Here is a 144,179-nt window from a genome sequence, read left to right as displayed (position 1 = left end):
AGTGAAACAAAACTATCTTGTTAAAGAAGTTATGGTATAAAGCAACAGAGCAGTGTTACCCTCTGAGAGGAATTTTGTTATGTTGACCATGTTGTACCTAACGGAGGTGGCTTATAGGAAGTGAAAGAATTACGTAAATATCTGAACAGTAACAAACAATATTTTTGCCTAGCTATACTGTTTAAAGAATAAGGAAAACGGTCGCCAGCCTAATTAGGCAAGAGAAAGATTAACGTTCTCGTTTAAGCAAGTAGGTATAAGTAACTATAACGGGCAAACAAAACCTAGACTTGTCCACACGCGAGTGCAATGGACTCTGACACATACATATGTTTTAAGATCGAAGATAACAACTGGAGCAGCACAAACCATTTGCAAAAATATAACAGAAACCGAAACACACTATTACTTTCAGGGCTTGTTCAAACTGAACGGTCTTTATAACATTACTATTAACATTCACTGCAGGATCATAAATTGGACATAGGTTAAGTCTCTCTCAGTTAAATACTTTACTATTCAAAATGAAAGTTAATTGGAATCCACTAACAGGTTGCTTCTCACTATCATTTGAATAAAGAAATTATGGTTTTCATAATTAGTGGTCTTCCGTTACTTGTTACCGAGCATTAACACAATAGACAAACTGTGGATCCTGTTATACTATTAATATGCACTTTTAATACACAAGAGAGACAAACACTTAGCAAACATGAGTATATAACGTTTCACAACTGCAGTTTTCCACTTTTACTACAGTGAGACACAAAATTAACATATATGTAAGATACTGACTCACCTTCTGCGATTTACAACAGGCAGTAATGTGATCATTTACTAAGTAAAACTTTATAAGCCTCAGTCTTAAGAACTTTTAATTTGAAGTTGGCAACAACACATTAATAAGTATATTTACCAGGAAAATTATTTTCAGCAAGCATCATTAACTTTAACTCACTCTCTTGCCACATTAACTTTAACTTTCTTTTTACTATGTTCAAGAGGCATCAATTAGAGAAACACTGGGCTTTAATGATCTTTCAGTAAGGACACTCGGAAATCACTTTAGTTCAAACGGAGAGGAACCTGAAAGGTGTTATGATAAGGAGAAAAATCAAGGTAGGTGCATAAATTCAGTTATAAATTATCTTATATTTGAGCACACTAACACATCCATTAAGCTAATCCTTCGCTGTACATTACTATTGTGCTCCATTACAGTGATTGCGCAATGTGGTGGCGATTGCATGTTGGTAGGTGGAATTGCAGGTAGAATTGCTGGACTCTGTCATTTCTTGGTGGCGATGATAGAAACAAATTCCAGAATAGTTCCAGCTATTTATCCATCCATCCGAGGCATTGGAAAGCGGCAGGAAAAGCCTCTCTCGGAACCAGCACAATATGCAACATTTACATGACAGTGCACAGTTTGGTAGCTCGTCCCCGACTGTCAGTTTGGTAGCTCGTCCCTGACTCTCAGTTTGGTAGCTCGTCCTTGACTGACACTTGATTCCACCTTTTCTACCTAAGCCAACCACAATTTGCGCGCGCAACACAGTTCCGTTCCCGAGGGGAACCACTACACCTTTTACATACAAACTAACTAAGAACCCTAAGTGAGGATCAGCAGTTTACATAACAGTAACCAAATACATTAAATAAAACAGAACATTTGCACATATTGATATTTCTACCAAAAATTATTCACACAGAAATTACAATTATATACAGTAAGTTTTGTTCCCTCCAAATGGGACAAAGAATTTAAATGACAAATACACTACATTGCATAGAATCAAATCATGACATCAACGTTTTAACTAAGAAAGGAGTATACAGTTTTATGTTATCGATTCACACACATTTACAGAAGCTCAACGATGTAACATTAAACCAAAGCCAAAGGCAAAATAAATCAGTAAAGTATTAGAGATATGGTGTTACAACCTCACTTACAAGAATCTTTCCCCATCCAGGCCACAGTCACCAACCTACTTGGTTGAAGCGTTTCCTGTTGCTGTCTCAAGTCCACTGTCTATCAGATTCCCACGCACCACTGAATCATTGATAATCCATTACAATCCATCACTGGATTAGCAAAGAGAGACATGCAAATTACACAGGACATCCTACTTCCAGTCAGTATGTTTTATAATATTAATGACATTCATCGTACCGATATCCCCTGCAGTCAATTTCAGAAAGAATGAATATATCCTAAAGATTGATGAAACAAGCATGCAGAATTCTTGTCGTGATTGAACATTTAATTGTCCCCTGCCACTGAGGTTTCATGAATCTTCATACTATGCCATTTTTTTGCTAAATCAGTTACGGGACTGTTTCGTTAGGCTAAGTGATGCCATAGCACAACAACAGAAATAGCTAACAACTAAAGCAAAACTCGAAAATAATGATATTTGGTTTCTTTATTAAAGTAACCATGAAGAGCCTACATCTAGTAGCTCTGATAAAATAGTGTGAAATATATGTATGATATTTACAATGGTCAATAAGCAACAATATGTGAAAATCTGCTGTTCAATTGAAACGTTCATCAAACTGTATCCTTCAGTGCTTTAGGCACTATAAAGAAAATGGCGCCTCTCAGATGCTGCTGGTCATGCACGTTTTCGCAACTTCAAATCTGTACGTACAATATGGATCAGTATGAAATTATATGATAAACAATGAGTCAATGCGGCGAAAACACATGTGCGTTATATAAATAATGTTTTCATTTTTAATGGAAATTTCAAATGTTAACATTGGCAGTGGTGCTAATATTATACGTTCTTTTCAGTTTCTAGCACTTCCCTCTTAGAGTTCTGCTACCAACTGGTCTTGTGAAAGGTGTTTGCAAACTCCTTACGAAAGCTATAGAAAGCCTTTAGTGAATTGAGAGCTTGATATCCTACTAATGGTAAGATATTTTGTCTCTGCTTATACTCATCGTCTCTATCTCAAACGGAATCAGTCACAGTCTTTAGATGTAAATGAAATTGTTAGAGAGACACTTGTTTCCTACAAGTAGACAACAAATTTACCAAAGGTCCCAAGTTGGAGTCTCGGTCTGGCACACAGTTTTAATGCGCTAGGAAGTTTCAATTTTACTATAGTTTTAAAAAGCTTAAGCTATACACCGAGCAGTCTCTATCTTTTAAACAAATTAATTAAATGCCAGCTTCCTGTGCTTATCTTTAAGGGGAAACTGAAAAGTAAAATTAAAATACATATTTTGGAGTATTTTCACTATTACTCAGTATTTGCCATTTCCTTTGAGCGTCTCAATTGGTAATTTAGCAGAAGGAGAACGTGATTTTGTATGTCACATGTGTTCATTTCATGTCCTTAAAAGACGACGCTTGAGCAAACAGTATCTGCCCGTGTTTGCGAACTATTCTACACTCTTGTCTTACTTTTTAAGGGCAGTCGGCGGTATGCATGTGCAGACGAGCACTCTGTAGTCAGATCACGTAAATTCAGGCAGAGGCCTTTTCATGCGCCAAAATACCCTACATTTAGAGCTCGCTGTCTGAATTTTGTAAAAGCTTGAGTAGCTCCTTTGTGTTGACGGAACAATCTGTCACAAATTGCACAAGAATTCGTCCAACTAGGTCTCCTAGTAATGTAGACTGCAAACATCTTTTGTTTACGTAACAAGTCTTATGTATAGTACATGGTTTTCGCTTGATTTCAAAGCATTTTCAGTGGTCAATGTAACAATTTTGTTTTTCTTATAAATTTGTTTGTCAAGATCGTAGCCAGTTCTCATGGCTTACATTACAGCTATCAAATAGGTTTGAATTACAATTGTTATTCACGATGTTTTGCCTCTTACTTCATTCTTAATGAGGTTCCACACACAGCTGTTCGGCCTCTTACAACATTGCACTGCACTGACGGTGAGTAGATTTACTTCTACATGATGTGTAGTTTGCTTTTATGTTGCGAGACGTGATCGTCTTATGTTCTATTTTCTGGGCCGTCAGTGTTTGTGTGGGTGGTTGGGGTGGGGGTGGGGGGGGGGGGGGGGGGGAGTGAGTGAGTAAGAAACCGATTGAGTAGGGCATTATATGTACTAACTTCTGTGTGCATAAATTATTATTCTCTTAAAGCTACGGTAACGAGTAAATATGTTGACTGTTTGATGTAATATTGTTTTTGTGGTGGCTGGTGTGATTGTTATGTATCCTCTGTAGGTTTTATTAATTAAAATGCCTGGGCAGCTGATATCTGATTGGTCAGTTATTATGTGTTTCTTTTCAGTGGTTGCGGTTTGAGTTCGGAAGTTCTCTCGTAGCATTAGGACGACACCGACGTATGGAGAATCTGGCATTTATCAACTCTGCTGTAACAGCTTGATGAGCTGTACTTAGGACAGACCGGAAGAATATTTACAACAAGACATAAAGAAGATAAATGTGTGGTACCAGTCATTCAACATTTTCAGAACATCTCCAGCAAGAAAAACACTGTTTGCCCCTCCTCCCCCCCCCCCCCTTTCCACCCACACAGTAGAAACAGATATGAAATTAATAATAATGAGCATCAAGAAACATCTTCTAATCCTAAGAAAACATCCAAATTGAAAAGGCAATAACAGAAAAGAGACACATAATAAACAAGGAAACACCATCAAGCAAACGTAATCTGAAGTGATACAACATATAACATATAAAAGCAATCCCTCTAGCCGCCGCACCAATGTTATCGCATAAAACAGCCAACGTATCTACACATGATCACCCAACACAATGTCACAGCAAAGTAACTTTAGCAGAATAACAGTTTGTGCACAGTTAGGAGCTACATTTCCGTTACACACACACACACACACACACACACACACACACACACACACAAAGGACATATTGCCCTTGCTACAAAATGGTAGGCACTGCTTCCAAATAACATGAGAACTACTGATCCTATTAGTATCCCGTGATACAACAGTGAATGCTAATTTTCGGTTAATACTTTACATGTTCCTTAAACTTTGCTTTAGAGCCTAGTTTTCCTCTGTCACAATTTGTATGCGACTGCTTTTTCATTTACTAGTCGTTTTTAAAGAGCTTCTCTCTCTCGTCTTGTAGCAACTGAGTTGGTTACCCCTACTTATCTGTCAGAGTTTAAAGTTCGTCTGATGATGACATAATTCCTGCAAGTTGGTTGCACCATTAGCAGCTTTTGGTGGCATGCGTAAAAATGCCTAAAAATGTCTTACATAAAAGTTCTCATTTTTTATGTTGAGCTAAATGCCTGGCACTCTCACCACGTTTTAATTTGCCTTCCATCGCTGACGTTAATGTCGAATTAAGTCATTTGATCTCTCTGCGATCGCTTAAATGAACAGAGTAAAATTAAGGCGATAAGTTTCTTTCCCATTACCGTTTCATCCGCAATTAAAAATTTAACTACGGTTTACATAAAATCTGCACCTCCTTAGTTTCTTAGTGATTTTCGGAAATTATAGCGTTTAATAACCGAGGTTAATTCTGGATTGTAAAAAAATATAAATTTCTAAAAGGCGATTAATATTTTCGACTACTGAAGTGGACCTGCATGAACTAAATATTAAAACGATGAAACAATTTTACAAACCACCGTACGCTGTCAGTTTCATCATGCAAAGTGCCGTTATTGCACGAAGTATGCAGTTCACATTATTGACCAGTTTCGGCCTTTGGCCATTTTCAGATGCATGGCACTGGTGTGTGTATCACACGTAAAACCTGTTTCGTGCTACGTGCTTACTGAAACTGGTTCACACACACACACACACACACACACACACATACACACACACAAACACACACACACACACACACACACACACACACAGACACACACACACACACACACACACACACACACACACACACACACACACACACAAAATTACAGCGTTTACATACACTGAAGTGCCAAAGAAACTGGTACAGGCATGCGTATCAAATAGAGAGATATATAAAAAGGCAGCATACGGCACTGCGGGCGGCAACCCCGATACAAGACAAGTGTCTGGGGCAGTTGTTAGATCGATTACTGCTGCTACAACGGCTGTTTATCAAGATTTACGTGAGGTAGAACGTGGTGTTACAGTCTGCGCGCGAGCTATGAGACACAGCATCTCCGAGGCTACGATGAAGTGGGGATTTTACCGTACGACCATATCATGAATGGATATCAGGAATCCGGTAAAACATCAAATCTCCGACATCGCGGCAGCTGGAAAAAGATCCTGCAAGAACGCGACCAACGACGAATGAAGAGAACCGTTCAATGTGACAGAAGTGCAGACCTTCCGCAAATTGCTGCAGATTTCAATGTTGGAACTTCAAGAAGTGCCATCGTGCGTACCATTCAACGAAACGTCATCGATATGGGATTTCGGAGCAGAAGGGCCACTCGTGTACCCTTGATGATTGCACGACACTAAGTCTTATACCTCGCCTGGGGCCGTCAACACCGACATTGCACTTTTGATGACTGGAAACATATTGCCTGGCCTGACGAGTCTCGTTTTTCGAATCGTATCTAGTGGATGGGCGTGTAATGGTGTGGAGACAACCTCATGAATCCATGGACCCTGCATGTCAGCAAGGGACTGATCAAACTGGTGGAGGCGTGTACAGCTGGAATGATGTGGGACCCCTGATACTTCTAGATACGACTCCGACAGGTGACATGTACGTAAGCATCCTGTGTGACCACCTGCATCCATTCACGTCCATTGTGCATTCCGACGAACTTAGGCAATTCCAGCAGGGCAATGCGACACCTCACGCGACCAAAATTGCTACAGAGTGGCTCCAGGAACACTCTTCCGAGTTTAGACACGATGGCCACCATATCTGGGATACCTTGCAATGTGCTGTTCGGAAGAGATCTACTCTTCCTCGTATTATTACGGATTCATGGACAGTCCTGTAGGATTCATGGTGTTACTTCCCTCCAGCATGAATTCAGACATTAGTCGCGTCCGTGAATGTCGTGTTGTGGCACTTCTGCGTACGCGCGTCGGCACTACACGATATTAGGCAGGTGCATCAGTTTCTTTGTCTCTTCAGTGTATATGGTCTTGCATATCGTAGTCTCCTTTTCGGCACACACTGCACTACATGCCATGTAAGTATATACACTACGAACAGCTAGCTTCCTGGTCCTTCCAAATTCTTCTAATGCCACAACATATCCTTTTCCTTCTTCATATACGTATGGGAGTGTTTAAATTAGATTCACGAATCCAGAAGTGAGCTTGGCGGTAGCATTTGCTTCGTGTTGACTTTGTATCATGTCTACCGTTGGGACTTTGCTATTTACAAAAATATACATAACATTCGAATTCGCGATATGTAACTGCTAATGGTGATAAATATGAGAAGTCAGTCAAGAGATCTTTAGTGTTCCGCGATTGTTAATTTGATTTTGCTTTCTGTAATGTAGAAGTAATGGGCATCCACAATTGCGTTACACTTACCTCAGTTGGTGTTTACAAAGATAATATAATCAGCCCATCTACTTCCAGAATATACTTACACTCTGCAACGTTGTGTAGGCCGTTTTAAAAGTTCCTGTCAGATTGAAACCAGACTTGGACTCGAACCTGGAAATGTTGCGTTTTGCTCAAGCGATTGAGCTATCCAAGAACACTCACGACCAGTCATCACATCTTCATTGCGCCAGTACCTCATCTCCTACCTACCAAACTTAAAAGAAGTTCTCCTTCATATATTGCGTAACGAGGTCTCCTAGAAGAATGGAAGAGCACTGGCCTGTGAAAGGCAAAGGTCCTAGGTTCACGTTGCAGTTCAGTACCTAGTTTTAATAAATCAGAAATCTTCAGAATGTGTACGTCCTCTTGATAATTAGATGTGTATAATATTAATGTTGTCCGACGCTACGAGGACCTATTCAGACTGCGACAAGTCGAGTGGCACTATTATTTTTCCCATCCACAGAGAGTAATTTTGAATGGTCACGTGACTGCCGCGAGGGCTGCCGTAGCCAAGCTACCGTCTGTTCATCGTAAGAACAATTCTGATGTAAACATTATGCTGCGTATTCTTCCACTTTCGCTGTTACCTCATTGGTTTCCCGCGGATCTTAAGCTGTGTATCTTTGAGTGCAATAACACCCTTAAGTTTTATCCGGTAGTCTAGCTTGCCCGCACCATTCGGCGAAGATACGTAGAGTGCTTTATCGGCGTATATAAACATGGAAGCCGGTCCATGAAGCCTGCACTGTTGTGAACAAAGGCAGATCATCGTGTGGAAGCTTGTTTCTGTTCGATATTCCACAACTAAATGTTACTAACGTTTCATGCAGTCTGCTTCATTTTAACACTTGTCACAGATAGATGTTTGAAATCGCTGGAACACTGAAATCATTCTCGTCAAAAATGTTGAAATAAGGCGTTCGGAAGCAGATTAGACCAAATAGTTTATAAAATCGACAAACAACAGAAAAATAACAAACCTGGAGGTGTCATTTAAAGTGTAAATCAATACAGTGTGAGGTGGTACAACTTCGATCATTTCGGACAAATGCTATGGTAACTGGAAACATATTCGGAAAAGAAATAATTTAAATTATGGTACTTGTTGTTTATTGTTTAGCGAATATGTAACACAAATATTACACCATCAAGGGTGTTGGTTTAAACACAAGAAAAGGTTACAGTATTGAGTTAAACTAATCCAAAATGTGCCAAACTAGGCAAAATTGTGATCACTTCTTGGTAAGTTATGATCTCTGACATCTTCCACATAAAAACCACTTTTTCCCTCGGACACCAACGCAAACTTCCTGGTACCAAACATTGTATTTTCGGCAGCAAATCCAGTCACCCTTTGACAAAGATTCCGATTCATAAGAGTTCAAGAAACAAAATCCACAATTATTCTCATTGTTTGCTGGTGATTTGAAGCTTTCAATACTTCTTTTACCATTTCTTACATACCTACATGTCTCTTTATTGTTATTGTTCCATTTGTTTATTTCTTTGTTTGCTCCCCATTGAGAAAGATTTCCCATGCTGCCGAGGTTTTCCAGGGTTTCATCTGAAATGAGTCGAACTGATGTCTGTGTTTTCTTTTCCGAGACTATACTTTTCTCTTTGGAACTGGCAGTATGTTCTTTGAAGCATCGTGCTGAGAAATGGTACTGGATGCTGGTGTTACAGATTTGCTATGCTCTTCAGTTACATGTTTTAAAGATACGTGCTTTTCGCCCATAATACTGGTGAAAGCTTGGTTGTTGGGGGTTGAAGGAGCAGGAGCCACGAATAACGTTGAAGGTTGCAAATTTCTCTTAGGAAACAGGAGTCATTCCTGTTGACTGGATCCCCTTGACTCCACACCCAACAGACGCAGTTCTGCTCCAGGTATCACAGAAAATAGTACAGAATCTTTGTATTGTAATACTTCGATTGGGGTTACAATGAATCCACTCAACTGGATTTCTGTGATATTGAGCTTTTGGGGACTTGAAGAAGGTTCTGTCTAATGCTATAGTATATTTATACTGTATGGAAGCAATCCCAAAACGTACATCACACTTCCCCAATAACACCCTACAGCATTCAAGCTTGTATAGTTGCCATGGTTGTCAATAATAAGAACTGTAAGTTCTTCATTAATGTACTCCGATTCACTCATATCCGTAATGGAACCCGGAGGTAAGCCACTTTGAAATTCGGGGCGTTTTCCCACTTATTTGAAAATTGCCATTGGTGATAAATACATGTCAGATGCATTCATGCATGCAGTAACAGTCACATTTTCCCATCTTTCCACGTATGTTATTCAAACAACTTCTCTCTTACCTCTACATCTAACTGTTTTTGGGGATCTGTTTCTAGAGGAAAGCTGGAATCATCTATATTATAAATACACTCTGGGTTATCAGACAAAGCATATTCCTTTAAATTTTCTTCCAAATTCTGGAAGTGCTTACTTTCGCTTTGTTTAAGCCTTCAGCTCTGGCTCGTCAAAGACCCTCGGCCTTTTGCAGGATAAGGTAAGTGCATCTCTTAATAAATGCTCTAAACCAATCGATTCCAGCAACCTTGCTCTCTAAGTTCCATGGATGTTTCAAATTATTTTTCTCATCCAGCCGAAATCAAGCTCTTCTTAACTGGAGTGGCGATAGACCCAATCATTACTGTTCTAGAAATAAAGCTCTCTGGACCAAAGCATCTCCAAGCGAGGTGGCGCAGTGGTTAGGACACTGGACTCGAATTTGAGACGACGACGGTGATAACCCGCCTTCCTGATTTAGGTTTCCCGTCATATCACCAAATCGCTTCAGGCAAATTCTGGGATGGTTCCTTTAATAGGGCATGGCTGAATTCCTTCCCATATCCGATAAGACAAATGGCCTTGCTGTTTAGTACCCTCCCCTCTACCAACTCCCAACTAACTAAAGTAACTTCCAGCTCAGAACTGAGTACCGTTGGACATTAGCTTGCACCATCTTTATAATTTGTACTGTACTGTGCAAAGTGCTGACAAGAATATCGCATAATTCGTAACACTCTTTATAACTTCAGATCTTACAGCTGGACTCCATTTTTTTCTCTGGTCGTTTTCAGGGCATCGAAGAGAAATAAATAAGGGTTTGCTTTAAGAACTCATGAGAGAAAACATGTTTAAATGTATACAAGTTGTTTGTAGTAACTTTGTATAATATGTCTACAGTCATATAGTCTTTCTGTAAAGATGCCTCTGAACACAGGGGAATGCAAAACAGGTCTCTAACCTCACTAATACAGGATTTACAAGCATATGAAACCTAGTCGATTTATAAGAGAGCATGAAACTAAGAAACTTCTCTTTCCTCTCAACAAGAAAAAAATTATATCTCTGTAGCACAAACTGGTGTACTCAGGGAAAAGACAGGATGTGCCAGAGAAACTTTTCTCCTTTTGCAAGGTGGCTTCCATCAAGTCCCCTCCCAGATGGTGCCCCCTCTCACTCCATTTATCCCTCCTGTCAACTCTGATCCTCACCTCTCCCTCCCTCCCTCAGTCCTTTTCCTGGGCTCCCTCTCCCCCCTTCCATCCTGTTTTTTCCCTGCCTACCCTCTCTATGACTGCCTTCTCCCCCCGAGTCCTTTTGTTTTCCCCTCCACTGCATTCCCAATTCTTCTGCATCCGCCCTGCTACCCCTCTTTTTCTATGTCCTCTCCTTCCATAGGCTCCCCCCCCACCTATTCCTCGCCGCCCTCCTTTTTCTCCCCCTCATTGGTCCAGGTCCTCCCCTCATCCCCATCTGCCACTGTGTCGTCTCTACAGTGCTGTTTAAAATGAATGTTCAGTGTTGTGCGTCCACTGTTGCAGCCACCATTATGTCACTAGTTGTGTTTTTTTATCTCAGAGGGGGGCGGGGGAATCGAAATGCAATGAAGGAGAAAAAAAAGAGAAATCTTTGGTTCCTCCCCCTCACCCCTTTGCTTTCTTTTCCCTTCCTGTCCCTCTTTCTTTCTGTCTGAGTCCTTCCGCCCCCCCCCTCCCCCCCCCTCCCAGCTGTCTTAGGCTGTGGTGTGTCAGCTTCATGTCTACTCTATTGTGCAATGTTTCAGTGAGTGTTCAGTGTTCTGCATCCCTTTTTTAAGTGTTGCGAACAGAAACCATACTGTCGCTAGTTGTGATTTTTTCTCTCTTGTGAACGGAAACCAGACTGTCGCCGTGTTTTTAATTGTCTGTCTACTATTGTACCTGTCTACTTACTCTGTGTCTTAATTAGCATCACCAACCCTTTGTTTTTATATTTTAACTTCCACAACTTTTCAGCAAATTTACAGTTTTAAAAAGTCACCATTTTGTCGCCTGTTTTTATTGCTTGTTATCTTCTTATTATGTTTTTCACTATTCTGCAGGCTGAAGAGCGGCGTCCTAAGCTGCTGCCAGTCTCCCCCCCCCCCTTCTGGGGGGAATCGAAACCCAATAAAGGAGAAAAAAGTGAGAAACCTTTCGCATTACAACGCCACCCAATGGCCAGTGCTACCAACACCACGCAACTGAAAAATGTTTCGAAAGCTTTTGTTGATCGTAATCGTACCTATATCTCAATTGTACCACCTTACCATATAGTAAACTCCAGTAATACCCGTTTTAAGAGACCAGGCAGAAACATATTTTAGCTTAGAGAAAATGCATCAATAAACACTTCCATAAACACAGTGTAATTTTTCTGTGAGCGCAATGTGTAACTTTAAGGGAGGATTGCAGATATTTTGTAGTATAATACACTGTATAAAATACCGAAACTACTTAAGGTATTACTCAACTGAACTCCTTCCATCCCTGAATGTAAATCTGAAGAAGGCATTTCATCATTGGAAATATCATCTTCAACACTGATGAGTATTCGATGAAGAACACTATGTATGAGACAATACAACTGCCACATTGTATGTCACATTTTACCTTCTTCTTTTATTATGTGTTTTCTGCAGCGCATCAGAGTTCGGCAGTGACGTGTGACAGAGCTTCGTGCATTAATTTAAGCACGTCTGGAAACTTAAATACATTACTTCTTGCGACACGTCCTTTAACTGGACACCAAGTAAGTGATTCGGGGTCCAAATTGCAATGGTACACGGTATCCTGACTACGATGTGACTTGCCGACTGCGCTGTTTCATCAATTATGTACTGATCTATAATGTAAGTTTCAAATTGTTTCAGTAATTCAAGCTTAATCGCAGTAGGATAGGCATGTGCTCTTTTTCTCCATCAGCCAATTTACAATGTCTACCTTCTTCCAAATTTTTTTGTGGTCTACGACATGATGCATTGTCCACAATTGTAACACTGTTGGGCTCACATCTGGGTAAAATATCTTTAAGCCATTTTAGGCACTCTTCACCGATCACGCCTTCATGATGATCTGCTGTCTTTTTTTATTCAAAAATCAATTCAGCACCTTCCACAAAACCACAGTTGCTTCCTACATGCGCTATAATTAGCCTTTTTTCTTTTCCCGTCGGATTTTAAACCCCTGTGGTAGACATGCAACATAAGTTTTTCCCTGTCAGACTCTGGTTTTCCAGTCCACACCTTGCGTTTCGCATGTCCCATGTAAACCCAGGTCTCGTCAAGATAATAAATCTTTCGCATCTTGCGTCTGAATTGTTGAATCTGCTGGATACAATGCCTCCTGCAAAATGCAGTACCATCTTCGTCTACAATTACACTACTTCGTTTCCTACTTTCGAATTGAAAACCAGTATATTTTATGAGTTTACAAAATGTAATCCATTCTTTTAAAAGTGGGCAGCTCATCGTCATTATTTGACGCTTGAAGTACCTTATTCATTTTAGGCGCTTCGTTCCAGAAGAGAAATACGAGCACCTCTGATCGCACTTTTTTTTTTTTTTTTACGAAATCGGAACTTTTCCTAAACACACGATTGACGTTTTCTTATCTCTCCTGAAACTGACAGCTTACCTGGATTGCATATATCTTTAAGAGAAAATATTACACTTGTCACACAAAAACACCGGTAAACTCGGATGTCATTGCTGCAAGTTCCTTTATGAGTGGCGGCGGACGTTTTCCCGATAACTTCTCAAAAGCATCGAGGACTCACAGGTTCTCATTGCTTTGTAACGGTGTTCCTCTTCGAAGTTTCAAAAGTAACATGACTCAGTTTCAGCCACATTCACAGTACGCACGGGAAATACGAACGACATAGTAGAATCATTGTGACTGCCGCAGTGTTGGTTGACAAGCGGTTAGAACTAGGGGGCGGGGGACTTCCGGCCATTTTCTTCAGTGGTCACAGGGGGAAAGGTTTTTTTGCACCCTCCTGCCATCTGGATGTTTATTCAGAATAATTTATGAAACTAACAGTTAATAAAGTATTCTCGGCTATTATCGGATGGATTTCAGTTTAAAAGCCAACATTTTGTACATATCTGGCGTGAAAGCTTCCGCACAGGAACATCACAACATAAGGGGAGTTAGAAGAGAAAAAAAAATACTTTTTCAAGCTTTAGGACTTTTATCTCATTATAGAATTTGCAATTTTCCGAATAAAATTATATATATAATCTTAAATATAATCTACACTGCTTAAAATGTTAAAATTTTTACGTGCATTACTTCAAGTCCTAATAAAATCGGTAATTTGTTATATAGAAGGCTGTGGATAGCTGTGTTATAAAGGTTAAATTAAGTGTTTGTATTGGTCATGTCCAGAAGAGGATGGGCACCAGGTTGAGGAAGTTGAAACAAAGTTTGAGAGACAAGAAACTGTCTGATGGTAAAACCATAAGAGGCAGGCTGACATATAAAATGATTGATGAGCTACAGCAGTATGATGGGATGGTCATCAGAAATATTACTGAGGATCTGTTGAAAATGAAGCAGGCAGTATAGGCTACCCTCTTCCACAGACTGTCAACTGATGAAAAACCAGTACGCCTCCGTTGCCCTCCTGGACCTCCTCCATGGTGCTATTACCGCAATGCCCAATACTCAAACAGTTCATACCGCCTTAACCATTCCATCCCAGCAGCAGTAATGGCTATCATAAAACTATTTACAGAGACCTGGCAAACCATGAATTACTGAAGAAGTGTCTGCATCGTCAGACTCAAAATCCCAATGAGTCGCTCAATAATCTTACGTGGACTCGCTTACCAAAAAATGTTTTTGTTGGAATGAAACACTGAAGTGGGGGATCAGTGATGCTGTTATTTACTTTTAATGATGGCAACGCTGATAGAGTGAAAGTGCTACAGCATATGGGAATTAATCCTGGACCAAACTGCATCAGTGAATTTGAACGGATAGCCAAGGGGCAGCCGTTGTGGCCGAGGCGGTTCTAGGCGCTTCAGTCCGGAACCGCGCGGCTGCTACGGTCGCAGGTTCGAATCCTTCCCCGGGGATGGATAAGTGTGATGTCCTTAGGTTAGTTAGGTTTAAGTAGTGCTAAGTTCTCGGGGACTGATGAGCTCAGAAGTTAAGTCCCATAGTGCTCAGAGCCATTTGGAACATTTTGCTGGACAAGGTTTGCATTGATAAAGAAGAGTATGAAGCGCAGTTGGCCACTAAGGAGTCCAGAAAGAAGAAAATAAGAAAACACTTGGAAAAAGAACAAGAGGATGATATACAGTATGGCGCATGGTGCTTCTGAGTGACTAAAAATAAAAAAAATTAAACATATATGAAGTGAGTTGCAGTCTTCTGAAACTTTAGTTGTATTTTTTCCTAAATCTCAGAAACCACTTCGAGTAGAGTATTCAGATTTTCAGTGTGTAATAACATACATAGTGAGTCTACTGAACAAAAAGACGAACATAATTTTATGTATAATTTAAATTATTTATGATGACGCTAGAAAAGTACACAAAATTTTAACTGCGAAATTAAAAAATATGTATTTCCGAAAGCTGTGACTGAAATTCAATTATTGTAGTTCAGTAGACTTACAACACACAGTTTAATGTCAATGGCTACAGTGGTTCCCAGGGAATCCAAGTCACTAAATTTAACATTGTCTGGATTGGGCGTTCCAACTTCCCTTAACAAACTGAGCATTGGTGACTACTGCATTGTCACATACAAGGGTTGACTTTCCTCTGCACATTCCATTTACTCTCAAGCGAAGAACACAGGATGTTATTTCCATAACTATGAAAAAAGTTAACTTAGAGTGAGTCGAATCCACAATCTTGTTTATAAGAGCCAGTTACTATTTCCAATACGCTGCCACAACTTCCTAGCTTTGGTGATATTTTATAATGGTCCTACACCACGTTTCTCAAATTTATTATACAGAAGGTGAAAACTTAACCGTTTCGACATTTCACGTTCAGAGGAGAAACTAAGAGAGTATGTACAAACCAAGCCGACATGTACCGATCATAGCTAGCCACAACGTCGTCCACAGAACTGTTCCGAGAAAGTAACTGTACACTTAGATATGAAATGAGAAACACATGATGTAAGCATTTAGCATTCTGCATTGCTGTCTGTTAATGCCTTAGAACGTCTTAAAATTTCATTGACGGTAGTGCAACACAAAATATCTAATTCATTCCTTGTAATTGTGACATAAACTCTGCTATGACAGTTTAGTTTGTTGCGTACTGTCTGAAAAACCAGGATTTCATGGTGTGTATTTCAGATGTTTAATACTGACGATATTTGCAGTTTCATACTCTTGTATATTCTTTGTATAGTCAGATGTTGTGTTATTTGCTATGTATTTCTGGTCTGCAGACAATGTGAGTATTGGTTCTACCTGAAAAGCGTCAAATAAAATTATTGGTTTATCAGCTGCTGGCGTCTTATGTAGTGACCAACACAGCTATTGTGTAGTTCTCCTATAGATTTAATACATAATTAGGGGATACTTCCAATGGTGTAACAGCACAGGTGAGCATGCATTACAACCGCTAAACAAGCGCCGCAAATATGTATATTTACATCAGTATCGTTCTTACGATGGATAGCGTATATAGTAGCAAGCGGGAACGGCTGTGTGTGCAGTCAACTGTAGAAAGTAGAACCAGCGCCGTCTCCGTGGAGAAACGGTGGACAAGACTGCTACACGTCGCCAGCGTCCGGATAGCTGCAGCAGCCGAGGTGCCTGTAATGGTGGGCTTTCCCGAGAAAGGTGGAGTGAAGTGAGTTATTGAAAAGGTACGAACGAGAGTGTTCTGGACAGAGCCAAGACCAACAAGTGCCTGATGCTCTGCGTTTCGTTCAGTCACACCTTACTACAGTCAGCGTGGGGTGTGGCAGCTGCGTGAAAAAACAGCCTGTTGGAGCAGTTGGATTCTTTTTCAGTGGAGGTGGAGAAATTGGCTTCTGCGTATCAAGAGGAGCAATACCTGAGTGTTTGAGTAGCTGACGGCTGTACGCTGACGTTATGTGGTTAATACAGTGCACTGTGTTGTATAAGAGTAATACAGAGGTCTGTGGTTGTTTATTGACGGCATGCGATGTGTGCGAAGATGTGCAGTGTGAGCGGGAGCAAGTTAATTGGACAAATTACACGCTGTGAGAGTGAAATTGAGTTAAGCAGAGAGTGTGCTTGTGTGAGCTGCGGCATGAGCCTAATTCAGATATAGTAGCACTAAGGATTCATCTTCTTATTGGATCTGTGTAAATGTTTAGTTGTACGTGACACCGTATACGAACTTGTTAAGATATATGCTTAGAAAGTTCGTTAGGGCGTTGCGAGTAGCTTGTTGTGGCAGCTGTCTGGTGTCGGCAGTAATAGTGGACTTTTGTGTGCTTCTGTGTAATGTGTTTACAAGTCCACGTCTAGTTTGAACCAAATTTCATTGTATTGATTGCTTTATCATCAGGGGCTACAGAAGGAGAACTTGTATGACTGAAATTGTATAGCTAATATGTTGTCAGATACACTCTGACGTTTAGTAAATTAATTTTGAAATTGAGCCTCACATCTGCAGAATCCTCACCCAGAAACCAATCCACCTAAACCCTGTGGAAGAACGTAAAGATTCAGCATCCATTTCTGCGCCGAACCCTTTAGATGCACTGAAGCGCCAAAGAAACTGGTATAGGCATGCGTATTCAAATACAGGGATGGATACGTAAACGGGGCCGGGCGGGGCCCCGTGCGGTCTAGGGGGGCGTCTTGCCACAGTTCACGCGGCTCCCCCCGTCGGAGGTTTGAGTCCTCCCTCTAGCCTGAATGTGTGTGTTGTGCTCAGCGTAAGTTTAAGTCAGATTAAGTACTGTGTAAGCGTAGGGACCGATGACTTCAGCAGTTTGGTCGCATAAGAACTTGCCACATATTTTTTTTTAATTTTTTTATTTGGCCTTTGAGTGTGTACTCAATTTAGCCATCAGCAACACATAGTGACAATGTACACATAATTGAATAAACAAATACAGAAATACGTACTTACAAGAATAAAAAGCTTAACTGTTACAGTTTCGTACATAATGTTTTAAAAATTGAATTGAATTGAATTGGAAAATAATTAAAAGTGTCTTGGCTTACAATTCACACCAATTCTGAAATATCTTCATCAGCAAGACATATTTATAATTTACGTACACCATTAAAACCTACAAATTGTAACCAGTACTCTTGATGAAGTTAACTATCACTTTATATAGACGAACGTCTTTAGTACACAGAAGAGAAGAAGCTGATTGAGGAAGATGGTAGCCCATACTCAGCAATGTCTTCAGAAAGACCAACCGTTCACGGTCAAATTTGGGGCACATAAATAAGATGTGGTTGACATCAGCTTCCGACTCAGGATCACACTCGCATTCTGGTGAACTGTAAACGATGATCCGATGTAGATGTTTTGGGAAAGAGGCGTGATTGAAGCGGAGTCTTATAATGGTAGAAATCGTGGATCGGTCCAGATGTGTCCTCATGAACCACGGCTGTGAAGGAATCCGAGGTTGTAGCACTGCGTAATAACCGCCTTTTGTCTGTTGAGAAACGTTCCACATTTCCTGCCATTGTTGTCTTGCGTGATCCTTGACTTCACGTAAGTAGTCTGTATAAGGAAGGTGCAGATCCAGGACGGTGCCTAAGGTTGCCTCTTGTTTGGCTAATGCATCAACTTCATCATTATAGAGGATACCAGAGTGGGAAGGTACCCACAACAGATGAATCGTCCGGCCCGTGCGTGTGCTGCGAATATATTCCGATATCACATCCAAGATATAACTGTTGGTTGTTTTGTTCCACCGACTGTATTGAATGTTTTTAAGAACACTTTGCGAGTCAGATATTATCAATATCTTGGGGAAGGAAGTGCTAGAGACAAACTTAAGTGCTTCCAAAACTGCCACTGTCTCCGCTGTAAAAATAGAAGTGCTCGTAGGCAGTTTGAAGGTTTTGCGAATCTGGATCTCAGGGCAGAAAAAAGCGCATCCTGTACACTCTTCTTGCGGAAATTTGGAGCCATCGGTATATACACAGAGAAAACCCGGCCATTGTGATTGAACGAGACGATTGAAGCCAACGTTGACATTAGTACTGTCCTGCCAGGTCGTACTTAAATAATGGACTGGGATCTGGGAGCAGAGCGTTTGAAGATCATATTCAAAAACAGATAGATGCGCTGAACGCCGTATAGAATGTATGACAGGTGACCAAGTGTCAAAGCTGGCACAAACGGTTGGCACTTTATTCCATCTGTGGGATGCTATCTACAGTCGATAAATGCAGTCTCTACTTTGATACACGGAACTGTCCATAATGGCCATGCCTTGAATGTAGAATTTGTCCGATAACATTTGGCGCCTAATGCTCAAGGGCATCTCTCCTGCTTCTATTAAAAGGGCGTTGGTGGGCGTCGATCGCATGGCTCCAAGACAAGTACGAATGGCTCTATGTTGAAGAGTATCTAATTTGGAGAGATGAATCTTTGACGTAGTGTGGTAGAATTGACAGCCATAGTCTAATCGAGATCGAATTATCCCTCGGTACATGGTGAGTAAAACACTCTGGTGCGCTCCCCACCAGACACGAGTGAGTGATCTGATTACATTTAAACCTTCTTCCCACTTGGTAACGGTGGATCGGATGTGGGGCGCCCAGCTTAACCGAGAGTGTAAAACTATCCCCTGAAATCGAACGTGAGGTTTTATTTGGAAGGTGTACTTGCCACAGGTAATGTGAGCTTCAGTGCGAGCTGTCGTCGACTTGGAGAAGGGAACGACTGCTGATTTCTCAGCCGAGATCTCCAGCCCATTGATAGAGAGCCACTCATCGACGTGTGCGATGGTTGTGGTGAATGCCGTTTTGGCCTGAAGATATGAAGCAGCAGTAGAATCATACATATATCATCAGCATACTGTAGGATTTCTGTGGGGGGAGTAAGTATGCGTTCTAGGTCTTGCGTATATAGAGTATACAGGAGAGGACTTAAAATTGCACCTTGCGGCAAGCCCCGGGAGACATACAAAGGTCCGATCATGGTACCTTTGAAACGGACGTAGATCGTTCTTTGAGTAATCAGGGTACTGATACCGTAGATCATCCGTGAAGGAATTCCGAATCCTGCCAGCTTGTCCAAGGGTATCGGTATTTGTACGTGATCATATGCACCCTTAACGTCAAGAAAAGCTGCCACTACTGTCTCTTTCGTTTGAAAGGTTGACATGATATCCATATTAAGCAAAAACAGGTTGTCCATGGTCCCTTTGCTTTTTCTGAAGCCGTATTGACTCCGCGGCAACAAATTACTTTTTTCAAGCCACCATTCTAGTCTCCTTTTTACCATTCGTTCCAGTGTTTTTGCAACACACGACGACAAGGCAATAGGTCTATAATTAGTACCGACATTTGGATCTTTACCACTTTTGATAATTGGAATTATTACTTGCGTCTTCCATGATGATATGAGGTCTTTCTTCATCCAGTACTGATTAAAAATGTTCAAGAGAAAGTCTTTCGCTTCTATAGGCTGGTGTGCAAGCATAGAGTAGTGTATATAATCAATGCCAGGGCAACAGTCGCTCGATACTTTAACAGCTTCGTGGAGTTCTTCTTTAGAGAAAGGACGAAGGAGAACATGATAGCGGTCTTGTTCAGCAGGGAACCGATGGTTTCAAAATGGCACCGTGGGAGGAGCGATTGTATCTATGAATTCCTCTAACCAGGCCGTGGTAGCAGGAGGGGTGGAAGACAGTCTTCTTGTTCTAAAAGCTTTTATTTTATGCCAGATGCTTGCCATACTGGTTTCATTATTTAGGGACAGGCAAAATTGTTTCCAACTGTCCTTCTTGGTTTTCTTCAGGAATTTGTTAACTCGCGCATTCACTTTTTGCACAGCCAAGAAGTTGTCCAATGAAGGATTCTGACGATAGGTTTTCAAGGCGAGTCGTCGCTTCGCAACTTCCCGAGAGCATTCAGAATTCCACCATGGAGGAGAACGGTGCTTCATTACTGTATACTCTTTTTTCTTAGGGAAGCTGATGCCAGCTGCGACGTTCATAGCATTGAGTAAAACTGGGTGTGCATCTTCGTCCCGTAAGTCACGTCTCGTATTTGCGAGTGCCCGCCGAACCATTTCCTTATAAGAGGCCTAATTGGCTTCCTTGATGTTCCACGTACTATTAGAGTAACAGATGTGCGTAGTATCGACGTTGATGTTAATGACTTATCTACTAGTTCAGCATGACCTTGAGGCTGTCGTTGATTCGGCGCTTGTGGGGTTGCTAATCTGTGAGCAGCAGTCTGGTATGGATTTTGGCTGATAGGAGTGAATGAATGTTGCATGGGATATAACAGGCTGCGGTACTGAGACCACTCACGAGCGTTACTTTGGTTGTTTACTTGCGCCTGCCGCCGGGGAGGCCGGTAAGCGACGTGTGTCTGCTGGGGCACAGTTGTACACTGAGTTGCGTCCCCACTTCCTCGTTGTTGACTCTGCATGCTTGGGACGGGCAGCGGCGGGAAGAGTTGTAGGTTTTGAAAGTCCGGAGAGCTCAAATTTGTTGGAGCAGGAATGACCGGAGCCGGCAAGTGGTGTTGTTGAACCCCGGTGACGGATGCATAGGTTGGCATACGAGCAATAGACAGCGCATCCCTGAAGTCAATATTATTGAACGTAGCTAATTCTTGAGCTCGTCGCCGTATATGGTATTCCGGGCAGGAACGGTCCGTGGATGCGTGTTGTCCCCCGCAATGAGCGCAAATAGTGATAGGTGAGAACAGGATTCAGCATTATGTGGACCGCTACATTTAATGCATCTCATCTGAGATCGACATTGTTTGCTGATGTGCCCGTAACGAAGACAATTAAAGCACTGCCTGACAGTTGGTACATAAAGGTCTACGGGACATCTTGTTCCGTGAATAGGCACGGCTTCCGGTAAGGTTTGAGAGTCGAAGGTTAACAAACAGGTCTGCAATTTAACGATTTGATCTTTACCATATCTCTTCGTAAACCTCCGAACGCCTACAACAGGGAAGGGAGATTGTAAAATCTCCACTTCTTCAAGGTTGGTGTCTACTTTCCTGATTACTCCCAGCTTATGGACAACAAAGGAAGGAATGTAAGCTTCTATATTTTTTGACTTTAATACCTCACTGGTAACCAGGAAATTAGCCTTGTCTGGGGTTTTCAGTTCCACCTTAACTTTTGTTTTTCCTGCTGAAGAGATGTTAAGTATAGAATTCTTCACTTCTGGCCCCCTATTGCCATAGGGTGCAAGCGGCCTAAGTTTTTGTCCAAACATTACATGTAAACTACGAATGGCCCCCTATCTGTACGTTTGTAAAAGTTGAGAGACCTCGGAGTAGGTGCAGGTCCCACAGGAGGGGTGTTAGTTGCAGAATGTTGGTTAGGAGTGAGCCCAGAAGCAGTTGCTACAGGGGGGATCAGCTACATTTGAAACGTCAGTTACAGGTAAGAGTTGATTAGCGTCTGCTATGAAGGTTTTGGAATTTCTTAAATCCAGACTGACCTCACTTTGTCGCTTGTTTCTCGTAGCGGAGAACCTGGAGGAATCCTGTTGCGATAAATCCATATGCTCTTCTGCCGGCTGTATTCCAGATTCTCCCCGAACAACTGCTAACGAGTGGCTGGTCACAGCCTTCGTGTTGTCCAATGTTGTTCCTGGAGGAGCTGGTAAGGGTGCTGCATCTGGATGTAGTCGCTGGGCAGGTGGTTGTTGATGTTGTCCCATAGGGGCGTCGAAGTCACCACCCCCTTCTCCATACACCCCACCATACATGGCGGGGCTTGCCGTCACCGATAGTAGTGTCAGGTGTTAATGTGCCTAATAGAAAACCGTACCAGACGAAAGCTGTTACGCGCGTGCACTAGTAGGTAAACACAAGCGTCACACGGAAGAGCGACCGCGTAGCACGTCTTAACACTTCCGTGTCTGCAAACGAACTGGTACCACATATTTCCAAATGTAAACAAGCAGAATACGGCGCTGCGGTCGGCAGCGCCTATATGAGGCAATAAATGTCTGGCTCAGTTGTTAGATCGGTTACTGCTGCGACAATGACATGTCATCAAGATTTAAATGAATTTGAACGTGGTGCTGTCGTCGGCGCACGAGCGATGGGACACAACATCTCCGAGGTAGTGTATCGTGAATATCAGGAATCCGGTGAAACATCAAATCTCCGACATCGCTGCGGACGGAAAAAGATCCTGCAAGAATGAGACCAATGTCGACTGAAGAGAATCATTCTACCTGACAAAAGCGCAACCCTTCCGCAAAGTGCTGAAGATTTCAATGCTGGCCGTCAACAAGTGTCAGCGAGCGAACCATTCAACGAAACATCGTCGATATGGGCTTGCGGAGGCGAAGGCCCAATCGTGTACCCTTGAGGACTGTACGACACAAAGCTTTACACCTCGTCTGGGCTCGTCAACACCGACATTGGACTGTTGATGACTGGGAACATGTCGCCTCATTTGTCGAGTTTCGTTTCAAATTGTATCGAGCGGATGAACGTGTTCGAGTGTGGAGACAACCTTATGAGTCCATGGACGCTGCATGTCAGCAAGGGGGCTGTTCAAGCTGATGGAGGCTATGTAATGGTGGTCGGGGGGGGGGGGGGGGGCGGGCGGGCGGGCGAGTGCAAGTAGAGTGATATGAAACCCCTAATACGTCTAGATACGACTCTGATAGGCGACACGTACGATAGCATCCTGTGATCACCTGCAACCATTCATGCCCATTTTGCATTCGAACGGGCTTGGGCAATTTCAGCAGAACAATGCGACACCGCAGACTAGTGGCTCTAGGAACACTCTTCCGAGTTTAAACACTTCCGCTGACCACCAAACTTGCCAGACATGAATATTATTGAGCATATCTGGATCTGGGATGCCTTGCAATGTGCTGTTCAGAAGAGATCTCCACCCCCTCGTACTCTTACAGATTTATGGACAGCCCTGCAGTATTAATGCAGTCCATTCCCTCCAGAATTACTTGAGACAGTCGAGTCCATGCCACGTCGTGTTGCGGCACTTCTGCGTGTTCACAGGGGCTCTACACGATTTTAGGCAGGTATTCCAGTTTCTTTGGCTCTTCAGTGTATTTGTTCTTGTTCAAAAAAGGCTCTGAGCACTATGGGACTTAACATCTGTGGTCATCACTCCCCTAGAACTTAGAACTACTGAAACCTAGCTAGCCTGACATCACACACATCCATGCCCGAGGCAGGATTCGAACCTGCGACCGTAGCGGTCACGCGGTTCCAAACTGAAGAGGCTAGAACCGCACGGCCACACCGTGAAAGCAAGTACTCTCCAACAACTGGTGGAAGTGCCCCTTCCGTAGTAGGGTTATGACCAGGGTAATGTATCCGTGGCATTCCTTGGGAGATCTCATCATCTGGAACCCAGAGCGTATGAACACCAAAATGCATCCATCTCTGCGGACCAATTCCACACTTACCTGTACCTTTCTTTTCTCTGCACCCAGGCATCTACCACCAGGACAATGAAACGTGTCACACAGCTCGCGTTGTACGTGCGTGGTTCGAAGAGCGCCCGGACGAGTTTACCATACTAGCCCGGTCACCTGGATTCAAACCCTATTGAGAATCTGTGGACCACCTCTATCGGGCTGTTCCCTGTAGCGCAGCTGGCCAAGACTCTGGAGTCGGCATGGCTCGGTATCCCTATCGATACCTTCTAGTACCTCACTGACTTCCTTCCTGCACGCCTCGCAGTGGTCCCAGCTGCAAACACTGGTTATTAAGCATTTTGACAAGTGGTTACGCCAATGTGACTGGAGAGTGTATTAATAATCAGTTTTTGTGCGTATACGAGGTTTTAATAGATACGGGGAGTTTCTAGAGGAGTAATAAATATTTTTAGGTGGCAGCAGCGTAGACTAATTGCAATGAAAAACTGCATGTAACATCTTTTCAATTCATGACGATAACAAAGGCACAGCTGGTTACAGGAATAAGCTTTCATTTAACTTGCTGGTGCTCAAGTTGCTGTGGTCCTTTTTCTTGCTCTCACTTTTGTTTTGAAGTTCAAGTTCCGAAGTTCTGCTTCTGTTTACATAATGGAATTTTTCAGGTGCGATTGCGACTTGTTAGTCAATTATACCGCCCCGTTGTCTAGATTTTCATGAAGAAGTGCTTCTGGAATTACTGAAAGGGATTTCTCTGGTGACAAGGATAGATACTGTATAGTGTAGCAAAAAATATTCCTCAATAATTTGGGTTCTAGTTAAGGACTCACTCCGAATTACTGAACACATACGGCAGTGGTCGTTGGTGGCGTTAGGCGAGACTACCGCATTGGTGATCCCGTCTTCCGTGCTGTAGTGTTTCCTGTGGTTGCCACATAATTAGTACCTCTCCACAACGGGCAGAAACCTACAACTACTGCATCCAAATCTGCATCGTGGAGTAAATAAAAGTGGCCCGGAAACCAGAGTTCCAGGCCACAGAGAAACGCAACAGAGGTAAGGATATACAGTACTAACCTGACTTTTTTTTTGGGTCGTCAGTCTTCTGACTGGTTCTAGTTAAGGACTCACTCCGAATTACTGAACACATACGGCAGTGGTCGTTGGTGGCGTTAGGCGAGACTACCGCATTGGTGATCCCGTCTTCCGTGCTGTAGTGTTTCCTGTGGTTGCCACATAATTAGTACCTCTCCACAACGGGCAGAAACCTACAACTACTGCATCCAAATCTGCATCGTGGAGTAAATAAAAGTGGCCCGGAAACCAGAGTTCCAGGCCACAGAGAAACGCAACAGAGGTAAGGAAATACAGTACTAACCTGACTTTTTTTTTGGGTCGTCAGTCTTCTGACTGGTTTGATGCGACTCGCCACAAATTCTTCTTCTGTAGCGACTTCTTCATCCCACAGTAGCACTTGTAACATAGTTCTCAATTATTTTCTGTACGTATTCCAAACTCTATCTTACTCTACAGTTTTTTACCTACATACTCCCTCTAGTACCATGGAAGTCATTCCCTCATGTCTTAACAACTGTCTCATCCTGTCCGTTCTCCTTGTCAATGTTTTCCACATATTCTTTTCTTCTCCAATTCTGCTCAGAACCTCCTCATTCCTTACCTATCATCTAATTTTCAACATACACCTATAGCACCACACCTCAAATGCTTCGGCTGTTTTCTGTTCCGGTTTTCCAACAGTCCATGTTTCACTACCATACAACGCTGTACTCCAGACACACATTCTCAGAAATTTCATCCTCAAATTAAGGCCTATATTTGATATTAATAGATTTCTTTTCGCCAGGAATGCTCTTTTTCTCGTTTCTAGCCTGCTTTTTATGTCTTCCTTCCTCTATCTGTCAATGGTCATTTTAGTGCCTTGGTAGCGAAATTCCTTAACTTCGCTTTCGTGACCATCAATCCTGATGTTAAGTTTCTCACAGTTATCATTTCTGCTATTCCTCATTACTTTCATCTTTCTAAGATTTACTCTTAATCCATACGGTTGATTCCATTTAGCTGATCATTTAATTCTTCACTTTCATTCAGGATAGCAATGTCGTCACCAAACCGTAACATTGATATCCCTTCACCTCGAATTTTAATTCCACTCCTGAACCTTTCTTTTATTTCCATCATTGCTTATTCGATGTACAGATTGAACAGTAGGTGAGAAAGACTACATCCTTGTCTCACACCCTTTTCAATCCGAGCACTTCGTCCTTGGTCGTCTACTCTTACTATTCCATCTCGCCTATTGTACAAATTGTGTATTACCCATCTCTCCCTGTAGCTAACCCCTATTTTTTTCAGGATTTCGAAGAGCTTGCACCATTTTACATTGTGGAACGTTTTTTCCAGGTCGACAAATTCTGTGAATGTGTCTTGAGTTTTCTTCAGTCTTGCTTCTGTTATCAACTGCAACGTCAGAATTGCCTCTCCCATTCCTATACCTTTTCTAAAGCGAAACTGATCGCCATCTAACACATCCTAAATTTTCGCTTCCATTCTGCTCTATATTATTCTTGTCAGCTGACTACATCAGATGTTGAAAGTGACCACTTTTATGCCCTGGTCAGCAAGATGGTGAAGTCGGATCGAAGCTGGACTGCTGGAATTGCTGAAATCTCATCCGAAATGGTCTTCTGCTCTTCTTGAAGACAATGAGTGCTCGCCACACAAAATAATCGCACACTGACAGCTCATGTGACATGCGTGACCAGCTAGGAACGCAACAAGACTTATCTCTGCTAACAACTCTGTCAGGCGTAAAGGTTGAGTAAATGTGCTCCAAGGTTCGGCCGGCTGTATGGGCAGTTGCGCTATCCTGTTGGAAGTAACTGTACATCTTTTCTTCCTCCGTTAATGCCACCACAAATGCTTTCAAAATATTGGCAACGTAACGCACCTTAGACAAAATCTGACGAAAGAAGATGGGACCAACAGTGTGGAGTGTAGCCACTGCATACCAAACGCCAACCTTCTGATCATGCAATGCTGTTTCGTGGAAGTTATGCGGATTCTCAGCTGCCCGGAACATGTGATTCTGTGAGTTGACATAACCACTCAGGTGAAACCAGACTTCGTCAAACATAAGGAATAGATACATGTGCAAGCCATTCATTGTTACCTCAGTCAACAGCCACTCATAAAACTGGAGGTGCTGAGGAGCATCTGCTGGTTTTAATGCATGAACAACAGACGCGCGGTAGGGAAGCATGGGCAGGTCCAGGTGGAGTATTCGTCTGCATAGACGTGGTGTGTCGGTTTCTAGCGACAGACGTCGGATTGATTTTGTAGGACTCTGAAGCATTTACTGGCGAACTGCAGCCAGATTTTGTGGTGTATGCGCACGTTTGGGAATTTTTTTGACTTCGTCTGACGCCATTTTCGGCCTAAGCGTTGCAATTCTGGCACACTGAAACCAATAAATTTCTCAGCAAGCAACTGACTACAGCGTTTCTACGACCTTGTTGCTAAGTAACTTTCCACAACGAACACCCGCCGCTCCACTGTGAGCACCATCGTCCCCATACATCGCTTCACCCACACTTACACAGCCCGCACTACGCTCTGAACCGATGTGGATCACGTGACGGGCGTACACGTGATGTACTCGTCACGAGGTGTGGTTGCTTGCATACATTCACGACCATTGGTATCCACTCATCTGGGCCACTTTTGTTTGCCCCATACCGTAAATGTAATTGATTACAATTCATACTTGAGTGTTTCGCATAGCGTTCATAGAGCCTCTATGGTACTGAACCTTTCCCGTCTGGAATAGCACTGGGGAAAAAATGAGTACCTAAAACTAAACGCGCGAGATTTGATTTCTCTCGTTTTATTAAGGTAGTCATTATTCTCTATGTAAATATGAGTCAACAAAATAGTTTATCATTCGGAGGAGAAAATTAGTGATCGAAATTTCTTGAAAATGCCTCGACGCAAAGACAAACGGTTTGTTTTAATGGTTGCCGCCCTAAATCCTTTAAGAAATCCACGGGACACTCTCACCTGTATTTGGCGGTAATACAAAACGAGCGGCACCTCTTTGAACTTTTATGATGTTCTCTGTTAATCCTATCTGTTAAAGACCCCTTACCGAACAACAATACTCCAGAAGAGAACGGACAAGCCTGATGTAGATTATCTGTTTGGCAGGTTTGTTGCATTTTAAGTCATCATCATCATCCAGAATGAGATTTTCACCCTGCAGCGGAGTGTGCGCTGATATGAAACTTCCTGGCACATTAAAACTGTGTGCCGGACCGAGACTCGAACTCGGGACCTTTGCCTTTGACGGGCAGGTGCTGTACCAACTGAGCTACCGAAGCAGGACTCAGGCCCCGTCCTCACAGCTTTATTTCTGCCAGTTCCTCGCCTCCTACCTTCCAAAGTTCTGCAAGGTTTTGCAGGAGAGCTTCTGTACACTTTGGAAGGTAGGAGGCGAAGTTCTGGCAGAAGTAAAGCTGTGAGGACGGGGCGTGAGTCGTGCTTGGGTAGATCAGTTGGTAGAGCACTTGCCCGCGAAAGGCAAAGGTCCCGAGTTCGAGTGTCGGTCCGGCACACAGTTTTAATATGCCAGGAAGTTTCATCATCATCATCATCATCATCATCTCCTTCCAAAGATTAAATATTGTAATCACCAGTTCAGTCGGTATCATCCATCTATCCATCTCTTACGAGGTCTACCTAGTTTTCTGCAATAAAATGGATGAAATAAGTAATCAAACAATAAGATCAAATTTAAAAATCTTTTCAGTTAGTGACAAGATAGAAAAGAGTAGATGAACTGGATTATTTTGATAGAAAGGAAGAAAAAGATGTCCAAAACAGATAATGAATTATCGGAAAGAAAGAACTAGGCACTTTTAAGTATTTTTCCAATAAGAAACATTCCATGCTACGCCTCGCCCAGAACAGTTTCTATGTTATGGATCCAATTTAAGCTGTTCGTAATTATAATTCATAAATAGTTGGTTGGGTGGACAATAAATTTTTTTTAGTAATTGAATGTCTATCCACACGCAGTGCAGTCCCCTGTCTCGGTACTATATTACAGAAAGTGACTCAATACTGGTATCTTGAAGCAAAATAGCGCATGAAGGAGAAAGCAGCGAAGACAAAAGAAGTATACAGAACATTCTTCGCTTAAAAATGTATGTAGTTATCAAAAAAAAAAAGCCTTAATTTGACGAAGAAATTTCTGGGGTTGTAAATACAGAGTACAGAACTTGCACTGAAATGTATCGAAGCGTCAGGCGCTGCATAAAAATGCTGACAACTGTTTGAACAGATTAGAATAAGAAATGAGGCGGTTCTCTGCAGAATCGGAGAGGAACATGTGGAAGAACACATCGGAATAAGGGGCTACAAAATAAAAGCAGAGTTTAAGTGATACTCTGAGAGCAAGGGACCGGCACAGGAGACAAGAGAGAAAATGAGTTGTACTACACGAAGCCAATCAGATGGCTGATCACAAAAGAGGACTATTTTCGTTCGCTCAAGTCCAAATTTGTGTGAAATCTCATGGGTTAAAAAAATGGCTCTGAGCACTATGGGACTTAACATCTGTGGTCATCAGTCCCCTAGAACTTAGAACTACTTAAACCTAACTAACCTAAGGACATCACACACATCCATGCCCGAGGGATTCGAACCTGCGACCGTAGCAGTCGCGCGGTTCCGGACTGAGCGCCTAGAACGAGATCTTATGGGACTTAACTGCTAAGGTCATCAGTCCCTAAGGTTACACATTACTTAAATTATTCTAAGGACAAACACACACACTTATGCCTGAGGGAGGACTCGAACCTACGCCGGGACCAGCCGCACAGTTCGTTCAAGTGCGTAACGTTGCACTGTCTAGAAGAAGGCACGTAACGATACGAAATGCGTTACGTCAGAGAGTAACTTAAGTGTTGCTCGAATATTCGCAACGAATAACTGAGGATGTTGAAATAAAGAGGAGGTTGACATAAGCTGACATGAACGACGTTGCCGCAGTACATAAAGGCATGGCGGGTCGCATCAAACTCACATGCTACGTGCACACGCAACCAGTGCTAGCGTCCGCCAAAATTCATAGCTGAATGCGCAATCCAGGTAAAATGGATAGAAGCAGAGCTTCTGGAAACACAATGGCGAGGCACTGGCCGAACTGCTCATTTGACGCTGACTTACACTGATGAAACAAAACGTTACGACCAGGGTCCGCCGTGAAATTGGATGCCGCCAGCTGGTGTTCCGGATAAGCAGTATACAAACAGAACAGAGACAAACAGGGAATAATTCTGACGATACGCGCCCCAACCGTGGAAATCCGCTGACGTAAGCGACTCTGAGAGAAGGCTGGTAGTCATGGCCCTGTAACGGGTGCGCGCATTTATCCTTGTCTACATTTTAACTATTTTATCCTGGGAGCGGTTGTTAAATGAAAGCCATAGGTATCCTGATTTCACCATAGTCCTTTATCAGCTACTATGGACCAGCTTCGTACGGGCTGCGTTAAGTAACGACTAGTCTGGTGCAGCGTATCTTGTCCTGGGGCTACGATTATAATTCACAGAACAACGTTACGTAAGTGAATATCACCTTCACATAAATTACGTTATGTAAGCAGAGCATGCCACGAAAGTTGTCTGGAGGCACGAATGTTACGAACGTTATGACTGTTATGAACTGGCGTTTAGAGTGGCATCTAAATAGTAATTATGGCAGCACATTGTAATGCAAGTAACGCGTTAACAACCAATCTATATATTGTAGGCGAGGCATGTGAATATGTGCGCTGAATGAGTCAATACGTAACGAAGGCTGGCTGAGATGCAGAAATAGAAGAAAATATGAGGAAAAACCTTCATGTTATCTCTTGTTATAGCACAGTTATTGTGAAGCTTCCAACGCACTGTACTGCGTTGTTGAAATTACCGCTGCACTTCTTTGTCGTGGGCTCCTCATGGCCGACTTCGTCGTCATGTCACGCGACAAATCGTGTCAGATCTAGGTTTGATTCAAGGGAAGCAGAAATCTGAACGTTGAATTATTTGCTGTGCATCTGAGGAGACATACTATACGTAAACGAAGCAAAGAAGCTAAAACATTTTTTCGGAAAACGTTTTATTTGAAGCATAATTACTGAAAACAACAACTATTTTGGATTCGCATGCTATTTTGCTATGCAACTGTTCTCAAAGAATTGCAAAGAAACTAAACTATTCATTAACGCGCGGAAACGTCAAAGCGAGCAGAATTCTAAAAAATATTTTATTCGTCCTTCATTTACTACATGGTATCTAAATTTCAATTCCTCAACATTACGTTTCAATTCAACTTCTAAGTGTGATAAAAATAATAACTAACAAAAGCATAAATGTAGGCACTCACCTTTGTTTTTGTGTATTTCCTCACATTATTTATTCCTGCCGTGCTTCCATCTAGTTTTATGCAGTTACGATGTAGGAAATATTTAGGTGTTTAGCAGATCTAAAAGTAGTATAAAAGCGGGAGCGTGGAAAAAGTTAAAATCTTAACGAAACTTACAGCTCTGATAGGAGAACCATGTCCCAAGACAACATTTGTTGGTTCAAATGGCTCTGAGCACTATGGGACTTAACGGCTATGGTCATCAGAACTTAGAACTACTTAAACCTAACTAACCTAAGGACATCACACAACACCCAGTCATGACAACATTTGTACCACAACTGCTGATGAAGTTGCAGCGTATGATGCTTGTTCATTTTTTAACTGTGGTAATCTTGGCAGACTACGGACTAGGGTTTCGCCCAGGAGCTTTCACTTTCGCGATATTGAACAAGATCGACAGCAACAGAAACGAATCAGGTTAACCTAGGGGGACAAGAAAGAAAAAGAGTGCTTGAGGATGAAGAGGAGAATGCATTTGGCTTTCACCTGCTCATCCAGCTAAGGTAAGGCCTAATAAAAACACTGTCAAACCTCTGATTCGGATTTGACGCCTGGACGCTTCCCTTGTTGAGAGCCCTTCCTGGCAGAAAGTAACAATGCGGACGCGATCGAATCGCGGTATAGACCGTCTAGGCATGGTTGAACTACAGACAACACGAGCCGTCTACCTCTTTCCTGGTGGAATAACTGGAACTGATCGGCTGTCTGGCCCCCTCCTTGTAATAGGCTGTGCTCATTCATAGATGTTTACATCTTTGGCGGGTTTTGTGACGTCTATGAACAGTCAAAGGGACTGTGTCTGTGATACAACATCCACAGTCAACGTCTGCCTTCAGGAGTTCTGGAAACCGGGGTGATGCAAACATTTTTCTAAGGTGTGTTTATCTCTGTATTTGAATACGCATGCCTATACCAGTTTCTTTGGCGCTTCAGTGTATTTCTTGCACAATCTGTAACATAAAAAGTCATACTAAGAATGACGTTGATTTACATCCTGAGGAATTGCAGAGCGAAGTTGACGCTTGAAATAAACGAAACGCACAGCTATTGCACGTCACGAGATGCAAGCCTGAACCTCACATTGCTTTTAATTCGATGTGATTGATGTACTATTATGCGGCAGACTCTGCAGCTTCTGCTACTTAAAGTGTTGTTAAGTGGTCTCGGAACATTACAGATGTCCAGTCACAGATCTAAGTACCACTACCAATTAGCCCTCTGTTAGCTCCTTATGTAGCGATTAATCGTGTTTGCCCTGTCCGCTGATATTCGGTTTTTCGCTACCGTTATGTCCATTCTAGTACTGTAGTAGAACTCAATAAAGCACCAAAGAGTAAACCCTCTCCATATTTTTCATTGTGTGTGACTGGACATCTCTACTGTTTCTAGCCAACTTAATAGTAGTGTAAATAGCAATAGGTGCAGCGTCTGACGCATCACCGCACGTCAATCACACCGAATTACGAGCAACGTGATGTTCACGCTTGCATCTCAGGATGTGCGACAGCGGCCCGTTTCATTTATTTCGAGCTTCAACTTCGCGGACGTAATTGACATATTGCGATGAAACCAACGTCATTCTTTTCGTGGTTTTTCGTGGTACTGATTGTGTAAGAAATAATACGAGTTTCCATTAAAAAACGTTAATTCGTGTTGAAAATAGTATTTTCTTACGTTTTAGAACGTCTATTAATAATTATTTTCATGAGCCCCTGTCTTACATTCATTCTCATCAAAGTAGTTTTTCAGTATCTATTGTTGTTGCAGAGATATCTGCGCCTAAACGTTTGAGTGCACTACCCTGTGTATAGGGAAGAAAAACGTCGTTCGCTGCAGATGCAGACTCATACATGATTCTGACTACATTATTTAGCACTTAAGCTATATAATTTTAATATATCTCATCAAACAAAGCAAACGCAATGGAAACGCTAAAATCCGGGACAACTATATAGGGAAGAATTTATTTCATTTATTTCAGTGTGCATTCTTGGCAAGCCACTCGTCCAATATATTTGCTCTATAAAATGAGTGGGATTCAGAATAATCTTTTTTGACAATGAATTTAGCGCTCATGAACCTAGTTATTTATTGATAAAGGTTAATTCCAAACAGAATATTACCAGCACTCCTCGTTGGTGAATCGTAACTGTTATAGACCCATATTTATACACAATGTTGGGGAATAAACTACATTTGAGTAACGATCACCATTGGAAAGCCTCTTTATACCCAGAGATCATGAACTAGTTGAGGATATTCTTATCGTCATGCAGTATCAGTTCCACCGTGAAGTACAGGTTAGGGGGAGGGGGGGCTAATGTGTTTATATTGACAGTACAAATTCTGAGACGTTTCCAGCTGAAGTGGACGCTAACTAAATAGCTCTGATGGATGACCACACGCCATTCCATTGCATAGTGAGAAATGAGAAACTCACTCACCATCCCTACTGGGATAAAAGCGAAATAAAGCTCCTCGCATCTAGTTGAATTTAATGGTCTCAGACGGGCAGGATCGGTAACAATCTAACAACGAATATCAAGAGCATCTGCACTAATGGATACAGCACCTTACATCAAACGAAATTCATGATATTAAGTTTTCACTTGAAATAACAAAATGTCACGTACAAAAACTGATTTAAAAATAAATATGGTCATTCACTACGCCTGAAGATGCTGATACGAACAGGCTTAATGGGTCCTGACACGGAAGATACAACCCGACTTAAAATTACACCTCCACGTTTCCGCAGACAATACATACTCACCTGGTCCCGAAAGCAGAGTGTTTACCTGAAACTGCTAGCCACCATCCACCCAACCCTTGGTGCCAGTTGTCCGACGGAAAACGTGACGCATTAAGACGATAAGAGGGGCTGGAAAAGCGCGGGCGGTCGTCGCCCTCGGTTTTTTCAGAGGACCGAAAGCTTCTTTTGATCGAGAAGTTAATGACCAATCATACAACAAGATTTGGAAGGTGTCAGTGATGTCCGGCTATGCTGTTGAGACTTGTCTCGCCAGCTAAGATCGAAAGGAAAGCCAAATAAATTCTCCCCAGACTCACAGAGAAGGTGAGAAAGGAAACATCCGGTTACATGGAGGTACGCCGCCGTATTTCTATTCAATATAGGTTGCTACCCTCAGGAATAAGTGTGTGGTAAGGTATGAGGCTGCTGTTCACAAATGAAAAACAAAATAAAATAACATGCACCACAGAATTTCTCCTCCATGCATTGACATGTAAACGGAGTAGTGTACGATAAGTAATGGAACAGTTTTTTTACTGAATCAAGGTTGGTTTTATTCAGGAGGTCAATGGACGATGTTTTTCATCACTATTCTGGCTATAAAACCCTGTTTTTCAGCATAATTCCTTTTAATGCGACTGCCTTGCGTCACCTGGTTGAGACTCCCTATATGGTCGACATCGGCGCCAATGTATTGCTGCCCCAATAAATTCTTCATCATCGACGTACTGCATCCCACGGAGTGCACCCTTCACTGGGCCAAACTCGGTGCTCCTTATTGTCTTCTTTTAGGCGGCAAGAAAACCAGCGGGCACATACCTCGAGTACCCCCAACTGTTGAACTAGTGTGTCAGCACTACCACCTGTTATGCAGCAAGGTGTTTATGAACCGTCGGTCACATCGAATGACTGTTTCCCCACGTTCCAAGAAGTCACAGGCCAGTGGAAATTCTTACATGTTTGTGCGACATTGTTGCGATGATGACAAACCCTTTAACCTACTACCTATGGTTCCCTTGTTGACTGACAGGTCTGTTGACATTCTATGAGTGGCTATAAATATCTGTGACTCCAAAGAAACTCAATGACAGCTCTCTGCTTGGAACGCATCCCCGTTACAGACGCCATTTTCTAGTCCACATATAGCACCGCTACCTACCGGAACTTCATAAAAGTACAGGCGACTGAAGCGGCAATATTCCACGATATCCAACAAGCAAATACCGCATTTTGTCAACTAAAATCGTCCGAGAGAAAATGAGTTGTATTACTTATTGAACGTCGGTGGTAGAACAGTAACATGTAAGGAAATGACAAAACTGGGGAAGAGCTACGAAAGTAAAGTGCGTGTTTCTCCACCAAAGAAGTGGCGAAGCTGGTCGACTGTTCAATTGCATGTATGGAAGGTGGTTGGAGGACGGTAAAACCACGAATAGGTGACAAGGTGTTTGGTGTCTACAGAACCTGGAGTCTGGAGGTTTGCCTGAGCTGTAAATTAAGGCAGTTGGTGATCTGTGACAGAACAGTGTACAATGGGCAGTGTACATTGCTAGTGCTGGCACAAGTGGCTTGGAGCATATTCCTCGGAGCACATTGTTGAACATGGGGTTCCGCAGCAGACGACACCTATTCGTTCCCATGCTGACCCAACGACAGCCTCAATTAAGATTCCAGTGGGCACAGGATAGTTGAGATTGGGCCAGAGATCGGTGGAAACATATCAATGGTCAGATGAATCACCTCCCTATTTAGAGAAGGCCGATGGTCATATCATTGTACATCCAGTTAAAAGGTTGCTTTAAACTTGTGACACACCATGGATCTCACGGCAGTGGGGAAATTATTATATTTGGGGGACATTCATCTGGGCCTCCATGGAGCCTCTGGTAGTAATCAAGGGCATCATGAGAGATTCATATTTGATGTCTTCCCTAACTGCGATCATCCCAATTAATACCTGTTTTGTTGCATTATCACACTAAGTTTGTTCGACAGTTTTCAAGGACAATAATATTTTAGAATGCTCATCACTTGGAATTAGTTTTAAGCATTTTTTGTAATTAGATTTAGAAATAAATTTTTCACTTTCACACTGAAATCGTATAATATTCTGTTTTTTGTGATATTAATTCAGACATTCCTTGCATGAACTTTTATATTTTATCCTTTGTATATTTGTGTGAGCGAAAGATTGTAATTGCCTTCAAGAGTTCACACATTTTAGACTTCTTGGTCTTAATTGCTTCCATATATTAAGAACAATTTTTAATGAGGGTTAAATAAATTATTATGTAACAAATACAATGGCATCACAAATCATGTTAGAACGGTTTATGCAAAATCTGAAAAAATGTTAATTAAAACCACATCATTTTACCACTCAAAGAAGAAGAATGAAGAAACGTTTTGCAAAAAAAATTGGGAAAACTGAAGACATATTTGAAGTAATTGATACACTAGAAACATAAAAAACAGAAGAAATTTGGGAAAAAGAAAATGATAATTATCTCCACTTTTGTAAAACTATTTCCAAGATAGCTGGATATTTGCTAAGTGAAACAAAATTGTGTGTATTGAAAAATTTACAAAATAGTCAACTAATAAATATTGAAGCTTAAAAAATAGACCCCTATTTGATTTTGTATTTATAACCCTGTATTCACCTGACCAAAAGTCTTGTTCCTCCTGCCACCGAACTTCACTAATTCCCACTATATCTAACTTCAACCTATCAATTTCCCTTTTTAAATTTTCTAATCTACCTGCCCGATTAAGGGATCTGACTTTCCACGCTCCGATCCGTAGAACACCAGTTTTCTTTCTCCTGATAACGACGTCCTCTTGGGTAGTCCGGAGATCCGAATGGGGGCTATTTTACCCCCGGAATATTTTACCCAAGAGGACGCCATCATTATTTAACCATACAGTAAAGCTGCGTGCCCTCGGGAATAATTACGGCTGTAGTTTCCCCTTGTTTTCACCCGTTCGCAGTACCAGCACAGCAAGGCCGTTTTGGTTAGTGTTGCAAGGCCAGATCAGTCAGTCATCCAGACTGTTGCCCCTGCAACTACTGAAAAGGCTGCTGCCCCTCTTCAGGAACCACACATTTGTCTGGCCTACCAACAGATACCCCTCCATTGTGGTTGCACCTACGGTATGGCCATCTGTATCGCTGAGGCATGCAAGCCTCTCCACCAACGGCAAGGTCCATGGTTCATGGGGGTATGGGTAATGCAGGAATAGGTTCAATAATGAATAAAAATATAGGAGTGCGGGTAAGCTACTACCAACAGCATAGTGAGCGCATTATTATGGCCAAGATAGACACAAAGCCCATGCCTACTACAGTACTACAAGTTTATATGCCGACTAGCTCTGCAGATGATGAAGAAATTGATGAAATGTATGATGAGATAAAAGAAATTATTCAGGTAGTGAAGGGAGACGAAAATTTAATAGTCATGTTTGACTGGAATTCGAAAAGGGAGAGAAGGAAACATACTAGGTGAATATGGATTGGGGGAGAGAAATGAAAGAGGAAGCCGTCTGGTGGAATTTTGCACAGAGCATAACTTAATCATAGCTAACGCTTGGTTCAAGAATCATAAAAGAAGGTTGTATATATGGAAGAATCCTGGAGATACTAGAAGGTATCAGGTAGATTATATAATGGTAAGACAGAGATTTAGGAACCAGGTTTTAAATTGTAAGACATTTCCAGGGGCAGATGTGGACTCTGACCACAATCTATTGGTTACGAACTGCAGATTAAAACTGACGAAACTGCAAAAAAGTGGGAATTTAAGGAGATTGGACCTGGATAAACTGAATATACCAGAGGTTGTACAGAGTTTCAGGGAGAGCATAGAGCATAAGGGAACAATTGACAGCAATGGGGGAAAGAAATACAGTAGAAGAAGAATGGGTAGCTCTGAGGGATGAAGTAGTGAAGGCAGCAGAGGATCAAGTAGGTAAGAAGACGAGGGCTACTAGAAATCCTTGAGTAACAGAAGAAATATTGAATTTAATTGATGAAAGGAGAAAATATAAAAACCCAGTAAATGAAGCAGGCAAAAGGGAATACACACGTCTCAAAAATGAGATCGACAGGAAGTGCTTAATGGCTAACCAGGGATTGCTAGAGGATGCAGAGGCTTATCTCACTAGGGGTAAGATAGATACTGCCTACAGGAAAATTAGAGAGGCGTTTGGAGAAAAGAGAGCCACTTGTATGAATATCAAGAGCTCAGGTGGAAACCAAGTTCTAAGCAAAGAAGGGAAAGCAGAAAGGTGGAAGGAGCATATAGAGGGTCTATACTAGGGCGATGTACTTGAGGACAATATTATGGAAATGGAAGAGGATGTAGATGAAGATGAAATGGGAAATACGATACTGCGTGAAGAGTTTGACAGAGCACTGAAAGACCTGAGTCGAAACAAGGTCCCGGGAGTAGACAACATTCCATTGGAACTACTGATGGCCTTGGGAGAGCCAGTCCTGACAATACTCTACCATCTGGTGAGCAAGATGTATGAGACAGGCGAAATACCCTCAGTCTTCAAGAAGAATATAATAATTCCAATCCCAAAGAAAGCAGGTGTTGACAGATGTGAAAATTACCGAACAATCAGTTTAATAAACAACGGCTGCAAAATACTAACACGAATTCTTTACAGACGAATGGAGAAACTAGTAGAAGCTGAACTCGGCGAAGATCAGTTTGGATTCCGTAGAAATGTTGGAACACGTGAGGCAATACTGACTTTACGACTTATCTTAGAAAATAGATTAAGGAAAGGCAAACCTACATTTCTGGCATTTGTAGACTTAGAGAAAGCTTTTGAGAATGTTGACTGGAATACTCTCTTTGAAATTCTAAAGAAGGCAGGGGTAAAATACAGGGAGCGAAAGGCTATTTACAATTTGTACAGAAACCAGATGGCAGTTATAAGAGTCGAGGGGCATGAAAGGGAAGCAGCGGTTGGGAAGGGAGTGAGACAGGTTTGTAGCATGTCCACGATGTTATTAAATCTGTATGTTGAGCAAGCAGTAAAGGAAACAGAAGAAAAATTCGGAGTAGTTATTAAAGTCCATGGAGATGGAATAAAAACGTTGAGGTTCGCCGATGACATTCTAATTCTGTCAGAGACAGCAAAGGACATGGAAGAGCAGTTGAACGGAATGAACAGTGTCTTGAAAGGAGGATATAAGATGAACATCAACGAAAGCAAAACGAGGATAATGGAATGTAGTCGAATTAAGTCGAGTGATGCTGAGGGAATTAGATTAGGAAATGAGACACTTAAAGTAGTAAAGGAGTTTTTCTATTTGGGGAGCAAAATAACTGATGATGGTCAAAGTAGAGAGGATATAAAATGTATACTGGCAATGGCAAGGAAAGCGTTTCTGAAGAAGAGAAATTTGTTAACATCGAGTATAGATTTAAGTGTCAGGAAATCGTTTCTGAAAGTATTTGTATGGAGTGTAGCCATGTATGGAAGTGAAACATGGACGATAAATAGTTTGGACAAGAAGAGAATAGAAGCTTTCGAAATGTGGTGCTACTGAAGATTAGATGGGAAGATCACATAAGTATTGAGGAGGTATTGAATTGAATTGGGGAGAAGAGGTGTTTGTGACACAACTTGACAAGAAGAAGGGACCGGTTGGTAGGACATGTTTTGAGACATCAAGGGATCACAAATTTAGTATTGGAGGGCAGCGTGGAGGGTAAAAATCGTAGAGCGAGACCAAGAGATGAATACACTAAGCAGATTCAGAAGGATGGAGGTTGCAGTAAGTACTAGGACATGAACAAGCTTGCGCAGGATAGAGTTGCATGGAGAACTGCATCAAACCAGTCTCAGGACTGACAACAACAACAAAACAATAAAAATTATACGCAAATGGGGTACATCAATATTCACAGGCTCCAGTTAATATGAGTCCACTAACTTTTGTTAACATTATGTTACATTCATTTGTCTACATTTAACATTACATCAGATTTCAGTAAAAAAATTAAATAAGCAGAGATTTAATAGCAGTTATAACAACAGATACATGAATAATATAAAAAATTTGTCAGTGCATCCAAGTGACAGCAATTCATATATTGTTTTTAAATTTTTATTAAGCAAGAAGAAAAAATTATCTTAATATAAATGGAGTCATTCTTAGATCTTGTCAACAACAAGCTTACTACAAAAGTACACATGCATTTATGATAATGGATGAAAAGAATAACCGTTGGTTTAAAGTAAAAGATATTGCAGAATCCTCCATGTACAAAATCACTGGGAAAGCAACAAGCACAAATCCCAGTGAAGACAATACAAAAATATTAGAAAAGATAGAGTTGGACTGCACACTTCTCCCTTTAAATTCGTGTTAAAATGCTATATTTATCAATGAAACAGGTTTCTTCTCAGTCATTTTGGAGGCAACAAAAGAAGAAGGCAAACAGTTCAGAAAATGGCTTACTTTCAAAGTATTGCCATCAGCTTTTAAGCATGGAGAATACAGGATTAAACCTGAAGTAAGAAGTGTATCAAGGCTAAATTATTCGCTCAGAAAATTTAAATCCAGTTTCAGAAGATCACATTCAAAATTTATATGGAACACTTGATAATGCTAGAGAAGTAATAAGTGAAAGCAACAAAGGAATAGGCGTACTTTTACCACATGTTGTACCTGTAACAATGAACCAGCATCTAAGACGAATGTCTGTTGTTTTAAAATTAGCCAATGATAATTTTAAGTATAATTATTATGTCATTAGAGTGCAAAGTAGAAGTTTGCAAAAAATAATTGGCCAGTACTACAGATTATCATTCAAATTGTCACTACTATTTAACTGCTGATTATTAAATTTAATTTTAATAGGTTTCTGTTTAGTGTCACCACAAGGTAACAATTTGTAATCAGTACTGGAATTATTTATTTATATAGATAAAAATTATGAGAATTATTATTTTTACAATAACAAACAATTTGCATCAACATCCAATCCCACTCCCAATTTTCATTTTCTGTAAGTATTCCTCTCCTTTGTCACTAAGTGATGCATCTTTAGCATATATTCTGCCTTTTGCAGCTAACTGAAACTCTTTGTCAGCTTGATGTCTAGAATCTAAATCTTTATTATCTCTGTATTCAATATGATGTTCTCTGCAAGCTTCATCTAATGTTCAATTCCTTGATATTTTCTAGCTAAACTTTCATCTACCATAGATAAAGGTCCACAAAATTGAAGGCTTGGTAGATGCATCACTGACAATGGCAAATTATTGAAAGCCAACTTACTAATTCTTTTCCACATCCTCCAGATTTCAAAATGTATAGGACAGATTATCCAAAAATCTTATTAAGTGTTAAATTCCTTTTGGAGTGTTGATGATAACAGTCACTAAATTTATTTGTTGACATCTCTGTCATGCCAACATTTTCATTATAATAATTTTTATTTACTACTAATACTTGTCCATTAATTACTGCTACTCTATCCATCAACTCATTCACATCATTCATCCAGGTGTATTAAGCTCTTTTTGGTGTATACTTTTTGTACAGAACCTTCACATTTTTTTCTCGTCTGACTCTGAAGGATCTGAACATTATTGTGCTTATTTTAATGTTGCAAAATAGATATCGACAATTTCTCTTATCAAATTATTGGATTTAATACATTTATTTGATTTTATTGAATTAGGATTTTTATTTGAATGTGGTGCTCTGGAATGGCGCAAAATATCTGCATAATTTGATAAATCAGTACTGTCAAATTTTGTACCAATATCATCTGTAGGAAACTGTTTTTTGGTTAAAAGGTCAGCAGTCCATCTGGGGCATCACACCGTTTTGTCCAATAGCCAACTTATCTCCACTGTACTGAACTGGCAAGGAACCAACCTATTTAAAATAACAAACAGGTCTCAATCCAAAAACACTATCTTCACTGTAGTTCATATATTCTCGCAATCTTTCGCTTATAATTAATTTTATATGGTTTTATCTTTATCTTTTACTTTGTGTTATATGGAACAATTAATTTTTCAACTTTTCTATTAATTTCAGTAGCTTTCAAATCCGTGATTCACCTGCCTGATTGCTCCAATAACAGGCTGTCTTCTTTTTTTATATTTTTCATGTTCTGTTCTTGGTTTTTCTTCCTTTTTAAATTTTTGTTTTAATTATTCCTTTGGATTTCTGTTTCATCTAATTTTTTTAAACAGCTTCTATGTTGTATGCACTCTGCACACTAAGTACTTTTGGACAGTTGTATTTTGCAAACATTTACTATAGACAAAACCTAACAAATTATTTTTCACTGTGTGATGATACTTTCATTGCGTTTTCTAGTCATATCTATTGTAAGTGATCCAAACTGACCATTCAAACACTTCCTACACATTTCTGTAAAATCATCAAACTTTAAATCTGCAGCAACAAATTCCTTGCAAATATGATCTAAATTCGTATAGTCTTGTCTAAACATATTTTAAAAATTGCGTTGTCTTTCACAGATTTTCCTGGTACATTTGAATATGTCTGAGCTAAATAAACACGTTCTATTCCTATATGTCTGCCCCAGTTCAAATTTCTCTAAAAACATACTGATTTTCAAGAATGAACACATCGAATACTACAAGTGAGTTATGTTGATGTTCATGTAGTGGTACGCTTTTATTATTATTTTCAATAAATGTAGAAATTTTCTAATTTTTATATTCAACTATTTTATTATTTTTGCGAATTCTTCATATTTTGATTGATCCAGACTTTTAGAGTAAAGATAAAAATGATTAAGTTTCTTCCAGTTTAATCATCTTGGAACTAAAATATAAATATCTATGATTAACATTGTTTTGTCACATTGTCTTGGACCTATTACTGCACATAAAATATAATTTGGTGAATATTTACCATGTTTGTTTTCTGATTTCTTCACTGGAAATCTTGTTTTTGGTCACCAATCAGTTTTTATTTAATTAAATGATGTTTTATTGCTATTAAATGAGTCACTTAACTCAGAAGTATGTCATCTGTTCTCAAGAGAAATTAACTGTACCTGTACTACAGAGCTATGGTAATGTTGCACTGGTTGCTTTTATTTTACAAAATTTTAATCTACAAATGTTATGTCAAAAAATAATAAATTGTTTTATGATATTGAGACAATAGAAATTCCTGTTAGTCAATATACTTTCAAAAGCATAGGAAAAATTATTCATTGAGGATCATGTACCACACATACAGCCTATAGTGAAATTGCATGCTTATGGAATATCGTCTCAGTTACGTGACTGTATTTGTGACTTCCTGTCAGAGAGGTCACAGTTCGTAGTAATTGATGGAAAGTTGTCAAGTAAAACAGAAGGATTTTTGGCATTCCCCAAATTAGTGTTATAGGCCCTTTGCTGTTCCTCATTTATATAAACGATTTTGGAGACAAATTGAGCAGCCGTCTTAAGTTGTCTGCAGATGACGCTGTCTTTTATCGACTAATAAAGTCAACAGAAGGTTAAAAACAAACTGAAAAACGATTTACATAAGATATCTGAATGGTGCGAAAATAGGCAGTTGACCCTAAATAATGAAAAGTGTGAGGTCATCCACATGAGTGCTAAAAGGAATCCGTTAAACTTCTGTTACATGATAAACGAGTCAAATATAAAGGCCATAAAATCAACTAAATACCTAGGTATTACAATTATGAACAACTTAAATTGGAAGGGAAGGCTAAATAAAGAATGTGTTTTATTGGCAGGACACTTAGAAAATGTGACAAATCTACTAAGGAGAACTGTGAAGGTTGTTCTATGAACCCTCTGCCAGGCACTTAAATGTAATTTGCGGAGTATTCATGTAGATGTAGATGGAGATGTAGATCCAAATATTCATATAAAGCAACATGAAATTTTAAATTGAGTTGTTATTGAAAGTGATATTAAAGTGGAAATGCAAAGTGATAGTATTATAAGTGTGCCTGGATTTATTGGCCAGGTTTTTCTTGCTAATGAAAAGGCTGTTGTTAACGATGTCTCTAAAATTATTCCACTTGACTTAACCAATCGAAAATTTAGTTTTGGTGATGGAATGTTTGTTATGCATGCTGATCACTTTCATCAAGAAACTAATATTATTCTTCCTTCAAGCATAATGCAGAGTTTAGTGGACCATTGACTCATAACCTACGTTGTCCTGACAATATTAACGTTGACAGTAAAATTCTGGACTTGAAAATAAATGTAATTGATGGAATGGTTAATCTGATTGACTTTAATTCTGCTACTGTAAATGTCATTTTCTAAATTAATTAATAAATCTTTAACCTTTATAAATGAATTAGATAAAGCACTATTCGTTTTAGTCATTTGCTGTGAATGAGAAGACTAAAAATAAACTAAATGTTCCAACAAGGACACAGAGATTTATATAGCTATTGGAGATGGCTGAGTTCTCCCTAATCATGCTCACTTATAAACGAGTTTCAATATTATTCGAACTTATGGTACAGATTACATAAAGCTATAATGGAAAATCTAATAAAAAAGGAATCTGAATCATATGGCAAAGGTGTTTGAGGTCATCAGCATAAACAAAGTAAACTACATTTTGTTTAGTATGGGACATTATTTCATCAGATGTCCTTATGCAACTGACTTTATACCTAACCAATGAGCTACCCATTGAAGGTCACATCCTCAATTATGGAAAGATAAAATATTACAAAAATGAAATACTTTTTCTATAGACTTGCTTGGTGGGTTCTTTATAGATTATGAAGAAGTCATCTGGGAAGTTGATATTACTGTAATTTTCAACTGAAGTTCTATTGTAAATGATGTTATTCTTCGATGGGATGCTCATAATCAAGCTGCTTTGAAGATACGACCACACTACAAAAGGGAAGGTAAAATTGTTGTCAGATCAATGGAAATCCATGTTTCTGTGCTTAGACAGGAACCCCATTATTCACTTAAGTTATAACAAGAAAGCCTAAGAAAGTTGAAGATCCCTTATCTTTCCTTGAACCACAAACCATAGAGATTGCTGGATTGAATGGAAAGAGAAATTTTGAGTTAGATATGAATTACAATACTCCTGCTGAATTCAAAGTGCTTTATTTAGTTTTTGTTATGTTTCAGACTAATAGTTCAGAGAATTAACTCTTCTCTATTTGAACACACCAAGCTACAGAATATCTAAACAAATAATTGAAGAAATGTTTTTCCTTAAGAAATGTTGAATGTGGATCCACCAAATAAATATATGAAGGGATATGATCTTTTCAGAGATTCTAAATGAGTTAAACAAATTTATCAATGTAAATCGATACAATTTCGTAACAAATCATCCCATTTGTTTCAAACATATCAAGAAGAATCAATGTATTAGCCACACTGAGAAGACAATGAAGCTTTATGACGCACTCAGTTATAAAATTCTGAATGAAACAATTGCTTATGTAATCATGTATGGTAAAAGTAATTTAACAAATGATGCTCAGCATAGAATTTTGTGTGAAAATTTTTAGCTATGTACAATGAATAAAAATACATTTCCTTTGCCATGAAAGACAGAAGACAGAATTGTTATGTGAATTAGAAGATATCTCTGGATAGCCCTTTTTACCTAGATTAAGGTAGCTTCTTGAATTCTTAAAATCATTTAATATTTGGCTGAGAAATAAAAACGGAAGTCTATTTGGATGCTGTTAGGCAGCGGCTGGGCCTCTAGGCTGACTGATTGTGCAGTTCACAATCTCTAGATATCAGGACCACAACTTCCAGTATGCCCCACTTGCGCTGCTTAAGATTAAAGTAACTTACAAAGTCTTGTGTGGTTAGTTCAGTGTGTACTGTGAGTATGATTCCAATGATGAAATATTTCCTAAGGACATTTCGTGGTTTCAATCCTGATGAAATACTGGCTAACTTTCATACAAAAATCCTGGGTTTCTCCACACAAGACAGGAGTTTTGCAGAAAAAAACTACGTTTTGAATAGTAACTTTTCAACAAAAATTTGAATTTTAGTAAAACAATTTTGTCAATAGAACTGGAGCCTGTACCCAAAAAGCTAAATAATGCAAGCAGTTTTAATTCGTTTAAAAAATTGAGTTAGAAGTAAATGTTTTGTGTGACATTATCAGATATGAGTGTGTTAATACTAGATATGGAGAAGAAACTTTTATGGAGTTTAATAGCGAATTTAAATTTAATTTGAGAAATATTAAAAATTAATAACTAGTTAGGATATTCATTTTATTCAAGATGGAAATACAAGGTAATTAATATATTTAAAAACAATGGTAGCGAATTTCATGACCTAGAATTTTTTGTTTAATTCAAATTTCACAATTTTATCTATAATTTTGGTTGTCGTCCCTCCACCGCCACCGCCCAGTTTTAATGTTATCGAGCTCTGATTACTGCCGCTTGGTTCACAAAAAGAGTGGTCGTTATTTTTTCCCCAAAGTGCAACTTACTACTGACATATGCTTGACTGGGGAAATAAGGAAGTTCCAAAGAAGCGAAGCACTTTTCATTACTCGTTCATTTAATAACAAAAGCGTTACAGAGATGCTTATCCAGCTACAGTGGCAGACGCTGCGAGAGATGTTGAGCGTCACGGTGTGGTTTATTGTTATAACCAAGAACACACGTTAAAAAGAAAAATGAACCAATGTATTGCTTCCTCCAATGTATGTCCAGCAATTGGACCATGAATGTTAAATCAGAGAGACTGAATCACAGACGGAGGCTAAACAACAATCGATCGCTCTTGTCGCACAACATTTTCGACTGGGCAAGTAAAGGAAGACATCAGCAGCTGTGTACTAAGTTCCCTCTGCCACACACCGTAAGTTGGCTTACACAGTACTGATGTAGATCCTCGACTGGACAAAGAAATGAAGACAATGACAGTACTATATTACGTACCCTGTGCTGCACACCATAAAGTGAGTAGCAGAATGTTAATGTAGATATACAGGGTGACAGTTACTGAACTATATGAATAAAATCGTCGTAATGTCTGAATGGTTTGCGTTAGGACATTCAAACTTAGTGGTTGGCCGCGAGGCATGATGGGAATTAGTATGCGCATGCGCATTTGGTTTAGCGACGAAGCCCACTTTCAGTTGGATGGGTTCATCAATAAATGAATTTGGTGCATGTGGGGGACTTAGAGTCCGCATTTTGCAATCGAGAACTCTCTTCACCCTAATCGGCGTGGTATTCCTTGATGGCACGCTGACTACTGAACGGTACACGAATCTTTTAGAACAAAATTTCATCCCATTATCCAAAGTGATCCTGATTTCGACAAGATGTGGTTCATGCAAGACGGAGCTCGACCCCATCGCAGCGGAAGAGTGATGTGCTGGAGGAGCACTCTGGGGAACGCATTCTGTCTCTGCTGAACCCAGAGGCCACTGGCCTGGGCCTCGATTGGCCGCCATATTCTCTGTATCTGGACACACGCGACTCCTTTTTGTCGGGTTATATTAAAGACAAGGTGTGGAGCAATAACTCCAAAACGATTGCTGAGCTGAAAACAGCCATTCAGGAGGTCATCGACTGCATCGATGATCCGACATTTTAGCGGAACATGCAGTTAATTGAAAATGATGGCAGGCATATGAAACATGTCATAACCTACAGCCGAATATCTGTAGCATAGGTAATATTGTGGTTAGGACAAACCAAAAACAGCGAGTCACAGGCAGAACAATTAGAAGGTCTACTAAAGAGACTGCTTTCACCACGCTTGTCCACCCTATTCTGGAATATTGCTGTGCTGTGTGGATCCAGATCAGGTGAGACTGACGGATGTCATCGAGAAAGTTCAAAGAATGGCAGGCTGTTTTGTATTATCGCAAACTAGGGAAGATATTACCACACACATGATACGTTATTCGTTGCGATGGGATCTTCTCACGAAATTTCAATCACCAGATTTCTCCTCCGATTGCGAAAACATTCTGTTGGCACCTGACCACATAGGGGGAAATGATCATCACTGTAAAAGAAGAGAAATCAGGGCTTGCACTGAAGAATTTAAGTGTTCGTTTTCCCCATGTGGCGTTCGGGAGTGGAAAAGTAGAGAGACTCGTTGAAAGCGGTACATGGAACCCTCTGCCTGGCACTTTATTGTGAGTACTAGAGTAATCACGTAGCTGTATATGTAGCTAAGTTTACATGTGGAATAAAGTATGTGCACGCCGAAGTTAGTGACTCATTTGCGTTTTTTTTTCTCATGTCAATAATTGTCCCGCAGTAGGTGTAACTTAGGTCAGCTGTGTCTAGAGATCACGATGTGGACCACGCACAAAGTCTTACTGTGCCAATTTAAACGCGTTGAAATCATGTGAGTAGCTGAAATGGTGCATCGCACATGGAGTAATATGAAGCACAATGGACCGACTGCGGTATTAGGCTTGCGGTGTCGCGGGTAATGGCACAGACCGGTACCGGGGTTAGGACCCCAGTTAGCGGCAGCAGCGATTAGCGCAAAGTGGCCGCAGAGCCGGCGAAGTGTTCCGCAGAGCCGCCCCGAGTGCGTCACATGGAGGCGGCGGCGGCGGCGGCGGCGGCGGAGGTAATCTGCCGGCCCCGGACGCCACTGCAGAGGCGCTCAGCTCCCTCCCAATCCCGGTCTACTGTCCGCGTCACACAGCGGTGTTGCGGGCTGCAGAGCGCTAAGGGGATCTCATCGCCACCGACCAGGAGCCTGCGCTAGTGGCTCAGGCAGCTGTGTGATTAGGAGCGCGTACCCAGTAGATTAGCGTAATAGCACGTAGATCCAGAAAACATGTACCTCAGAAGACTAAGAGGAAAGAGCCGAGCTTTCGATCAGGAAATGTGGAGTGTTAAGTGGGTTTTTAGATTACGCAGACCTACCATGAATAATATAAATTGCGCAACAAAATTAATTGGTCACTTATTCGAAACATGTAATTGTTCCCCATTTATTGCTAAGTTTGAAATTTGGCTCAAAGGTGCCAACAACGATTCTCTGCAGTTGTGCAAAAGATTGGCTTCCTGCAAGTGTCACCTTCTGGCGCAGCGGCACTTTGAAGAGCAAGGTGACGACACTTGCCAAAAAAAAGGCCGCAGCACAGAAGTTTACATGACATGTAAGGTGTGTTAATGATGCGACAGTGGCACATAATGTCACCAAAATTCTGCCAATGCGACTGAGGAAGATTCTACACATTATTCTGTCAGAAAATAAATAATTAACACTGATCAATAACATAAAAAAATATTTTATGGTCCTTTCGTACTAATGTGGATAATCAACCGTAGGATAGAAACCGACTTGGCTTTTAGGAAGTGTCACACGATCGGAAGGCCCTCACACCTTCTCTTACCCACATTTCACCATTTCTTGTGACACCTGTGTCGAGTAAGACATTCGGACATACCACCGCTCTGAGTCTACACGAAAAGGGCACATGGGGTGGCAAGAGCGTCAGTGTAACCACCTCTTCCCCTTGGGCGTTGATTCCTTGCATTTCGCGGTTGAAAACGGAAATTTGCAATGCTAGGAGCAACAGGAAGACGTACTTCACAATGTCTAACGCTGAAGACAACCTTGGGCGCTTCAGCTCTTCTCCAAGCAATTATGTGGCTGCATCCCCCATCAAACGTAGTCGCTCATGTTTGGAGCGCATCGGGACCGAAAGTTTTGCTCTCATGTACAGGTTAGAACCACCAATAATCGTTCAACACTATTCGACGAAATTTGAACGTGATCCGGAGCAGCTAAGAATGATTACGCCTTTTCAGGGCTCCTAATTTGTATCTTCCTGTGGCGTGATCACAGGCAGGTGGGACATTGACACATGCGTAAATGAAACGGCAAAAGGGTGCCTGTAAGACCCTGAAGTTCAGCAAAACCCTAGGTGGCATGCGCCCATTTCAATTGAGAATGTTAAAAATGTACCTTTACAGACGGAACCCGTGACGACGCCCTAGGCGCTTGCAGACCGGCGACCCTATTGTCACTCTTCAGTTCGGGATGGCCTCCTATCAGGCGCAGCAGCAGCACTGTTGCTGCGAAAGAGCAGACTGCAGGCACTGGGTACTATCGTGAGTGAAAATTTCAACCACCACCAGGATTCAAACTGGCTTACCTCTGACTCGACCACCACCACACAAGCACGCGTTAGTGACCTAGGATGAGGAGGTAGGTTCTACCATGTATACGGTGCGTTAAAAAAGTGTTGAGTGTTTTGAGAAGTGATAGTAACCACCGAAAGAAGAAACGTCCTGAAAACATGGGCTGTAAAATGCTTTCCTTAGGAGTGAGGTATCCCGCCGTGTTATATGCTGAATTGCAACGTTAAGAAGCTGTCTTCTCTCGTAATACACTCATCTGCATACAGTCTTGACCTTGTGTATCCGAACGGGACGAAGCCTCACTAGAAGCTTTTATCGTTGTTTGGGGATAAATTTAACTGGCAGTTGAGTTGAATAAACTTCGCAGCATCGTTTTTCTGACATAGAGAGAAGGGGAGATTTAAACTGTGGCTTATATTGCGCACCGTCAGTCTCTAGCTGTATTATGTTACGTGAAATAATGCAGCGCCATGTTTACAAAATTCTGGCTAAAGCTTCGTGTTATCAGAATTCTGGCTATCAGCGATATAGTTTAACTTCGCTGCAGCGTAACGATTAACTCCCAATGTTGACAGTTTACCGTAAATATTTAGTACTGTAACTTAATTAAACATAGGTTTATGCCTATAATTAGTTATGAAAGTCCCTTCTGATTTGTTGCAAATAATTAAAATTATGCAAAACGAACGAAAAAGTTCTTATATGTAGCTTATAAGAGATCGATAATTCGTCACAAAGTAGGCAAGAATTTAGCTCAGGCATTGTTTGATAATTAAGCTCTCCAGTTATTCATCAGAAACCCCTTTGAAAAATTCTGATACAACTTTTTTCCTTTCTGAAATCAATGAAATTACTATTATTAAAGCATTTTCCCTCAAAACTGTACCCGGATCAAATTCATGACAAAATTCAATCTGCTTCAACTTCGTGAACTGCTTGATACGATACCCTTCAGAAAACACAGTTTAAGTATGAGAAATGTCTTCAGCAATTTCAGGAGGCCTCTGTTCCACGATACATCTCAATTTTGGCTTTTAATCTAAAGTTATTACTGACACTTCAGCAGCTTTAATGTTCAGAAAAATAATTAACTACGTTAGTCAACTAAAGACTTCGATGAATCCGAATTTTAACGATGAACTGAGTGGTAACATCTGTACAGTTCTGAAGCTGAACTAGAAGACCTTACATTTTACAACAATTTTTATGAGTCAATTCTTTAACAATAAATTCCTAGAATTTTAACAATGGTGGAGCGATGTTCTCGCCTATAACAACCATCGGCTCTATCAGATGAATTCGGGGGGAACACCGCTGAAACACCTTGTCGGAAACTTCCTCGAATACATGTAACAAACCAAAAAAGAAAGACATTTTGGTATACATAAGCTGATTACGGAAATTATTCACATCAACGGGGCTTACCTGAGTTAAGGACTCTGCGCACCGACATTGGTTCATTACGAGGGCCATGAGCACGTGTGCATCTTCGGTACTGCGAAACACAGCTCTTCTACTCAACAAATGTTCATAGCTCTTGAGATATGGATTTTAGAGCCCATGTTTTCTTCTTGTTTTCTTCTACACTATCTCCTCCCAAAATACGGAAAGTGAACAGTTTTCAGTAGGAGAGACGTGTATAGCTCGTCAAAAACTGAACACAGATCAAGCATGAAAACAAGAAGAAGATATACTGAACTGTGAAAAAGAAGCAAAATAGTAACAGTGAATGGTCCAAGCTCACGATGTGCAAAATCGAACGAGTTCTGGAAACAAAGGGACCGTAATTTCGTGATCACGATGTTGGACTACAAAACGGGAGACCCCTTTCCAAAATTCCTTCGTGCCCAATTGCTTTTATTAATTTATAAATTGTCCGTCCGGTTATTGACATATCTGTTCTCCTTCTGCTGTCTTGGCAATTATTATCTTATACATTGGTTATAGAATAATGAGCATGCGGTACGAATATACAGGGTGTTTCAAAAATGACCGGTATATTTGAAACGGCAATAAAAACTAAACGAGCAGCGATAGAAATACACCGTTTGTTGCAATATGCTTGGGACAACAGTACATTTTCAGGTGGACAAACTTTCGAAATTACAGTAGTTACAATTTTCAACAACAGATGGCGCTGCAAGTGATGTGAAAGTATAGAAGACAACGCAGTCTGTGGGTGCGCCATTCTGTACGTCGTCTTTCTGCTGTAAGCGTGTGCTGTTCACAACGTGCAAGTGTACTGTGGACAACATGGTTTATTCCTTAGAACAGAGGATTTTTCTGGTGTTGGAATTCCACCGCCTAGAACACCGTGTTGTTGGAACAAGACGAAGTTTTCAATGGAGGTTTAATGTAACCAAAGGACCGAAAAGCGATACAATAAAGGATCTGTTTGAAAAATTTCAATGGACTGGGAACGTGACGGATGAACGTGCTGGAAAGGTAGGGCGACTGCGTACGGCAACCACAGAGGGCAACGCGCAGCTAGTGCAGCAGGTGATCCAACAGCGGCCTCGGGTTTCCGTTCGCCGTGTTGCAGCTGTGGTCCAAATGACGCCAACGTCCACGTATCGTCTCATGCGCCAGAGTTTACACCTCTATCCATACAAAATTCAAACGCGGCAGCCCCTCAGCGCCGCTACCATTGCTGCACGAGAGACATTCGCTAACGATAGAGTGCACAGGATTGATGACGGTGATATGCATGTGGGCAGCATTTGGTTTACTGACGAAGCTTATTTTTACCTGGACGGCTTCGTCAATAAACAGAACTGGGGCACATGGGGAACCGAAAAGCCCCATGTTGCAGTCCCATCGTCCCTGCATCCTCAAAAAGTACTGGTCTGGGCCGCCATTTCTTCCAAAGGAATCATTGGCCCATTTTTCAGATCCGAAACGATTACTGCATCTCGCTATCTGGACATTCTTCGTGAATTTGTGGCGGTACAAACTGCCTTAGACGACACTGCGAACACCTCGTGGTTTATGCAAGATGGTGCCCAGCCACATCGCACGGCCGACGTCTTTAATTTCCTGAATGAATATTTCGATGATCGTGTGATTGCTTTGGGCTATCCGAAACATACAGGAGGCGGCGTGAATTAGCCTCCCTATTCGCCAGACATGAACCCCTGTGACTTCTTTCTGTGGGGACACGTGAAAGACCAGGTGTACCGCCAGAATCCAGAAACAATTGAACAGCTGAAGCAGTACATCTCATCTGCATGTGAAGCCATTCCGCCAGACACGTTGTCAAAGGTTTCGGGTAATTTCATTCAGAGACTACGCCATATTATTGCTACGCATGGTGGATATGTGGAAAATATCGTACTATAGAGTTTCCCAGACCGCAGCGCCATCTGTTGTTGACAATTGTAACTACTGTAATGTCGAAAGTTTGTCTGCCTGAAAATGTACTGTTGTCCCAAGCATATTGCAACAAACGGTGTATTTCTATCACTGCTCGTTTAGCTTGTATTGCCGTTTCAAATATACCGGTCATTTTTGAAACACCCTGTATTACCGTCGCAAGTAAATGTGATGAATAGTGAGAGCGGGTGAGACGCCTCATAGACCTCTCGTAGAAATGAAAAGAACAAATATACGGGTGTTAATGATGTAACAACGAAGAATTTGAAGAGTCAACTTCTAAAACGGAACGCAAGAGGCATAACATGCGGTACTTGTGTGTACAAATATGAGGTACGTACGCCTGGAGGCCCTTCCTTACACGTCGCTGTTGCAAACGGACGTTAGACCACGATCCCAGACAGCGAAGAGACACGTCAAAAACCGGAAAGACAGTTCATAATTTTAGGAAAGAAGAATGGAGCATGAGGGAGATTCTAACCCGGTTCTCCGCTTTCGCAGTCCAACACCTTGACCATATGACCTTCTTTGCTTCTTTTTTCAACAGCTGGGGTATACTGTCTTCCCGTTTTCGTGCTTGATCTGTGTTCAGTTTTTGAAGAGCTATCGAATGGGCCATCTTACGACTAACTCTGAGGGGGGCTTTGAGGGAGGTGCGATGGGAATTTTGCCTTGTCAGCATTTTTCACATTAACAGGTATTATCAACGGTGAACGTCAGATTAAAATCCTGAGGTTCAAACCAGAGACCCTTTGGACAGTATTTTACCACTATTTTTTTATACCCAAGTAAACCCAGCAAAGCGCTGCAGTTTCTAAATACGCATGGGAATTGGTTACACTCCTAATCTGGGGTTTTCCTGGGAATTGAGTAAGGATGCAAATTACGGTTCCCCGTGCGACTTGTCCGCTTTGTAGGGTTTGGAACCCGAAATTACAATAAATCATACGTAATATGAATGAAAAAGACTCCTTAGTTCTCGTTTTTATTATTCAGGGTTTTTAAAAATTTCTTTTGTTTATAATATTAGAAAATTTCGGAACATAATTTGTTTTTGGTTGTATGAGTATGAACTGGTTTTTTAACTACCAGTTTTGTGCCTTTTTTCTGTTGTAGCAAACGAAATCTTCATTGGGAACTGAAGTTGCTTGAATCTAATGGATGACTTAGTTACGATCGTTGGTATATGACGTCTTCTGATGTTGGGTCTGTGAAAACAGTAGCTTCAGTAACATCATTTCGCACAGTTTAAATCTGAAAACGTGAGGCTCATTGATGTGTCAGACGTGGGTTATACAGGTTAGTTGTTAAAAGTAACAGCGAGGAAGAAACCAAAACAAAATTGTTCTGTATACAGTTTTCATTTGAAATTCGTTATACGGAGAAAGAATATACATGGAGGCACAATTTGTCTAATGGTTTAAATGCCCTACGATAGTAGTTGAAAACGGAGTGCAAGAAAGTAAAGAAACAGTACGGTTTCATGGCGCAGTATAACAAATGATTTCAATTTTCCCATTAGGTTTTAATAGAAACCTGTACACGGCTGTTTTTTTATGTAGAACCTGTGTCCGTCCAAATGTTTACTACAGTATTGTCTAAAAATCTGAAATAAATCGATAAATAAGTAATCGACATTTTTGCTAAGAACTTCTCCCCTGTATATATATTAATATAGATTCCATAAAGTATTTCAGTTAATGATTCTCGTATGAGTTGTATGGATTCGGAATGAACTAGCCTGTAAGATAACGTTTTGTGTAAGAACCAACGATTATTAACAAAAGTACGATGAGACGGGTTATCAAATGAAATTTGTGATGGGACTGAGGATTTATTGGCACGGAGGAAGCAGTATGTTATCTTGGATGGAGAGTCATCATCAGAACTGAGTTTAGGCTTGCCACAGGTAAGTGTGTTGGCGCTGTTGTTGCTCATGTAGTATATTAATGACGTAAGAGACAACATTAATGGTAGCCCCAGCCTTTTTGCAGATGATGCAGTTACCTATGAACAACATCTGTAAAACGCCTCCAATAATATCCAGTCAGACCTTGATAAGATGTCAAAGTAGTTCGGAGGCTGGCATCTTGTTTTAATTGTTCATTCCTGTAAAATTGTGCGGTCACAAAACGAAAAAAGAAATGACTACAGCATCAATGAGTCCCATTTCGAATCAGTCGTCTCAAAAAACACCTGACTATCAGTTCGTAGGGATACAAAATGAAACGTCGCACAGTGTCAGTCGTTTGTAACAGGTGGCAGGCTTTGGTTTACTGAGATAATGGGGAAATGCAGTCAGTATACAAAGAATGCTGATAACAAGTCACTTGGGCGTCCAGCCGAATACTATTGTAGTGAGTGGAATTCGTACCATATTGATCAGAGGATAGTGAACGTTTACAAAGAAGGAGGGCCGATTGATCACCGGTTTGTGTGACTCAGGAGAGAACGGCACGAAGATGATGAAAACCATAAATTGGTAGACTGTTGAACATAGACTGAAATCATCCAACGGAATAGCCCACTTAAAACATTTAGAGAACCAGAATTAAGAGGAGCATCTAGATAAATACTTCGTCATCCCAACTATCCCTTCCATAGCGACCGTGAGGGAGCTGTGATGTGCTCTCTTCAATCGGAAGAATAATTTGATCCAGCTCTCCGTGCTACTCTATCCTGTGCAAGCCTCTTCATCTCCGAGTAGCTACTGCAACCTAAATCATTCTAAATGGGCTAACTGTATTCATATCTTGGTCTGCCTCTACGATTTTTACCCCCCTTCCTTCCCCCCCCCCCCCCCCCCCCCCCAAGCTTCTCTCCTGTACTACATTGGGAATCCCTTGTCTCAGAATGTGTCCTACCAACTCATCCCTTCTTTTAGTCAGGCTGTGCCACAAATTCGTTTTTCCCCAGTTCTGTTCAGTACCTCCTCATTAATTACGTGATTTATCCAACTAATCTTCAGCGCCACATTTCAAAAGCTTCCATTCCAGTCTTGTGTAAACAATTTGTCGTTCATGTTTCACTTTCATACATGGCTACACTCCATACAAATACATTAAGATAGGACTTCCTAACACTTTAATCTATTTTCAATGGTAGCAAATTTCTCTTGTTCAGAAGCGCTTTTCTTGTCACTGACAGTCTACGTTTTACATTCTCTCTATTTCGGCCATCATCAGCCACCTTGTTGTCCAAATTACAAAACTCATCTTCTACATTAAATGTCTCGTTTGCTAACCTAACTCCCTTAGCATAATCTGATTTAATGTGTAATGTTACAGGTATAGTTACTCTTTAAGTATCGATATCTGTACCTTACACGTACGGGCTTAGTGTGACACCATTGCCACCTGGGGAAGCCGAACACCCCCCCCCCCCCCCCTCCCCCAACCTCCGCCCCAGTAATCGGGAAACTCGGTTTTGCGCCAGATGTTACGGGTGGCGCTGAAGGCAAGAGGTAGTCAGGAGTAGTCAGAAGTCGGCATGTCAGACGTGGTTCGACGATGCACGCCCGCCTACCGTGAGAAGTTCAAAAAAACTATTATATATTTCTGCGCTCGTGGACGGTACTGAGAAATCACTATTAGAAGCGAGTCGTTAGCAAAGATCGGTAGAAGCCACGGTTACCTCAGAAAAATAAAAACAATCCGAAATGAGAGTGAACGTCAGTATGTATGCGTAGAAACGTTTAGAACGCGTATCGTATCTTGCACTAGAGACAATAAAACTTTTAGTTCTACGAAGACAGTCTCTCCTTTTGAATCCTGTGCATATCTATTAGGACTAACTGTTGTGAAGATTTTTAATGGCAAGTGTAGTGATGTTAATAGGGCACATACCGGGAGGCATCTTCAGTCTTCAGATGCATGTTCTTTGGGAGTAAGACTCCCATTCTAAGCTGTGCTACGTGAGAAAAACTTGGCCGTGGTAGATACGAATAAACGAGTAGGCATCTAACAAATTCGACTACATTCCATTATACTTGTTCTGCTTTTGTTGATGTTAATCTTATATCCTCGTTTCAAGGTTGTCCATTCCTTTCAACTGTTCTTCCAAGTCCTTTGCTGTCTCTGACAGAACAGCAATGTCATAGACAAACCTGAAATATTTTATTTCTTCTCCCTGAACTTTAATTCCTACTCCAAATTTTTCTTTGGTTTTCTTTACTGCTTGGTCAATGTACGCGTTGCTCTTCTTTGAACTTTATCGACGTACTCCGTTAATACTATCTGGTAAGCAGTACTCCAAAAGAGGACGGACAGGTGCAGTGCAGGTAGTTTCTTTAGTAGATCTGTTGCATCTTCTAAGTGTTCTGCCAGCAAATTGCAGTCTTTGGCTCGCCTTCCCCACAACATTTCAAATGCGTTCTTTCAAATTTAAGTGTTCGTAATTTTGATTCCTAGGTATTCAGTTGAATTTACGGCCTTTAGAGTTGGTTGATTTATCGTTTAATGGACTCCTTTTAACACTCATGGGGATGACCTCACACTTTACGTTATTTAGTGTCAACTACCAATTTACGCACCATGCAGACATATTTTCTAAATCGTTTTGCAACTTGTTGTGATCTTCTGATAACTTTACTGTATTGCATCATCTGCAGTCAACCTAAGTCGGCTGCTAAGATTGTCTCCTAAATCGGTTACATAGATAACGCCAGACATCACTTTTGTTTAACTCGATGAGTTTCCGTCAATTACTAAGAACTGTGACCTCTCTCACAGGAAATCACTACTCCTTCCCTTTCATGCCCCTTGATTCTTGTAATTAGAATATGGTTTCTGTACAAGTTGCAAATACCTTTCGCTCGCTGTGTTCTACCCCTGATACCTTCAGAATTTCCAAGTGATTACTCCAGTCAAAATTGTCAAAACTGTCTCTAAGTGTACAAGTACTATGAAAAGTGGGTTGGACTTTCTTTAACCTGTCTTATAAGACAAGTCGTAGGGGCAGCATTACCTCTAGTTTTCCCACATTTCTCCGGAATCCGCACTGAATTTCCCTGAGCTTGGCTTCTAGCAGTTTCTCCATTGTTCTTCTGTAAAGAATTCGCATTAGTATCATGCAACCATTACTTATTAGACTGATAGTCTGATGATATTCACGACTGTCAGCATCTTTTTTCTTTGGAACTGGATTTATTACAGTGATCAGCCAGAACATTATGACCGCCATACCCAATTGCCGGTATGTCCAACTCTGGCACGGAGAACAGCGGTGAAGCATTGTGACATGGAATCAATGAGGCTTTGGTTGGTCACTGGAGGGAGCTGGCACCACACTTGCACACACAAGTCACCTAATACCTTAATTTCCGGGGAGAGGGCGATGAGATTTTTCACCACGTTCAATCACATCCAAGATGTGTTCGATCGGGTTCAGATCTGGCGAGTTGGGGTGCCAGTACACCAATTGGAACTCGCCACTGTGTTCCTGGAACCACTCCATTACACTCCTGTCCTTGTGACATGGCACATTATATTGTTGAAAAATGCCATTGCAGTCATGATCGTCATGAAGGGGTGTACGTGATTTTCAACCAGTGTACGACACTCCTTGCCCGTCATGGTGCCTTTCACGAGCTCTTCTGGACCCATGGATATCTACGTGAATGTTTCCCAGAGCACAACGGAACCGCCACCGGATTGTCCCGCAGTACGGATGTCAAGAAGTTGTTCTGCTGGAAGACGACGGATTCGCGCCCTCCCATCGACATGATTAAGAAGGAGTCGGGATTCAGCAGGCCAAGCAACGTTCTGCCACTGCGCCAACTACCAGTCCCGTTGGTGATGTGTCCATTTCAGTAGTAGTTGTCGATGTCGTCGTATTAACATATTGGAGGCCCATCGTGTTCGGTGCATTGTTTGTTCAGACACACTTGTATTCTGCCCAGCTTAATAGTCTGATGTTAGTTGCGCCACAGTTCGCCACCTGTCCTATTTAACCAGTCTGCCCAGCCAATGACGTCTGAGAGCTGTAATGAGGTGTGGTAGCCCAACCCTCGACGTCTGGATGTGGTTTCACTTTTATTTTGCCATATGTTGAAAACACTCGCCATAGCACTCCTCGAACACTCGACAACTCGCTGAGTTCCGGAAATGTTCGTGCCGAGCCCCTGGACCATCATAGTTTGCCCACGGTCAGAAAGACAAATCGCACACCTTGCCCAATCTACACACGGATAGCGTTGTCATGATACTAATGAATCGTGCGTGTGTCTTGACTAGCAGTCACTCCTCGCCAGGCGACGCTGCTATCGCCTGGCTGGGTTTATGTCAGTAGCAGGTCGGTAACCATAATGTAACCACAATGTTCTGGCTGCCCAGTGAATATTCTACTTGAAATCTAAGGGTATTTACCTCGTCTTATACAGCTTGCACATCAGATCTAAGAGTTTTCTCATGGCCAGCTCTCCCAAGGATATCGATAGTTCTGGCCGTATGTGGTCTACTCCAGGTCCTGTTCGTACCTTAAATGTTGTATCCAATTTATCTGGTAACATTACGTTTGACATCGCATCTTCCCCTATGTCATGTTCCATTTCCGCAATATTGCACTGAAGTTCATCTCCTTACAATAACAAACTCCCAACTTTCAGCTTCCCCTTCTCTGCTTAGGACTGGTTTTCCGTCTGAGCTGTTGATATTAATCTTACATTTTCCTACAACCATTCCTGCATAGCTATTTTGCTCTACTTATCAGTCTCATTTTTGAGGCGTTTGTATTCCTTTCGCCTGCTTAATTTGCTGCACTTTTTTATCTTTTTCTTTCATCCAATTATTTCTACCAGGAGCTGTCTTTTTACCTGTTTCATCCTTTGCTGCCTTATTTCGTCTCTGATACGCACCCATTCGTCCTATAGGCGGTATCTACCTTTCCCTCTGTGATATATGCTTCGAATTCCTTATTTTTTACTACAATCGTTCCTAGATCGAGTTGCAGTTCCCCATCACATTTAAGATTTCGTCTCCCCTAACTATCTGAATAATTTCTTTTATCACATCACACACTTCTTCACTGACTTCGCAATCTGTGGTGCTGGTTCGCATATAAGTTTATACCACTATGGTGGACGTGAGCTTCGCTTCTATCCTGGCTACGATAATGTGTTAGCCACGTGGGGTAGCCGAGTGGTCTATGGCGCCTTGTTAACGAACGCGCGGCTTCCCTCGTCGGAGGAACGAGTCCTCCTTGGGTCATGGATTTTTAGATTAAGTTAGATTAGGGACCGGTGACCTCGGCAGTTTGGACCCATAAGACCTTACCACAAATTTCCAGATTTTCCAAATAACGTGTTGAGTTTGCTATTTATAATAGCTTACCCACAAACCCTACTTCCTTGTTCATTTTTAGACCTACTCTTGAGTTACACCTATCTGATTTTGTATTTATAACCCTGTATTTATAACCTGACGAGAAGTCCTGTTCCTCGTGCCACCGAACTTTCTAATTCTCACTATATCAAAATTCAACCTATCCATTTCCCTCTTTAAATTTTCTAATCTACCTGCAGGGTTAAACCATCCAACATTCCTCACTCACGTCCGTAAACACCAGTTGCGGTACTCCTGATGACGACATCCTCGTGAGTAGTCCTCACCCGGGTATCCGAGAAAGGCTACTACTTTACTTCCAGAATTTTTTACCCAAAAGGATGCCATCACCATTCAACCTTATAATAGAGCTGCAGCTTCCATTTGCTTTCGCCGTTCGCAGTAACAGCGCAGCAAGTGTATTTTAGTTGATGTTACAAGATCATATCAGCGAATCATCCAGACTGTCGCCCCTGAAACTATTGAAAAGAATTCTGCTTCTCTTGAGGACCCACACGTTTGTCTAGCCTTTCGCAGGTAGCCCTCCGATGTGGCTGCACCTACTTTGTGGCTACCTGTTTCGATGAGGCACGTAAGCGACTCCACCAATGGCCAGGCCCAGGATTCGTGGTAGGAGTGAGGGGGGGGGGGGGGGGGGGGAAGGGGAAGATAGGGATTAGAATAAATCCAACAAGAATAGGAACCGGAAGGCAAGATTATTACGGGTAGCCACAGACGTATTTCAGTATTCTTCCTGCACCCCTTACGCGGTGGGAACGAGTGCTTGTAGCACTCAAGTAAACTGTGTCACCTGTAGCACTATGTGGTCTGAAGACAGTGCATCACCAAGGAAACGTATCATGACGACACACGATCTCGAGCCCCATTGAACGGAGCTGTTTCTGTGGAGCTTACTTAAAAAGACTTCTTAAAGAAAACCGTCGACTGGGCAGAGAGATATACTTCTCTGTGCTCACTAACGTCGTTAAATATCTGGATGCCTCTAAGAAGTCCTAGTGCTCCCAGAAGCGACAAATCGTAAGATACGCTTTACAGGCACTCACACCACCTGGCGGCAGAGGTGTGCCCTAAAAGGACACTGGAAAACGCTCCGTTCTGCCGTTGTCAGGACACAGCGACTGCAATATGTCGCTTTGTAGCTCGATGGACCGTGCAAGGCAGCGCTTTGAGAAGCCTCCGGGAGCGAAAGTATCGGAAACCGAGGAACGTTGGCGGGGCTGAGTGGGTCAGGGGGATGGGAAGGGTGAGATGGGAAGGGGCGGAGAGTGGAGAGTATCGTGGGATAGGAGAAGGGAGCGCAATAAATCCTGCGCGGAAACAGCCCTCACCAAATATTAGAAACTAGGCTGGGCTGGGCCGCTTCCAGTTCGACGATTCGTTCCAGATTCGATCACCGACACAGTATTCCAGAAAATTGTAGATATCACAAATTGGGTTACGGGTACTCGAGAATATTTTATGTGGGACAAATATCCTTGTGAGGTATCCTTCATGTAAGTACACTCTACGCTGGTTGCAGCTGACATATAGATACTGATAAATTTAGTAATATATATGTTTTGACAGTTCTGTGGCTTAAAAACAATTGAACAACTATTGTTTTAATTCGCCAGTTAAACAGTCTCACTGTCCTAAGCTTTATCAGGTACTCCCATATACCGTTACGCTAGCGAAGAGCTATTTACTATACAGTATTATCCAGAAATGTATATTATAAAACGGATTGTGACAATAACAAGCAGATAACAAGGTCTTGGAAATGTTTAGATTAAAATCTGTGAAGAATACTCGCATCTTATTGCATTATCGAACTGGCATGAATTAATCGACAGCCAAATCACGAGCCATTATCTTAATGTGCCGAATATATAATAGATTCCAGGGCACTCGGTGTCACTTGGTGTACAATCCTCAGATGACCATCGCATGATCGTGCTCTCCTCTATTGCCGTATGCTCTCCGCAATCGCAGCCAACAGGTGAACGGAAACACCCACTTCTTCAACGAGAAAGCACACCTCCCTTGACCGGTACTAATGGGGCTCAACTTCGACAAGTTTTGGAGCGATAGTTGGAATGTCTGAGCTTTCTTCGTTGGATCACGAACAAGGTGAGCGATGTTGCGCGGATGTTGGTTCCAGCGTTGTCGTCACTTGCGTGTCAGGTCGAAAGAACCGATACTTACTGAAACAACCCATGGTGATTTGCGAAATTTCAGACGAGTTGTTGGTCGATCCTTTAGAGCAACTTGCCCATGACACATCATATGGGAAGCGAGTTTCTTAAACAAAATTTTCCGCAACTGCTTTCCTCTTTAGATCTTGCTGAGCAGTATTAGCTAGGACACGTAACCAACGAATGGGAGTAGACCTAATAGTATCAGTGATGAATGTCATGGCTTCACTAAGTGTCACCTCAGTTTGTGCCCAACAGCAGCGCAATATTCACCAGCCGATTATACAGAACGTGTGCAGCAAAGCGTAGAGTATCAGCGTGCCCACTTCAATTGCTTTCGGAAATCTTGCGAATTAGAATAATTCTTGAGCAAAGTGCAATGTTGTTTGAATGTCAAGGACCAACCCATAATGATTCCTAAATATACTGGATTGTAGTTTTTTGTATTTCGATTCCGTCAAAAGTCATATGTAGGTACTTTTCTTTGCGTTCATCTATTGTTTGGATGGAAACTCCGTTTTATTAGGGTTAGACTGAAGTCTCCATTTACGGAGGTAAACAGTCCGTTTCGACAGATCACCTGTCACCCCATTCTCACAGCGCTTAAGATCTTTACTCTAGAGGACTAATGGAACGTCGTCTGCAAACTGGATTTTCATGGAGTCCTTGTTTATCATGTCATGGGTATACAGGTTAAACGGAAAGGGTGCCGAAGATGATCGTGTACACCAAACCCTTACATCAGAAATAAAAAATTATCGCAATGAGTTGTGTATTGCTGCCATAGTGAGTCATTTAGACGAGACTGTTTTAATGGAATCAAAATAAGATCATTTTAAGTATGAAGTTATTAGATTTATGCTTTTCTAACTAACGAACATGAGCTATAGGGAAATACTATGCAACTTTTCTGTTCCTTTCAGCATTATCTGTTCGTCGTTTGGTTTCCCACGCATTCTTGAGTGTCACGCTGTCTAAAGGAGAAGAATGTGAATGCCATGGTACTGAAATAGAAGAGGCATAGAAATGAGATGGATGATACTGTAATGCGATAATTTAGCAGAGCATTGCAAGATATAAATTCAGGTAAGTCAAGGGGACTAGACTGCATTCCCCCACAGTTATTGAGATTGTTAGAGGAACGAACCAAGACGAAACTGTTTTATCTGGTGTGATAGCTACGTGAAACGTGATATATTGAAAATATTCTCTGTCTTCAAAACAATGCGATAATCCCATTAGTGAAGGTATATGCTCACAGAAGTGAGTAAAACTTTAAGGTTGCAAAATACTGACAAGAATTATGTATAACAGAGTGGTACGATTTTGTAAGGTGGCGTGGTCTCCTGACCTTCATTTCTTACATATTCCGTCCTCACAATCATATTCTGCACATCAAGATGGTTCATTCGAACCCAAACTCGATAAGGTAGAGTCAATTTTGTATGAATTCATGTAAGCGATATGCAAATCTAATAATTAAATCTCAAGTGCGCACCGAGGTTGGAAAAGTCGCGGCTGGCGTAAACAACCTGACGGCCACAGGAATTTTCGTTCTAGGGAGGCGAACGTGTTCGTGAAAGACGAGTGCCGCTAAACACGGGACAAATTACCGCTTCCGTCATGCTTGGCAGGAACAGTTTTTTGCTATAGTGCATAACGATAGATGCATGTGTTTGACGTAGGACACTACTGTAGCCATTCCTGAAAAGGGAAATACTGAACGCTGTTTTAGAAAAGTTCATAAAGACGTAGAATCGGAAGCAGCTGTCGGTAGTGAGTCGAGGAGGAAGACTCTCTCTATTCTTAAAAATTAAACTACGACCACAGCAGTCGTTTTTTGTCACGCCTGTACAAATTCAGCGAGAGAACAAAGTTTTGGTGTAACTAGAATTTGCTTATTCAGAAAACGACGGTAAAAATTTACGAGATCTAGAAAACTGCGGACTAATTTTTCTTGTGGATGGAACTGGAATGGCTCTGATTGCTTCTAACTTCTCAGGATCCGGCTGAATGCCTTCAGCAGAAATAGTGTGTCCCAAAAACTTCCCCAGTTTCATCAAACGAAGCATCATTTCGTGTATCTCAAGTACTGATGAAACATGCAAAACCATTTTACAATGGCACTGTTATTAAGAAGTGCTATCTGACGACTAATGAGTCTTTCTTGTCGGCATTCAAAAACAAGTCAGAGATAATATCAGCCGTCAGAGACATCCCCCTGTCATGACCTGCTACAACGAGAAAAGTGGAATTAATGGCATACAATATAAAAGGCCAACTCGTAACAGGTTTCCAATACTGCTTGTGTTTCTCATTGTAGTAAAACGAGTCACTAGATGGAGTCGATTCACAACTTATTTTTGTTAAACGATGTTTTCGGATTTCATTGTAGAAGATTTGGATACAGTTTTGACCTCAAAAGACACGACACGAGAAGAGGATTTTGGCAGTGCATTCAAATCCTTCGCTTCTGAATATGATTTGTCAATTCAGAAACTTGCATCTATTACTACTGATGCAGCACTTTGCACGGTCGGCAAACACAAAGCATTTGTTACCTTATGAGCGAACGATGAATCATTCTCACTTCTCTTCCAGTATCACTGCATCGTGCATCACCAAGTGCTTTGTGGACACATTTTGTATGTGGAACAGGTTATGAGTATTGTTATAAAAGTTACGAATTCAGTTAGCTCACAGTCACTACAGAGAAGAAAGTTTAGAGTTCTAGTAGAAGAATTGGACAGCCAGTACAGAGACATGCTGTTGCATTGTCAAGTTCGGTGGCTGAGTATAGGTATGGTTCTCAACAGATGTAGAGAAATTCTGTCAGCGACGAAATCTTTTGCGTGTGAAGGAAAGGAAGATTACCCACAACTGTTTAAAGTGAACTGGTATTTTTAACAGATATGACAGTTACACTAAATGAGTTAAAGAGCTTCGAGGAAAAAACAAAACTCTCATAACTCTTATGTCTTCTGTACAATGTTTCGTGCAAAAACGTGACCTTTTGATTCACTGTTACAGAAATTAAATGTGAAACACTGCCTCAAATAAAATCAATACTGTCGGATCAACAAACACCATTGGATCAAGGAACTGGAAAGAAGTATGCGGCCAGCCTGACAGCCCTAAAGACGGAATCTGAAAACCGATTTCCAGATTTCAAGACCACGAAACCTGTTCTAGCTTCCATAGCAGAACTTTTCCAAAAAATGGATGTGGAAGATATTCCTCTTCTAGTGAGACTGAACCTGAAGAGGAAGTCATTCGATTTCGAAATGATGTTTCCTTAAACTCAGAATATAATGAAGGTAACTTTCAGAAATAAGTAAGTGTAAGAACCTCTTCTGACATTGTAGAAGTTGGCATCGTATGTTTTATCATTCTTTGCACTATCTTATGAATGTGAGGCTGCGTTTTGAACGATGAACGTAGTGAAATCTAATTTTAGAAATAAACTGACTAATTCTCATATTTCATATTGTATACAGTTGGCCCTGACAAATTATTCACCAGAATTCAGTACAAATGCCAACGATGTGCAGTGCCAAGTATCTCACCAAACGTTTATTAACATTTGTGATGGTGTATAATTTTTTTCACAAATGTAAATATTGGAAATTAAGTAGCAGGCCTACAACTTTTCATGGCGATAAAATTCTCTTTTATGTATTTTATGTCATTAAAATGGATAGTTTGGAGTTTTAACTATGGTTTTCTTTTGTGCTTAAATCTTTACGAATTTTTAATCCTCGCAATACCAGGGAGAAATAAGTGAGTGGTACTTCAGTGCCCATGTTTTACAAATACTGTAATCAAACTTGTACTCGTATTTTAAAATTCTGAAAAAAGTATGTATTGTTTTTAATGAAATCTTCTACCAAAGTACATAAATCTTTTTAAATTTTTCAGTGAAAGCAAAATTTATGTCTTAGTAGTAAATGTGACTTTTCACAGTGAAAGTCATTTTTAGTGTTTGCAGGTTCAGCGCGCAACTTGCACGTCAGACTCCCTTTAGAGGTTAAGTCATGAGTGAAATTCAACAAGAAGTAATGAAATTAGTGTTTTTAAAATTTTTTTGTTGTGGTCATAAAGTAACTCTTCCCTTAGCAGCATACATTACTGAAAGTCGATGGTAGAACTAAGAGTGTAATAAAGCATATTTTCAGGTTCTGGGTCTGCTTACATGCCAGTGCATCTTAAAAGAGCATGTAGTTAATGAAGACAAAAAATTATCAAATTTTGTTTTCTTTTTAACTTGATATGTGTCTCTTTGTAATGTGTATTACTGAAAATGAGTTGATACTGCTAGGGTTAAGTTTGAAGACATCTAAATGGACTAAATTTCACGTAATAGATCTCAAGCCTAATCAGGTCGAGCACCCCTAGTCCAGAGGATCCTTATGAAGAATCCGGCCAGGAAGACAGAGAGGGTGGGGGGGGGGGGTGAATGAGACAGGGTTGTAGCCTCTCCCCGGTGTTATTCAATCTGTATATTGAGTAAGCAGTAAAGGAAACAAAAGAAAAATTCGGAGTAGGTATTAAAATCCATGGAGAAGAAATAACAACTTTGAGGTTCGCCGATAACATTGTAATTCTATCAGAGACAGCAAAGGACTTGGAAGAGCAGTTGAACGGAAAGGACAATGTCTTGAGGATATAAGATGAACATCAACAAAAACAAAGCGAGGATAATGGAATGTAGTCGAATTAAGTCGAGTGATGCTGAGGGAATTAGATTAGGAAATGAGACACTTAAAGTAGTAAAGGAGTTTTGCTATTTGGGGAGCAAAATAACTGATGATGGTCGAAGTAGAGAAGATATAAAATGTAGACTTTTAATGGCAAGGAAAGCGTTTCTGAAGAAGAGAAATTTGTTAACATCGAGTATAGATTTAAGTGTCAGGAAGTCGTTTCTGAAAGTATTTGTATGGAGTGTAGCCATGTACGGAAGTGAAACATGGACGATAAATAGTTTGGACAAGAAGAGAATAGAAGCTTTCGAAATGTTGTGCCACAGAAGAATGCTGAAGATTAGATGGGTAGATCACATAACTAATGATGAAGTATTGAATAGAATTGGGGAGAAGAGGAGTATGTTGCACAACTTGACAAAAAGAAGAGACTGGTTAGTAGGACATGTCTGAGGCATCAAGGGATCACAAATATAGCATTGGAGGGCAGCGTGGAGGGTAAAAATCGTAGAGGGAGACCAATAGATGAATACACTAAGCAGATTCAGAAGGATGTAGGCTGCAGTAGTTACTGGGAGATGAAGAAGCTTGCACAGGATAGGGTAGAATGGAGAACTGCATCAAACCAGTCTCAGGACTGAAGACCACAACAACAACAACGTATTCTTCTTGATGTCTGAGGGTATTTCGCCTCATACATTTTGCTCACCAGATGGTAGAGTTTTGTCAGGACTGGCTCTCCTAGGGCTGTCAGTAGATCTAATGGAATGTCATCTACTCCCGGAGCCTTGTTTCGACTTAGGTCTTTCAGTGCTCTGTTAAACTCTTCAAACAGTATCATATCTCACATTTCATCTTCATCCACATCCTCTTCCATTTCCATACTATTGCCCTGAAGTACATGGCCCTTGTATAGACACTCTATATACTCCTTCCACCTTTTTGCTTTCCCTTCTCTCCTTAGAACTGGGTTTCCATCTTAGCTCTTGGTATTCATGCAAGTGTTCTCTTTTCTCCAAAGGTCTCTTTAATTTTTCTGTAGGCAGTATCTATGTTACCCCTAGCGAGATAAATCTCTACATCCTTACATTTGTCCTCTAGCCATCCCTGGTTAGCCATTTTGCACTTCCTGTCGATCTCATTTTTGAGACTTTTGTATTCCTTTTTGCTTGCTTCATTTACTGCGGTGTTATATTTTATCCTTTCATCAATTAAGTTCAATATTTCTTCTGTCACCCAAGGATTTCTACTAGCCCTCGTCTTTTTACCTACTTGATCCTCTGCTCCCTTCATTACTTCATCCCTCAAAGCTACCCATTCTTCTTTTACTGTATTTCTTTCCACCATTCTTGTCAATTGTTCCGTTATGCTCTCCCTGAATCTCTGTAGAACCTATGGTTTAGTCAATTTCCAGGTCCCATCTCCTTAAATTCCCACCTTTCTGCAGTTTCGTCAGTTTTAATCTACAGTTCATAACCAATAGATTGTGGTCAGAGTGCACATTTGCCCCTGGAAATATATAAAACCTGGTTCCTAAATCTCTGTCTCACCATTATATAATCTATCTGAAGCCTGTCAGTATTTCCAGGCTTCTTCCATGTATACAATCTTCTTTTATTATTCTTGAACCAAGTGTTAGCTATGATTAAGTTATGCTCTGTGCAAAACTCTACCAGGCGGCGTCCTCTTTCATTTCTTACCCCCAATCCATATTCACCTAGTATGTTTCCTCCTCTTCCTTTTCCTACTATCGAATTCCAGTCAACCATGACTATTAAATTTTCGTCTCCCTTCACTATCTGAATAATTTCTTTTATCTCATCATACATTTCTTCAATTTCTTCGTCATCTGGAGAGCTAGTTGGGATATAAACTTGTACTACTGTAGTAGGCGTGGGCTTCGTGTCTATCTTGGCCGCAATAATGCGTTCACTATGCTGTTTGTAGTAGCTTACCCGCACTCCTATTTTCTTACTCATTATTAAACCTACTCCTACATTACCCTTATTTGATTTTGTATTTATAACTCTGTATTCACCTGACCAAAAGTCTTGTTCCTCCTGCCACCGAACTTCACTAATTCCCACTATATCTAACTTTAACCTATCCATTTCACTTTTTAAATTTTCTGATCTACCTGCTCGAATAAGGGATCGGACATTCCACGCTCCTATCCATAGAACGCCAGTTTTCTTTCTCCTCATAACGACGTCCTCTTGAGTAGTCCCCCCCCCCCCCCCCGGAGACCCGAATGAGGGACTATTTTACCTTCGGAATATTTTATCCAAGAGGACGCCATCATCAATTAACCATACAGTAATGCTGCATGCCCTCAGGAAAAATTACGGCTCTAGTTTCCCCTTGCTTTCAGCCGTATACGATGAATTTACATCAAATATTGTACAAGTGAGTAGTAACTAGGCTACACGACATACAAAATAAGGAATTTCTTGGTCTGAGCAGCGAATCAACTTTCATAACAGCATATAATATCGATAGAAGTTAGTTCAGTGCGCTTATTGACAAGTTATATCTATACTCCCGTACCGTGACGCACAATAAGACCTGCAATAACATTAAATTTAAATAAATTTCTTGGCTTAAGCGCAATGTAACATGTTATTCTCCAGCTAACACGGACTCACAAGGGGAGGCCACCAATTGTGAAATTCAGGTTCGATTCATACTGCGCATAATAAAAGCTCATTGCCAGAGGTGTAATGTGGCAAAGCACCAAGATGCACTTCTCAGCCGTTGTCGAGAAAATCGACAGTTAAAAGAAACCGTTGCGATGAAATACTCTCTACGATTAATAATTTTCTACAGCGTTGTGGTGCAGCGTTAAGCGCTCGGTTTCGTAATCCGAAGGTCGCCGGTTCGAATCTCGCGTCATGCAAATTTTTTTTTTAAGTATTTGTTTTCTGTAATTCATATATATATATATATATATATATATGAGGGCAGTTCAATAAGTAATGCAACACATTTGTTTTCTGAAACAGGGGTTGTTTTATGCAGCATTGAAATACACCAGGTTATTCTCCAATCTCTTAGCTACACAACACTATTTTTCAACGTAATCTCCATTCAATGCTACGGCCTTACGCCACCTTGAAATGAGGGCCTGTATGCCTGCACGGTACCATTCCACTGGTCGATGTCGGAACCAACGTCGTACTGCATCAATAACTTCTTCATCATCCGCGTAGTGCCTCCCACGGATTGCGTCCTTCATTGGGCCAAACATATGGAAATCCGACGGTGCAAGATCGGGGCTGTAGGGTGCATGAGGAAGAACAGCCCACTGAAGTTTTGTGAGCTCCTCTCGGGTGCGAAGACTTGTGTGAGGTCTTGCGTTGTCATGAAGAAGGAGAAGTTCGTTCAGATTTTTGTGCCTACGAACACGCTAAAGTCGTTTCTTCAATTTCTGAAGAGTAGCACAATACATTTCAGAGTTGATCGTTTGACCATAGGGAAGGACATCGAACAGAATAACCCCTGCACTTTACGCTGAATAACAGAGAGTATGAGTAACTTCCTGAATGATAACATGAACACTAGCTAAAAAGTTAATTGCGTAAGTAAATCACTGATGATTATTTGAATTTTTTTGACGTTCCTTGCAGCTGGCATGCTGTAACTTACACTGGGATGCTGGCTGTTTTTTCAGGGTAACAGTTAGCACCAGCTTTAACATTACAAAAATTGTGGTAATAAATATTTTTTAAACACACATTCGTTACGGTAATAAAAACACTCAGATTCCACAGCAGTAGATACAGTCGATTTCTATTAGTTTTACAAGCAAATTCGGTGTGATCTGAGAGCATTCTTTGTGTGCAGATTACAATCTGTCGTGGCCAAGGGCATTGTGTTCATTTCAGAGGTATGAAATGCTGATACAAATCAGCATCTATACAGTCATTTACTGCATTCGAGAGCACTCCTCATCGCTGTTTTGTAACATCCAGAGCACGCAAAAGAAAAGAAACTATGAACTATCTGGTTCCAGATTTTCAAACAGTCATTCAACTCCTTGTAATAGAACCTCCAATAAGATTTTACTATGTCTCTGTCTCCCAATAAATCGGAAAACAAATACTGTATGCATGTTGATATCAAGCGTATTACATATACACGTACTGCTCCAGTAGAGCGTGTGGCCAGTTATCAAAGTCACTTTCACAAACCTTTGTAGAGCTTTGTTGGCTGTATTGGAGGAAGACCATCTCCCACAGACTACCAATCACAAGATAGCGTTCCTGTGTTGTTGTTTCATAAGCAGTTTAATACCTCTATTTTCAACTGTAACACATCCAAACAGTGTATGACTTCAGCTTTGTGCGCTGTCATACATTTTGTTTTTCTACCTCGACTTCAAGGTCTATGTCAGGTGCTACCCAGACATAATACGTTTCAGTCCATTGGTTCTCACAAAAAGTTAATGATCGTGCGGCATTGATAGCTGGCAAGCCAGGAGGCCACCTAATTGCAAGTGGTATTACAGGTTGCGCCACATTGGACTTGCACGCTGGTGATGATGAAATGATGATGAGGAAAGCACAACACCCAGTCTACGGACAGAGAAAATCTCCAACCCGGCCGGGAATTGAGCCCAGTCCCACTGCATGGTAGGCAAACACATTTCCACTCAGCTAAGCAGGCAGAAATTGCCTCCCGCAGAAAGTTGGACATCGCATGGTGTAAACTATGCTGCTACCACAACACACGGGAGGATAGAACTGAAACACAGAGATGGTGTTTCTTACTGACAATAAACGTCAAAGACAATGCAACATATGGAAACAGGTAGAGTTTGTGGCATTGTGGAGCGTTTGCGAACAGCTGTCCAAAGCTGATGACATATACAGTTAACCTCGTCTTCCACAGTGACTAAGTAGCGGATGCCCTAGTGTTCTACCAAGACTCACTCAAAGTAGTCTCTGGCACTATGTAATAGGGACACCGAACGAATTGTGCACTGCATTCTCCTTCCAGGTGCAGTAACTAGCATTTCACAGACATTAACTCCCAAGCAGCGCAATCCCTGTAAATTGCATTTTCGGCATTCAGATCGTACGAATTCGATGGCTAAGGAGTGCTCCTCAGACGATAGTCGATTACGTGGTTAATGATTGACGTGTTTGTTTTGGTTGACGGATATCTAAAATGCATTGAAAAAGTGCTAAATTGCTGCTTACTAACTAACGATGATATACATTTACTGTATCGGTCTGACTCTATTCATTACAGCAACATGGCGCTCCTACAGAAATAGGAGGAGTGAACTTATTCAGACTAAGGACGGTGTCATCTCCTGAGCTGGAGAGGCACCCAAAATCCTCAAACTGAATAAAAGACAAGTCTTTTGAAACAGGATCTGCTGCCTGCTATACTTTCGGATGCTTTTGAGAGGGTAAATATGAGGTTAAATTCTCTCTCTGATTACAATGCAGCTCAATGGTGAAATAACCTTGGTGTCACCGTAAAAACTCTAGTGCAACCCGACAACATAGTATGCCTGTTAGTGTTGTATAGCAGCTGACAATGGCATCAAACTTATGATGCCAATCAAAAATGTTTAGTGAGGTACAAAGGTGCTAATGGTTCAAATAGATTTGGAGAAAAAATGGCTCTGAGCACTATGCGACTTAACTGCTGAGGTCATCAGTCGCCTAGAACTTAGAACTACTTAAACCTAACTAACCTAAGGACATAACACACATCCATGCCCGAGGCAGGATTCGAACCTGCGACCGTAGCGGTCACGCGGTTCCAGACTGAAGCGCCTTTAACCGCACGGCCACACCGGCCGGCGATTTGGAGAAGCTATGCAGCAAACTGACATTTATATCGAAGGCAGGTAGTGGCTAAGGAGGACACATTCTGTCTTGACATTCCTGTCTTTGGCAGCAGCAGTCTTAGTGCAGCATTTACTCACTGTGCTTGCTGTTGGTCGGTGAAATTAACAGCTCGAGATGTATCACATGACGTAACTGTATTTGTAAAGCAGCAGAGTGCTGTGGAGATATATGGTCCACAGTGGAGGACTTTTTTGTGACCGACTGGTCTTGTAGAAGATGCTGGGTACGTAAGAGAGAGGGTACAAAAAATAGTAGAGCTTTTTGTATAAAAGTATTGTCACTTTATTGTATTTATAAGTTATCTCATATAAAAATTGCACGTCGTTATGCACCCCTTCTCTCTTGTCGTCACACACACACACACACACACACACACACACACAGCTGTGTGCTGAAATCCACCACGAATTTTCGGTGTATCAGCAAACCCTGCCGGGTATCTACCTTGTCATAACGAGTCAGACAATATCACTTTTGTTACGAATCTCACATGCGGTAATCGGTACTTGTAACTGAAAAGAGCACTAACCAATACTGCATGTAAGCTGTATAGAACAAGGAGTACGCAGAATCAGGAGACGTCGCTTGAGGGAAAAACAGCACAGATGTTAACGAGCAGAGAGAAATTTACACGCATCCGAAAGGCTTTAAGTACGGCAGTAAGCCAGGAACTTAATGCAGGAGATCAAGTGTTTAACCTAAATGAAAGTAGCTAGGATATGTCACTAGTAAGCATAACACTGCAGGTCAGGTTATCAATATCCATAAAAGATTTATAAATAGATGCAGCAGCTATGTAATTTTTTCCCTCTTTGACGGTGTTGTTCTCAACTGTAAAGTATTGCCTCCAGCAGTAAGTGAAGTAACGTAACCGTTAAATTCCTTTAGGAATCAAGCAGGTAGACAAAATTGAAACGACGATGATGTATAACTTAATTGAAGTTTGTTGTAGATTTATTATTCCAATGATTGTTATAATCCTTGCAACAACATTATCAAAGAAATTAATCAATGATCGAGAAAAAAGATCCCCATTTGAATGTGGGTTTGATCCAAAAAGATCAGCACGAATACCATTCTCACTACGATTCTTCTTAATCGCAGTAAGTTTTTTAATTTTTGATGTAGAAATTGCGCTAATTCTTCCAATTGTAATTATTTTCAAAACCTCAGACATTATAATCTGAACAGTAAGCTGTGTAGGGAATAGATACAGCTCTTTTTTATTTAAGAAAAGGAATGATCGTATCAGTTTAACTATCGAAGGACATTTAACAGATCGAATCAAGGCCTTGTAAGCCATTAGATGGCTATCATAATATTAATACATGAACCCAAACATTAAAGTACAAACTTTTAGTATTAATTTTACAAGGAGGCTACTGAACTTTTAGAATTCGTAACATACTTTGCCATATCTGCGCACAGAGAAAAAGAAAGTGTATATGTAGCTGTTAAGAGTCGTAAAATGTTGTAGAGGCATTCATATTTATAACTCTGATAATACCTTCTGTATGACGCATTAAAATCTCCAATTCGTGAAAATCGGAAATTCCTGTGTCTCTCACCTTGTTAATATTCTTACTAACACTGATCAGGTGTTATGGTGGAAATGACACATGAAAGTAACAACGTTTCGTGAAATCGTTACCTAGGACCATTCATGTTTACTTGTTTCATGTGCAGTAACTCACTAATATCAGTCAGCTACAGTGCAACATCTTTTACGTCGATGAAGTTTCAGCACTGGGAATCAAACTGTCATAGTAACGAAATCTGTAAGTAACGTTGTAGGCTGCCATAATTATTTCACTTACTTTTCTGTTGAAGCCGCGAGCTCCAATGAAGCGATGTATGTATGTGTAATATGCTCGATGTCAACTGCGATACGGTATTTGTTTTTCGATACATCGAAAGAGAGATATGTGATAAAATCTTACAAGAGTTTCTATTACAAGGAGTGGTATGACTGGTTAAAGTTTGGAAGCAGATACTTCGGTTTTTTTTTGTTTTTTTTTTTTTACCTCCTCTGGATGTTACAAAATAACGATGAGGAGTCCTCCTGAACATAATAAATTACTGTATAGATGCTGCTCTTTGTCGGTATTTCACACATCTGAAATGAATGTAATGCCCTCGTACATGACACTTTGTAATCTTAACACACAGAATGCTCTCAGACTACACCGACACAGTTAAAGAAACCAATAGAAATCGAGTACGTCTATTCTTGTGGAATCATGATTGTTTTAATTAGTATCGCAAATAATGTGGGTTTAAAATATTTGTATTACCACAAATCCTGTGTTATATCATAGTTCATAATCTCTAGTTATAAAACAGACAGCACTTGAGTTATAACTCGCTGTGGAACCTTCCAACATGTGAGTAGACTGCTGGATGCGGCAGAAACTATACAAGCAGTCACTAGAGGCTATTTATGGAGCAAAAAATGTCAGACGTCAGTACACACACGTTATTTGTTTTCGATTTGTGGCTGGAATCAAAAAATGGGTCTGAGCACTATGGGACTTAACATATGTGGTCATCAGTCCCCTAGAACTTAGAACTACTTAAACCTAACTAACCTAAGGACATCACACACGCCCATGCCCGAGGCAGGATTCGAACCTGCGACCGTAGCAGTCGCGCGGTTCCCGACTGAAGCGCCTAGAACCGCTCGGCCACCAGCGGCGGGCGGCTGGAATCTTATAGGGTTCTTCAGTATAGTAGGTGATGTTACAAGACACGCTCTCATGGTCCTTTGTTTTTTACGCTTCGTAAACTCCAGTGCAATATGGCAATGCACTGCTGAAATGGTACATGCCATAGCGTACGAAACAACAGCGTCCTCTTCAATTATAATTTGTTGTTGTCGAACATACAATGATTGCGTTTCTTCCAACATATGAGTTAACGGCGTGAATGGCTGTGTTGTGTAATGTTATTTCACGTGTCTGAAAAGTTTGTAATACACACATGCATGACAGTGTATTTATAAATACTGATTTGAACGCCAGGGATTCTCTGAAACCACGTAATTTTGTCCATCAAACCGAAAGAAATGGCTTAACATGTATGTTTTCCTTATAGAAGTTTAAGTTCTCGCGTTTTCTTTACTCCAATGTAAGTTTCGAAATAATGGGGATATTCTACAGTGATCGGTAGCTTTCGCAGCGAAATAGTGGAAGTATTTTTTCGATTTGATGCTGGATGGACATGTATAGGAGATGCGAGATTAGTCAATACATCTGTCAGATGTGTAGCACTCACCTCTGCAATTCGGTCATCTGTAATCAGCGACAGCACAGCAGTTTTATTTCCACTTTGTAGGATGTCGCAAAATAACAGCTGGTGGGGGGGGGGGGGGGGGGGTGAGAGAGATGCGCATTGTATCCTTCAGTTGAACGTAAAATGTATACCGATTTTGCTCACAGGCGTTGAAAAGAGTAATCTCGACGTAAAAAGAACTCTTTTTCAGAGTGTGCAGGGACTGCTCTTTGCTTTCAACTCTGTCACTAAGCAATTATTTGTGCAATTGCAAGATAATGGGATCTGCTCATTATCCACAATCACAGGTAGCAGCTGATTTCGGAGGAGTGACTGCATACCTACATCGTAGAATCGTTGCCTGTAACCACAGAATTTTTCAGCTATAATTGACTGTTTTATTCTAAACAGGCAGTTACTGTGTGATTCTGTGAAATGGAAAATATGGAGACATGTCTTTCAGTATTACCCGTGATTCGATTGGATTTTGTTTCAATTACCACTTTTGTATAGTTCCACTGCCCTCATACGTGTTGGATGCTACGAGTTGGATTTTGATGTTTGTTTCGTTGGGTAAGATGTATATGGCATACAGTGTTTAAGAATAATAATTTATTATCAAAAGGTACTATCATGAATTTTGTTTGGAGTATGAGTATTTTTCCCTCGTCTATTTGTTACGATGTGTGTGCCACATGAGGTCAGAACAGAGCTTGTGTTTATCATCGCCCTGGTTCCCAGAAACCCTGAAGATAGACGTTCACTGTGGATATTGTATCACAGATAGATTCCCTCTGACTGTTCAGAGATGTCACTAAATCCGCCAAAGATGTAAACAACCATGCATGAGCAGAGCCGATTAGACGGAGAGGGTCCCGACAGCCGATCAGTTCGACTCATTCCACGAGGGAGGAGGTACACGGTTCGTGTTGTCTGTAATTTAACCATGCCTAGATGGTCAATACCGCGGTTCGCTCGTGTCCGCATTGTTTCTTTGTGCCAGGAAGGTCTCTCAACAAGGGAAGTGTCCAGGTGCCTCGGAGTGAACCAAAGCGATGTTGTTCAGACATGGAGGAGATACAGAGAGACAGGAACTCTCCATGACATGCCTCGCTCAGGCCGCCCCCAAGGGCCACTACTGCAGTCGATGACCGCAGGAGGAACCCTGACAGCAACGCCACTATGTTGAATAATGCTTTTCGTGCAGCCACAAGACACCGTGTTACGACTCAAACTGTGCGCAACAGGCTGCATGATGCACAACTTCACTCCTGACTTCCATGGCGAGGTCCATCTTTGCAACCACGACACCATGCAGCGCGGTATAGATCGGCCAAACAGCATGCCGAATGGACCGCACAGGGTTGGCATCACTTCCTCTTCACCGATGAGTGTCGCATATGCCTTGAACGTGACAATCGTCGGAGACGTGTCTGGAGGCAACTCGGTCAGGCTGAACGCTTTGTACACACAGTCCAGCGAGTGCAGCAAGGTGGAGGTTCCTTGTTGTTTTGGGGTGGCATTATGTGGGCCGACTAAATTGACGGACAGCACTCCGTCTACAGGCCACAAGTGGCCTACCGAGACCATCCGACCGCTGTGTCATCCTCAGAGAAGGATGCGGATAGGAGGGCCATGGGGTCAGCACACCACTCTCCCGGTCGTTATGATGGTATTCTCGACCGAAGCCGCTATTATTCGGTCACGAGGCTGAGTGCATCCCGAAAAATGGCAACAGCGCGTGGCGGGTGGATGGTCACCCACCCAAGTGCCGGCCACCCCCAACTGCGCTTAACTTCGGTGATCTCACGGGAACCGGTGTATCCACTGCGGCAAGGCCGTTGCCCAATTTGAAGGATGGCTCTCCTAAATATGGGATAGTACACTTGTTGGTTTTAGAAATGATTGATGCTGCAGAGGGACCATAGACGTAGGGCAACAACACTTTCCTTTTTTATTTCTTGAGTAGGCTGTTGCCACTTATGGCAGGGAGCCATTGTTAGGTGCAGTACATTTAATGGTGTCCAGTTTTGTTTGAATATTATGTTTTGACTTTGGAGTGGGAGGCACCACGTTCGTTTGCTATTAGGTGTTGTGAATATGAAGGTATTATCGTGTCTGTTATTGTGTGTATGTTTTGTGATATCTATGTTGAGGTCTAAGAAATGAATTATTTTAATTATTTATTGTGTTTAAAATATTGTAAAACGTGTTTGTTGCACAACATAAGTGTCAGCGCTCATTTAGAGAACATTCAAAGAATGTTACGACCTCACACACTTATACGTTATCGTCAAATACCATATAATACTGTAATGCTGTGTAGTCTGATTATTTATTGTGTTTAATTTTGTACATTGGTAATATACAATATTAAAAAAAAACAAGTTTGGTGCACAAAATTCTGTACAAGTGGATTCTATCCTTGTTTATAATGTTTGGTTACCTAAGAACTAGTGTCTCCCGTTGCCTCTAGTCAGCTGTTTCCTGAGTATGGCCCCAAAAGCCAAAAAGTAGTTGGAAATAAACGAAAATCAGTAGAACAAAAACGATTTACTTGTTCTTCAGTCTCAAAATTCTTAAAGTACACAACACTATGGGCTAACTAATAAATTTAGTAAACGAGTTTCTGAGAGAAAAAGAAAATGTAGGCGTAGTCACCGCGCTCGGTAAATTTCTTGGTAGCTAATAACTGCTACTTTCCTCCGTAAATAAGCTATAACTAAGCGAAATATAAACTGTTTTATGCTTATCAAGGTCGCGTTATATAATGGAAGAGCGAGGAGTTGCGTCATAGCTACGCGGGGAAGAGTGAGAAAAGCATAGATGAAGCAGAACACGGCCGCGAGCTTTGCTAGCTCGTAATATGCGGCAACTTTATCTTGAGAGTGCCGGTATATATTCCCTTTTTATGGCCACCAAACTTGGCACCTCCAGCGATATATCGTGACCCGTAATGGATTATTCCCACTCGGAGGGAAAATATCGTGTCTGCCTCACTCTATTCCCACAAAATTTAACACGTAATTCCTAACTCTGTACGACCATTGCTCCACAGTTAACAGCAGGTAATATTCACGAATAAAAATGATTTCATTCGATTTAAGCTACTTTGCGCCAATAGCGGTGAACAGATGCTTCCTTAGCCGAATCGTAACATACTAGTGATGCAATGAATGTTGCTCCAAGTAACTGATACAATATGGTGATGCCTTTGAAACAGTACTACTCGCTGTCAACAACGGCGTCTGTTCTCGTCGTGATGGTGGTAGGGTCTCTGTCTCTAAGTATGAGATATTGTTTAATGGGTATGTAATGGATTTAATGGGTAGGTGCATCTAAATCGTTTACTTAATCAAACGGCTTTTAAAGCATTCAAACAATAAAAAGAGAGAACATGAAAGACCACTACTGCCAAGATTTGAGTAACCTTTCTCCATTGCATTGTTGTTTCACCACAGTCCTCAACAAAACGGAGCGGACAGAAATTGTTTCGATGATATCTGTTGAAGTTACTGAGTGCTTCAACCTGCTTATGTCATCATATATCTTTTATTTCATTGCCATGGCACTGGCACCATTACCATCATTATAATAAATATGTATTAAACTACAGCTGCATCACTGATCCGTGACTGGATAGTTAATTCCTTGATGGAAGTAATGTACCAAATTTTACCTTCAATGGCGACAGCGCTGAAACCGCGCAGGCTAACGAAAACAGTTGATTTGACTGTAGACCATCTGATGACAGTTATCTACATACTCCTACGTATTGCAAAATTGACCACTAGATGACACGAGAGGAGCACGCGCCAGTGTAAGAGAATTCTGTGAGTATTGTGACGTCAGCAGAGAAGCAGTAACAGTAGAATGTGTTGGTCAGGAGAGCTCAATGGCTTTGAACGTCGACAACTCGTCACCAGAGTAACAAGTCCATCTGGAACATTTCAGCCCTTCTAAAGCTGCCCAAGACGACTGTTAGTGATACTGTGAAGTGGAAACGTGAAGGAACAACCACAACTAAACCAATAATTGGCGGACAGGAACCGTCGTGCACTGCGGAAGGATGTTGTAAAAAATACACTCCTGGAAATGGAAAAAAGAACACATTGACACCGGTGTGTCAGACCCACCATACTTGCTCCGGACACTGCGAGAGGGCTGTACAAGCAATGATCACACGCACGGCACAGCGGACACACCAGGAACCGCGGTGTTGGCCGTCGAATGGCGCTAGCTGCGCAGTATTTGTGCACCGCCGCCGTCAGTGTCAGCCAGTTTGCCGTGGCATACGGAGCTCCATCGCAGTCTTTAACACTGGTAGCATGCCGCGACAGCGTGGACGTGAACCGTATGTGCAGTTGACGGACTTTGAGCAAGGGCGTATAGTGGGCATGCGGGAGGCCGGGTGGACGTACCGCCGAATTGCTCAACACGTGGCGCGTGAGGTCTCCACAGTACATCGATGTTGTCGCCAGTGGTCGGCGGAAGGTGCACGTGCCCGTCGACCTGGGACCGGACCGCAGCGACGCACGGATGCACGCCAAGACCGGAGGATCCTACGCAGTGCCGTAGGGAACCGCACCGCCACTTCCCAGCAAATTAGGGACACTGTTGCTCCTGGGGTATCGGCGAGGACCATTCGCAACCGTCTCCATGAAGCTGGGCTACGGTCCCGCACACCGTTAGGCCGTCTTCCGCTCACGCCCCAACATCGTGCAGCCCGCCTCCAGTGGTGTCGCGACAGGCGTGAATGGAGGGACGAATGGAGACGTGTCGTCTTCAGCGATGAGAGTCGCTTCTGCCTTGGTGCCAATGATGGTCGTATGCGTGTTTGGCGCCGTGCAGGTGAGCGCCACAATCAGGACTGCATACGACCGAGGCACACAGGGCCAACACCCGGCATCATGGTGTGGGGAGCGATCTCCTACACTGGCCGTACACCACTGCTGATCGTCGAGGGGACACTGAATAGTGCACGGTACATCCAAACCGTCATCGAACCCATCGTTCTACCATTCCTAGACCGGCAAGGGAACTTGCTGTTCCAACAGGACAATGCACGTCCGCATGTATCCAGTGCCACCCTACGTGCTCTAGAAGGTGTAAGTCAACTATCCTGGCCAGCAAGATCTCCGGATCTGTCCCCCATTGAGCATGTTTGGGACTGGATGAAGCGTCGTCTCACGCGGTCTGCACGTCCAGCACGAACGCTGGTCCAACTGAGGCGCCAGGTGGAAATGGCATGGCAAGCCCTTCCACAGGACTACATCCAGCATCTCTACGATCGTCTCCATGGGAGAATAGCAGCCTGCATTGCTGCGAAAGGTGGATATACACTGTACTAGTGCCGACATTGTGCATGCTCTGTTGCCTGTGTCTATGTGCCTGTGGTTCTGTCAGTGTGATCATGTGATGTATGACCCCAGGAATGTGTCAATAAAGTTTCCCCTTCCTGGGACAATGAAATCACGGTGTTCTTATTTCAATTTCCAGGAGTGTAGCACGAAATCTGTGGAAACAATCACTGCTTGGTTCCAAAGTTCTAGATCTTCATCTTCATCATAACCTGGAAGCTACCGAATGGTGGTACTTTTTTGTACCACTAACTGAGCCCTCCAACCCTGTTCCAATCGAGAAGAAATATTGCGGTTAAGCCTTTGTGTTGGTTCCAATTTATAGAATATTCTCCTATCAGTCATGACGCGATACGCATATGGGGGGAAGTAATATGTTGTCCGAGTCTTCCCGGAGACCGCTCTCTCGAAATTCTCCGTAACGCACAGCGCCTCTTCTGTAATGTCTGCCAATGGTGTTTGGTGAGCACGTCCGTAACGTTCTCTCGCCGGCTAAGCCATCGCGTAACGAAACGCGCCGCTCTTCGTTGGATTTTCTCTATCTCTTCTATCAGTCCTACCTGGTAGGGATCCCTGATAGATAAACAGTACTCAAGAATAGATCGAACAAGCGCCTTATAAGCCACTTCCTTCATGGATGAGTAACGTTTCCTTAAGGTTCTTCCTATAAACCTGAGTGTATCATCTGCTTTTTCTACTATTTGTTTTATGTGACTATTCCACGTAAGGTCGCTCTGGGTAGTTACTCCTCGATATTTTACGACAGATACTGTTTCCAGCGGTTTGTCATAATAGTGTAGCTAGACAGTAGTGGATTTCTTTTCCTATGTATGCACACTATATTACATTTATTTACGTTCAGGGCCAACTGCCCGAGCCTGCACCATATATAAATTCTCTGGAGGTCATTCAGAAAATCATTGCTATCTTCTGGCATAGCCACTTTGTTATAGACTACCGCACCACCTGCGAACAGCATTAGAGAGCATTCGGCGCTTTCTACTAGATCATTTGTGTGTATTGTAAGCAGTAACGGTCGCACCACGCTTCCTTCCGGTACTCGGGAAATTTTTTCCGTTAAGAGCGATGTGTTGAGTTCTTTCTGCAAGAAAATCTCTAAACCAGTATCAAATTTGATCCGATTCTCGATTATCCCGTTTTTCTTTTACTAGACGGCAGCCTGGGACGGTGTCAAATACCTTCCTAAAGGCAAGGAACACGGCGTCAACCTGAGCACCGTTGTCTATGGCGCTGTTGATCTCATGCAGGAATAGCGAGAACTGAGTTTCGCAGGATCTCTCTTTGCGAAATCCATGTTGATTTTTATAGAGAAGATTTTCATTCCCAAAAAACGTCATAATTCTTGGGAATAAAAACATGTTCCATAGCTCAGACTGACGCAAACTATGTAGGTCTATAACTACAGGTATCTGTCCTACAGTACTTCTTAGAAACGGGAATGACGTGCGATTTCTTCCACTCTCTAGGTCGTACTGTCGCCCAGGCGGTCTACGACAAATAACTGCTACCAGGGGAGAAAGGTCTTTCGCACATTCTGTGTAGAATGTTATAGGAATCTATTCTGGTCCTGAAGCCTTTTGATAAGTAAGCGATTTTAATTGTTTTTCTGTTCCGCAATCGGTTATCTCAATATCAGCCATTTCGACGTTCGCACGACGATTGAAAGGAGGGACCGTGTTATGATCTTCCGCTGTGAAACAGTTTAGAAAGACCGAATTCAATATTTGGGCCTTCTCTGTTGTCTTCCATTTCGGTGCTAGTGTGATCAATGAGTGAATGAATAGATGATTTTTATCCACTTACTGATTTTACATACGACCAAACCCTCTCACGATTTTTACTCAGACAGCCAGGCGTTTATACAAAATAGCATTTTTGGAGAGGGTCGAACGAGGCTTCAGCCATTTATGTTAGTGTAATTTCCATACAGAGGTCGGCACAGAGGAAAGAGTACAAAACTCTGAGGCGGGGGTTGTGGTGGCGAGTTCCTATGGAGTAAAAGTTTTGCATTTTAGATTTTTACATTACTTACACTGCACATAAACTGAAAAAGTAAATGTGTTGTATTTATTAATATTTTCATAAAAGGCATAAAAAATTTGGGATATGACATGAATTTCCAGGAAGGGGTTATAAGGCATACACCAAAAACTCATATATAAAAGTATCTATTTTTGCTTCTTTACAGCTGATGATTTATACGTGCTGGATTGATATTCACTGTAAAAACAGGGGTAGCGGTATTTTTCTCGGCATCTTCCACACGCAATCAACGCCAAATTTTTACAGTTGCTGTACACGATTGTATAAGGTTTCTATAGAAAAACAAACTTCGTTTACATTGATAGAAAGTCCTCTCTCATCGCAAAAGTTTGACAGTAAATTACGCGTAACTCATCATTTCGCTAATTATTGGAGAGGGTATCTGATGATGTGCAGTGGAATGCAGTCTTCTCGGGGTGTGATGTCTTTTTCTCTCTCGATGAGAAAACAGCAATTTTTGAAGCTTTTGCTGTAATTCCTTACCTGAATATAGCGATACACATTACACTGGGGTTGCACTAGCGGGATGCATTTGGAGGGAATCACTGCAATAGAGCAAGAAAGCAGTCCTTCGTCTTAAAAACAATCTTGCCATATTACTGCGGGTTGCGGGTTGTGTGTCCCCCCCCCCCCCCCCCCCCCCCAGGAGTTCATCAACGGAAGAAATTTGTTCTCCTGGACGTAGGGTGTCATGGCACCAGTAAAAAAAAAAAATGCCTAGACGGTCAATACTGCTGTTCGATCGCGTCCGCATTGTTACTTTGTACCAAGAAGGGCTCTCAACAAGGGAAGTGTTCAGGCGTTTCGAAGTGAACCAAAGCGATGTTATTCGGACATGGAGGAGATACAGAGAGAGAGGAACTGCCGATGACACGCCTCGGTCAGGCCGCCCAAGGGCTACTACTGACAGTGGATGACCGCTACCTACGGATTACGGCTCGGAGGAACCATGACAGCAACGCCACCATGTTGAATAATGCTTTCGTGCAGCCATAGGGCGTCGTGTTACGACTAAACTGTGCGCAATAGGCTGCATGATACGCAACTTCACTCCCGATGTCCATGGCGATGTCCATCTTTTCAACCACGAAATCGTCCAGCGCGGTACAGATGGGCCCAGCAACACGCCGAATGGACCGCTCAGCACTGACATCACTTCCTCTTCACCGATGAGTGTCGCATATGCCTTCAAGCAGACAATCGTTGTACACGTGTTTCGAGGCAACCCAGTCAGGCTGAACAAGTTAGACACACTTTCCAGCGGGTGCTGCAAGGTGGAAGTTCCCTGCTGTTCTGGGAAGGCACTATATGGCGCTGGAGTTAGCCGCTGGTTGTCATGGAAGGCACTGGAACGGCTGTACGATACTTGAATGCCATCGTCCGACCGTTAGTGCAACCATAGCGGCAGCATATTGGCGAGGCATTCGTCTTCATGGACGACAATTTGCGCCCCCATCGCGTTAATCTTGTGAATGACTTCCTTCAGGATAACGATACCTCTCGATTAGAGTAGCCAGAATGTTCTCCAGACATGAACCCTATCGACATGCGTGGGACAGATTGAAAAGAACTGTTTATGGACGACGTTACCCACTCTGAGTGATCTACACCGAATCGCCATTGAGGAGTGGGACAATCTGGATCAACAGTGCCTTGATGAACTTGTGGATAGTATGCCACGACGAATACAGGCATGCATCAATGCAGGAGGACGTGCTCTTGGGTATTAGAGGTACTGGTGTGTACAGCTATCTGCGCCACCACCTCTGAAGGTCTCGCTGTATGTTGGTACAACATGCAATGCGTTGTTTTCATCAGCAATTAAAAGTTCGGAAATTATGTTTATGTTGATCTGTATCCCAATTTTTGTACAGGTTCCGGAACTCTCGGAACCGACGTGATGCAAACCTGTTTCTTTATGTAAATATTTCTGTTATATCTTAAGGTGAAAATTTCTGTTCGCCAAATGCATCTAAATTAAGCGGGAAACTACCAGTCTTTTTAAACCCAGATAGGTCATTTAGCGTTGTTCCTGATCTAGTACACGCAAGTCCGAACAACGGATCTATTTAGCACTTGGTTGCCACTCATCCCGTATAAGTGTTACGCCATGTCTTAAACAGCTCACTGTATAAAGCGCTTAATGGTCTCATCTTGAATAAAATGTACCGATTCAATATGGTGCCATTAATCGTAATGTCAGTCACAAAAACAGTTTAAAAATTGATTGGCATTTCAATATGTAGTCATTGATCTGTCTCTATTAAAACGTGTACATACAACTATTGTAGCATACCGTAAAAACCGTATACACATTGCGCCGTACGTATAAGTTTTATGTAACGATGTCGTGGGGTAATATCAGGTTGTTGTGGTTGTTCTGGTTTTACCCCATTGCATCTATAAGGTTCAATGCCAACTTTACCTTATCTGTAAAATTCCTTTCCGTAAGAAAAAATGTTAAGAGTCGTTTAACATGATATATGTTTATAAAACCTGTTAATAGTGTCGTTCATTGTATTGCTAGTTTCAACTTGTAATAGGACGATATAGCCCGCATCTCGTGGTCGTGCGGTAGCGTTCTCGCTTCCCACGCCTGGGTTCCCGGGTTCGATTCCCGGCGGGGTCAGGGATTTTCTCTGCCTCGTGATGGCTGGGTGTTGTGTGCTGTCCTTAGGTTAGTTAGGTTTAAGTAGTTCTAAGATCTAGGGGACTGATGACCATAGATGTTAAGTCCCATAGTGCTCAGAGCCATTTTGAACCAGGACGATATAATTCTTCATTGAACATAAAATACCACAAAGATAGATACAAAACCACAAAAATCTGACACTTTATTTTCTTCAGCAACAACGTTTTGACACTAGGATGCCTAATGGCAGTACTAAAGTTGTTGGCTGTCTTTATGGCGTAAGAGCCAAAACACAGTGTTACCAAATCACAAAGAGAAATACGAAAGTTACCGGTTTCCCCTCCATACTAGATTATATCTCAACTTCCAATGATCCCTTGTTGACGTATATAGGCTGGAGGCAATAATTTTCAAGAAAGCTTTACATCACATTGCGCTGTAAGCGAGTGGGTTACTTCGCTTATGTTCCGGTTTGTTTGCAGTGCAAGTAAAGTAAAAACCGATAAAAACGAAATATTTCCGCATACGGACTCAACTCCACGACCGTCGGATTACTATTCTGTACTGTTTCGCTGTGCGAACTGCGATTTGCAAACAGGATTAATGCAAATAGCTAATACATTGCCTGTTTCGCACCGAAATTGCTATTCACTCTAAACTCTAAGCCACGTCGAGCTCCGTAGCTTTTTTCTGGCCAAGCGCTGCGTATAGAGTCCACACAAAATACCGTGGACGGCCGACGCGCAGATGGCAGGGCACGTGTGGAGAGAACAGTAGTGGTGAGGGTTATGGGGAGGCGCTGTAGGGGAATCACTGGGCGCTATAGAGGAAATGCCATTCTAAACTGAGGCCTACGCTCACATTTGTAAATATTAAGTGGGGCTCCTCCAAGCTCTAACTTGCATGGTGACCATTCAAAGAGATCTGTCACCAGTGCTTCCGTTAGTGTCTGAAAAGAGTTCCGCCGAAAATGCAGCGATTTATTTTCGCCTGGCTTGTTAACCACTGTGACACTGAAAGATGCGTCATGCGTGGGAAATTTTTAGTAAAACATAGAAATATCTCTGGATGCCATGTTAAAATCTGCTTCTTTTACCAAAAGACAGCGGAGTTTACATAGCCTCACGTCACTAACATGTTACGCAGACACAATTGCGAGAGAATTCTGAAACAGTGGTTTATTAAGAGAGGAAGTGAGGAAGAGTAAGGACAGTAGATTGTGAAAAAGCACTTCCTCGGTACAAAAATAAATGTTCAATGTCTTCACTTGTATTGTTCCAAAATCCATAGCATTTTTCGTTTCACAAGCTATCGATGACCATTGAAAATTACATGTTTTCACCGAAAAAGTCTGTAATTAACGGAATAACACGGTAGATAATGATGTTTTGGATAATAAAGACATGGCAAAATACTCTCCTCCTTTGTGCTATCATTTGTCAAAATCTCATTTCGATATCTGAAAGTATTTATGAAATATGTTGTGGATATTTCACTGTTGCTGTATAGCTGGCCCGCCCGATCGCGAATGAGTGTGCTGCATAAAAACTATTTTCTCGAGATTGGTGACGGATGGACTCTTCTACTCAAGTCTAAAGAAAAATTCAATGTATTTCAGATTCAGTAACACATTATATAATATCCACTAAACACAACATCATAGCGATATCTGTTTTAAATAGCAATTTTTTTCGTATTTCGCGCAGTGTCTTGCTTCCACGTAAATATCACAGTAACTATGACCATTTACGAAATTATGGGCGCATTGTTATGAACCTGACATATACAACTACAAGTAACTATTTTTTTTCTTACCGTAGAAATATTGGAACACGTGAGGCAATACTGAGCCTACGACTTATCTTAGAAGATAGATTAAGGAAAGGCAAACCTACGTTTCTAGCATTTGTAGACTTAGAGAAAGCTTTTGACAATGTTGACTGGAGTACTCTATTTCAAATTCTGAAGGTGGCAGGGGTAAAATACTGGGAGCGAAAGGCTACATACAATTTGTACAGAAACCAGATGGCAGTTATAAGAGTCGAGAGACATGAAAGGGAAGCAGTGGTTGGGAAGGGAGTGAGACAGGGTTGTAGCCTCTCCCCAATGTTATTCAATCTGTCTATTGAGCAAGCAGTAAAGGAAACAAAAGAAAAGTTCGGAGTAGGTATTAAAATCTATGGAGAAGAAATAAAAACTTTGAGGTTCGCCGATGACATTGTAATTCTGTCAGAGACAGTAAAGGACCTGGAAGAGCAGTTGAACGGAATGGACAATGTCTTGAAAGGAGAATATGAGATGAACATCAACAAAAGCAAAACGAGGATAATAGAATGTGGTTGAATTAAGCCGGGTGATGCTGAGGGAATTAGATTCGGAAATGAGACACTTAAAGTAGTAAATGAGTTTTGCTATTTGGGGAGCAAAATAACTGATGATGGTCGAAGTAGAGAGGATATAAAATGTAGACTGGAATGGCAACGAAAGCGTTTCTGGAGAAGAGAAATTTGTTAACATCGAGTATAGATTTAAGCGTCAGTAAGGCGTTTCTGAAAGTATGTGTATGGAGTGTAGCCAAGTATGGAAGTGAAACATGGACGATAAATAGTTTGGACAAGAAGAGAATACAAGCTTTCGAAATATGGTGCTACAGAATAATGCTGAAGATTAGATGGGTAGATTACATAACTAATGAGGAGGTATTGAAAAGGATTAGAGAGAAGAGAAATTTGTGGCACAACTTGACTAGAAGAAGGGATCGGTTGGTAGGACGTGTTCTGTGGCATCAAGAGATCACCAATTTAGTATCGGAGGGCAGTGTGGTGGGTAAAAATCGTAGAGAGGGACCATGAGATGAATACACTAAGCAGATTCAGAAGGATGTAGGTTGTAGTAGGTACTTGGAGATGAAGCAGCTTGCACAGGATAGAGTAGCATGGAGAGCTGCATCAAACCAGTCTCATGACTGAAGACCACAACAACAACAACCGAATAGTTTCTGTACAATCGTTTGAGAAATATTGCAAGGCATGCGCCTCGGTTCTGTGATCGCCGACACATCGAAAGGTTGCGAGCACTTGTCGGCCTCTCCTTCCGGGCAAAAGAATGAACTCGCCCAGCATTGTCACCGCACATCGGCCCAAGTGTCCTGCACGCTCTCTGCCTCAAACTTGAACGAAATCGGCGAAGACGAGCAGTCGCGGCTACTTGTGACTCTTTACCTAGTGCCATCAAGGAATTCTTCAACACGCCCAAGTTTTATTAGAAGCGATAGCGTAAGACTAACGGCAATTTGAGATGAATTTGAGATACGTATAGCACATGCGACGTGACACCACTACTGCACGACGAGCTCGTTCCGCGTTTGCCGCGCTTGTACAGCGCATGTTGAAACGCGCATGTATGCTTTGCACGCACCGGTTGGCGACGCTCTGCGCTGATAGAATCGAAGCGAGCGCCTCCTGTTATCCTTCTCAAACGATCGTACAGAAAGTATTCAAGAAAAATATTTCATTTTAGCCTTGCTTCGAGCGTTATATGTCAGCTTCGTGGCGAAGTGCCCTCCGTCTCGCTAATGGTCATATTTGTTGTGTGTACGCATTTTAGTAAGTCGCTTCCGAAAATTCGAAAAGTTTACAATGAAAGATAGGGGTCTCTATTACCTCAAATGTTGCTCCGTGTGAAACGTAGCTAAAATATTGAATTATTCCTTAGGAGGAGGTCTCTGTCTCCGATCTCGAGAAAATGGATCCTATGTAGCGCTTTCACTCCCGATATCACGCCCGCGAGAATCAAATATTCACAACATCCCTCATATCTCCTAAACCATCCGAGACATCGAAACAAGATTTTGACGAGTGATAGCACACAAGAAGGAGAGTACTTGGCCAGTTCGTAAGCACATGGTTCTTATCTACGGCGATATAGCGGAAGTTATACTCTATTCTATTTTTTTTCACTCCAGTGGATAATTTTTTGAGAATTATCGACAGCTAGTGAAACAAGAGTTCCCTAGTATGAAAATAAACAGGGAATTTCTGTTCTTATGGTACTGCAAACCGACGCAATGTTTTTCGTAAGCTATTGACCTCTCTGCTCGCCAGTTACTTCCTTAGTGAGACACTCTCTTTCAGAAGTCTGTCTCAATAGCTGCTACAAGATGAGTTTGTGCAAATTATACTGTGTGAAATCTGGTTTCACAGCACAAAGCGTATCAGGTTGTGGAATGGGGCCAAGGTGAATTACTGTTAGTTATACAAGAACACACACAATTTTATTCCTAAAACCAATGCACAGTTTTCTCTTTAAAACGACAAAGATCAGTTCACGGCTGAGGGCCCAAGTAACTTCTCCAGAATAAGTTAAAATGATTGCTTTTAAAACACCAGGATTTAAAGTAACTGCTGAATGCCTTACTTAAGTAAAATTACTATATCTTCTCGGCTAACGGCTGAAATAATATTTCAGGTCAGTTAAGGAAATTCTTTAAAAGCCAAGAATTTACAAATTCCGGCTTAAGGCCATATTAAGAAAAATTCAAGTTAATTCTTCGGCTGTAAATGTCGTGTGACTAGAGCCTTCCGTTGTGTAGACCGTTCGCCGGGTGCAAGTCTTTCGATTTGACGCCACTTCGGTGACTTGCGCGTCGATGGGGATGAAATGGTGATGAGCAGGACAGCAGAACACCCAGTCCCTGAGCGGAGACAATCTCCGGCCCAGCCGTGAATCGAACCCGGGCCCATAGGAATGACATTCTAACTTGCTGACCACTCAGCTACCGGGGCGGACAGCCTTCGGCTGAAGGCCCAATAAAAAAAATTCTTTTCATAATAAGAAAGAGACTTTAGAGGTAAGCTTTTACACAGTAAAACATAAAAACATCTTAAGAAAAAAGTATCTTGTAGGCTGAAGGCCCAAACAATTACTGAAGAGTAATTAAAGACAACCTTAAGATAAACATTTACAGAACACGGCTGAAGGCCGTTTCCAGAATTCAAGATAATTAAAGAGAAACTTTACAGACCAGGGTTTACATATTAAAACCACAGATTCTGAAGCAAATGCGACTGAAGGTCTAAATACATAGTAACAAGAATTTTAAATGAAACACGGCTGAAGGTCTGACCTAAACACACTTGCACAAGAACTCGAACAATCGTAAAAGCAATCACTGCCGGACAACAAGGACGTATGAATTATACACACAGAGAGATTCCACAAGCGGTCGGCGACCAAATACACGTCGTAAGATGAGACGAGCGGCCGAACGACAAACCCACGTCGTTCCCACTGAAGTTCCGTGTGTCGGGAATGGTCGGGCGAGTCTTGGCTATCCGAAGCTGACTGCATCTCCAACACGACTCAACTCGATGTCCGTTCGGAATTCGGAGACACAGCGACCCAGGCACACTGGCTCTGATCCAACCATGCAGAGGCAACTCTTGCGCGTTGTCCCCGACGTCTCTGCAGAAGGAAGGAACCCACCCACGTCCGGCAAGATGACCAACTGACGAAGCCCAGAAACGGTCAAAGGACCAAATACGCCTCGCCCGATGAGACGGCCAGCCAAACGACCAACCAATGGTCGTCCTGTTCCAATCTCCTTCCGTCGGACGGTTCATGTGTGTCGCCAGTGGTCGGCGAGCCCTGGCTGTCCGCGTCTCACTGGCGCTCCGTCCCCGACTTCACTGCTGCTACGTCCCAACTGAGCTCCCAAGTCCATTCCAGACACACGACGACCCGGAAACACTATCTGTCGCTCCAGATATGATACGACAGTCGCGCTTATCGATACGTGCTGCTGCTGCCACTGACGGGCAGGAGAATGTTACATTTCAGTGACAACTCTGCCAATACTGGAGGAGACAGATTATTCAAAATTGGGAACATTGTCAATAAACTTCGTACAGCTTTCCGCTGTGCATTTAATCCACATCAGAAACTCTGCATTGATGAAAGTTTGTTATTATTCAAAAGGCGCTTATCTTTGAGACAATTCATTCCACCGAAACGGACTAAATTCGGTATAAAAACATTTGTGTTATGTGATTGTAAGACTGGCTATGTCTTGGATTTCATTGTTTATACAGGGGCATCAACAGAAACCGAGTTCCACAATTTGGGGAAAAGTGGTGACGTAGTGGCTACACTTACGAAGCCCTATTTAGAACGTGGACATACCCTCTACGTCGATAACTGATACTCAAGCCCAGACTTGTGTGCCTGGCTTCACAGTCATGGCTTGGTTCAAATGGCTCTGAGCACTATGGGACTCAACTGATGAGGTAATTAGTCCCCTAGAACTTAGAACTAGTTAAACCTAACCAACCTAAGGACATCACAAACATCCATGCCCGAGGCAGGATTCGAACCTGCGACCGTAGCGGTCTTGCGGTTCCAGACTGCAGCGCCTTTAACCGCACGGCCACTTCGGCCGGCCTTCACAGTCATAGGACGAACGCATATGGTACTATCTGTAAGAACAGACGCAACATGCCGAAACTTCAAAAGGAACTGGAACGTGGAGATATTCAATTTATGTGTACTGATACAATGCTTGCTATAAAGTGGTGTGACAAAAGGGAAGTGTGAATGTTGACCACATGTAACACCACAGAGATGGTTGACACAGGAAACATTGACAGGAATACTGGAGAAAAAACTGAGAAGCCACAAAGCATTGTAGATTATTACTCGAATATGGGTGCAATTGACCGTTCTGATATGCTGCTTAGCTCTGTCGGACGTATACGGAAAAGTGGTATGAAAAGTTCTTTTTTCACGTTCTAGATCTGTGTGTTTTAAATGCTCATGTCCTACACAGATCACTAATAGGTCGTAAAATGACTGGCAGAGGAAGGTGTTTCTGGTGATAATCCTCTTAAGATTTGTGGGAAGGCATTTTCCAGACATTATAACAAGTGAGCAATTCAAGAAAAGTGCGCTAACGCGTAGATGCATTGCTTGCTGGAAACAAAAAGTGCGTCGAGAAAGCAGGTACGAATGTAAAACTTGCAAGTACCATTGTGTGTCGTACTCTGTTTTGAAAAATACCACACTAAACATACTTAATAATTGCAGCATAGAACGAATACAATAACGATATTAGAAAAAAAACTTCAAAGACGAAAAAAAATTTAAAAAAGGGAAAAACAAAATAAAAATGTTTTTAACTTCGCCAGTGCCAATCCAAAGCCCGGATCAAAAAGAAGGATGGGAAACATATTCACAAAGTGTAAAAGTAACACCTAAATTTACAGTTCATGACTTTGAATTTTCTCTATAAGTGAATTTAATGTGATAACAAAAAGAGAGAGATTTCACAGCTTTCAAATGTTGCAAAATCTGTTGAATACTTATGTGCAACAATCACAAGTATTGTACAAATTTCGTCAAAGAAACAAAATTACGCATAATCGGGTAATTACAAAGCGCAACAAATATTCGGGCAATTCAGCGATACAAACAGCAGGCCACGTGAAATTTCTTATCACACCAGATTACGAATTTTACGACGTGGAGTAAAATCGTTGTTACCGTTGCTCACAGTAAATTCTGATGTTGTAGTGCGATATGAAAGATGATCTGTATATCGCTTTCTGCTATAAACGACGTAATACGATGTTCTGAACAAGAAAAAGAACGTCCTGTAATCAATAAGCTATGGCTTACTTTATTCGTTCTTGAGTTAGTACGGTGAGGAACACATAGATAAATGCAGACATTATAAACGGGTATCCAAGAAAGAACAATAAACTATTGATGTAAAGCTAACGAATCACGTCGCTTTCGGCATAATCTACAAAAATAGTGCAAGAAAACTACAAGCAAGATATCATTCTTGTTAACGGAAAATAGTTTCACCGGACAGTTTGATTCTGTAGTAATTCACCTGCAGGGGAACTACGTAGTGAGAGCATTAACGAGTGTTATGTATCAGCCGTGAGAGGACACAATATTTCGCGTAGAGTCGCAGTCACTGCAGGAATATTCAGCACAGGGCGGGTGGGGCAGCGAGGGGCGCTCCGCCCCACGCGGCAGCTCGAGGGTCAGCCACATAGCGCAGGTATACGGGTGACAGTGCAGGCCGCAGCGCCTCAGCGTGCCAAGCGGATAGTGCGCCCCCAGCAGTCAAAGGGTTAAATGAACCTGTCAACATGAGAAATATCTTCCTTACTCATAGATGGTCATGCTTCTTCGAATGAGGATAGGTTAAGAATCACACAAAAATAAATTACCAATTCTGTTGGTATTTTGGTTGAACTCCCGTAGCCCATCGTATTTTTAACACTGAACGACAGGAATGGAAACTTACGAAAGGATTTTATGCTTTCTCTTCAACTGAGCAGTACCTATTACAATAATGACGAGCGTTCCCCTCCGGCGGAATGACAGGCACATGCAAGATGTTGGTTATTGAACTACGGCTTGCCAAACCAACAATGTGTGATTCGCGAATAAAACAGTTGTATTGGTAAAAATGAACAATTGATGCGTCGCACAACACAAATGGTCAGTGTATTGTCAGCAGCTGAGAATAATGCGAGCAAGAGGAATGCGGAAGGTGTGCGGAAGGTGTGTACATCAAATCACCACACTCTTTCAGGGTACTCATACTTTTGGAATAATACCGATCACTTTTTCATTTGGGTTGCTTGATGTATAATTAGTTTATTAACGCTGATAGTGTGTATGCAACCACTGATATGCTTTTTCTTGCCAATTAAACGTTATTTGTGAGGGCATTTAGACTGTTTCTAGTTTCAGAACAAACGTGATGTCTACATGTAAGTAGTATTATGTCTCTTATTACATCCATAGCCAAGTAATGATAGTGAAATTTGTGTACTTCATATCTTGGACGCTTTTTACCAGGAGCACAGAGGTGTCATACCTGTGAAAATTACACCTTTTCGACTTTTTGCAACAGATCGTAGAGATACATCAGCTTAACAGGCAGCAAGTGGATAACCTTGCTTTACTTTCCTGCCTTGCTTCTAGACCACATGATTTTACAATATTCCTTACTTCCTTATTCACCACCCTCACCATGAATCATCTGTCCCTTCTTACTACACAACTGGCCATTAAAATTGCTACACCAAGAAGAAATGCAGATGATAAACGGGTATTCATTGGACAAATATACTTGAACTGACATGTGATTACAAAAAAATGGTTCAAATGGCTCTGAGCACTATGGGACTTACCATCTGTGGTCAACAGTCCCCTAGAACTTAGAACTACTTAAACCTAACTAACCTAAGGACGTCACACACATCCATGCCCGAGGCAGGATTCGAACCTGCGACCTTAGCAGTCGCGAGGTTCCGGACTGCGCGCGCAGAACCGCTAGACCACCGCGGCCGGCCATGTGTGATTACATTTTCACACAGTTTGGGTGCATAGATCCTGAGAAATCAGTACCTAGGACAACCACCCCTGGCAGTAATAAAGGCCTTGATACGCCTGGGCATTGAGTCAAACAGAACTGGGATGGCGTCTACAGGTACAGCTGCCCATGCAGCTTCAACACGATACCACAGTTCATCAAGAGTAGTGACTGGCGTATTGTGACGAGCCAGTTGCTCGGCCACCATTGACCAGACATTTTCAATTGGTGAGAGATCTGGAGAATGTGCTGGCCAGGGCAGCAGTCGAACATTTTCTGTATCCAGATAGGCCCGTACAGGACCTGCAACATGCGGACGTGCATTATCCTGCTGAAATGTAGGATTCAAAAATGGTTCAAATGGCTCTGAGCACTATGGGACTCAACTGCTGAGGTCATTAGTCCCCTAGAACTTAGAACTAGTTAAACCTAACTAACCTAAGGACATCACAAACATCCATGCCCGAGGCAGGATTCGAACCTGCGACCGTAGCGGTCTTGCGGGTCCAGACTGCAGCGCCTTTAACCGCACGGCCACTTCGGCCGGCGAAATGTAGGATTTCGCAGGGATCGAATGAAGGGTATAGCCACGGGTCGTAACACATATGAAATGTAACGTCCACTGTTCAAAGTGCCGTCAATGTTAAAAAGAGGTGACCGAGACGTGTAACCAATGGCACCCCATACCGTCACGCCCGGTGATACGCCAGTATGGCGATGAGGAATACACGCTTCCAATGTGAGTTCACCGCGATATCGCCAAACACGGATGCAGCCATCATGATGCTGTAAACAGAACCTGGATTCATCCAAAAAAAATGACATTTTGCGATTCGTGCACCCAGGCTCGTCGTTGAGTACACCATCGGAAGCGTTCCTCTCTGTGAAGCAGCGTCAACGGTAATCGCAGCTGTGGTCTTCGAGCTGGTAGTCCATGCTGCTGAAACGTCGTCGAACTGTTCGTGCAGATGGTTGTTGTCATGAAAACGTCCCCATCTGTTGACTCAGGGATCGAGACGTGGCTGCACGATCCGTTACAGCCATGTGGACAAGATGTCTGTCAACTCGACTGCTAGTGATACGAGGCCGTTGGGATCCAGCACGGCGTTCCGTATTACCCTCCAGAACCCACCGATTCCGTATTCTGCTAACAGTCATTGGATCTCGACCAACGCGAACGGCAATGTCACGACACGATAAACCGCAATCGCGATGGGCTACAATCCGACCTTTATCAAAGTCGGAAACGTGATGGTACGCATTTCCCCTCCTTACACGAGGCATCACAACAACGTTTCACGAGGCAACGCCGGCCAACTGCTGTTTGAGTATGAGAAATCGGTTGGAAACTTTCCTCATGTCAGCACGGTGTAGGTGTCGCCACCGGCGCCAACCTTATGTGAATGCTCTGAAAAGCTAATCGTTAGCATATCACAGCATCTTCTTCCTGTCGGTTAAATTTCGCGTCTGTAGCTCGTCATCTTCGTGGTGTAGCAATTTTAATGGCCAGCAGTGTATCTGAAAACACTGTGGCGGCTGAAGACATTATCCCAGTGGATAATTGTTCACCAGTTATTGAGCTGTGCGTTCTTCTTGCCAAAGAATAAACGAAACATAAAAATATACAAACATATGTAACTGAGAACTATTAAGTACTGGCGGAAAGATGGAGTGCTTAAACGACGAAAAACGAAGCACTACTGAGTGACAATAAAATTCAGGATATTGCAAGGCAGTATTTTTCGGATGGACGATACTTCCACAGCCCATATGCACCATGCCGAAGTGAGTGTATGGTAGGAGCGTATGGCAGGACTGCCTTCTTACTCCCGGCCTCCCCCTCCCCCCCTCCCCCCCCCCCCCCCCGCAGTGATTGGGTGGCGCGGGGCGTGCCACAATCACAACGCCGAGCGAACTGTCCAGGCGCGTGTCGCGTCCCCGTCGAGTCGCATCCCCATTTACGCGGTGCCATTTGAACCTGTGAAGCTACAAAAACGAGTGCTCCACTGTGCCGCGCCACACGCGCTATACGCGTCTCAATTTGCGCCTAGCGTACAACTGTTACAAGCTCCACAAGTGGCACACGAAGGACATTTCAACCTCCTGGCTGCATTCTACCTTTTATTCACCATAAACCTTTATGTGGTTGCTCTTCCTACCTCCTGCTGTATCTCGACCAGGTAAAGCAGCAGTACAGGTACTACTTGGGCAGTGTCGGCACTAGTCTGATAACGGTGATTATTTTCGAATCACAACACACGTACCAACTGTATTAACGACAGCATATATTTTTAGGAAATAGCGACGTGCTTTCGTACGTCTCTTTGGCATGGATAAAATATGCAATCGGTACTGATGCATATCAGATACCTTTGTGTAATAATATTGGTTTCAAAACTGTAGTTTATTCTGGGATTACTAGCGTCCACACTACTGCAACATGGGAGTGTGTTGCAGCTCTCAAACGTGAATTTCTACAACTTTCAGATAGCAAGAAAGTGTAGTAATATACGTGCAACAGCAGATTTCGGACATCTTTAAAACGTTGCACAATAATGATGTTAAAGGCTCAAAATGGTTCAAATGGCTCTGAGCACTATGGGACTTAACATCTATGGTCATCAGTCCCCTAGAACTTAGAACTACTTAAACCTAACTAACCTAAGGACAGCACACAACACCCAGCCATCACGAGGCAGAGAAAATCCCTGACCCCCCCGGGAATCGAGCCCGGGAACCCGGGCGTGGGAAGCGAGAATGCTACCGCACGACCACGAGATTAATGATGTTAAAGCCAACAACTACAGAGAGCAATAAAGGAATACTCAAAGTTGACATATGTCCATCTACAACGTCAGGACATTTACTGATGAAGGCAATAAAGCTCAAATAAGGGTATATACTGAAACAAAACATAATATATGCGGAACGTCCTACAATAAATAAAAGAAATGAAGACTTTCTTTCTTAAAGAAGACTTACCCCAGGACATTATTCCATATTACGAGGGCTATTCGGAAAGTAAGGTCCGATAGGTCGGGAAATGGAAACCACGGTAAAAATCTAAAATGTTTTATTTGCAACAGTTAGATACACCTCGCAGCTGCTTATCTCCATAGTCGCCGATCCGACTTAGACGTGTATCGTAGCGTTGTACCAACTTTCCAATACCCTCGCTATAGAAGGCAGCCGCCAGTGCTTTCCGCCAATTCTCTACGCTGGCCTACGGCTCGTTGTCTTGCGCCAAAATGTTGTCTTCATAGCCAGCGGTTCATGTGAGCAGAGATGAAACTCAGAGGAAGACAATTACGGGCTGTATTGTGGGTAGTCAAACATTTACAATTGAAAACGATGCAGGAGCATCTTCATTGCCCCTGCAGAATGCGGCGGAGAATGGTCTTGAAGAAGAAACAGCACGACAGTTATGTAATGTTAGCTGCATAGCTTCAGGCGAAATTTCTCACCAGGCCCTCGTACTTGGCGGCAGACACTATTTTCTAGACATCTTTACGCACTCACTGCGAGCTCAGAAATGGGAAGAGCGACGTGATGGTAACTGGGGTTATACTAGAGACACTACCCAACACATCTGTGCAAAGCTTTATCGGATTGTCATAGTCGTTTCCATTTCGCGACCGATCGGACCTTACTTTCCGAATAGCCCTCGTACATTATGGATGAAAATACACAGAACCTGACAACTTTCTCATTTGTCTTTTCCCAAGATTTGCAAGGATTCTATGTGCAAATGTGGCTGAACTAAATTATCTTACAAGTTCCTAAGCCTTCTTTCTCCAATTTAAATTCTCTTCGATGGACGCCTAAAAATTTTGAACCTTCCATCCTATGTATTATTTCTACACCGTATGTTACGCTTATCATTGGCGTAGTACCTCCTGATGCTCGGAGCTGAGTCAATTGTGTCTTTTTAAAATTGCGAATAAATCCTTTCGCAGAAAACCAGTCAGTGACACTATTGAGAATATTGTTTATCGTTTCTACTGTTGCTGTATGTATGTTTGGATTGATTACGATACTCCTGTCATCCGGAAAAAAGAAGTGATTCTATTTGTTGTGTTTTAGACGGAAGATCGTTTGCAAGTATGAGAAACAACAGTGCGCATAAGATTAAGCCTTGAGGAACTCCATATATGATATATTTACATCAGAGAAATCTTCCCTGATTGAGTTTCTTCAATTACTATCTACAACTTTCTATATCGTTTTGGTTAGATATGGCTTTATTCATTGCTCGGCTACACCATTAATTCCAAAAAAACGTCAGTTTACCTACTAGGCATTGTGGTTGTAAAATCAGTCACCAGACTGAAGTATCGATGAAAACAAACATGTATTCGTAGCTACACTACCCTATAGGTGCAACACTCGCCGCTACTATAAGACACAACATTACCCATCTGTACCGTTATGAAATTATTTATTTCGTAACACAATTTCTGCTGTTGTATCAGTCTAAAGCAGTAACTGTAACAACATGAACTGGTAAAAAACACCAACGGCCGCCTGTCTTACGGTTCTAGAAGAGGTCTAATAATCTTCGTATCAAGTGGACACACCTACCTAGGAGGGCAATGAAACATCAGTTGACTTGATATTTCGACATATCAGAAAATCATATGGAAAGGACGACTTCATTGGAGTTTCAGCCAGTGTGTTAGGATAATTTACGATAGCGCGTGAGAGAAAGCAGAAACGATGAAAAAAAATTTTGACGTCCGATGTTCGATGGAAAATAAAATTTTGACGATATATTGCCAGCTGACTTGATAGAGCAACATGGTTTCCGGATTTGAATCCAGTATGAAAGGCTGCATTAATAAAATAAAAGGTTTTTTATCGCAGAAATGTTACGCAAAATAATTATTGGCCACAGTTAAAAGTTCCGCCCAGCCTTTATCTACTGCTGGGGAAGGCCTCCGCTGGCGTCAGAGGGCACGCCCTCAGTATTTGTGACCGGCAGCTGTCGCCAGCCCGGCGATGTCCAGGTATTGTGCTTGTGACGGACGGCTCCCGCGGGCGACTGCTCCGCCGGGAACCGTCGAGATGTTTGCAATTAACGCCACAGCCCGAGATTAACGGCCGCTGTCGGCGCGGGGGCCATAATTAGCTTACAATGACAGCGCAATTACACCAGCGGAACCCAAAAACGTTTAGCAACCGCTAATATTCACTTTCCGCCATTACGTTCGAAATTAGCGAATACCGAATGCATCGCGCGGTTGCGTTCTTCCTCTGTCATCAGTACGCCGCTTGGAGAATTCGCTGCAACGTCATTGTTTTGGTATACATTTAGCTGTCCTCGTGTGCCAGAGATTAATGCGTTGTGCATACGTTTCACTTACCAGACTGTAGCGGCCCTCATATTTGCAAAGTATGCGGCCTGTGTTTCCTGTGATAAATCTGGATGATGGTAGGCCTATTCATTACTGTGAGGTACTACATACAGCAGTGCTTTTAAAATGATGGTTTCTTCTGTAGCTACATGAAGAGGAATTTCATATTTGTCAACGGAAAAGGCAAACCTAGGATACTTTAAAGCACTAGTCTGTATTTCGTGAAACGGTTTCCAGTTTACAATAATAGCCTTACACTCCGGGAATCGGTTAACGAAGTAAATCAGTAATGCAGAACATTCACTGTTTTTCATTCGTAAACATTATTCGAAATATTATAATTTATCTTTAACGACGAATTTAAAGTTTTCCCCTATATTATATTTCGGCCTCTCGGACCATAATTGCGTGATGATGCAAATTATGAAACCAAAGAGACCTAAAAGAGAGCCAGCACTTCGACATGTTTTGTTTATGAAGAAGACAAGAGGAAAAGTGGGGATAAAGAGTTAATATAGCTTGTAGAATGTACTCTGTTCGTTGATCTTGCGGTCAGTTTCTTTGAGAGGATAAGTCCGGATGTTTGTCTCTCTCTCTCTCTCTCTCTCTCCCTCTCTCTCTCTCTCTTTCTGCATGTGTGTGTGTGTGGGTGTGTGAGTGTGTTAGAGAGAGAGAGAGAGAGAGGAGGGGAGACAGAGATGCAGACAGACAGATAGAGAGGGAGAGAGAGGGAGAAGAGATAGACACACATAGAGAGAGAGAGAGAGAGAGAGAGAGACTGACTCGCAATATTGCTATGTAATTTCTTGTTCTCTTACCTATGAAAGAAAAATCTAAATGCTACGGATTTGTAACACAACGTTCATGTGTGGTCTACAGATATGCCTGACGATTTTCTGTAGGAACACTTACAGATGATGTCCGCAGCTCGTGATCGTGCGGTAGCGTTTCCGCTTCCCACGCCCGGGTTCCCGGGTTCAATTCCCGGCGGGATCAGGGATTTTCTCTGCCTCGTGATGACTGGGTGTTGTGTGCTGTTCTTAGGTTAGTTAGGTTTAAGTAGTTCTAAGTTCTAGGGGACTGATGACCATAGATGTTAAGTCCCATAGTGCTCAGAGCCATTTGAACCATTTGAACCACTCACAGATGAAGCATAATCACTAATTAAATCTGGTGTATTTGAGGTGCACAGAATAGGAAAAAAATAAGCACGATAAGCATGGCGTACTCTATCATAGAAGAGAAGATCGCTGGTAAAGCAAGTGGTAAAGATCAAAGAGAGAATAGAGTTCGAGGTTACTCGCTTTCGATGAATTGTTGCGAATCACTGTAGATGTAAGGCGGCAAGATTTTGTCACAAAACGTGAATAATTTTAAATTTCGTATTTCATGTTTTCTTTGTATGGGATAACATTTTCACTTGGGGATAGCAAATTATTAATCATTTATTAGATGATACTGGGTGGTGTCATACTAACATTTCTATAAAATTACGTGCTGTGAGTACAATGTCACACTTGCTGTAACAGTAGGGACAACGAGGGCCTCCGTGATCTTCGAAAGTGGCAAAGCACAACTGCAGGAGGCAGCCCAGTTTTATGACTTTGAAAAGAATGGGACGATGGAGGCATTTACTGCCTGGGACAAATGATCCGTCGAGAAGCCCGTAGAATGGGGTCCTTTCGGGGGCTGTTGCTAAGAAAGAGTCGAGGATCAGGCGGTGCTGAAAGTTTAAGATTGTAGAGACAACAGTTTACAAGTGCCGCCACGAGCCTTTTTAGCGCGGAGGTATGTGCAAAGAATGCCTGCCGCAGATGCATGCTAACGGTCAGACAAGTTCTCATGCCATACGCCAAGGTGAGTTCCCACCACAAGGCAGAGAAACGAATTTGGTTGACTGAATTTGTAGTCGAAGGCAGAGCTACAGTTCGTTCTAGCAGTTCCTACCAAACTGAGTGTGAGCTGAAAGCGGTTGGCAGATCGCCTCATGACTCGTACAGTGGAAGGTGTTCCGTTTGTAACGCACGCGATGACTGGCTGCATACACTACATTTACATGCGACGCATCTTGCGAAAGAAGAAAACCGAATTTTGGATATCATTTTCGCTGTCGTGTTTACATGTTAAAGTCTGAATCGGATTTGATAGCCCGGTTAAATATGACGCTTGCAAAACAGCTGTTATAGTTAATGATTTAGTCAGAACAATCGCTAAATCTCTTTAATTAGACGAGGTATAAACATCTTCAGTCAGACATTCCTACTTACCTTTCCCTGTACAAAAAGCTATTGTGTCCACATTAGCCGAAAATTGTTAAAAACAAGACGAAACCTGACAGCCCAAAAATGTTTCAAAACGGGTTGTGACTATATGGGAGCGAAAATGGGTTGCGCAATTGGAAAACCAGCAACTAGAAGCGGATTTCCAGAATCGATTTCGAAGTGCTTACTTGTCCTCCCAGAAGTGGTAATGGGACATCGGTTTATGAACTACGGTTTTGGGAGCCCCGTGTAAAGGGGCGCGCCAACAAGGCGAGATTTGGCGCGGTGAAGGACTCCGCGTGTGTGTCGAGAGGATCCAAATCGCTGGATAGCGTTGGGAGACATCACTGGCAAGAAATTTCCTGGCAGATAAAAACTGTGTGCCAGACCGAGACTCGAACTCGGGACCTTTGCCTTTCGAGGGCAAGTGCTCTACCAGCTTAGCTACCCAAGCACGACTCACGCCCCGTCCTCGCAGCTTTAATTCCGCCAGTACCTCGTCTCCTACCTTCCAAACTTCACAGAAGCTCTCCTTCGAACCTTGCAGAACTAGCACTCCTGTAAGAAATGATATTGCGGAGACATGGCTTAATCACAGCATGGGGGATGTTTCTAGAATGAAATTTTCACGCTACAGCGGAGTGGGCGCTGATATGAAACTTCCTGGATGATTAAAACAGTGCCGTACCGAGACTTGCCCGCGAAAGGCAAAGGTCCCGTGTTCGAGTCTCGGTCCAGCACACAGTTTTAATCTGCCAGGAAGTTTCATATTAGCGCACACTCCACTGTGGAGTGAAAATTTCATTCCGATTACTGGCAAGGTCTCAGTGAACAGCCTCACTATTAAATTAGATTAAAATGTTGATTTCGCCTATGGGAACGGCGTTATGAGTTTCTCCATAAGCAGAAAAACGAATCTGTGCATCTTTGTGGAGACTAAGGCGTTACGGAGTGTTTCTTTATAACCGCATACCTGAGTTAAGTTTCTGCTCCTGGCTCAGAACTCTCGATTCGTGTCCGACTGTGTACTGAAGCAGTTTCGAACCTAGGAGTTTGCGAGCCCCATGTGACGTCCTCTGTGTAGTCACAATTTACAGCCACGGAAAGCAATCCGTCTGGACGACGGGCGATAGCACTGCGCAGATCAACGCTGCAGAATGACCCTCCCAGCACTGCATTCGTTGATGTGCGCACCACGGCTCGGCAGATAGCTAATCTTTAACAGCACATGTGTTCGGTTCCACTCATTTGATCACATACCTCTTTATTGTCAGAGACAGTCAGGGTGAACGCTGTCCGCCCCTGGTGGCTGCGTGCTTAGGGCGAGGGAATGTAATACATAACGGTCCGGGTTCGATTCACGGCTGGGTCGGAGATTTTCTCCACTCATGGACTGGATATTGTCCTTATCATGATTATTTCATCCCCACTGACTCGCAAATCGCCGAAATGGTGTCAACTAGAAAGAATTGCACGGGGTGAACGGTCTACCCGACGGGATGCCCTGGCCACACGGCATTTCCATGGAGTGAACGCTTTCGCAACGTGAATGCTAATCAATATGAAACCGTTTGATGCTACCGTCGAATACACTGCGGTGCGATTTCGATTCAAATCACATACTACGTGACCAAAGGAATGTGGACACCCCCAAAAATATACGTTTTTCATATTAGGTGCTTTGTGCTGGCACCTACTGCCAGGTAATGCATATTAGCGATCTCGGTAGTCATTAGACATCGTGAGAGAGCAGGATGGGGCCCTCCGCGGAACTCACGGACTTCGAACGAGGTCAGGTGATTGGGTGTCACTTGTGTCACACGTTTTTATGCGAGATTTCCACATTGACAAACATTCATAGGCCAACTGTTTCCGATGAGATAGTGAATTGGGAACGTGAAGAGACACGTACAGCACAAAAGCCCATAGGGCGACCTCGTCTACTGACTGACGGAGACCTCCGACAGTTGAATAGGCAGACATCTATACAGAACATCACACAGGAATTCCAGAATGCTTCAGGATCCACTGCAAGTACTATGCCAGTTAATGCGGGAGATGAGAAAACTTGGATTTCTAGATCGAGCGGCTGCTCATAAGCTACACATCACCCCTCGCTTGGTGTAAGGAGCGTAAACGTTGGACGATTGAACAGTGGAAAAACGTTTGATGGAGTGACGAATCACGGTACACAATGTGGCGGCCAGATGGAAGGGTGTGGGTGTGGCGAATGCCCGGTGAACATCATCTGGCAGCGTGTGTACTGCCAACAGTAAAATTCGGAGGCGGTGGTGTTATGGTGTGGACGTATTTTTCATTTTGTTGGTTTGCGTGGCACTGTCACAGCACAGGTCTACATTGATGTCTTAACTTAAGCACGTTCTTGCTTCCCACTGTTGAAGAGCAATTCGGGGATGGCGATTGCATCTTTCATTGCAGCTGTTCATAATGCACGGCCTGTGGCAGAGTGGTTACACGAGAATAACATCCCTGCAATGGACTGGCCTGTACAGATTCCTGACATGAATACAAGAGAACACCTTTGTGACTTCGATAACTCCCCTCAGTGTGACACTCCGTGAAGAATGGGCTGCCATTCCCCAAGAAACCTTCCAGTACCTAATTGAACGTATGCCTGCGAGAGTGGAAGCTGCCATCAATGCAAAGGGCGGGCCAACACCATATTGAATTCCAGAATTAACGATGGAGGGCGCCACGAACTTGTAAGTCATTTTCAGCCAGGCGTCCGTATACTTTTGATCAGATAGTGTAGATGTTTTGCCGATCATAAATTTAGATTAATGCATCGCAAATAAGAGTGTAGGTAAATGCTTGTCCAACTTACATATTTTTCTTGTTTTTGCAAAAAATACCTTGTCAGTACCCAGTTTTTCTTCTTTTCATAGGATTAGATTCCAAATGCCGCTCCTGATTGAGCTAGAGCATTGCCACGACTTGGGGAATAATTCACATGTTATCACCTGTTTGAGGTTGTCAATAGCAGGGACAATTTAATTGAATTTTAAGTGTGATTACACCATTGCGAACACAACATTGACATCCATCACACACACAGGGTGCGATGCTTACATCCGGACACATTTAAGTTTGAATTTCCCGCCATGTTGTAGCTCCGCCGTAGGGCGCCATTGGCATTCTTGAAAGCCATAGGCATCTAGTAAATAGTCAGAACCTGAAAGCGGTCCAGATGTTACGGACAAGTGCGGAGTACAGTCGAAGTGTTCACGCTGGACGTTCGCCCACCGAAATAGTTCGATTCTTCGAACACCCGAGATCAACTGTATACGATATTGAGGCCAAGCTTAACATTTTGGAGAAGTTTGGGGAAGGTTCCACTAAGCCGGCGAGGAAACCTCATTCCAGGAAACGCGTGTCACGAACTGTGGCAATCATCGGAAAGGCTCAGGCGCTGATTTCGGAGGACACGTGGCAATCGCTGAGGAAATCGGTGTCAGTATTGAATGTTGGCGAGCGAACAATGCGTCGGATGGGAGAGGAGGACCTCATAGGAGTCATTTAGTCCAAAACTGGCTCTCGGATAACGTTGAAATGTTCTGGTCAAAGACGTTCTGTTCCACGAATAGAACTGACTTGAACATCCTCGACTGCTATCTTTGGACTGTTGTCGAAAGAGCTACCAATAATACGAGGCTCCATAATATCACATCTCTACGTACCGCTGTCGAATCAGCATTCGCAAATATGGACAGCGTCGTTTTAAAGAGTGCGTGCGATCGCTACAGGACATGATGGGAGGTGGTAAAGCTGGAAATTGGAAATTTGTGGTAAGTTCCTATGGGACCAAACTGCTGAGGTCACCGGTCCCTGGGTTTACACACTATTAATCTAACTTAAACGAACTTCCGCTAAGGATAACACACGCACGCGTGCCCGTGGGAGGACTCGAACCTCCGACGGGAGGAGCTGCGCGAACCGTGGCATGGCGCCTGAGACCCCGCGGCTAACGGTGGCGGTCATTGTCACTGGGGGGGGGGGGTTTACATTGAGTAATGTTACTCTTGAAAGGTACCACTACATCTACGTAAAAGGATTTTCATTTGTATTTTGTTTTAATAAATTTGCTTTTTAAGGAAAAGTTTCGTTTGTCCCGGTTTAACCGCCGCACCTTGTACAAACGCCATATGCTACCAGTACGACACATAGCACTCCGGGCGAGTCATTGTGGACAATGTCTGAAGAAAACATACGTCGGGAGTAGGATGATTCAGATTCTTTACAGAGTTTGGTATCAAATATTGCTCTAATGCATTAGATTATACTGAATACCTGCGATAGTAAGCGCGTACAAGTTCGTTCATTTTTTCCTGTAGTCGCACTGTTAGTTTGCGATTCAACAAACATTAGATGTGTATGTTTAGTTGCTGTCGTTGTCACTTTAAGCGGATGTCACTATAGCCTCGCCAGCTTTAATTCTTTTTTTCTCGCTGTACGCAGCTCAACTTCATATGGTCTGTGCTGACATGTGCAACAGACACCACGCTTGCGTCAGCTCACTTGTTCGTCGTTCTGCCAAGCGTCATGATGTAGCAGCGCTGATGGGAAACTTCGTGTTCTTCGACTGTACGGCATGTCTCGGCGAAATGAAAGTAAAGACGTAACTTTTCTGATCACATGTGTTTTGATATGCTTTAATATCGCATAAATCCTGTACAGGCGCCCCTCAGTTAGCTACAAATTAGGAACTGACGTTATAACGGATTTATAATCTTTAAAATTTCGGCACTCAATTCCGACTTTGTTTATGTCAGTTACAAAGTTATAATTTTTTCCACTTGATTCCCAGACTTCACTTATAGAGAGATCTTTAAGTTGGTCAACAGAATAATTAAAAGTGAGTCACACATAGAGATTGATGAATCTGAAGATGGCGCTTCGATGCACTGCATCAGAAACAGGGCCTCTTGCACAAATTCGATTAAGAAACGAGTTCCGAAAACATAAAAAAGAGTAAGAATAAGTGTGTTATGAAAATAATTACTGTTTTCCTCCAGACAATTTACTTAATAAATGCTTTTTTAAATATTTAGAATTTTTTGCTTACTATTTTTTGTTGGTTGGTTGGTTTTGGGGAAGGAGACCAGACAGCGTGGTCATCGGTCTCATCGGATTAGGGAAGGATGGGGAAGGAAGTCGGCCGTGCCCTTTTAGAGGAACCATCCCGGCATTTGCCTGGAGCGATTTAGGGAAATCACGGAAAACCTAAATCAGGATGGCCGGACGCGGGATTGAACCGTCGTCCTCCCGAATGCGAGTCCAGTGTCTAACCACTGCGCCACCCCGCTCGGTATATTTTTTTTTTTTTTTTTGTAATAAAGCAACTCGAAACTGCGCAGTTCTGTGTATAATTTTCCTGCTTAAGTCCCAAGGTATCATGTGAGATACAATCTACAAAAAATTCAAAAGGGGTTAAAAAATGTCGAGGGGCATCCATTGTTAACTAGCATTAACATAATGCAATTACCAAGAACTTAGCTTATTTACACTTTTAATGTGCTCAGGGATACAGAAATACAAGTTGCTAAGAAATGAAATCAATAATAAGTGCATGGAAGCTAAGACAAAATGGCTGCAGGAAAATGTGAATACATCGACAAAAAAAATGATTGTGGGAAGGACAGATTCAGCGTACATGAACGTCAAAACAACGTTCTGTGACGTCAAAAGCAAGGGTGATAACATTAGCAGTCCAACGAAAATTCGATTGTTAAATGCAAGAAGGAGAGGGCATAGATGGACAGAATACATTGAAAGCCTTTATGAGGGGCACGATCTGTCTGATGTGATACACTCCTGGAAATTGAAATAAGAACACCGTGAATTCATTGTCCCAGGAAGGGGAAACTTTATTGACACATTCCTGGGGTCAGATACATCACATGATCACACTGGCAGAACCACAGGCACATAGACACAGGCAACAGAGCATGCACAATGTCGGCACTAGTACAGTGTATATCCACCTTTCGCAGCAATGCAGGCTGCTATTCTCCCGTGGAGACGATCGTAGAGATGCTGGATGTAGTCCTGTGGAACGGCTTGCCATGCCATTTCCACCTGGCGCCTCAGTTGGACCAGCGTTCGTGCTGGACGTGCAGACCGCGTGAGACGACGCTTCATTCAGTCCCAAACATGCTCAATGGGGGACAGATCCGGAGATCTTGCTGGCCAGGGTAGTTGACTTACACCTTCTAGAGCACGTTGGGTGGCACGGGATACATGCGGACTTGCATTGTCCTGTTGGAACAGCAAGTTCCCTTGCCGGTCTAGGAATGGTAGAACGATGGGTTCGATGACGGTTTGGATGTACCGTGCACTATTCAGTGTCCCCTCGACGATCACCAGTGGTGTACGGCCAGTGTAGGAGATCGCTCCCCACACCATGATGCCGGGTGTTGGCCCTGTGTGCCTCGGTCGTATGCAGTCCTGATTGTGGCGCTCACCTGCACGGCGCCAAACACGCATACGACCATCATTGGCACCAAGGCAGAAGCGACTCTCATCGCTGATGACGACACGTCTCCATTCGTCCCTCCATTCACGCCTGTCGCGACACCACTGGAGGCGGGCTGCACGATGTTGGGGCGTGAGCGGAAGACGGCCTAACGGTGTGCGGGACCGTAGCCCAGCTTCATGGAGACGGTTGCGAATGGTCCTCGCCGATACCCCAGGAGCAACAGTGTCCCTAATTTGCTGGGAAGTGGCGGTGCGGTCCCCTACGGCACTACGTAGGATCCTACGGTCTTGGCGTGCATCCGTGCGTCGCTGCGGTCCGGTCCCAGGTCGACGGGCACGTGCACCTTCCGCCGACCACTGGGGACAACATCGATGTACTGTGGATACCTCACGCCCCACGTGTTGAGCAATTCGGCGGTACGTCCACCCGGCCTCCCGCATGCCCACTATACGCCCTCGCTCAAAGTCCGTCAACTGCACATACGGTTCACGTCCACGCTGTCGCGGCATGCTACCAGACTGCGATGGAGCTCCGTATGCCACGGCAAACTGGCTGACACTGACGGCGGCGGTGCACAAATGCTGCGCAGCTAGCGCCATTCGGCGGCCAACACAGCGGTTCCTGGTGTGTCCGCTGTGCCGTGCGTGTGATCATTGCTTGTACAGCCCTCTCGCAGTGTCCGGAGCAAGTATGGTGGGTCTGACACACCGGTGTCAATGTGTTCTTTTTTCCATTTCCAGGAGTGTAGAATAAGATCGATTTAGAAGAGATAGGGGACCAGTATTAGAATCAGAATATAAAGAGCTTTGGATGACTTATGATCAAATAAGGCAGAAGGGAATTTCTAAATCCAGTGGGTGAAGTGGCAACAAAACGACTATTCACGTTGGTGACGGAAAGTGCTGACAACTGCGAGATTATCGCACAATCAGCTTAACAGCTCATGCACCCAAGTTGCTTTCAAGAATAATATACAGAATAATGGAAAAAAATTAGGATGCGCTCGGTGACGATCAGTTTGACTTTAGGAAAAGTAAAGGCACGAGAGGCAATTGTGACAGAGCAGTTAATAATGGAAACAAGTATTCATCATTTTGATTTGCAACTCCTTGTGTTGGTCGTGTTTGCAGTGAAAACTGTCGGATGTGAGGTCCGCCAGTTATGCAAAACACCGTGCTTTCTCAGTACCCAAACATGTTTCGGAACCACTGTGCTATCATCAGTGGGTTTTCGTTTTTATTTATTCTGTAATGTGAACATTTTTGTTACGTGATTATAAAATTACGTGCATCTTTAGTTCAAACAATAGATCGTTTCTTTTTTGTAAATACCTTTACATTTGGTGTCCATGAATTTTCTTGATCACATATGTGTTAATTACTACAGGTATCCGATGTTTTCGCGTATATATTCGTTTTTACTTAAGTTTTCGTATTGCAAGCACTTCAATTCTCCTCATCAGGCTGAGGTGTTGTGATGCACACGTAACTATAAAAAGTATTTTCCACAAATAACATAGTAAAACACTTTTTACTTCACCAAAACACAGTATGATTGTGGTTTGTTGTGTGTCCCAGCCCAGTCAGTGTTCATTTATTCACCAGAGAGTTAGGCGCCAAATTTGAATTTTGTTTGCATTTTATCTTGTGAGTGCGCGCGCGCGTGTGTGTGTGTGTGTGTGTGTGTGTGTGTGTGTGTGTGTGTGTGTTGACTTTATCTGTTTGTGCTGTTTTGATTTGTGAAGTTCCTTTAATGTGTTAAACAATGCGCCCTTGCAGAGTGTAGTGTTTTCGTTTAAGACCTGTTTTCCTTCTGCTATTTACTCCTGTATATGGAAGTTTTCCTCAATGGTCACTTTGCTGTATAGGCTATGGCTGGGTTTTAGTATTCTTAAGTCTTTTTATATTGTGGTTGGGTGGTGATTATGGGCTACAAGGTGGTCATCAAATGTCCTATGAGAGCTGTTGCTTTTCAAAGACCTTAGATGTTCTGAATATCCGGTTTTGAAGTTTGTGCATGTTTGTCTTGTGTACACTGACTGGGAAGTGTTGCATGTGAGTTCATATATTCCTGATCTGTTAAATTTATCCATGGAGAAGATAGGTTAGCTCCCAGCAAAAAACTCTCTCTTCAACACCGTGTGGTCGCAGATAAAAAGCTACCTGTAGTAATTAACACACAAGTGATCCAGAAAATTCATGCACACCAATGTAAAGATATTTACAAAAAGAAACGATCTATTGTTTGAACTAAACATGTACATAATTTTATAACCATTTAACAAAAACCGTGCCGTTCTAAGCGCTACAGTTTGGAACCGCGTGACCGCTACAATCGCAGGTTCGAATCCTGCCTCGGGCATGGATGTGTGTGATGTCCGTAGGTTAGTTAGGTTTAAGTGGTTCTAAGTTCTAGGGGAGTGATGACCTCAGAGGTTAAGTCCCATAGTGCTCAGAGCCATTTGAACCATTTTTTTTAACAAAAATGTTGACATTACAGAATAAATAAGAAAACGAAAACCCTCTTATGATGGCACAGTGGTGCCGAAAAATGTTTGGGTACTGAGAAAAAACGGTGTTTTGCATAACTGGCGGACCTCACATCCAACAATGGAAGCAAGATTAAAGAAAAATAAAGAAACGTTCATAGGATTTGTTGACCTGGAAAAAGCGTTCCATGATGTAAAGTGGCGTAACATGTTCGAAATGGTCTAAAAACTAGGGGTAAGGTGTAGCGAGAGATGGGTCATAGACAATATGTACAACAACCAAGAGGGAATAATAGGAGTGAACGACCAAGAACGAAGGGCTCGTATTACAAAGAGTGAAACACAAGGGTGTAACCTTTCACCCTTAATGTTCAACCTGTACATCGAGGAAGCGATGTTGGAAATAAAAGAAATGTTCAGGAGTGGAATAAAAATTCGAGGTGAAAGGATATCAATGATACGATTCGCTGATAACATTGCTATCCTCAGTGAAAGTGAAGAAGAATTAAAAGATCTGCTGAACGGAATGAACAGTGTAATGAGTATCGAGTATGGATTGAGAGTAAATCGAAGAAACACGAAGGTAATGAGAAGTAGTAGAAATGAGAACAGCGAGAAAGTTAATATCAGGATCGATGGTCACGAAGAAGATGAAGTTATGGAATTCAGCTTCCTAGGTAGTAAAATAACCAATGACGGACGGAGCAAGAAGGACATCAAAAACAGACTAGAAATGGCGAAAAGGGTTTTCCTGATCAAGAGAAGTCTGCTAATATCAAATATCGGCCTTAATTTGAGGATGAAATTTCTGGTAATGTACGTCTGTAGTACAGCATTGTGTGGTAATGAAACATGGTCTGTGGGAAAACCGGAACAGAAGAGAACCGAAGCATTTGAGATGTGGTGCTACAGACGAATGTTGAAAATTAGGTGGACTGATAAGGTAAGGAATGAAGACATTCTGCGCAGAAACTGGAGAAGAAAGGAATAATGGATAACACTGATAAGGAGAAGTGACAGGATGATAGGACATTTGTTAAAATATGAGAGAATGACATCCATGGTATTACAGGGAGCGGTAGAGGGAAAAAAAACTGTAGAGGAAGACAGAGCTTAGAATACATTCAGCAAATAATTGAGGACGTAGGTTGCAAATGCTACTCTGAGATGAAGAGGTTGCCACAGGAGAGGAATTCGTGGCCCGCCCCATCAAACCAGTCACAAGGGTGATGGGTGGTGGGGGGGAGGGGGGAGTGTGCTTCGGACCGAAGAGGATAAGAGTCCTATAAGGTGGTACTCCTCAAGGATTAGTGCGGCAGTAGCCGCGCCTAATCGCACAATGCCGTTAATAATTATCTTAGGGACAAAACCACCTCGGCTCGTATAAAATTATTTTTAAAAAATTAACCGTGTCGTAGGTGGTATCAAGTCGACAACTGATTTCGAACACAATTTTTAATTCCATTCAATCAGGTTGGTATTATGACTTCGGGTGAAACACATAAACGAGACTGGTGCGAACACATTCACTTGAAACTAACCGTGTTTAATATCAGTTCTGAAATAAAACTGCAGTGGGAAGCGGTTGTTCCACAACGACATTTTTTGCCAGTCAAGGTACTCGTAAGGCGTACTGTGTCAAACTGTGATAACCACAAAATTGCAGGTATTCAACGCTTTTACTTCTGACAGAATTTACCGTTGAAAAATCCCTTATAGCTCTTCCAGTGTAATATCTGTACTGCGTTGTAAAATTAAAAGTTTCCTTTTAGATTACGCTCGTTACAGAGAGGTGGCAAAAGGCTTGGAGACATACACAACAAAGAAGACTGATTTCAGAATTTCTCGCACATGCCTGAAACGACACAGTTTCTCTTCACACGCTGTGTTTATGTCACACGCGGGAGTCTAATTTCGGGAGCCGTTTTTGATGAGCGGGCCTTTGGCAGCGCAGCGGCGCAGCCAAGGCCGTTTGCCGGGGGGCGTTGCTCCGCGAGCAGAATTTTCGCCGGGACGCCGTTTCTGGGCGCCGGTTGGAAAACGGGCGGCCTTTTCTACGGGAGACAGCGGCCACGCGGAAAATATTTCAGTCGAGTTCCCTTCAAGACTGCATGATACGGGTGCTAGTATTTTCGCTGCACTGTATTATTTTAACAAAGAAAAGCAGCAGCGGCGGTGTACAAGATGTTGGTACAGCCTCCTTTGCGACAGCAATTTAAATTTTTTGCTTTTAATATTCTGGATGAAAACGCACGACAGATCAATACGAAACATGTTCATGTTTGTAGACTGTAAAAAGAAATATTCGACAAGTTACTGATAAGTTCATGTTCTCACTTTGATAACAAACTTGCTAATATTCGTTATCCCATCTGCAAGCCGAAATTCGGGTTGTGGTACTGAGGAGAGTTAACAACTGAAATTCTATTTCTATGATAAATTCTTTTCCTTTTCTCAGACAAACGTTATTTAGAGAAGCTCTCAGTATGTAAACAACACAGTGAATTACTTTTATGTACTTCAGCAATTTAAACAATACCCATTATCATTCAGTGAACTCAAACTCGAATGGAAATGTGCGACATTGGTATGAATATAAACGCAAACTACACTCCTGGAAATTGAAATAAGAACACCGTGAATTCATTGTCCCAGGAAGGGGGAACTTTATTGACACATTCCTGGGGTCAGATACATCACATGATCACACTGACAGAACCACAGGCACATAGACACAGGCAACAGAGCATGCACAATGTCGGCACTAGTACAGCGTATATCCACCTTTCGCAGCAATACAGGCTGCTATTCTCCCATGGAGACGATCGTAGAGATGCTGGATGTAGTCCTGTGGAACGGCTTGCCATGCCATTTCCACCTGGCGCCTCAGTTGGACCAGCGTTCGTGCTGGACGTGCAGACCGCGTGAGACGACGCTTCATCCAGTCCCAAACATGCTCAATGGGGGACTGATCCGGAGATCTTGCTGGCCAGGGTAGTTGACTTACACCTTCTAGAGCACGTTGGGTGGCACGGGATACATGCGGACGTGCATTGTCCTGTTGGAACAGCAAGTTCCCTTGCCGGTCTAGGAATGGTAGAACGATGGGTTCGATGACGGTTTGGATGTACCGTGCACTATTCAGTGTCCCCTCGACGATCACCAGTGGTGTACGGGCAGTGTAGGAGATCGCTCCCCACACCATGATGCCGGGTGTTGGCCCTGTGTGCCTCGGTCGTATGCAGTCCTGATTGTGGCGCTCACCTGCACGGCGCCAAACACGCATACGACCATCATTGGCACCAAGGCAGAAGCGACTCTCATCGCTGAAGACGACACGTCTCCATTCGTCCCTCCATTCATGCCTGTCGCGACACCACTGGAGGCGGGCTGCACGATGTTAGGGCGTGAGCGGAAGACGGCCTAACGGTGTGCGGGACCGTAGCCCAGCTTCATGGAGACGGTTGCGAATGGTCCTCGCCGATACCCCAGGAGCAACAGTGTCCCTAATTTGCTGGGAAGTGGCGGTGCGGTCCCCTACGGCACTGCGTAGGATCCTACGGTCTTGGCGTGCATCCGTGCGTCGCTGCGGCCGGTCCCAGGTCGACGGGCACGTGCACCTTCCGCCGACCACTGGCGACAACATCGATGTACTGTGGAGACCTCACGCCCCACGTGTTGAGCAATTCGGCGGTACGTCCACCCGGCCTCCCGCATGCCCACTATACGCCCTCGCTCAAAGTCCGTCAACTGCACATACGGTTCACGTCCACGCTGTCGCGGCATGCTACCGGTGTTAGACTGCGATCGAGCTCCGTATGCCACGGCAAACTGGCTGACACTGACGGCGGCGGTGCACAAATGCTGCGCAGCTAGCGCCATTCGACGGCCAACACCGCGGTTCCTGGTGTGTCCGTTGTGCCGTGCGTGTGATCATTGCTTGTACAGCCCTCTCGCAGTGTCCGGAGCAAGTATGGTGGGTCTGACACACCGGTGTCAATGTGTTCTTTTTTCCATTTCCAGGAGTGTATATCGAGAAAGCTTACTTCCAAAGTTTCAAGTAACAGTTTTTTATGAATCTAGCATTAAACTGTTTTCTGTAGTGATCGGAAGAACAAGATTAAAGACAGCGCCCGCAGAAGTGTCTAAACGGTCATGTTTACTGCGCTCCATGCTGTAGTGACCCAATAAAGGTTACTTTATTGTTTTTATCCACGTTAATGTGTAGAGTGGATTATGTGAAGAGTGATGAGGAGATGTGTTCTGGTGCTTTGTTACTATCCTTGGTTTTGTTTTTTAGTTTACATTTTTGTTTTCATCATACTGTCTAAGCTCATTAATGAATGTTACTTGTTACGAGAGCGTGGGGCCAAGCTTGGCGCATCGTCGGTACGAATAGGGCCGCAGCTATCTGACCACCGATGGATGCGGATCGAAAGCCATCACTGCAACGGGATGTGCCTGGTTTGTTCACAGAGAGGCTATTAATTGTATTATCATTAAATTTGATGTTGAAATGAAAAGGAATGCTTTATTGTGTACGGGAATCTTTCTTTGGAATGTTCCGATGTTATTTTATGTGGATTGGATTATCTCCTTCAAAAAACTGTTACAAATGTTCAAGCTACTGTCTTCTAATTGCAATGTAGTGCAATTCCAGAGTGTTACGAAGTGAACTGTTGATCATTTTCTGAGCTTTAAAGGGAGGTAGGAAACTGACATATATTACCTCTTCTGATTAACTGTTGAATGCCGAATTCTTAGATGGAAAGGCAAAAGATAGGTGCGAGAACCTACCAAGCAAACAGCTATGTCACTGTCAGCGAAGTTTATCGGGATTACGTAGAGTTTTTCGTGTTTCGCCGCACTCTCCTGTGTTATAGCTGCACCCCTCCTCTCTCTCTTGTAGCAACGATCAACCTGTGCCGAAGCTTAACGACATCTTAACCGCCAGAGACGTCACAATGCGTGAGTGGAACAGGACGAAGCCCTAATACCGTAATAGTTAGTACCCTCTCCCATACAGTTCAGTGATTATCACAGTGTGGATGTAGAAGTAAATTGGAATTACTATGTTCCAATAATAAAAGGGAAATGTACCAGAAATTACGAGTACATACGTTTCCTTTTTAAGGTTGGCGCCATAATTGAAAGCTATGTTTTTCATATGAGAATAACACAGCATCCCCCGGTACATGATTCCTTTGAAATGTCGAAAGTCTCCGGAACACTTTATGGCGTCAATGTTGATTTGTTTGCAAGCTTCCTAGATTGCTCCTTGACTGGATGCAGCACTGAGATTTATGAATGTTCGTCACGGTAACATCGAATAAGCGAGTGCACACTTTTATTTCGTTATTTCGATATGACTTTTTCATCTGGCTCGTGACTTCGTATTGCTAAATAAGACATCTTCGCCGATTCGATTCGTATGACTACAGTTGACGCAATTACCGTAAAAGAAACACACATTCTGATTTGACCTTGTTCGATTTGTCAATGACAGTCCTACCCGATTGCCTTATCCAGGGTGGTCTATTGATAGTGACCAGGCCAAATATCTCACGAAATAAGCACCAAACGAAAAAACTACAAAGCACGAAGCTCGTCTAGCTTGAAGGGGGAAACCAGATGGCGCTATGTTCGGCCCGCTAGATGGCGCTGCCATAGGTCAAACGGAAATCAACTGCGTTTTCTAAGTAAGAACCCCCATTTTTATTACAAATTCGTGTAATACCTAAATAAATGTGAATATTTTAGTTGGACCAATTTTTTTGGCTTTGTGATAGAGGCTCTGTAACAGTCACAAACGTATACGTACGTGGTATTACGTAACATTCCAACGATATTTGCTTCGTGATACATTACCCGTGTTAATATGGACCGTTTACCAATTGCGGAAAAGGTCGATATGGTGTTGATGTATGGCTATTGTGATAAAAATGCCCAACGGGCGTGTGCTATGTATGCTGCTCGGTATCCTGGCCGACATCATCCAAGTGTCCGGACCGTTCGCCGGACAGTTACGTTATTTAAGGGAACAGGAAGTGTTTAGCCTCATGTGAAACGTCAACCACGACCTACAACAAATTATGATGCCCAAGTAGGTGTTTTAGCTGCTGTCGCGGCTAATCCGCACATCAGTAGCAGACAAATAGCGGGAGAATCGGGAATCTCAAAAACTTTGGTATTGAGAATGCTACATCAACATCGATTACAGACGTACCATATTTCTATGCACCAGGAATTGCATGGCGATGACTTAGAACGACGTGTACAGTTTTGCCACTGGGCACAGGAGAAATTACGGGATGATGACAGATTTTTTGCACTCGTTCTATTTAGCGACGAAGCGTCATTCACCAACAGCGGTGACGTAAACCGGCATAGTATGCACTATTGGACAACGGAAAATCCACGATGGCTGCGACAAGTAAATCATCAGCGACCTTGGCGTGTTGATGTATGGTGGGGCATTATGGGAGGAAGGATAATGGGCCCCCATTTTATCGATGGCAATCTAAATGGTGCAATGTACGCTGATTTCCTACGTAATGTTCTACCGATGTTACTACAAGATGTTTGACTGCATGACAGAATGGCGATGTACTTCAAACAAGATGGATGTCCGGCACATAGCTCGCGTGCGGTTGAAGCGGTATTGAAAAACATATTTCATGACAGGTGGATTGGTCGTCGAAACACCATACTATGACCCGCACGTTCATCGGATCTTACGTCCCGGATTTCTGTCTGTGGAGAAAGTTGAAGGATATTTGCTATCGTGATCCACCGACAACGCCCGACAACATGCGTCAGCGCATTATGTATGCGTGTGCGACCATTACAGAGAGCGAACTACTCGCTGTTGAGAGGAATGTCGTTGCACGTATTGCCAAATGCATTGAGGTTGACGGATATCATTTTCAGCATTTATTGCATTGATGTGTTATTTATAGGTAATCACGCTGTAACAGCATGCGTTCCCAGAAATGGTAAGTTCACAAAGATACATGTATCACGTTGGAACAACCGAAATAAAATGTTCAAACGTACCTACGTTCTGTATTTTAATTTAAAAAACCTACCTGTTACCAACTGTTCGTCTAAAATTGTGAGCCATATGTTTGTGACTATTACAGCGCCATCTATCACAAAGCGAAAAAAGTGGTCCAACTAAAACATTCATATTTCTTTACGTACTAAAAGGTATCAGATAGATTATATAATGGTAAGACAGAGATTTAGGAACCAAGTTTTAAATTGTAAGACATTTCCAGGGGCAGATGTGGACTCTGACCACAATCTATTGGTTATGAACTGTAGATTAAAATTGAAGAAACTGCAAAAAGGTGGGTATTTAAGGAGATGGGACGTGGATAAGCTGACTAAACCAGAGGTTGTGCAGAGTCTCAGGGAGAGCATAAGGGAACAATTGACAGCAGTGGTTGAAAGAAGTACAGTAGAAGTAGAATGGGTAGCTCTGAGGGATGAGGTAGTGAAGGCAGCAGAGGATCAAGTAGGTAAAAAGACGAGGGCTGGTAGAAATCCTTGGGTAACAGAAGAAATATTGAATTTAATTGATGAAAGGAGGAAACATAAAAACGCAGTAAATGAAGCAGGCAAAAAGTAATACAAACGTCTCAAAAATGAGATCGACAGGAAGCGCAAAATGTCTAAGCAGGGATGGCTAGAGGACAAATGTAAGGATGTAGAGGCTTATCTCACTAGGGGTAAGATAGATACTGCCTACAGGAAAAGTAAGGAGACCTTTGGAGGAAAGAGAACCACTTGCATGAATATCAAGAGCTCAGATGGAAACCCAGTTCTAAGCAAAGAGGGGAAAGCAGAAAGGTGGAAGGAGTATATAGAGGGTCTTTCCAAGGCGATGTACTTAAGGACAATATTATAGACATGGAAGAGAATGTAGATGAAGATGAAATGGGAGATACGATACTGCGTGAAGAGTTTGACAGAGTACTGAAAGACCTGAGCCGAAACTAGGCCCTGGGAGTAGACAACATTCCATTAGGATTACTGACAGCCTTGGAAGAGCCAGTCCTGACAAAACTCTACCACCTGGTGAGCAAGATGTATGAGACAGGCGAAGTACCCTCAGACTTCAAGAAGAATATAATAATTCTAATCCCAAAGAAAGCAGGTGTTGACAGATATGAAAATTACCGAACTATCAGTTTAATAAGTCACAGCTGCAAAATATTAACGCGAATTCTTTACAGACGAATGGAAAAACTGGTAGAAGCCGACCTCGGGGAACATCAGTTTGGATTCCGTAGAAATATTGGAACACATGAGGCAACACTGACCTTACGACTTATCTTAGAAGATAGATTAAGGAAAGGTAAACCTACGTTCCTAGCATTTGTAGACTTAGAGAACGCTTTTGACAATGTTGCCTGGAATACTCTCTTTCAAATTCTAAAGGTGTCAGGGGTAAAATACAGGGAGCGAAAGGCTATTTACAATTTGTACAGAAACCAGATGGCAGTTATAAGAGTCGAGGGACATGAAAGGGAAGCCGTGGTTGGGAAGGGAGTGAGACAGGGTTGTAGCCTCTTCCCAATGTTATTCAATCTGTATATTGAGCAAGCAGTAAAAGAAAAAAAAGAAAAATTCAGAGTAGGTATTAAAATCCATGGAGAAGAAATAAAAACTTTGAGGATCGCCGTTGATATTGTAATTCTATCAGAGACAGCAAAGGACTTGGAAGAACAGTTGAACGGAATGGACAGTGTCTTGAAAGGAGGATATAAGATGAACATCAACAAAAGCAAAACGAGGATAATGGAATGTAGTCGAATTAAGTCGGGAGATGCTGAGGGAATTAGATTAGGAAATGAGACACTTAAAGCAGTAAAGGAGTATTGCCATTTGTTGAGCAAAATAACTGATGATGGTCGAAGTAGAGAAGATATAAAATGTAGACTGGCAATGGCAAGGAAAGCGTTTCTGAAGAAGAGAAATTTGTTAACATCGAGTATAGATGTAAGTGTTAGGAAGTCGTCTCTGAAAGTATTTGTATGGAGTGTAGCCAAGAATGGAAGTGAAACGTGGACGATAAATAGTTTGGACGAGCTGAGAATAGAAGCTTTCGAAATGTGTTGCTTCAGAAGAATGCTGAAGGTTAGATGGGTAGATCACATAACTAATGAGGAGGTATTGAATAGAATTGGGGAGGAGTTTGTGGCACAACTTGACGAGAAGAAGCGACCGGTTGGTAGGACATGTTCTGAGGCATCAAGGGATCAAAAATTTAGCATTGGGGGGACAGCGGGGAGGGTAAAAATCGTAGAGGGAGACCAAGAGATGAATACACTAAGCAGATTCAGAAGGATGTGGGTTACAGTAGGTACTGGGAGCTTGCACAGGATAGTGTAGCATGGAGAGCTGCATCAAACCAGTCTCAGAACTGAAGACCACAACAACAACAACTACACGAATATGTAATAAAAATTGGGGGTTCCTATTTAACAAAACGCGGTTGATACCCGTTTGACCAATGGGAGCGCCATCTAGCGGCCCAACGATAGTGCCATCTGGTTTCCCCTTTCAAGCTAGACAAGCTACTTTCTTTGTAGTTTTTTCGTGAGATATTTGGCCCGGTCACTATCAGTGGACCACCCTGTATAAGAGGATGGTTAGTTCCTGTACCAGCGTTGTTCACACTTTAGAATCAATACTCAGTGATACCTCACACTAAGGTTGGCTTAACTTTAAGGAAAATGCATGAAAGGTGGACCCACATATTTCGTCTTTTGTTGTTTAATGTAATACTTTATTACTTAACAACAATATTATCACTACAATTTAAAGGGTTATTAAGAGTCAGAATTCTCACAAGCAAAACTTGAACAGTCTCAGTTAAGTAAACAGCAGTATTAACGATTGTACCGTTGAGCAAAGCATGAAATCGAAAGAACACAGTTCCTAGAGACAAGAATGGCTCACACCAGCCGGGTGTGGCTGCAAGCAGGTTCATCAAACACTTTTATCAAGCAAATGAATTACAATGACAGCCATTAAATATACTAACAATTTGCAATCTTAGGTAACAGTTACAAAATTAAATAAAATTCATGCATATACATGAAGGATAACAAGTTACGCCACTGGTCGCAGCTGTTGGAAGGCCACTTAGCAATTTATAACCCTAATAAAAAAAAATCCCTTGAGCAGTAACATACACAAAACAAACTGGGAAGTAATAAAATTTAAATATAAATCTCACCCCTTACACTCCAACTAAACATTAAAAATAACATTCAGTAAATATACAATTGTTCAAAAATTCGAGATAAGTGGAAGTACATGCAATTGAAATGTGCTTCCAACTGGCACCAACCAGCAGAAACGTATACAACAGCCTTTAATATATGTTGTGTACATAGCTCCGCGTAGTCAGCGCGTACACAACTTTCCCACTAGAGCGCGCCCCGCCAAGCACAACAGCGCAGGCACAGCGCTCGTCCGTCTCCGCTCTACGAGTTGGCGCTGTCTTAGAGACGGACCAAATTCTGCTTCCGCCGATCCGTGTACTAATATGTAACGCAGCCAATGAGATTGCTGCTGACGTAGAACCTTTTCTCCTCGCAGATCACACTCGTGCAGTGATACCTGAACGCGGGAGGTATTATAACAAGTGTACAGACCTCCGATTAGTCAGTCTGCATTAGTCTATAGCCAAGTTTCAGTCTGCGCCTAATATGATTACCATATTCCTGTACATAGCTATGAAGACAAATGAATAGACACTTTGTCAAGTATCACAGATGTGTGAGAATAAGATTACTGCACCAAGACCAAAGGAACTTCAGATTGTCAATTGTAAACAGCATCCAGAATCAGGTTACGTAATATCTACGATTTTTATTATTTTAATAGAAGTGTGTGAAAATTAATCAAGTTCTGTTTAAAGTTGGTCACCATCAATCTGCTACTCTAAGCGCGCAAGTGGCTTTTCTATCATCTGACCTAATGGCAGAAGATAAACACGCCACGATAAGACCACGAGACATATTGCTGACACTCGCCTACTTCGTTAGAGCGACAAGTCAAATAATCTGATGGTGTGTGTACCGAACGTCTTACAGTACCCACATCACAATATATGTATAATTGCCCAAAATTCAAGATAAGTTGAAAGTACATGTAACTGAAACTGCACTTGCAACTGGTGTCAACCAGCGGAACCTTTGACACAACCTTTAATAAATATAACAATTGCCCAAAATTCAGAGTAAGCTCAGAGCTACAGCAAGCTATCACAGCCAACAAGGAACGAGCAGCAAAATTTGACAAGAAGTGGTGTTTGCTAATGACTGTGGACCAAGGAAAAGTTCAACAATTTGTACTGATAAGTGACAGGTTTTAAACTTAACGCGCTGAGAGGTAGCAATAAGAGTGCAAGGTTTAAACGAGTAATTACAGAGGTATAACGAGGAGGAACGTAGGGCTTGGCAAACACCCCGAAACTTTCTGTGCTCATTAAATTCACCAAATAGATCAATGTATTGGTTCCCGGTTAAATGGCGACACAGCACCGTGGCGCGCATCAAACGATCAACTTCACTTAACTTGAGCGACTGGTAGGGCCGGCAGACTGAGACGACGGAAGTGCCGCCGCGGCCAAAGCAGCAAACATGTCTCTGCTCCGGGCCCGTGGAATAGGAGATCGTCGTTTGCCGCCAAAGCTACTCTGCCAACACACATCAAAGGGAACAATAATGTCCGCAAATAAGGCTTCACACAAGAATGAACAAGGAATAGAAAACGCGAACTAATGGCACAAGCGGTTACCAGTAGATATTAAGTTTAACACTCCTTAAAGTTACTATTATTCAGAAGCGAAAATATGAGCGACTTCTGATGCATTAACTCAAGCATATACGTGCATCAAGATTGCTTTGCCTCGCACACAGATCATGTTACAATTGATTCACTTCACAGGACTTACATCAAGGAATACTCTAACGCTTGTACAACATATGACCTGGAACACGAAATTGCAATTAGTAGCCGGCGGGAGTGGCCGAGCGGTTCTAGGCGCTACAGTCTGGAATCTCCCGACCGCTACGGTTGGAGGTTCGAATCCTGCCTCGGGCATGGATGTGAGTCATGTCCTTAGGTTAGTTAGGTTTAAGTAGTTCTAAGTTGTAGGCGACCTCAGAAGTGAAGTCCCGTAGTGCTCAGAGCCATTTGATCCATTATTTGCAATTAGTAACAGATACGATCTTGCGCTTAGTAACTCGTAGGTGCGTTAATAAACAGGTCCAATTCCATGTAACACACATATATGAAGGCTGCCCAGAAAGTAATTCACCACATTTTTTGTCTACAACCATTGTTTATTGAACTTAATCGGAATTACACACACGAAAGAATGGTGTATCATCTATGCACCATTTTTTACCACGTAACCTCCATTCCGTTCTATGGCCTTCCTGCAGCGCGAAACAAGGGCGTGTCTGCTCTGTCAGCACCTATCCTCGTCCTGGTGGTGGAATCAGTGCTTCACTGTGTGAACTTGCTTTGCGGATTGACAGATCCAGCGCCAGCTGCCGAGTCGTAATGCGTCTGTCCTTGCGAATGGCAACATGAGCTCGCTGCAACATGTCAGGTGTGACAGCCGTGGATGTCTCTTCGACTGCTGGAAATTGTGGAGTTTCGCCGAACCCCCTCCGTGGCCAGCGACTAACTGTACTTCTCTAGACAGGTAGATGCTCCATGGACTTACTTGTAACGTACATCACCTACAGACGTCATTTTGAAACTGTCCTGCAACTACGCTATATGTCGGAAGTGACGGAAACTTGGCGCGCTCACCGAGGGGACTTCAAATAATACGCTACTGGCCATTAAAATTGCTACACCAAGAAGAAATGCAGATGATAAACAGGTATTCATTGCACAAATACACTCCTGGAAATTGAAATAAGAACACCGTGAATTCATTGTCCCAGGAAGGGGAAACTTTATTGACATATTCCTGGGGTCAGATACATCACATGATCACACTGACAGAACCACAGGCACATAGACACAGGCAACAGAGCATGCACAATGTCGGCACTAGTACAGTGTATATCCACCTTTCGCAGCAATGCAGGCTGCTATTCTCCCATGGAGACGATCGTAGAGATGCTGGATGTAGTCCTGTGGAACGGCTTGCCATGCCATTTCCACCTGGCGCCTCAGTTGGACCAGCGTTCGTGCTGGACGTGCAGACCGGGTGAGACGACGCTTCATCCAGTCCCAAACATGCTCAATGGGGGACAGATCCGGAGATCTTTCTGGCCAGGGTAGTTGACTTACACCTTCTAGAGCACGTTGGGTGGCACGTGATACATGCGGACGTGCACTGTCCTGTTGGAACAGCAAGTTCCCTTGCCGGTCTAGGAATGGTAGAACGATGGGTTCGATGACGGTTTGGATGTACCGTGCACTATTCAGTGTCCCCTCGACGATCACCAGTGGTGTACGGGCAGTGTAGGAGATCGCTCCCCACACCATGATGCCGGGTGTTGGCCCTGTGTGCCTCGGTCGTATGCAGTCCTGATTGTGGCGCTCACCTGCACGGCGCCAAACACGCATACGACCATCATTGGCACCAAGGCAGACGCGACTCTCATCGTTGAAGACGACACGTCTCCATTCGTCCCTCCATTCACGCCTGTCGCGACACCACTGGAGGCGGGCTGCACGATGTTGGGGCGTGAGCGGAAGACGGCCTAACAGTGTGCGGGACCGTAGCCCAGCTTCATGGAGACGGTTGCGAATGGTCCTCGCCGATACCCCAGGAGCAACAGTGTCCCTAATTTGCTGGGAAGTGGCGGTGCGGTCCCCTACGGCACTGCGTAGGATCCTACGGTCTTGGCGTGCATCCGTGCGTCGCTGCGGTCCGGTCCCAGGTCGACGGGCACGTGCACCTTCCGCCGACCACTGGCGACAACATCGATGTACTGTGGAGACCTCACGCCCCACGTGTTGAGCAATTCGGCGGTACGTCCACCCGGCCTCCCGCATGCCCACTATACGCCCTCGCTCAAAGTCCGTCAACTGCAAATACGGTTCACGTCCACGCTGTCGCGGCATGCTACCAGTGTTAAAGACTGCGATGGAGCTCCGTATGCCACGGCAAACTGGCTGACACTGACGGCGGCGGTGCACAAATGCTGCGCAGCTAGCGCCATTCGACGGCCAACACCGCGGTTCCTGGTGTGTCCGCTGTACCGTGCGTGTGATCATTGCTTGTACAGCCCTCTCGCAGTGTCCGGAGCAAGTATGGTGGGTCTGACACACCGGTGTCAATGTGTTCTTTTTTCCATTTCCAGGAGTGTATATTATATTAGAACTGACATGTGATTACATTTTTACGCAATGTGGCTGCTTAGATCCTGAGAAATAAGTACCCTGAACAACCACCTCTGGCGGTAGTTGTAGGTCTAAACAACATCATAGTACTCATACTGGTACGTTACATTCCTTGAGCGTATGGCACTTACGGAGGGAGTCATTCCATACGGATCCCCTTTTGTGCACCCCATTGGACTTATAGAACTATAAAGGAGGTCTTGATGAACGTATTGGGATAGTCTGCAGAACTATTCTTTACTGAAGTCTGACATTATATTGACTGGAGGAAGCCATCTTCATGTTATTTTTTTGATGTTTGTCGCCAGACGCTATGTTCCGAAGAACCAAACTGGCTCAAATGGCTCCGAGCACTGTGGGACTTAACTGCTGAGGTCATCAGTCCCCTGGAACTTAGAACTACTTAAACCTAACTAACCTAAGGACATCACACACATCCATGCCGGAGGCAGGATTCGAACTTGCGCCCGCAGCGGTCGCGCGGTTCCAGACTGTGGCGCCCGAAGAACCAAATGTTATGTTTCCCCTGCTGGTGATAAATGGGTGTAAGGTGTGCAAAGCGATCTGTCACCCCAGAATCTGGAAAGAGAAGCGAAAGTATTCTGAATGTTCCACGATAGAGCTATCTATCAACATCTTGGGGTGACGTTCGACATCAAGCAGAGGCACGGAAGTAATCTCGAAGCAGAAGACCAGTGCCCACATGTACGCTGCTTAAAACACCTTCTTGGTGCTTTTCATTGGGTGGCGGGATGGAAGTTCTTTATTAATGGCTGTGTTCAAAGCACCTCTCGCGGCGCCCGTAGATATCTTCGAGACACTGGCTCTGGTAGTATCGATAACCTACCATACTACACTTTTTACAAACCTAAGAACATTAAAACATGATGACAGCATGGTTTAGTTTTTAAATCACGATCATCTTCACAAACATCTTCAGGTCTCTAAACCAGCAAAGTGCAGAAAATTGCCTCACAACCTCTTTACAAAGTGATATTCGAGACAGAAATGTTTGCATAAAGCACAAAGTTGAAAGCTACTACTCCGGCAAAAATGACAGAATGCAGAAGCGAACGTAAAAAATCGTACAATAAAAATTAAACGAACGTCTGAACGTGCTTTGAAATTGGCACTAAAAACGTTTTATGCTTTTGATATAACGTACCATGCTCATGTTAAATTCGAGTTGAAGTGAAACTGCATGTGCCAGTAATAATCATCATGTCGTGATATGCATATCTGTACAAAGCAACATGAATAAGGGACTGAGTGCTAGCAGCAACAACAGAACTTGAGCCTCGCTGTATACCTGTAGGAATACATGGGAAGAAACAAGTAACTCAGCGAACATTTTTTGCTATCAAATAATCATCAGAATTGCTTCCGGTCATTTTAAAATTTTGAACATGATTTGGTAGGATAAATGAAATATTTGCAGAGACATTGCTTTGTTTTCATCTATTCCTAAAGCTGTGCAACAAGGCCCAGTTTTGTTGTTGCTGTTAGCATTTAAGTTCTTAATCATATTACGTTGTGCACAAATGCATGTCACGGCATGATGATTATTACTAGTACATACTGTCTGAGTTGGACCTTCATTTAATATGACCATGGTATGTTCATGGTATGTTACATTTAAAGCACGATTTTTTTATCGATACAGCACTATATAGGCAACTGTAGTGCATGTTCATACTTTTTGTTTGAATACGATGTTTTTTATGGATCTTTATATGTACTGCCAATTTTACTAGAGTAGTTGTTTTCACCTTTCAGGGGGGACGCTCAAGCTAGAAACCGGTAAAAACGGGAAATGTCAACGAATTGTGAAGTTCCCAGAAAAATCATTAAAAAATCATGGATTTTTCACATATTTCTAGAATTTTAGTTCGTAGATTTAAGAAGCGCGCGCTTTTCTGTCATACAGATCTCACGTAACAGACACTAAAGTCTTTGAACTGTCCTACTAGTGAGAAATTGCATAACAGGGGTCACTAGCAAGGAACCACTTGAGTGCGAGGTCGCAATTTCAATCTTTAGTAAGACTAATTTGAAAGTATAGTGTTAACAATTATGACAGAAAAGATATTAGGTGCTAATGACTTACCATATGCATCAGGAGGCCATCAGAAAATGAGTGCGCGGAACGTGCACAGATCAGTCTTCTATGGGATGTACGTATTCACAAAATAGACATCGTCGACATTCAAGAGATAATCAAAACAAACCATTTTCTGAACCATGAGCATCGAATGAAAAATGGCATGCCGCTGTGATCACAGAAGTTCACACCATCCAGATCTAAGGCGATTTCCTTGGGAGTTACAAACCGTGCAGGACGTCCAGCTAGGTATCCACTCTTAAAGAATGCATTTAGAATTTAAGGAGGTGATGGGAAGTGATAGAATGTAATGGCAAGTAACCGAATGCAACTGTCGTTGAGCTTATTGTGAAACTCGTTATTCTCTAAGGTGTAGCTGCAGACAGTTCGATAATATGTTTTATAGGCACGGAAAAACAAAACTCCAGCAGCTTCATTATCCAGTGGTTCCAGGTGGTATGAATTGCAGTGTTACACCATTTTAAGAAGGGATATTTAGCTCTAAACGAGTATGATTTTTATACGTAGACCAGGGATCAAGCAAAAGCAAGTTTTTTGACTGGCCGTTCGCCGAAGGCAGTGTTCAAACCGTAGTTGTAGTTCTCTTTTGCTCATTTTCCTATTCTTGCTGCCTGTGACGTAAATATACCCTACTGCCGTTTCAAGATCACGCAGACGAGGAAGAATCGAAAGGGGCAAAGCATCTCCAACTTCTAGCATAAAAAAAAAAAACTTCCCAACCTATTTACCTTTTGCCATCGAGATTAACAGTCCACATAATTGTATACGAATGCTTTAACGTATTTATTTTAGTTGATCTTGATGCAGCTCTCTTGGTGCCTCTGATTTCCAGGAATCCTTTTATATGCATTTCCTCTTGAAATCTCAACTGGTTGGAACTGAAAACAAGTTCCTTACTGAACGATAGGATAAGTTCATATCATCTACAAATTTTCGGAGAGATTCTGCAGTTTGCTGAGCATCGTCAAGTTGACGCTTTGTTTCAAATTACGTTGTATTACGCCTTCCAATTCCGTAGGACTGTTTGAATTTATGCAACCTCCACACCATCCGTGGAAATCACTGTCGCGCACAATTTTATGTGCATAACGTATTAGTTCACTTTCATGTACATCCTGTAAACCGTATCGAATATCCCTGAAACGCTCAACTCCAGTTTCTGTAACAACTGTACCTTGGTCTCCTTTGAATATCCGTGGCTTTTCTCATGCGCAACACGGTCAGATTGCTGCGAACTTATTCAAAATCTGTTTATGTGTTTTTTTACTGTGATGTGGATGATCTTTCGTGTACGTAATCTTCTTGGACAAGGAGAAGGGATTTGTGGCTCCCTGTCCGACAAGGAAGATGAACTACATGGCTCGGCACCTGTTTCAATATTACCGCCACTTGTTAACCACGTATCGTCATAATTGTACTCCTCATGTACAGTGTCTGCACAGTCGAGCGTATACGACACCACACATTCCTCTGACAAATCTTCCACAAATGTTAACATTGGATTTTTGTCACGCTGCGAAATTCTTTGGGTTCCTTTCTGACGACATGTCAACTTCTTCTACTGTTGTTCTAGATATAATGCATGTTTGCTCTTTCTATCATTGCCATTGCTCTGCTTTGTATGAATACCACGAGCACTGTAGCACCGTTGTGGGTTACTCGCCGACTAAGTCGTTCAGCTACGTTCCGTAGCCTAAAAAATGGAAATGAGCGTACGGCATTGTGGGCCAAGGAAGTTCGGCCGGCGAGGGTAAGCACTTATTGCATTCGACGCCACGTTGGGCGACTTGCGCGTCGGAGATCACGATGAAGTGACGATGAGGAGAACACAACGCCCAGTCCGTGAGCGGTGAAAATCTCCTGCCCCAGCCGGGAATAGAATCCCGGCCTCTTGGCGTGGCTAACGGTGCCTTCTAACATTCTGCGTGGTTTCTGGGCTGTTGTTCTAAGTCGTGTCTCCCTACAACTTTCGCGCAACGACGCTCTGAGCGTGTTTTTTAGGGAATTGACTAGCTTGAACCTGGGACCTGTTGCTGGTAAGGTGACAGGACCACACATGACATGTAGAGTTCAGAAGAGTTCAGTGAGACTAGCGATGATGTAACCAAATACTTAATGATTTCAGCGTCAGCTCCACTGAGCTCCCTGTAAAGGAATCTTAATACTAACTAAATTTAGTGGAAAGGGTTCAAGGCTTTCCTATTTTTAGTTAGCTGGTAAAATAATGTCTAAAAAGTAGTTAAGTTTATCACTGGAAATTTTATTCAACTCACAAAACATTGTTTATAAATTGCACTATTGATAAAAGGAAATATTTTAATACAGGATGATAAAAACCGACTGCGTTCAACAAAAATGTGAACAAATATTCCCTGAGTGGGTTTCCAAGTTCTACAATGGATCGATGGATGACCTATGCCATATCACATCTATAACCTAGATTTAAGTTAAGTTTCATAAAAGAGAAAACTATCAAAATGGTCTAAAGTGACCCTCAATTATCTATAATTACTTATCTATCTTGTCGTAAATTACAGTGGCTGATGTGGCTTCTCAATAATTATATAACAGAAAAATCATCACGTTTCAGACTTTTACTTCAGGTGGCAAATGTAAACACCATGAGATTTAATTGACGATCGACACTAATATTACGTAAAAAGGGGATGTAACAGATGAGACTTCTGCGGTTCTGAGTGAAGCTTTATGCGTGCTTATGCGGCATCGCGTGCGTTCATTACCTTGTCGGTGGTTAGTCAGCGTCAGGGAGCGGCGGTCGGCACAGCTCCACGAAGCAACTCCTTTCTAACTTCCCGTTACTACAATTTACCAAAGTTGGTTTAAAGAAAACTATCTGGCTGTGTTTTCATCTGACCAATCAGGGTCTCAACGTTAACCTTAAGCTCCACCTACAAAAATTCTGTCTATCCAATGAGAAACGTTATACTTTTCGTGGTGGGGCAATGTTTTTAAAGTTTGCGACGTAACAGAGACGCGAAAAAGTCTCACGCTAAAACTTGCAGCTGGTGTGGCCCTTTTGGTGTTAATACTGTTCTTCTGGAGGGCTCTAGCTTTTAACATGGGCTGGGGGGTGGTCCTGTCGGTTACTTTTCTTGGTGGGGCAATGTTTTTAACGTTTGCAACGTAACAGAGACGCGAAAAAAGTCTCACGCTAAAACTTGCGGCTGGTGTGGCCCTTTTAGTGTTATCGTAAGATCTATACTGTTCTTCTGGAGGGCTCTAGCTTTTAACATGGGCTGGGGGGTTGTCCTGTCGGTTAGCTGGCGACGTGGGTGTCCGTCTCTTATCGTAGGGCCTTCTAGCTTAACACGGTTCTGCTCTCGGCCTCTGTTCTCGTTTCTCCCCTCGGAACTGCGTCTGTCTCACGGTGGGAAGTTATGACATGCATTTAGGCATTCTTGTGTTAGTCTGTGGTATTCCATTTGCTCACTCGTTACTGGTATTACTTTGGTTATTTTAATGTCACGATTTATTCGGAGCTATGTGACATACTACTGGATTTACTTATCATGTCAGGATTTTCATGGAAGGTGTTGGATTTGCCTGACACCTTACACCCTAATGCTGTGCTCACGGTTGGACACCTCCAGTCTCGCCCCCTGTCGCTACTAGTAGCCAATGCTGCAGTTGTATGGGAGATATGTGGGTCGTCGAGAGCCGTAAACATCATTCTCCTTTTGCGATCTAGCAGTCAAAAAGTTCTTTGTAAGACAGCTTTTTCCATGTTACGGACTAAAATATCCTGTACATGAAAGCCTTGTAACCATGTGATGTTATGTAAAGCAAGGCATTTGTTCCGCAGCGCGGCTGGCATCTGTTGATTTTTTGAATTAGGTGACGTCATAAGATTCTCAATTTCCCAACTTGGCGAAACGTATCTTAATGAGCCGCGCCATATTATTCCCCGTCATTATTTTTTCAGCGTCTGTCGAGCAGTAAGTTTTGAATTTCAGTTATCTTTTTTTAACAGTAATATTTAAGTATGCTTGTTTAACTAAGAGTACATGCTGGTAGCAGGTGTACTTCGATGGAGAATGGTTAGATGAAATGAAAAAAAAAAAAAACAAGTATTCTGTCTACTATAACGTATCCACAAGAACTTTTAGCTTAAATAATAGAGGAGGAGATGCATTAACAAAACATATGAAAGGGAAGAAAAATAAACTGGAAATTGCTCTTTCAAAGGAATGTTTGTTTACTTGTTTCTCATTTAAAAAACAAGCAGATTTTGGTGAAGAGAATTTACATCTGGATTGTGATAACCAAGTACCAAGTATAGGGCAAGATCTAATTCGTCGAATGCCACTTCTGATCAATCATGCAAGAGACATTCTGTAGAAATATTTGTATTGTCAGAGGAAGCAACAAAAGCTGTTTGTTTTCTGGATACAATGATCCGGCATCACAGCGCAGCTAATACTGTCTCTCTTTCCATGATGACGTTTCCATATAATGAAATTACACCAAAACTTCAGCTGCAGTGTGCTGAAGTTGAATACGCAGTTGTCCATGGTCTTGCTCCACAGTTTAGTGATATACTTTCAGAAACTGTAAAATCTGTGACTATACTGTTGCTTGCTACGACGAAAGTTTAAAATATAGAATGGCTCAGAAGCAACAAATGGACTTGGTACTCAGCTTCTGGAATATTCAGAAAAACGACGTGTCTATGAGATATCTGACATATGTTTTTCCTTAAGACACAAAGCAACCCACGTCCTTTTAAAAGGAATAAAAGACTTGAAGCTGCTGCTAGAGTTAAATAGTGAATTGAAGCAATCTCAGGGTAGAACTCTTTTAAATATTAGTACCTGTGGATTACATATACGACATAAAGCCTTGGGTTTAAGAACACCGATTGGGATATAATAGAGTTTATAGAGTGTACATACATAAATTAATACTTGTTCCATTGATCACTAACACTACATTTCGTAATGATGTGGAACATGTCACTTCAACTTAAGTTTTCTTTACACAAAATAATTAATAGTTTTTACAGTTGCAACTTCATATCTAAAAATTCATCTACTGAGAAGAAGAAATTGCCATTCAAAAATTCTTGTAATTTGCTTTTAAAATTCCGTTAGCTGTCTGTTAGAGTTTTTATGCAATTTTGAAAATGACCAAAGATTTTTGTGGCAGCACAATTCTCCCCTTTCTGTGCCAAATTGAGATTTAATCCAGAATAGTGAAGATCATTTCTTCTTCTTGTGTTGTAGCTATGCACTTCACTGTTATTTTTCAGTTGGGATGGATTATAAATAAAAAATTCCGTAAGTGAATACATTTACTGTGAAGATACTGTGAATATCACGAGTTCCTTAAATAAATGCCTGCAGATTGATCTGTGGTGGACTCCAGCTATTATTCTGATTATACACTTTTGTACAACGAATACTTTCTCTCTTAATGACGAATTGCCCCAAAATTTGATACCATATAGAAGCAGTGAATGCAAATAGTCATATTAGGCTAATTTACTGTTATTTTTATCTCCAAAATGTGCAGTAACTCTAATAGCAAAAGTAGTTGAAGCTAACGGTTTTACCAATCGTCGATGTGTTTCTTCCAATTCAATTTCTCATCAATGAACACACCCAGAAATTTTGAATATTCTGCCATAGCAAGAGAGTTCTGTCCATAGTCTATATTTATCAGTGGTGTTATGCCATTTACTGTGCAGAACTGTATGAACTATGAAACTTCCTGGCAGATTCTGTATGAACTATGTTTTCTCAAAATTTAGTGAGAGTCAATTTGCAGTAGAGAACCACTTAATAATTTTCTGAAAGTCATTATTTACAAATTCCTCAGCTGATTTTTTTTTTTTTGGGTGTGATTAACATATTTGTATCATTAGCAAAATGAACTAGGTTCGAATCTCCATGAACATGGAGTGGCAAGTCATTAATATATATTAAAAATAGTCTGGGACGCAAGACTGAACTCTGTGGGACACCTTTCTTGATACTTCCCCAGTTAGAGGATTCTGCTGATTTTTGCAGACTATCTGTACTGTTAATTTCAACCTTCTGCATTCTTCCAGAAAAATATGAATTAATCCATTTGTACACTGTCCCACTCATCCCACAATACTTAAGATTATCTAGAAGGATTTCATGATTCACACAATAAAAGCCTTTGAGAGTTTGAGAGATCACAAATATCCCCTTGGGTTATGTTCGGTTATTCAATGCATTTAATATTTCATCAGTGAAATAATATGTAGTGTTTTTCTGACAGCCTTTCAGAAAGCCAATCTGACATTTTTTTAGTATTCATTTTTACAAGTATGTGGTGCCACTCTTGAATACATTACTTTTTCAAGAATTTTGGAAAAGCTGACAGATGTGATATTGGGTGGTACTTGTTAGCATCAGATCTGTCCCCTTTTTTATGCAACGGTTTAGCAATAGCGCATTTCAGTCTATCTAGAAAAATGCCCTGTTTCAATGAGCTACTACATATGTGGCTGAGAATATTACTTAATTGTTGTGAACAAGCTTTTAGTACTCTATTGGAAATGCCATCAATTCCATGTGAGCTTTTACTTTCGAGTTCATTTTTATTATTTTCATAATTACATTTGGAGGGGTGGGTTGAATTTCAGTTTGATCAAATTGCACAGGTACCAACTCTTTCATGTATTGTCTTGCATTTTCTAATGATTAGCTGGATCTTATTTTAACTACAACACTTAAAAATTAGTATTAAAAGTTTTTCTACTTTGGACTTGTTGTTAACAAATTTTTCATTGGGTTTGATAGAAATACAGTCTTCTTGTGCTCTCAGTTCATGTTTCCCATTTGATGATATTCCAAATTGTTTTAATTTTATCATCAGACGCGCTAATTTCAGACATAATGTACATACTTCAGGACTTTTTAATAACTTTTCTTAATATGGTGCAGTTGTTTTTATAATGTTTCGCTGTTTCGGAATCATTACTCATCATAGCTATAAGGTACAATCCTCTTCTCTGTTTATAAGATATTTTTATCCCTTTAGTAAGAAAGGCCTTTTTACATGGTTTCTTACGATTAATTTCACTGTTTTCTTAGGGAAACTGTTTTCTAATATACTCACAAAGGTATCACGAAATTGGTTAAATTTTAAATACGCGTCAGGTTTCCTGTACACTTCATCCGAGCCTAACTGTTGCAAGCTTTCCCTAAAATTTTCAAATCTTAAATCGTTAACTGAATGCGCTACTTTGGAGAACTCTTTTGCATTACTGTATATAGCTATGTCATGTACTGTAACTAGCTGTGCATCATGATCAGACAGACCGTTCTCATCAGGAAAAGGTTTTGCTTGGTTAAATTTATCTTGGTCTATAAAAACATTATCTATCAGTGTGCTGATTTTCTGTTCCACCTAAATAGGAGAACGAATAACTGATGTCAAACTGAAAGAACTAATTAATATGTAAAGGTCAAGCATTCTATCAGACTGTTTCAGAAAATCTACAAAATTTAATCCCTCTGTCTGACAGATAGCACAACAAAGAATCCAAGTTTTTCAAGCATATTTGAACATTTCCCAATGGGGACCGATACATGGTTACAATTATAAAAGTGCCATTATTTAGTTTAATCTAACATGCACATGCTTCTATGTGTTTCTGTAGACAAAATTTTTTAGTATCCAAATTTTTCACACTGTGACGGATTTTAACATGTATGGCAACTCCTCGTCTCTCGATAGTGCCTCTATTTACATGTGTGAAAAGCTGATATCCACCTACATTTATCATTTCCGTACCTGTGGCTATATGATGTTCAGACAGGCATGGTACATCTATTCCACCCTGAGTTTCTAAACCTTCTGAACAAACAAGAAGCTCATCTACTTTTTTTAATCCCCTGATAATCTGATGGAGTATATTAACATTACTTTTCTCTGTCCTTTAATGAGAATCTTGTCACATACTAACATTATTTTTCACTGCGATGTTATGAGCATCTTGTGATATTTTAACATCTCTAGTACCTCAATGTCTGAGCTTCTCATTAAGCTTAATTTCGATCAATGTTGTAAGGTTGTACACTAATCTTACCCTAAAAAAGAAGTACTGTCATGAGTTTCAGTGCCCCCACTTAAATATTTTGCTAACATCCCAGCCAGTTTACCATTCCCTTTCCTACTGAGATGCAGGCCATATGAAGTGAAGTCCCACCTGCCAATACCATTAACAGGAACCAAGCTATGCCTGACAAAGTGGCCGCCCAAAGCAGCTGATCTAGCTCCACATTCACCTTCCTGACAGAGCTATTCACTTGGGGCTGATCATACTGCATGAAAGCAGGAACCAAATCAACATATGTATGATTCGTGGCAGATGTTATTTTTACCAGGTCACACTCAATACTGTAGCCCTACTTGCTGTCATTACTGTTTCCTGCTCCACCCACTACCACAATAAGAGCCTGCTTTGTAAAACCCTTGCACAATGATCCTACATACTCTATCACTTGGCTAAGACATGCACTGGGCTTCAAAATACTTGTGGCCTGGTACCTGTCACCTAATTTTTCCTGCAAGGTCTGGCCTACACATCTTCCATGATAGCTACCTAACAACAGAGCTCTCTTCGTACTTCTACCTTTTTTTGAAACACTTGGTTTCCTAGTGCTAGTCTGTTGAGTGCCCTTCTTCCTTAGCTGGCTGAGGTAACAAGGTAAACCTATTGTTGGTTCCAATGGTGACACTGTCAGATACTTTTCTCTTTCTGTGGCATCTGTTCCTTGCTACCACTTTCCACCTGACTTCACCGTTTTCCCCCATCGTGCGTACAGACGTATGACATAAGTGACACCCAATCACCCAACTGCGCTCGAAGTCCGTGAGTTCTGCAGAGCGCCCCATTCTACTCTCTCACGATGTCTAATCACTACTGAGGTCGCTGATATGGGCTACCTGGCAGTAGGTGGTAGCATAATGCACCTAATATGAAAAACGTATGTTTTGTGGGTGTCCAGATACTTTTGATCGTATAGTGTATGAAACAGACGCTAATTTACTCCTTTACAATCTAATATTAACTTAAGTCATAGTTATTATACACATTTCTTGTAGAATTGATTACTTATCTTCACGAGCTCAATATACAAGCGTTTGTACTAGTGCCAACCATTTGTAGCACTTACTCTAAGATGTGCTAGCAAGAAGAGCTGATTATATTAACTCTACAGGTTCCAGCACATTCCTATTTAAGCTTTGCTGAGACAGATTGCTGAAAAATGTAGCTAAGCGAGCAATTTCTGTCTTGCCGAATTTTACAGTATTTGTTACAGATGTTGTTCACAATCACAAAGTGTCAAGAGTCTCGTCACAGTTTCGAAGCAGTTGCAGAGCACATCCAAGATAAATTATTTGTCGAAAAATTGAAATTTTTCTGTATCTGTTATTTCATACATAGAACCATTTTGAAGATAGTTTCATAATAATGAGCCATTAGCTCTATTTTTATGATGTGTCGACAAATGTTGTGAATAGTTATGTGGAACGTGTCATAGAAGGTGGTGCATCGAACAGTGTATGTTCTTTTCCCTCAAGTAAGATTGAAAGGAGGCTGTCCTATTTGCCATGAGGATTCTCACAAAGTTTTCACCGTAAATGTGAACGAGGGTGCGAATTTGATAAATGTACTCAAACTCTGCAGTATCCGTGTATCCTTTGTAAAACTGTAATTTGAGACGAGAGATGTTGGTGAGAGACATTACTTCATTTGAAGAGAGTGTTGTAGTCACAGTGTAATACATACAGTCACAACACTCCCTGGTACGAAAGTTGTTACCGTTAGATAGCTATAGCGACAGTCTCACGCTTCATGTTGATAATTTTTGGTGTTAGTTATTTACTACATAACTAACGAAATAGCTACTATATTTTTGCGTTCCGTGCATTAGTAAATTGCCAAGAGACATGAATTATCGTGAAAGACATGCAGCAACAGCCGAATCACACTGATTCAGTTACATAAGCTACATGAAGAAATACCTTGGAATTTACGTACATTTGCAAACTTATTCTGCTGAAAGCTTGTTTTAGGCAAATATTTAAATAATTTTTATGTAATTACTACACGTTGCATCCTGTTGGATGACCATATCTAATATAATTTACTAGCACTTTATAATATTATCTTTTTGCAGGTTCTGAAGAAGACGTTATTACTAACGTTGAATCCTAGGTGAACGATAAAGTTAATCTGCAACTGTAGGTTGTATATTCTTATATAAACAATATCACTTGCCGTCACTGCATAAAAACGTTAAAAATTATGCTGTGTAATTACAATAAAAGTTCTGACACAGTGACTGTTTGCAATACGCGAGATAAAGATTGACGATATTCAGAGCCAACTTTTTTTATTGTGAGTCATTTTCTTACAATGAGCTTTTACTGAAAACGGATTGTTCACAGTTTTCAGATAACAACCTGACTTTTACAAACACGAGTTTAACTGTAACATTGCCGGCCGGTGGGGCCGTGCGGTTAAAGGCGCTTCAGTCTGGAACCGCGTGACCGCTACGGTCGCAGGTTCGAATCCTGCCTCGGGCATGGATGTGTGTGATGTCCTTAGGTTAGTGAGGTTTAATTAGTTCTAAGTTCTAGGCGACTGATGACCTCAGAAGTTGAGTCGCATAGTGCTCAGAGCCATTTTTGAACTGTAACATTAAACTTTCAATCTGACAAAGAAAGATAATTTTATTCCTTCAAAAAGTATTGATCTTGGTTCTCTAACAAAAAGTAAATGAAAGAAGATTGAAGGCATCACTGATTTGCATATGGTGCAGTTCCAAAATGACTGTTCAACCTGTATGAAGATACCGTTACAAAAGTTAATGAAGAAGTCGCCATTCCAACTTCATTCGATGAAGACAGCTTATATTCGGATCCAAATTTGGCGGCACTCAAATTAGCAGAAGCAACCACTCACTTACACTTGTGCTTTCAACTTCTAGTTGAGAATGATTGGCTTTCTGGAACGCAGACTGATAATGCTAAGCATCCAGTTGAGAAGTTATTTCAGTAAGAAGGTTAAAGGAATACATATCCACGTATAAATAAAGGAAAGTAGACTGAATCACCGATAGATCAAGCCTTTGAGCTCATCTTGGGAACAGGAATTTCCTAAGCTAAGATCTTCGGTAAGATATGTATTAGTGGTAATGCATCATTGGAACAGGGCTTTCTGTGAACTCAGATTGCGGCAGGGTTTTGAGACCGTTGTTTCTTCTGGAGGGATAGCAGATGTTGACATAACGAAACAGTTGATACATGCAGTGAAGAAACGCTTATTATTGTTGTTATAGAGTCACTGGAAAAGGGAAAAAGAAGAAAAGAGAACAAAAGGAAAAGACCGAACTTCAGAGGAGAGCCGCTAAAGACATTACACTTCTTACATTGAAATAGTTTAAAATATTTGCAGATACCGAAAGTGAAGTAGCACCTCTTGATGAAAAGATGGAAGAACTTGAAGGGTAGTATCGTGTAAAACTTTGTCCTTTCTAATTTTATACGTTTCAGAATTCTTGTTTTAAAATAGTGCTGAAGTTTTTCTTTAAATTAGCATATGGAGAGGATTATGAAAAGATTATACAGACATAATAGAGTTACATGTGTCTTGATGTCACTAGTATATCATTCCACTGACTATTCATTTATATGACAGTAAAATACAAGGAACTACACTTTCGACATCATCAAATGGTAAATTCAGATTACTAAATACTAGTTCCCAAGAAGTCTTCCAAAGCGTGTGTGAATTTTGGATTTACATTAAATTGTAAATACGTTTTCAGCATTTTTTATTCAAATACTATGTCATTAGTAAAAGGTTTATATGTATGTCATTTGCTGGCTATTTGCACACAACGAATAAATGTGTTAATTTCAATTTTTATCACAAGTTATGATGATGAGTGAATTTAATCTTATTTCAAAGATCGATTTAAAACGTGTACGCTTCATATCTGGAATATTTCTTGTCTGATATATTGCACTTTACACGGTCTATTGCAGCTAACTTTGCCATTTGGTGGTACGTTGAAGCATCAGTCTGCTCAAGTATATTAGATATTTACAATTATGCATTAACATAATATACAAACATTTTTTAAAAAAGACAATATTTAAACAATTCTCAATGTTCAGTTTCTACTTATAAAAACACTATTTGGGGAAAACATAAGTCTGGAAAAGTAATGGAAAAATCAAAGGAATTTAATCAGCCAGTAAGGTGTCCACCCTACTTTTGTGATTTGTGTTTTCTTCAAACATTTCTATCTTGAATATTACTTTGCAAAGTGGTTGTAAGGTGATTTTCTGTATTATGCTTGTTTACAGATTTGAAGACGGTAGTCACTTATAACCAAATCCAGCCAATCATCATGCTGTAATGTTCTAATGTGAGTGGGGTCTAAGCATTAAATGTTTTTGTAGAAATTTTCTCTTAAATTTGAAAAAATAATATTTTTATCTTTTCATTACCAGATCAATCCCTAGAAAGGAAATACGACTCAGTTGAAGATTTCTTTGAATTCTATCAATAAAGGAGAGCCTTTTACAAATCTCAGCCAGCGTGTATTAGTCCAGTACACTAGCTGTTCATTTTCCCTTTAGTTACCCGGCTTTACAAAGTTTTAGTGCTTAGAATTCTGAAAATAACACAACTCAGGATTTAGGTTTGTTGGTCTTGGCTGACTTAATAATTGTGATGTAAGTGTCTGGATTGTAAATGTATTGTTCCCTTTTTAATAGCTTCATCGATTATAGTGATTTTAACGTTAGGCAAGAATGAGTGACTAGACTTTAAAACATTTATTATTGTTATTTATCGGTACAAAGAAACCACATTGTGTGAACTTAACGCAACATACTGAACGTTTAAGCAGTTTCATCTTTGTTACAGTTATAAAGTGTTGCGTCCCGAAAGGTAATGCAAATTATACAGCAGGAAACAAAGTCAATGTGTTCAATTTCCCTAAAGGTGATATAACAAGAAAAAATTGCTCCATTCAGTCTCAAGGCAGGATTTCGTAGTTACTAATAATTCGGTGACAATTTTTGTTTTGAATATAATTTACTAACATATGATCTAGATTATGGTACTTACTGTTTGCCAGACTACTTGGCTTGAATACATTATGATTAATATACTGCACTGATCATTTTTGATGTTTGTCACCTGCATTTCTGACGTAACGATTTTCTCTTGGAGGTATCTCCCACAGACAAAAAAACTGTAACTATTCGAATTTCAGAACCATGGTATTATTCAAATACTGTGACAGGTATTTTTCCAATCTGCCCAAGCTACCCATCTTGAGGAGCATGATCATCCAGAGAGGGACCAGAAGAAAATAGGAGCACATTGCTGAGAGCAACATTGCAGGAAAGCATCAAGATTAGCCAGTCATAATGAAATTTTAAAAAGAATGTTTTGTAACAGCCTTCAGGACCTGAAAGATTAAGTTAATGTAATATCCTTACGTAAGAATAGGATGAAATGAGTGAAAGAAGAGTGTATCATTTTTATTTGTATCGATGTATCTGTGCAGTCCCATTACTTAGTGTATATTGTGATTTGATAATCGTTTGAAAGTGGAGTTCCATTCAAAACAAGTTTCATTAAGAAAAGTTCCAGTCACTGAATTTGTTCTTGATGTACTGGTAACGGAAAACAAACAACCGACTGTGATGTGCATGAAGTATTACATATTATATGAAAATATTTTTTTAGAAATGTGTGAATGTTCTACTAAATAACCACTGTACATTTAAAAATGCCCCAGATATTCCTAACAGTTCATACTCATGAAAATAATGCTTTTTTGAAAGACATGAGCAGTTGTTTTCTTTACAAATGTGCTCGTCATATTGACTATGCTATGCACTAATTAAATTGTACTTATGCGTTCTTCTCTCTCTTTGGTCTCATCTCTAAACGAAAATTTGAATGTTTTTTTCTCTGTTGACTACCCTCGTACAGGTATCGACTCACAAGTCGCTAGTTTCACGAGGCACACAATTTTTTGATGTTGGCAAGTTTATATTACCATCGCCGCTTGGCAACAATGTCATGGTACAGTTGTTTGGTCTTATCTCTAGGTTTTATTGGCTTCGTTCAATAAT

Source organism: Schistocerca americana, chromosome 2 (genome assembly GCF_021461395.2).
Source record: "Schistocerca americana isolate TAMUIC-IGC-003095 chromosome 2, iqSchAmer2.1, whole genome shotgun sequence".
Lineage (NCBI taxonomy): Eukaryota > Metazoa > Arthropoda > Insecta > Orthoptera > Acrididae > Schistocerca > Schistocerca americana.
The sequence above is the reverse complement of the archived record's forward strand: the minus strand, read 5'-3'. Positions refer to the sequence as shown.